The 143479-nt window shown below is 37.3% G+C and overlaps 2 protein-coding genes across 6 annotated transcripts; both read left to right on the top strand.

Moving 5' to 3' along the window:
- The first annotated feature begins 44498 nt into the window (after positions 1-44498).
- Positions 44499-51115, top strand: LOC134851196 (HEAT repeat-containing protein 5B-like). The gene is made up of 3 exons (XM_063867166.1): positions 44499-45871; positions 46098-48150; positions 48396-51115. The coding sequence occupies exons 1-3, from the start codon at positions 44499-44501 to the stop codon at positions 51003-51005; spliced, it is 6036 nt and encodes a 2011-aa protein (XP_063723236.1). The 3' UTR covers positions 51006-51115.
- A 4211-nt stretch (positions 51116-55326) lies between these two features.
- LOC134850921 (mucin-3B-like) lies at positions 55327-124347 on the top strand. 5 transcript variants are annotated; one of them, XM_063866723.1, is made up of 22 exons: positions 55327-55430; positions 58491-59907; positions 79885-79902; positions 88752-88939; positions 89845-90041; positions 92034-92227; positions 92634-92856; positions 93193-94787; positions 96558-96839; positions 99547-99694; positions 113002-113204; positions 114148-114433; positions 114924-115011; positions 115791-115981; positions 117723-117858; positions 118360-118745; positions 120122-120301; positions 120568-120773; positions 121178-121328; positions 121533-121635; positions 121846-121967; positions 123910-124347. In XM_063866723.1, the coding sequence occupies exons 2-22, from the start codon at positions 59828-59830 to the stop codon at positions 124189-124191; spliced, it is 5259 nt and encodes a 1752-aa protein (XP_063722793.1). In that variant the 5' UTR covers positions 55327-55430; positions 58491-59827; the 3' UTR covers positions 124192-124347. The 5 variants fall into 5 exon arrangements, with proteins under 5 accessions (XP_063722793.1, XP_063722795.1, XP_063722797.1 ...); XM_063866725.1 differs by lacking the exon at positions 79885-79902; XM_063866727.1 differs by lacking the exons at positions 55327-55430; positions 58491-59907 and adding an exon at positions 79126-79500.
- Positions 124348-143479: the final 19132 nt, after the last annotated feature.

The raw sequence follows: 143479 nt of genomic DNA, 5'->3' as shown, positions 1-143479 counted from the left end.
GATTTGAGTGCGGTTAGGAATTTGTTATAGGTTGATAAGCGCTTATTGCTAAGCAGAGCGTAAACGCAAGGTGGATAAAACCCGCCAATCTGGATGTGTACAGTGTACAGCTGGTAAAACTGTCTGGGGCAAATTTTGAAAGTACCGTCTACAAGCCAGGTTTTGTTGTACAATTTAAGTGCATTGAGGTTCTCAAGGTCGCCAAAAATTAATATGCGCTCCGTATCTTGTTTTCCGCTATCAAAAAGACAAAATTGCTTAAAACGATCGGGTATTTCGAAATGACGGTCATCTGTGGCAATAGTGGGCAGGGATATCGTTTGTTTACTTCTGTTTAAAGTTCGCGTTAGCGCCGACCGGGAGGGCAAAGACAGTTGGGTTGCTTTTTCGTCCTGTACCAATTGCAAACTAGCTGCGATTATCTGACTGTTTACTGGATTTAATTGATTCCTAACTGTCTCCTTCATTTGTTGAACTAGTTGCCGAGCTTCTGAGCGTCCTGCGTTGAGCTCATGACTATGCTCGTTGCTCTGTGAGATTATATCGCTCCCAGAAGTGATTAAAGTTTTCGGGCATTTATACGATCTCCATTTGCTGCAGCGCCAGTGTGTCGTTGTCTTCGTATCGCGTTTCTTTTGAAATTCATGGCCATCAAGAATAATCAAAGTTTGGCCTTTTTGTGAGGTTCCCCAAGTAAAAGAATTCATTTTTGACTTATCAATGAGTTAAAGAGGGAGATAATGAATGCAGAGTGTATACATTTTCAATTAAGTTGTTCTAATTCAATGCCATATTAACACTAAATTAAACACATGTTGGCACTATGTTAATCCCAAAAATGAGTCCAGTTTAAATTTAGTTATCTTAAATTTGCATTGTTTTTCAATAGCGCGAACCTAATTGAGGTATCATTGCTCTAGATTTATTTCTGCTTACACTTTGATCATGATTTTTGTTCATAATTCATGGGATCTTTTTAATTGGCATGGGATTTTATGGTATGGGCGATTTTTATACAAGGGATCTTTTGGTATGGTATCTTTTGTCATGGGAGCTTTTGGTATGGTATCTTTTGTCCTGACACCGAATTATCATATGACAAAGTTTCCCAATTTGGTTCAGCAATTTTTGTCTGGTTTATATTTTTGCCTTTTTCATCAATATGCGCTATTTGTTGTTGAATTTACATACAATTAACTTAAAAATTAAACTAATTTTTGTATTAATTTTAACAGTTACCCACATTTCTAAGATGGGGTCGAAGCAAGGATAGCCGGTTGGTGTGCAAAGAGCACAGAAATTTCTCACCACTTTTATTAAATTTTTTTTGCTTTCGTTTGAAATAGGGTCGATTGTAGTGCCTGGTAAGATTTGAAAACTGTAAAATTGTAAAACTCTAAAACAGTTTTAAAAACTGTAAATCTGTAAAACTTTAGTGAATTAGACTTACTTGAAAACATTTGTCTTTAAAAAATAAATAACAAACAAAAGATTTGAAAATTTTTCAAATGAATAAAAAAAATTAAATGGCAAGAATCACTAAGTTATTCATCAAAACTAGTTTTTTATTGCGCAAACAAATTCTGTTTGTCCTAAAAAACTAATTAAAATCAAATCTTAAGAAACGATTGCTACTCGATGGCTTTAATCGATCAAAACTGACCTGAAAATCAAAAATTTTAAAAGCCAACTTTAACGACATTTCGTAAAAACTCTGCAAGGGTTTTGATTTTGCAAATAAAACAACTAATTCCAACGAATATTTGCGATTATTGATTTTGCATCACAACAAAAAAATAATAAAAAAACTAAAACGCACCCAAAAACAAAGTTCCTTTCAGTAGTAAAAAAAAGGATTAACATGCTCCCTTTAACTATATCAATTTACACACCAAAGTGTTGAAGAATTGTTTCAAACATTTCTGTCGGTATACCTCAAAATTGTTTGAGAGTATAGCATGCTTTGTTATTTCTCCCAACAATCATGCTTCAGTGACGCATATGATTTCATAGCAAGTGTTAACTAAGCAGTTTGCAAAAAAGAATCATAGTCTTATATCAAGTTGACTCCGTACATAATAAGTTAGTATGGTCACAAGGTTCTGTTTGACCAGGTTAATCTCCAGTGATTGTTACACTTATCATTTCGGTGAGATTCTTTGATGTAACTGTAGGGTAACTCATGTAAATTTTTGTCTTATCGTTCCATTTAAAATTAGGGCTTTTTCTAGCAGTTTTTTTCGTAAAAAAAACAATCATTTCAATGAATACTATTGAATTAAAGTGGAGTCTATGACCAAGAAAAATAAAATAAATAATTGTTATCTAACTTTAAGATAAAACGAAAAACAACGTCGCTAATTGTCAGATAAAATTGAATTCTTTCCACCGATTTTTTCCAAAAGATGGCATTGCTTAAACTTAAGAGTAAAGCTTATGAAAGAAAAAATTTTAGTTTTTTAAAATTATTTTAAAGCTAGACCATTCCCGAATATCATCTGTTAGTACTTTTTTTCAAAAAAAAAATTGTGGTGGGGTGATGTTTTAAGACCAGTTTTTTTGCACGACATTGTTCACTTGCACTTGTTTGATGATTTGAATAATTCAAACTGTCAAAGCTAGTAACCAGTCTTTTTGTATCGTCCAGAAATTGATGACCTTTTTTAGTCTAGGAAAATTTTGATTGGTAAAAATTTGCAATTTTCTTTCATTTCTGATTAAAGTGGAGTCTATGACCAAGAAAAATAAAATAAATAATTGTTATCTAACTTTAAGATAAAACGAAAAACAACGTCGCTAATTGTCAGATAAAATTGAATTCTTTCCACCGATTTTTTCCAAAAGATGGCATTGCTTAAACTTAACAGTAAAGCTTATGAAAGAAAAAATTTTAGTTTTTTAAAATTATTTTAAAGCTAGACCATTCCCGAATATCATCTGTTAGTACTTTTTTTCAAAAAAAAATTGTGGTGGGGTGATGTTTTAAGACCAGTTTTTTTGCACGACAATGTTCACTTGCACTTGTTTGATGATTTGAATAATTCAAACTGTCAAAGCTAGTAACCAGTCTTTTTGTATCGTCCAGAAATTGATGACCTTTTTTAGTCTAGGAAAATTTTGATTTGTAAAAATTTGCAATTTTTTTTCATTTCTGATGAAAAACCAATCGTGCAAAGGCCGTTTACAAATGCTTTTACAGCCCAATTTAATTGCTTATCAAGTGAAATTAAACATTTGTTTGTTTCCAAAAAAGCAAATAGCCAAAAAGTGTAAATGGTCCATGACAGGGGGTTCATTTGTGGCAAGTTGGTGTTTATTGATACTTTTTTCGATGAAATATTTTAAAACCCCATGCCATTTTTCTTAGAAAGCTTTTCTCCTGATAAAAAAGTGATAAAAACTCTAAAATATTTTTAAAAATGTTTTTTTTCCAATTATTCCATTTCCGATTAAATGAATTTTTTTTTTTAATTTTCACTTGCTCCACTGGATATAAAAGAATTGTTTTTTTTTGGCATTCAATTTTATCGATTTTGATTTGAAGTAATTTGACAAGTTTTCAGAAATTTACTGGATGGTTGATAGCATTGTTTGGATTTTCCGTGCCACCAGAGAGCAATTTATTATAAGCGTATTGAAATACTCTGCAAAAAATTGATAATTGACGTTCCCAGACTGTACCTCGCGCTGAAATAAATCTGTCCAGTTTAATTTGGCAATGCTATCTTTTTTTTTTAATTTCTTTATCTGACAAATAAAACAACCATCTCAACTGAGTTTTTTGACCAGTCTTCATTTTTTAGGTGTAATCGTCAGAAACGTGTGGTAGATGGAGTCAAAAGACTTGGAAAGATCATGAAGTCTGCAAAAATTTTGAATTTAACCATCAGTTTTCTACATTTTTCTTTACAGAATAAAAATGAATCTTTTGTTGAAATTGATGCTCGAAATCCAAATTGTGTTTCACATTCACGATTGCAATTCAGGAGGCAGTTGTTTTATTCAAAATTTTTGACATTGTTTCGTATTTATTTTTTGACATTGTTTCGTGTCTATTATTTTCTAGATCTTATGTGTCGTCCTTTTTGTGCTTTCATGTTTTGTGCTTTTTGTGCTTTTTGTCTTATGTTTTGTCTGTCTTTTGAGAAAAAGATACATAATTCATTGAACATCATTGTGGAGGGATTGTAAATTGCCGAAAACAAAATGTAAAAACCATCTATTAAGCTTTTAACCTTTAAATGAACAAAACCAACATTGCTATTTGTCGGCTAAAATTAATCAACCAAAAATTTTCATAGGCTACCCCGGTTTTTTCTTCAAAATAACTTTTATGAAAAACATGATTTGAGTGTAGTAAGATTTTGAGAAATCGCGAATATTTTTTTTGTGTTATATTGTTTTAAATTGATCGAGCTCTCACAAAGAAAAAAAAACAATTTTTTAAAAATATTTATAGTATAACGTTGCTTTTTCGTTATGGTTTTTTTTAATGATCGGTTAACTACAGCAGCTCAACGCTCAAGAAGTTACTTTTCCCAAAATAAAGGACGGAACAGTTATCAACTGTATTTTAGATTTATCTGGAAAGTCAGTTCTATTAGCTAGATGTTGTCTCCCACCCAAAAACAGCAGACGTAACAAAAATGTTGAAAGCTTAACTGAAATATTTCAGTATACTGAAATGCATGCGCGTAAAGTTGACTCACTAATCATCAATGGAGATTTCAAGTTTCCGTTACTTAACTGGTAGACTTTAAGCTCGAATCATGATTTTGCAACAACTACTTTTGGCTTTAGCTGCTCAATGGGTTTGGATCAAAATTGAGACTTTCAAACGGCTACAACAGGAAAAGTAAAAGTTATCTCTACAAAAACAAAATCTACCCCAATTAACATAATGTGGAACCATAAACCCCTATTATCAAGTCAGACTTCAGAAAAAACCGTAAAATTTTTTGAACATACCGAAAAATCAAAATATTTTGTTACTAATGGGCGGACTTACAGTTGCTGAATTCATGTATCAAAAAAGAAAAATTCGTAGGTCCAATGTTAACAACTTGATGAACCAAAATTATGATTGGATTTGGCGTAAGATAAAAATAACCGTTCCAATGAGAACGCAGCACAGGGAAAGTTCGGCACCCCGGGTTAGTAGTTCCACCTCTCACATACTAACAAATTTACTAAACCTGAAACGAAAATGACCCTCACTTCACTGCAAATTTATAACCCTGCAAAAAGAATTTGACGGTGCATTCCAGAACAATAGATTTGATTTCGAAACAAAACTTGCATCAACTAGATCAACAGACAGTTTATCCAATTTGTTTCGGTCTCAAATCAAATTTAAATTCTTATTTATGTCCAATATAAAACAGTTCAAGCTCAAAGACCCACAAATCTAGCCATTTAATTGCGAATTTCTTTGAAGATAGTTTCTTAAAATCGTCATCAGAACCAATTATCATTGATGACTTCGAAATTTCAGAAAATACAATAAACTCTATATGTGAAAGTTATGATCGAAAGCTATGGGACCGGTTGAAAGCCCAATCTCAATTTCTAAAAACTCTCGAAGTCTATCCATAAATCTTTCCATCAATTTCTCTGGAAAATTAAACAAACAAGCACCTATCCAGAAAAAAGGAAAAATCAAAAAAGGGTGACGCATCGGCTGTTGAGAATTATAGATCAGTATCATTACTGCTGATGATTTCCAAAAATTTGAGCAATGTGTCTTTCAAAACCTTGATTCTTTTTTTGAAACCTATAACCACAGTAAATCAATACGTATTGGTAAAAAGAAAATCATCCACACTTCGAATGGTTATTTATCTTAAAAAAGTTTATGACGCAATCAACAGAGAAAAATAGGTAGAAACTGTCTATACGGGTTACGAAAACTTTTCGATCTTTCGCTAGTGTCGATTTTCAGCTACTCCTACGCAAATTATCGTATTCTAGAGTTCGTGGAAAACTTTTGAAGTTATATAGACCGTTTTTATCAATTCGAATATATGAAGTCCGAATTGAGAATAAACTATCAATCGAGCGAAGTACCACCATTGGAGTCCCACGAGTTTACTTTTCTTGTTTACTTTAAAAAAAAGTTTTAGAAAAACTTTTTTAAAAAAAATATTCAAAGAGGATTACAAATAAATCAGACACTATTTCGATTGTTGCCAACTAAATTTTCTCCCTTTTTCTCTATGGGCCAAACTATTAGACCTTCTGTTTCTGTCCAAATTTTTATTTAAATTTTATAACGTAGAAAGTGCCAATATGATCTGATTCAGAGAGTCTACAGAACAAGAAAGTCAGAACGACCTATCATTGTCACGCCCACAATGAGGAAATCAATTGCAAAACAAGACTTCTGGCCTCGAAACTTCAAAGTTGTCAACAATCTTTCGACTAATGTTGATTTCTTTGAACCAATCGCTCTCAAAGCCTGCTTTCTGAAGTATTTATGGCAACACTGCAGAGTAAACCATCAGTAAATGGACACTAACACCTGGAAACTGAAGTAGAAAAAAAACATGAAACTCAAGGTCACCGACCCTGCCATTCATGGCTAAATCTATACCAAATTTTATTATTTTGATTTCCCTGGCTCTGACTGAGTTGGTGAAAGTTTTGATTTTTCAAAGCTTTTCCGATTTTTTATGAGCATATCTGTTCTGTCGAAAACTTAAGATCAAAGTTGCCCGTAATGGTCGTCTGTTGTATATCTAACGCTGGTTAGTATCAAAGTTTTTTTTTCTACCATACTTCACTGTTTTAATTTCGATTATTTTAACGTTTTCATTTAAGTGTTTTCCAAATGAAAACCATGATAATTTCCAAATCGCCTCCACAATGGAACAGTGTGGAGGTGATTATATGCGCTCAGGGTTAGTTAGGAGATGAGTGACCAGGCCAATAGCAACCATAATTAACTAACGTTAGAAGCGCTGCAAAATAGGGAAAAAAGCCAGGACTCAGCACGCGCGACGAATTTAGAAGCAGGCCTTGACATTGAAGCTACAGTTTCAAGTTAAACAAATTTAAGTTAAAATAAAACACTTTTTTTAATTGTCATGGTAGCGTAACAATTAATTTCTAAACAAAAAATTGGCATTAGTGAATTGGGAAAAACCAAAACTCTCAGAATAACAATGGCGGGATATATCAGACACCTGGAAACTAAAATAGAAAAAAAACGTGAAACTCAATGTCACCGGTAGCTGCCATTAGGACACCGACACCTGGAAACTAAAACAGAAAAAAACGTGAAACTCAATGTCACCAATACCTGCCATTTATCGCTAAATCTATTTTGAGTTTTATGATTTTGCTTTTCCTGGCTCTGACTGAGTTGATGAAAGTTTTGACTTTACAACGCTTTTCCGATTTGTTATGAGCACATCTGTTCTTTCGAAAACTTACAATCAAAGTTTCCCGTAATGGTCGACTGTCACATATCTAAGGCTGGTCAGTTTTCAAAAAGAACTTTTTCTACTATCTGACGCTGTTTTAATTTTGGTATTTTTAACGTTTTCATTTAAGTGTTGCCCAAATGGATACAGTGGAAGTTTCCTTCTCGCCTCTACTCTGAAACATTGTGGAGGTGATTGTATGCGCCCAGAGTTAGTTAGAAGATCATTGGACAGGCCAATAGCAATCATAATTTTTTAAGGTTAGAAGCGCTGCAAATATAAAGGAGAAGACAGGACTCATCACACTCGACAAATTTAGAAGCAGGCTTCGACATTGAAGCTAAAGTTTCAAGTTCAAAAAATTTTGGCTAAAAAAATCATTTTATTCGAAATTAACATGGTGCGTAACAATTAAATTCTTGACGAAAAATTGGTATTAGGAAATTAGGAACAAAAATTTAACTTTCAGAATAAATTTTGCGGGATATATTAGACACTGATTACCAAAATATAGGTGAAACGGTCATGCATTATAAAGTTGAATTTCGAGGAAAGAAGTTGAAGAAGAACCGCAAAGTGTGAAATTCTTCCTACGATACTTGGACAAAATAGTGAGGACAGCCAAAGGCGACCCTGATAAAGCGCTCCATACAGCTCATAGAAATCATCTTCACTTACAGCTCACTAATGAATGACCAAACGCATCGGGAAGTCTGGCACTCGTAGATTAAGAAATTAACATCGGGAACGAATACAGAAAGAGCTGTGGTTACTGAATTTCGCAAAGAACGTGCGTGATATCACTGCAGCTCAGATAATGTTTACGACGCTGAAACTAAAAATGTTTTTACCGTCCTTAAAATCAGCTTTTTCGACTGAACTAAAATCCAAAGTGGTATACAAGTTAGAATGTAGTGGATTTTAAACGTTAAAACATCTTAACCCTAGGGTTGAGGAGCAGCAAAAACGAATAATCCCCAGGGAGCTAAAATTGAACTGTTAGTTCTACAATTGATAATTTTGGCTAAAACAAAAAACATATACTAAAAAAATTGTGATGTTAGCGTAACGATCAGTTTCTAAACGAAGTTTGAAATTGGCAAAATGTGAAAAAAAAACTGTCGTAAAAAGTTTGGCGGATTATTTTTTACTTTGGTTGCATAGTAGATGTTATGTATAAAATTGATATATAATTTTTATGACATTTTATACATTTTTTGATAATTCTTTAATAATTAGTAAAATTTTTAAACATGAAGATGCAATTAAACGTGCAAAAAATTTTGTTTAACATACAATTTTCATGTAATCGATCTTCAGTTTGATTATTAATTTTTTTTCATAACTTTAAGCCTGTTAATAAAGATATGGCAGCCTATCGAAGAAAGCTAGGAAAAATGTAATATTGTAGAAAAAATTATCAAGCAGTATTTATATTCTACTCACACTTCTTCTGTTTTAGAGCCATGACACATCATTAGGACCAATCAAAGGCAACCAGTCGGCTTAACGCGTGTTCAATAAAGAGTTGAAGCGGATAAGCAAACATGACGAGTACAAAGTCTTATGTAGTTGAAGGATATCTTTTTCAACCACCTGCTTTGGAGACTCAGTTCGTGGCCAACCCCAATTCTTTTGAGCGAGCTGTGAAAGAAACTAATCCTATGAAGTGAGGAAACCAGGGCAGGCTGCTTTTTAAAACAGAAATGCTCAATGGGAGTGTAGATAACGATCGCTGCCTGCGTACTCGGCAAAATAAATGAAAAATCACTTCTGACGACATTCTTATTTTGTAATGAACATATATATATATATATATATATAATTATAAACATTGATTTTTCTCTTTTCGAGTTTCATGTTCCCATTTGTTTTGACTTTTGGGTGAAATAATTTTTTTGAAAAATTCGAATTGTCCGGGTCATGCTCTAGGTTATTACAGCAACTGAAATAAGGAATCAACAAAATCAGAGGACACGAGTTATATTTTCGGGAAATTGGACAGAAAATTAGTCTGGAGCCAAATTGCTATTCGCAATTTGTTTAATAATAATCAATTCGAGTAGAGCTGTCTTTTTCCTGATAGAAAACGCCAAGAAATATTGCGAGAGTGTTACTACTGGAGCAAGAAGAAACTTGACTGGGCAGCTCGACGAGTGCAGCGACCCAATGGTCCAGACAACAAAACTACTTGGGTGAGTTTAAACTAGTTAATTCTTCAACCTTCTAGAGTCACTTTTGTTATGTTAATTACTTGATTCTAGAGTAATGTCAATATGTGAGTATTGAATTTAGTTCCTCGAGTTAATTTTACACAGTCATTTGAGTTGGATCAAAGTTCCACTGTCCAATAAAATTAAAAGTATATTTGAGTTTCCCACCCTGTTTTTTAAAGCGTTCGCGTGTTTTAGGTATGTAGAGACCTAGAAATAGGGACATTAATTTTTCTAGAGTGGGAGCGGGGGGTTTTTTGGTAAGAGCTTTTAAACTATATTACGATTCTGAAGTCCCATGTCTTAAGAGAACTCAATTGGCTCCGACAGAATAAGGTACAAAAACACAAGAGCTAGTGTCCCTGATCCTTGAGCCAATGGTTATAGTCTCTTTAATATAATCAGAAGGTCGAAAGTGTCATAGAAACCGATTTACACTCAGGAATCCCTTCATCACTTTAAACGGTCGGAATTTTCAAGGTATGGAAGATTGAAGTATAATGTGAGAAGAAAAAAAAGAGAGTCAGAGTGATGGGAACCAAGCCAACCAGATTGAGAACTAACACCTGCACGTTATAGACAAGAGTTTGAACTGACTCAAAAAGATTGACCTGATATGAGGCTACGGGTCTATCATACACTTATATAAGGCTGCGCGTTTGTTTCCCTGGCTCTACGAATGAAAAAATTCTTCGAAAGAAGATTTATTTTTAATAGTACCAAGTACTCAGGTAGAGTCCCAACTTGTATTGCGAGGGAGATTCTCTACTCAAGAAAACTAGCTGCCCTGGGGTCCTCGGTACCCGTGCACAAATTCTTACAAAGCTTATTCAGAAAAATCTGAGTGCTAGAGCCGGCGGCACCTCGAACTTCATAAGCTATTGGTTGAAAATTATCCATCATTCATTGAATCTCTGTAGTTTTCAGATTTTTGATCTACGGCCTCGGCCGCGGCCGTTCCGCGTTCACAAACCGAGCTTATGCTTATTCTACTAGCGGCTACGGAGTCAACTATCGTTACATCACACTTGAGTTGCTTACCATCAGCCCATGGGACGAGCGTCAAACTGTCTGGTCGCTTCTGATCTGTCCTGTGGAGGTGCCGTGGCTCTAAAACAGAAGGATTGTGAGTGGAGAGGAGACTTTGTTTTATAAGGGCATTCAAATTGAGACAAGATACGCTATGCCATCCATCTTTGGTTACATCTTTTCCGCAAACGGATCTGTTTTCCACAAATATTTGAACCTAGGAGGAGTCCAATTGCAATTCTAAGCTGCCCTTTTGACTATTTCAATCTTAGATTTTCCCACAGTATGACATTCAACCATTGCGATCCGAACTTATCCTGATAAGCATTGAACTTTTTTACTTCACAAGTTTCTAGTTTCAAAATAATTTGAGAAATTTCTTTATCAAATATAGGCTTTTCATGAAAAACCTAAAATATGACGTGAGCGGACGACTGTTACAAAACGACTTGAAACGTTCTCAGTGATAGAGTTGAAATATTCAGTGTAAAAACGTTACTTAACTAGATTTTTCATGCCCTTTCACGCGAAGTGAAAAACCTAGATCCGAATGAGAAACCTGGAGTTTTCAGACCCTGATTACATTGTCAAGTCATTGAAACCAAATTTTCATTGATAGTTTCATAGAGGGTAGCTCTGATCAAAAGCATTGGTCTATGTAAAAGTTGTACTGAACTTTTCGCTTTATTTTATCCACTAGTGTATCATTTCCATATCTAGATCACTTCCATATCTAGAAATTCCAAAAACACTATAAAGATTCACACTGAAACGGAAGTAACCAATACAATACAAAATGAACGGTTTGCATTTCATAAAGCCGATTGGAATGCAATAAGAAAAAGTATATTAGATAAACAATTTCTTCCGTACTGTTATAGTAATGTCGACGAACTTGTAAAACAATGGTATAAATGGCTTTGCAAGATCATTGAAGAAAATGTCCCCAGAGTAACAAGCCACAGAAAATACCTCCCCCGTAGGGTGTCTAACAGTACATCACACCAAATAAAAATTATTTCCACATTAAAACGTAAAATCGAACAGAAAAATAGAAATGATCTAAGCGGCCTCATAAAACTAAAAAAGAAAGAAGCTCTGCTTCGCAAAAACTTAACACAAGATCAAGTAGACTATGACAAAAAGCTTTTCAAAGGAAAAGAGTTGTCTAAATTGCAAAAATAACTTCGATCCATCCACAAAGGCAGTCGTTTTCCTGACCTTATGTCTTTTGGAAACAATCAACTTACAATGATAATGAAAAAAACAAGCTTTTCAATAAATTCTTCTGCAGTGTCATTACCAGAGATTATAAACAAAATGCAAATCAAAAATAGGAGAACAATATCCATAATTAATTAGTTATAGCAGAAAAACAAATTGTCCAAATTTCCCGAACCTTGATACCAGTAAAGCCTGTGGGCCTGACAACACCGGAAATATTATCCTAAAACTTTTGCCATGGCTATCAAAATCACTCTATCTTGTTTTCAAAACTGTTATAGCAAAATGATTTCCCCACTTATTGAAAAATCAGTGAAGTAGTCCCAATTTTAAAGGACGCGAACAAATCACAAATAGAGAAATACCGGCCAATAAGCCTTCTTTGCAATGTATCAAAAATACTAGAGAAACTTATATTTGATGAACTTTAATGTTTAACCAACAAACACTTGCATGAAGCCCAACACGGTTTCTGTAAAATGCGATTGGTGATGACTCAATTTCTACAATTTCTTGACCATCTGTACCAAAAATATGACCTTTCAACTGAGACGGAACTTTATGTTCTCTACCTAGATTTTCGCAAAGCATTTGACAGCGTTCGTCACCAAAAATTAATTGATAAAGTACAACAATTTGGAATTGGCGGAAATTATGTGAAACTCATTGTATGTTACTTAACAAACAGGGGACAATATGTGAAAATAAATGATAAGCGCTCACCAACAGCATCAGTAACTAGTGGTGTGCCACAAGGGTCAATCATTGGACCCCTATTATTTATCCTATTTATAAATGATTTACCAATTATAAATAAAAATAGCAATTTTTTTGGGCATGCAGATGATTTCAAACTTGTAAATAGTGACCCTTGTACTCTACAAGGAGACATAAACAGAACAGAAAAATGGTGCTCAGACAACGAAATGAAACTCAATAGTGATAAATGCTATATACTATCAATCAAAACGAAATGCGAAATTGATAATTTGACGCTAAATACCAATCGCATGAGCTGTAAAAAGAACAAAAACATCTAGGTATGATAATGGCGACGAACTTAATTTGGAAAGCAAATTGTGATAAAAGATGTTCCAAAGCCTGGAGAGCTTTCTATTTTCTAAAACGCAATGTATCGAAACTAGCAAACAAGTATATGAAACTGAACGCATACAAATACTATGTAGTCCCTGTAAAAGCATACGCATCTCAGGCATGGTCAGCAAACAAAGGTGAAATGAGGGATATCGAAAAAATCCAAAAACGGGCCACCTCATGGATACTTGGCATATGGAAAATTACAACTATAGATTAAAACAACTAAAACTCCAGCCTCTATCTATGAACTTAGAACTACACGATGCCCTACTCTTACTATTCATCATGCATCAAAACCCGTATCAATAAAAAGCAACCCTGGATCTGACATCAAAACAAGACAAACCAGCGGTAATCAAATAAACATTGAAAAAACAAGAACAAAAAAAGCCGATGAAAACTTCTGGAAGAGATTTAGCAGACTGCTAAACATCATTACTAAAAAAAACAATTTACAAGATTAGCGAGCGGACGACGCCGGTTTTAACAAAAATCAACTGGAAATTTTTTGAACAATAGAGTGGAATAAATTCATGCACATGGAGAATCATCTGCAATTGTGGCAATTGCAATCCGATGCAGAAAATATAAGTGACCAAAACTGTGGGGTGCAAACCCTTGAGCCAAGAGCTCTAAACACTGACCTACTACTACTACTACCTGGTACTACTACTACTACTACTACTACTACTAACTACTACTACTACTACTACTAGATCACTTCCATATCTAGAAATTTTCTTGGATTTTGACTGGAATCTTTGGTGAAGGGACTCCTGATTGTAACCTCCGTTACTATGATAATTTTTGATTTTCTGATTTTTGGTTTTCTTTTTTGACTCGCATGATTTTTAACTGTGCTTTTTGTATTGGAAGTAGTAGTAGTAGGATGGCTTCTGTGTTTCCACATGGGGTCCTGGCCCCTTCATTGAATCGTCATATGTACGTCTTGCTGCGGCAGTTGTTCGCCGCACAATCGCACCCAATTTTCCACGTGCACTTGTCAACTTCCTTATATTCTCCAAATTTCAACCAGAATTGTCTCAGTAGTAGCTGTTTGAGACCACAATAAATCCCCACTTCTATCTTTAAAATATTGACCAGTCTGCAAGTTTGATAGAACAAAATTTGTTCAGCTTTCAGGCGTTTAGGCCGTTTCAGCTGAATTATTACACCGCGAGAGGACTATGTTAGTATAGGCACATTTACATGCATATCGTCGTATCTTCCTAGTCCAATTTTTGAAAGCAGCAAAATATTTTTTATCTGTATATACATAGGAAGCGTTAAAATTTGCAATTGAGCAATTTTTTCTTTGTATGCCAATGTTCCAGGAAAAATCCATATGACGACTCTTTTATTGAATAATCTCAATTTCATTTGTGACCTATTTGCTTAATCCATAGCAGGCACTGGCGTATGTTAAAACTGGGACTACCATAGATTTATGAATGTTCAATTTTGCAGTACGACTCAGATTGTTTGAATTCCGTTTTATCATAAAAAATACACGGTTTGCTTTCTTGTATGCATTGTCTATGAGGATATTCCAGTTTAAACCACTTGATATTGTGAAGCCGAAATCTTTTTGTACGTCTGTTTCTTTGATCTTGAATCCGTTGAAGTAAAAATCATTTGCATTTTTTCCTAATTTTAGATACGTACATTTGTCTAAATTGAACGGCATATTATTGTAGATGGTCCAAATAAACACAATATTTAGGATTTGCTCTTGTGCCTGACCAGAACTGATGAATTTAGCATCGTCTGCAAATGAATAGTTTTAAGATTTACGCAGTAATCTGATAGCTCGTTAATGAAGACCAGAAAAAAACAAAGGAACCAGTATGCTACCCTGTGGCACTCCACTGGTAACTTTTTCTTTTGAGACTCTTTGCCATTTTTCGAACAATCTGGTGCCTTTTGAAAAGGTAAGACTTGATCAATTTTAAAAGTTTACCCCTGACTCCTGTTGAAAACAATTTTTGTAACAAAACTCCATGATCAGCTCTGTCGATAGCTTTGCTAAAGTCTGTAAAAATATTTTCAATTTCTTCTCCATTTTTGATTCTTTTATAAGTTTCATTTCGAAAGGTCAGGAGTTGTTGACTTATTGACCGGTTCTTTCGAAATCCGAATTGATATTTGTTAAAAATCTTATTGTAATGATCATATAGTCGAATGAAGACAATTCTTTCAAAAAATTAAGAGGGCAGTGATAAAACAGAAACAGGTCTATTGTTTTCTATGTCTGCTTTATTACCATTTTTAAAGACCGATTTGATTATTGCATTTTTCCACAAGTCTGGAGAGATAGAAGTTTGTAAAATTTTAGTAAAGATTTGAAAAATTGAATGGGAAAGCGCTTTTCTACATTTCCGAAAAAGCACTGGTGGTAGTTCATCGGGCCCTTTACTTTTGTTGACATTTAGTTTTTCGCATATGCTTTCGATTTCAATTTCTTCGAATGTTAGGTTGGTTAGAAAACAATTCTCTGAACAATCTTGAAAAGGCTCATAAAATTCAGAAGATTGTACGTAAACGGATGCAAAAAAATTCGAAAATAGTTGGGTTTGTCACTGTCATTTTCTGCTTTTTCATTTTTATAAAAAACAAGGCTGGGAATATTTGATTTTTTTAAGTCCTAGAAAAAAAGCTTCCCAGTTGATCTCTCGGCTGCTAGATTTGTTCATATACTATCTTGTCATTTCCACAGCACTTGTTCAGCATTCATTTCAGTTTCAGAACCTTTGGATGCATATCATTATATCTTCTTCTTGCTGTCTTAAGACAAATAATTAGATGAGAGGTACTCTGGCTTATCCAAGGTGGCAGAGAAGCTCAATGCTGGGTTCTTTTTGGTATAGTTTCATTCAGAAAAATATTCAGCCAAAGGTACCAATTTTCAGCAAGGCAATTTGGGTTTGATCAGCAATAAGAATTGAACGGATTTGTTGAAATAAAGCGCAATAAAATTTCAATGTCTCGACTACAAAAACTATACACACCACTTTTTAGATAACATCTTTTTATATTGTTCTGCCCTATAGCCAAAAAACTAAGATAAATTGGGTAGTGATTTGACATTTTGGTGATTTGACTTTCGTCGGTCATTTGCTTCAAATTTATGCACTCTATGTTATCACTAACCAAAATGAGATCTAATATGCCGCTTGCTGCTAATTCAAAGTCTATTTTTTGTTGAAAGTTGTTTTTTTATTATGCTCAAAAACTCTGGCTTTGAAAAATTTTCTGAAGATAAGCTACACCAGTTAATCGTGGAAAAATTGATATCGCCGTGAATGATAATATCATGGCATGTAACAGACGCCTACTTCGGTCACAATGAGGCTTAAGAAAAATAGGCCATATAACCATTGGCTCAAGAGTCAGGGACACTATCTCACTATCTTGTGTGTTTTTCTACCTCAAAAACGGTCAGAGCTAATTCGGTTCGCTTGCGACATGAGACTAGAACCCGTTACAGCTTAAAGGCCGCTACCAAAATGCCCCCCCCCCCACTCTAGAAAATAAGCACGTCCCCATACTTAGGTCTCAAAATACCCAAAATACACGAACGCCGTTAAAAATAGGGTCAGAACAATCCGTAAGGTTACTTTTTATTGGACAGTGGAACTTTGATCCATTTCAGATGGATCAACCTAAAACTCGCCTTACCTCAACATACTTATTATATAAACTTCATTCCAAAACCACGTATTTTCGTGCTCCTCAAGGTCAAATTTCCAGATATGACCGACTGGCACATACTCCCCGGACTCAAGATCGTTGTCCTCATCGCGTGCTGCCGACTGTCAGTGAATCCCCGGAAACCCGAGTGTTACTCAAGATACAGTGCCAGTGGTCATTTCCAGAAGTTTGCAGCAGACTTAAGTTTATCTACACCCCAAAATTCACAACCATGTAAAAATTTCACACTATCACTAAACAGCAATCAAAATCTGCACACACCTGCACCTGTGAATTTTCGCTTTTTAAGCTAGTACTTTAAAATTTCTTTTGTCCTATTCAATCAGGAAATTGTCATGCAGCATTTTGATTTATATAATAGATATAATATATTAATAACAATATCTCATTTGTTAAAATTTCTTTTTCGTGAACCTAGATTTCATCCAAGTTCACCACCAAGCCCCTTTCCTTCCCTCTCAAGACTCAAGACTCTAGAATTCCCCACTGAGCCACCTGCTCACCTCGCGTTCTTCGCCTTCGAGGTAACAGACCCAGATGCATTTGACATCGTGATCTGCTTCAACAGTGCCTCTTCGTCATCGGAGCTAATCACGATCTCTTCCCAGGCTTTCAGCTGTTCATAGGACCGCATCCATTCCCTTTGCTCCTGCAATCTCTTCGCTTGATTGGGCAAACTCTTCACCCTCGACTCTCGGTTCAAACAGAAGGAATTGTGCAGACTCAAGATCACGTTCTTCGCCAAGTCTTCCTCTATTATCGACTCTCTTGCCTTGGTGTTGTTTCTGGACACTCTCCCAATTTTTTTCCACCCCGTCGTGATCGCATTTCGATGGGTCAGCAGAGGTCTCTTGAAAGGATCCGGTCCTATCTCGGCCTGGAACTGTCGATATTCCTTCTGACATTTCCTCATATGATCCTTCGTTATCATGTATAACCAGGACGTCAACGTCGCTCGAAACCAAGGAAAGAACCTTAAGCGGCTCCATACGTGTCTGACTTCCATTGGTATGGCAAATACCTTGCATGCAGTCTCAAACAACTCAAGGCTCCTGCTGTAATCTATCGCGTAAATCGACTCTGCCGTTGGCGTCTTCGATTCCCGATACTTAGTTACGTTTTCTTCAATCTATCGTAGAGCCAGCATCGTTCTCACCACCAAGATGGTCACCTTCTGCTGATGATCGGGCAGTCCTATTGACCTGATTTCCTCCACATCCCAGATCAGGCAGAGATTTGCGTGATCCGGGTACCACATTGTTTGTGCCCGACAGTGGCATGGACATTCCTTATGTGTGAGGTCGATGCTCCTAAGATTGCGTTCTCCCGAGGCTTCTAGGAGAGGCTCAAGTTTCATCATTTTCTCGTGTATCGCGTCCAGGTTTGGAGCACCACCCATAGGTTTTCCGATCACGTTTTGTCTCTTGTGGTCACTTGTGTTTTCACCTTCCAAACCCAAAAGTTCTCCCCCCCCCCCCAGATTTCACTCAAGTTGTCCCTCTGTTCTTTCGGCACTGTCCCTCGGATTTTCCTCAACAGTCTGTGTGAGTGAGGCGACATCCGAGCCAGTCTTACGCACTTGGGCACTGAGAAGGCTTTCTCTATCAAAACCCTTTGGCTGGATACCTCCACCATCGCCATGTGCAATGGATAGTGGCTGCCACATAGGTTGGCCATCACTGACCCCACTAAGGACTTCGCATTTAGAGGCAGACCATAGGCTTCGCTCTTGGGAAATCCCATTTCCGCTTCAAGTCCAACCTTCCAGCTCTTGATGTGTTTCTGGGTTACCTGCAATACCCCGGGCCATGACTCCACACTCAACGCGGTCACCAAGTGGTGTTCTGACTCTAGCCTCTCCAATGACTGGAGACTGCACATTCTCGAGAAGAATCCCAGAGCTGTTGCTAGGTTCACCGTGGTACTCGCGTAACACTCAGCCACGATCTGTATTTCACTCTTCTCCCTTTCGGTAATGTCTTCAAACCAGGTGACTAGATCTTCTTTCTGGAAACACTGTATCCTGACGCATGACCGTCCATCACAAGTGTGCTCGCCATTCCACACGTCGAATCAAGACAACTGCCCGGCTCCAATTCCTTCACCGACCCTAGTCTACTCGTCGTTTCACTTGACTCCTTCACCTGAGGCAGGATCAGTCTGTGCACTATGCTCAATGTCGCCAGATCTTCGTCCTCCGCTGGTGCTAATCTCACTCGATCCGTGACTTCCTCGATCAGGCTCGCATGGGGATGTGGACACCAGGAGGGCCTCAGCAATTTCCACACCACTCCCAGATTCGTGACCAACATGCCATTCCCGTTACCCATCTTCAGTTCGACTCTTTTACTTGAGCGCGGCACACTTATCACCTCTGGTGTCTTCTCGAGAATCAAACCTAAGCTAGGTCTCTCTCTCTCTCTCTACAGTGTCTATCTCCAGTATCTTCTCTGTCCAGAACTTTAGTATTTCCGCCACCTCAAAGTTTCTATCAGCACCTCCGGCACTTCCGAGTCCAGGAAAGGGTTGTACGCCATCCCCATCACTCCAGACACATACTGGTACTCTCCCTACTTATTGGGTTTCAAGTACTCTCCTGACGAGGCCAAGTTACGGTGCACATCGTGTTTCTCCTCGAACTTCTTGTTGTAGAATCTCCGTATCTCATCTAACTTCCTGTGGCTCTCTACAGATTGCCTGGAACCATCCTCCTTTTCTATCCCAGTACTCTGGTATACATTCAAGATGACTGCTGAGACTCTCCTTTCCATTGCTTTGCTCCCAGTTGCTCTTTGCTGGCTTGCTAGGATGGTGCTGTCAGTCATCACCGACATTATCCACCTCAAGAAACAAGTAGCGTCTCTCCTCCTTGCCAGGCTCAAGCCTGAGTTATTCCTAGCCACGTGTTGCATCAATGTCTGATATATTTCTAGACTTTTTCCACCCAACTTCAACTTGTCGTGCGAAGTCAGCGTTTCGAACTCTATCCCCACCAGGCTCCACGCGAACATCAATTGTCCTGCTGTTCTAACAAAGGGACTTGCCATCCACTTCTCGATTGAACTCGCTCAAGAATTCTCGCCAAGCGTCCTCCTCCAGAGTGCCTAGGAACATGGTCTTGTTTCCCTCGAAGGTATTCTTCTCCTTTTCTTCTGCGCTCAAGAGTATCATTCCCATATTAGAAGTCTCACCCATCAATGGCAACTCTAGATTTTTACGGGGAGATGAGGTCAGAGGTGGTGTGGGAGTGTCTGCCCAATTTTCTCCGCTCAGGTCCTTCAACAGCTCTTGAGTGGTGAATTCCTCCTCTGATGGTTTTGGTTCGGGCGTGTTCCCCACTTCCATATCCTCCCCTGCCTCGCTGAGAGTCTCATCCATGCTTTCTTCTCCTGACTCGGCTCTTCTCCTCTTAGGGTCCTCCTGAATCGATCTTCTACAGGGCCGCTTCTTTTATCTCCAGGGGTGCCCACCGACAGGGGTGATGGTGTCGTCGGATCCGGTTTCTTGTATTCCGTCAGAGCCACATACAACGGGCATGCTGCATCCAGCTCCTTCCCCTCCTGTCTCATCTCCACCTGCTCTAGTCCGTAAGGTGCCCGGTATCTTCTCGTGGCAAACTGCATCTCGTCCTTTAGTGCAATGTGTCCTTCTTCCACGATCATTCTGCCATCGTCCCACACCGGCAACATGTTCTCCAAACCCGCCCGTTCAAGCTTTCTCAAGACCTCTCGTAACTCGAATTTTGGGGGCAATGAGCCTCTCATCTTCTTCGCTTGGTTCGACCAGGAGTTTATTTCTATGTCACAGGTGTGAAAATAGACCGCTGCAGTGTAGTCGATGAATAGGGAATGCCAGCCATTGGTGAATTCCCTCTGCTACCCTTCCGCCGCTGCTCTTGCAAACAGGTACGGGACCACCAGGGAACTGTTCATTCCCACGGTCATTCTCCTTACCGTTGGGAACTCTGGAATGGTTGTTGACAAGATCTCCTTCTCCATTATTGCCTCTAGCTCCCTTTTCACCAACTCGAAGCTCTTCTTCCACGCGGGAATTCTCAAGACCTCTTGTCCACTCGCCGTCAGGGGATTTAGGTTCCAGAACTTGGGGTAAGTTTCGATGGGACCCTCGCGCTTACCTCCCATCCTAATCTGCAGTTGTCCTCGGAAATTGTACACCATCAATTCTTGATCTTTCACTTTTCCGAAGAGTACCGTGTTGCTCATTTGTGCCCTCAGCACCTCTTGCTGACACCAGTTGAGTGTCGTCCCATCCAGTATACTTATGACGCTCAAGTGTGTCACGGAGTTGCGATAAGCTGTCACCAGAGGATCTGGAATCGCGTATGTCACGGCCGGTCCATAAATGCAGGTTACAACCTCCTCCAGCCCCCGGATTATCCCCATTGGGTCCGATCTCATCGCCAGGCACAGGTCTGTCAACAGAGGCATGCCCCCATTCACTTTCCTCCATTCATCTCTCGTCTTTGGATTATTTTCCTCACCAGTCATGTGTCGGTTCTGCATCAGGAGGTACTCCACTAGAAGCGTCTTTAGCCCTGCAGCACACTTATATGAATAGGTGTCAATGCTGGAGTGGGTTTTCCCCATCGACAGGGGCTCCCCATATTTCGTTAGTCGATGAAATGACACCAGTTCACCATGGGTCAGGAGCACCAGTGCCAGATACCCGTCAATCCGGAGTGTTTCCACACCCCGACTAAACATGTACGCTGGACCCATATTGAATAGGTACCTCGGGTAAACCAGGTACAGTGCCAACAACAGGCTGATGGGCATGCTCAGGATTTCTTGTACAAAGGCTCCAAAGATGGTCTCCTTTGCACCAAATACTCCAGCCATGAACTCCTTTCCCCACCAAGGACCCAAGAACTCAAGAATCTCGTGATCCCTCCTCGTCTTCAGCTCGCCCTTTGCGTGCTCCCTCCAGAATCCTCCGATTGTGACCTCGTTGGCAGCTGTGACGAACCTGGTCACCGTCATTTCCCTTTTCTCAGCCACTTCCAGCTGCTCCTCAAGAAAACTCCAGATTTGCTTCACAAGAGGTGGGGCATTCTCCTTCGTCTTCTCCGTAGCGTTTTCCAGCCTTGGTGTCAGGAATGGCCACCTTCCTCTTTCTTGTGTCAGTCGATACACCATCAACTCCAGTTGCTTCTCTGTTGCAGCTACGTTCTTTCTTTCATTGCTCGGTCCTCTAGACTTACTGGTGGAGCTTGTGATAGTCAAGTGCATGCTTCGAAACTACAGGCTGACCGTCAGGTGAGTTATTATTGTATGATCGTCCCCTATAACCGGACTGAACTTGAGTTGTCTGGCGAAGTTCGATATCTCCAGCAAGAGGACCTCGTCCAACACAATGAGGATATCTGCTAACTCGTAGAAGCCCCTCAACGCGTGGGACACATCCGCCCACGCCGCCGCCAGTTCTGACTTGCGAAGCCTCAAGTTCGTCGGTTCCAACTCCCGATTAGTAGCTGCCATCAGGATCCGTCATTCATTCCCCTCGGCTATTAAGATCAAGACCGCATACACAAACTGCAGAGCGGGAAGCATGCTCGCGTACCCGGGGGACGTCGTGAACACCACTCTTGTCTTGGATCCAAATCGCGAGGTAACGTTCTCCTGTACCTCATTCATCGCTGCAAATAACGTCTGGATAGCTTCCCAGATTCTTTTCGGCGCCGGTTCATCGCCCTTGAGCTGCTCAAGAAACCCAGTCGCATGCAGGTGGTCATTCATTCCCGCAAACAGTAGTAGCTCGGGCTCGCATGGCATCTCCGATTTTATTGCTACCACCAAGGTTAACATTTGATTCAGCTCGGCTCCTGGCAGTGAGTATACCAAAGTCTCCGGCCAGAACAACTTGGGAGAGGTTCCCTCGAAGTCCGATCCCGCTACAATGATCACCCTCGCAGCAGGTGGATCTGCTCTGTCGTAAACTGCCAAGATCTTGGCCAATTGGGTGTTCCCGCAGGGTTTCCCGTATCTAGGGTCGTCCGCCAACCTCGTTCCTTCATAAGCGGCATCTGGCAATTCCATCTCTCTTGGGTCCAATAGTTTGTCTACCACCCTCAACTGCGCTGGAGTTGCCAACCTGATTCTGGCAATGCTCGTTCGATGCTTTGGAGGTTCCACTATGAGTCCCCGACTCCCCAGCAACTTGAGAGGCCTGCAATTGATAGGTCCCATGACTGATTTTGTGGGAATCCCCGTCAAATCCGCCGTCTCCATTATTCTTGCTCTTGAGAAATGCATCTCGTGAGCCTTCAACCAGTCCACGCACTGGTGTCTACTCAAGTCTTCATGTGACACTCGCTCGAAACCCAAAGCTTCCGCCAACTCTTGTCTGCATTCCAGGTCTTCCAAGTCCAGCTCCTTTACCTTCTCCAGATATCTCGACCGACTGGTCTCCGCCGGTCTCTCCACCTTCTTGCTCTCCACCACTACCACCGAGGACACTACCAAACTCTGAGGTGTTGATGACGTTGCCTCCTCGGCCTCCATTGGCGCGGCACCTGGTATTCTGGTCCGGCTGCTCCTCGAGCTGTCTCTAGAATCGGCCATCGCCCCCAGGCGACTGGATAAAGTTCTTGAGTTGAGGAAAGGTAGATTTGGAGGTGGTTCGATTGTGAATTGGGCCGTCTCCAGCAATTCTGCCTCCAACGCGCTTATGTACCTTTGGAAGACATCATTCAACCATTCCACTCCCCTAGGCCTGTCAAAGTGTATCCCGCCTGAGGATGCATCGTCGGGGAAAACAGATCGCTCCATCTGCTCGGCTACGTCCAGTAATCCAACGGGGAGGACACTCCTTTGATGTATTTGCCTGATTATTTCGTTCAGGTTTCGCAACTTCGTGCTCATTTCCATCGCGTGTTGGTCCGCCTTGATGTTGTAGGTAATGGTACACACCGTGAGAATGGCAGGATCCATTTGAATCCGCAATTCCTCAAGGATGCAGCTCATCTTGTCATGTAGCCTCATCACCTTCCTGGACTCCCCCCTGGACACGTCATTCGTCCCGATCATTAGAGTCACCGTATGTACTCTCGCCATCCCTAGCATCTCAAGTGATGCCAATATCTGTGGCATCACAGCTCCAGCGAAACTGAAGATCCCCGTTTGCCAATGTGATTGAATCCGGGTCAGCACCCGCAGCAGGCTGTCCCCTATGATTAGATGGACCGCCCCCTCTGGTTTACGTGGCTGCGTGAGGTATTCCACCCATGCCGCGTCATGGAAGCAATCCCTCCTGACTCTTTGTGCCGTGCTCCAATCCATGCGATTATGTCTCTGGTACCTGCCCTCCGTGTTCTTCTTGTAGCTTGAGATTACCACACTCCTGATCGGTTGCTCCCTCCACGTCGGGGGTAGCTCCACTCTTGCTGGACTCTCACGATTCCTTAGTTGTAGCCTCTCGTTCAATTCTTTCAGACATGATGAGCTGCCGCTCACCTGGCTGCTGCTCGGGGTTGAACTCGGGGTATACCCAGGCAGTGCGACGTCTATCAATGGAAGTATCGGTTGTGTCTCTAGGCCATGCAGGGAGGATGTTGACTCAGTTGGTATCCATACCTCCAACCCCTCATTCATATGCTCCTAAGCCGCGCGGTCATGGTTAAATCGTCCCTTCGATCTGGGAGCTTCGTCCACCTCCATACGTGACTCTGGTCTTGAGCCAGTGACCATTCGCTCCTTGGGCCTGGCTCCCTTTTGCATATCGAGCTCGCGTTGTCGTTTCTGGATTCTCTCAAGTTCCGACTTCAGCTGTTCACAATTCGCGGCATTCTCTAGCACCCTTTGTTCTTGCTGATGCTCGGCCTTCAGCATATCAAGTTCCCTCCGCGCTTGGTCCTTTTCGACGACCGTTTGATCTCTCTCGAGCTTCGCTTGATCCCGGTCTAGGTTCGCTTTGTTCCTCTCCCTCTGTGTCCTCTCAAGTTCTCTCTTCAAAGTACTGAGGTCCGGATACGCTTCTCCCGTTTGTTGCGCTCGCGTCATCGATGGTATCTTACTCGTGCTCTGGCCCGCTGATCTTGCTGATGGTCTGATAGGTAGTGGGAACTCCCCCGCGCCATACTCGGTGTTGTTGCTCAAGCCAGGTTTCCTCGCCAAATCGAATCCCCTAACTCCTCCATCCGCATTCCAGGACAGCCATCTGGTTTGCTATTGGTTGGATATTCCTTCAGTGGTGTAGCTGACCATTAGAACCGCTTCGGTTGCAGACTCCCGGCATTCGCCCTGCTCTTCCAATTGAAGGATGGCGTTCAGCATCACCGCCATTCTCTCATCCACTTGGGTGTAATCCAGATCCCTCAGGAGTCTGTATAGCTCATCAAGCGTGGGCTTCTTCAGAGCCGCGGGCATGGACTTCCAAAATCGATCTGCCATTATTTCTGGATGATCTGGCTCACGTATCAACTTGAGAATTACCTTAACACTTGAGAATTACCTTACCACTTGAGAATTTGAGAATTAACTTCTTGAAGCGTTGTTCAACTTGTGTGTTCGTTCAAGATCTTCTTTTCTTTCAATTGAGTGCAGTTGGGTAGTCAATTTGACTTTACCAAATCAATCTGAAAATAACACTTAATTTTTAGACTAACATGCTATGTTACTAACCTAAAACCCCCCTTCCACTATAGTTAAAACCTTATCCTTTTCGTTCTACTAAAATAGTTCAATTGAAAGTTTTCTAAAAGCATGCAGATTCATTTTATGTTTTAGCATCATCAATCATTTAATATTTAATTTTCATGCCAATCACTTTTAAGACCCTTTTACCTGTTCTGTACCCAACACCTAACTCGAGATCCCTTTATGCCCAACGCAAGACCCCCATGTACCTGACTTAGGCGATACTCAGGTAGTATTTCTTGTGCAGATGTACCATTATCTCCGTTTCCGCGAAGACCACGTGTAGGATAGCGTATAGTTCCATTGGGCTCAATTTGCCCCTGTTCGGATCGTAGACCGGCATTGAGACCTCTGTTATTCTTCTTTGGATCATGAAGTCCTGCAGTTTCGTTAGTGCCAACATCACGTGTTCAGGATCGATCGTGTTTCTTTCACTGACCCTCGTCACCAAGAAGCACAGGTATTTGCCTGGGACTTGTGCTACTGATGGTGGAAGCGCAGCCATTCCTCCCAGCCCCGGTCTCTGTCTAAACAGAAACTCCACGTTCTGGTACTCTCTCTTGAAGTCGGGCTCCAGTCTTGATTTGAAACTCATGTCCGCCGTGATACAGATTGCGCTAGTCTTGTCTGACAGAATGAAGCCACTATCCGTTATCAGGATGTTTTCCGAGTATTCGTTTGGTATTTCAAACTTCGTTTTGAAATTCCGTCCTATGGTAGGCTCAGCCTCCTCCCCATCCAATTCCAACCCGCTCGTTTCTCTCACTTCCCTGAGTTTCTTTATCATTAAAATTTCGGTGTGGGTAAGTCCTACCCCCCACTCCCCGGACAAAAATATTTATCGACGTCCCCGTCGATGGTGCTGGGTCCAAATTGTCTGGTGGAATCTCGAGCGGCCTGTCTGTTGCTGTCCAGCCGAAGAGGGGATTTTCCGTTTTCATGTGCTTTCCCGCTGATACGTCAACTTGTTGTATGCTTTGTCCTTCGTCGCTTCCGTTCTTGACATCGCGCATCCATTCTAATATCCTCAAGTTCGTATTCTCCCTTCTCTTTATCTCGCTCTGTTCCAAATCCGTCTCCCGCTCTGGTGTCGAGTAGTCTTCCTGTGGGTAGTGTTCATTAGCATTGATAATTTGCCATTCATCATCGGCTGCCAGTTCGCCCACTTTTAGTAGCTCCTTGCTTAGGTCATCGGGCTGTATCTTTTCAATCAGGAAATCGTCTCCGAACTTGTTGTACCTCATGCCTGTCCGTTTGCGATTGCCACTCCTTGTCCCCGCTGGTATAATCAAGTCTGGTTCTGTCCACTTTGGCACCTCACTTTGTTCCGGATCGTTCCAGTCTTCTTCCACAAAGGATTCCGCCTCGGAGTCCGCTTCTATCTTTTCATTGTCGTCTAAACTCAAGTTCTCGTTGCCATCATTTTTTTCTCTGGTGCCTCTTTCGTTCACTTCACACGCTGGCTCCACCAGTAGGTACTCAAGTCCCTCCATGTCCCGTGGTATACACCAGTCCTCTGGGGATGGGACTTGAGGCTTCAGATTTTCATAATGTGCTGCTCGCCCCGTACTCAAGCGGTAGAACCGTCCTTGTTGATGTACTTCTGTTATCATGAATGGTCCTCTCCATTTCTTAAGTAGTTTTTTTGTCCCTTTGGGCAGTATGACATTCTGGAAGACCAACACGTATTGGCCCACTTCATATGGATTCGCCTGTAATATCTTTTCATCATATTTCTTGCGCTGTCTCATTTGTGCTTGCGCAGTGTTCCTCCTGCAGAGTTCGTTTAGCTCCTGCTGTCTCCAGATCGCTTCTTTGACGTAAGCTTGAGGCGACGTCCTCTTCCCTTCGTATTTCGGGTAAAAGAATGTCAGGGACATTGCTCTCTCCCTGCCCGTCAACATCATGAAAGGACTGATGCCCGTTGTTGAGTGTTGCGTACTGTTGTACGCCCCTACGACTTGCGGCAGATATTTATCCCAGTCTGTCAAGTATCTTGAGCAGTATACCCTCAGCATGTTCACCAACGTTCTATTCTGTCTCTCTACCAGCCCGTTGGTCTGAGGATGGTAAGTCGTTGATTGTGCTTGGGCAATGTGTGACCTCTTCCTTAATTCTTTGGTCAAATCCCCCACAAACGCCTTGCCGTTGTCTGACTGAAAAGTCATTGAACAACCATACCTCGATATCCAATGAGTTATCAGGTGGTCACAAGTCTCCTCTGCCGAGGCTGTTTGACACGGCACCGCTTCTGCGAACTTTGTGAAGTGGTCTATTATAACCAGTATCTGGTTATACCCCGATTCCGTCATGCAGATCTTTTGATGGTCTATCTGCACCACTTCATTAAATTCTGAGCTTTCAACCGACTTGAGTGGGAATTTCATCTTCCTTGGGTCTTTTACTTGCAGGCATGCTAGGCATGCATTCACCCATCTCTCGCAAGCTTTCCTCAATCCTGGCCAATCAAACCTGTGAAGTATTCTTTGTTGCACCTTGTCTATCCCCTGGTGCCCCATCTGGTCGTGCGATCTGAATAACACCTCTGTCTGATACAATTGTGGTAATATGATGAGGTTGTGCTTGTGTAATATCTTCTCCTCCTCTTTTCTCTTGCACGCTACCACCCCGTCAGCTGTGTGATAGAGTAAATCTTTCTTCTCTTTGTAGAACTGGCTCAAGATCTTGTAGCTGTCTTCTTCGAGTTCCCCTTTCTCCTTGGACCCCGTCCGGATCCATTTGGAGAGGTTACTTGTCATCTTGTCATTTTTTTGGGCTCTTATTAGGTCCGACAGCCTATATCTCGCCTTGACATGTTCCTTTAGTGCCATGATCTGTCCACTCATTTCCCCAGGGTTGTGGATGTCATCATTCAGCTTCACGCATATTATCCTCTTCACGATCTTCATATCGTCTTCTGGCACCAGATTTGTTCTGACATTTGAGTTGCATGATAGTTCCCTGAATGGTTTCCTCGAAACTGCAATTCTTTCAAGTTCTTCACCTCGTCGTACTTCTTGTACGTCCAAATTGTACGTTCCTGAGGATGGATCTGTTTGTAATTCCCTGTCGCGGTGTCTAATCTTCTCTTCCGCCAATATCATGCATAGACTATCCTGATTGTCGCTGCTCTCATCCGAGTCCTCATCCCATAGTTCACACTACCCGGACAAATTTCCTTCTTCAGTATCCTCTTCCTCCGTGGACGTGGACCACTCCCCGGACTCTTGACCTAGTCCCTGGTATTCAGCTTCTTCCTTGAACGCCACTTTCTTTTTACTAACCCGAGTCTGTTCAAGTATGTCGTCAGGGATTTTATCAACCAGTGACTGCACGACTTCTTTCCCATCAGGGTTAGTCACATTCGAGGTGTTTTTATCACTAACTATCTCGCTCCTTCGCAGTATTGTGACCTCCGGTTCCTCCTTACCTTTTTCTTGGATCACGGGTTTATCATCTGCTAGTTTCTCGAGTAACCTCATTAAGTCATCATCTATTTGTGCATCTCCCGTTTCTACCTGGTTAAGATCATAGCCTTTTGCCTTGAGCGTCTCCCTCACAATCTTTGACTTGAGTATTATCCCTATCGGCATCCCTCGGTTCTTCTTCAAGATTGTTTTCTCCGGAGGTTCTTTTGGTAATTCGGGGTGATCTTCTATTGGTTTGCCTGATTTGTCTAGCCATCTCGTGAGTGGAAGACTGTCGTACGTTTCCTTATCCATGAAGGAGAAGCCATCCTTGATTTCAGGTCTATCTGCCTCCCTCCGTTCTTGTCTCTCGTAGAACTCCGTCTTCTTACTCAAGCTGTCAGCATTTTGATGTTTGTCTCGTGTTCTATGCTCAATTATCATGTTGTTACCATCCAGGCGAACTATCCATCTCCCAATGTAACTTTGGTCCATTGAGTACGCCTTCAGCCAGCTTAGTGCCCTGTTGTCGACTCGCAGCTTGAATGGCTCGCTGCCTAGGTATGCTCTATATTTCTAGACAAAGGTAACTACCGCGAACATCTCTGCTTTCGGTGCCCCGTACTTCATCTCCGTGTCACCTAAGACTTTGCTCCCGTACGCTATTGGTCTCAAGACAGTTTTCCCGTTCCATTCTTGTTCCTGATGGAGAATTCCAGAAATCGCTACTACCGAAGCGTCCGTATCCAACACGTACATCCATTTTTCCGTTGGCATCCCCAACACCGGTGCCTCGCACAACTCTTTCTTTATTCTCTGGAATGATTCTTCACTAGGGCGTTCCTGGCCGTGGCTTCTATTGCACTATTAACTTGTGTTACAGCTTTCACTGTTTTCGTTGGCAGTTCCGCACTTGGTGTTTCTAAGTTTTTCGTTTCAAATTCACATTGTATATTTCTCTGGTTCTTGACTGCCTCCCAGAACAACGGACAGTCCATCCTGAAGTGCCCCTCTTGGTTGCAGAAGAAGCATCTTGCACCTATTTTGATGATCAAGCCACTATAGTACTCGTGTTCTTCCATCTGGCTCATGTCCTCCTCATCTGGTGCGTACCCCAGACTCTTCATGCCCTGCTTGTATGTTGTGCAATCTGCCACGTGATGATCAGCTGACCCGCAGTTCGCGCATGATCTACGTTTGTCCATTTCATCTCTAGGCTTGTACCATGACGACCTTTGTGGTTGGCTCCCCCTGCATATTCCTGTTTTCTGAATATGAGTACTTTTTGGGCTTCATTAGCATGTACTCTCTCGACTTCTGTCTCATCTCTTCTGGAGTCGGTGCACTGTCTTTCGACAATGTATAGTATGTTGCTAACATTGTTCTCAAGTCATCACTCTTTACCCCATCAATGAACTTTGAGGCGATGCTAAAGTTCCTTCTATTGGTGGACTCTTCCGGGTCACTCCTTCGCCTCAAGCTCTCAAGATCATCTAGAAACCTGTCTATCGATTGATCGTCCCTTTGCCTTCTCTTTTCAAATCGCATCATCGCTTGATGACCCTTCATGCCTAACCCGAATCGATTCAACAATATCTCGAAGATTTTATCCGCAGTGTCGCGTTCCTCTTCCTTCTTCGCAACCACGCATTTCAATGCCGTACCTTCCAAGTTGCTGAGTATCGCTGTGCATGCTTGCCTCTCATCGTTCAAGTTGTCTTGTTCCAAGTGCAACCTCATGACTTCTACCCAAGTGTCAATGCATCCATCTGAATCATCCTTGAATTCTTTCGGTTTTTTGAAAGTTTTCCTGGATTTGTTGCTTCCTCTTTCACTCGAGTCGGTGTTCCTTGTGGCGAAGGCTTCTAGTGTCCTGTTCATCATTTCCCAGGTGCTTGCCCACGTCATGACATCCGGTCCCACGTTGTTGTGAGTCGTGGAGTCCCCTGGACCACTCGTTGTGTTTGCTGTTCCATTTTTCATAATCGCTTTTGCCCGCCCCCCCCCCCCCCCCCCCCGGTGCTGTACTCGCGGGCTCCCGGGGTAATGGTAACGGTGTTGACTGCCGTTTGTTCCACTGTGGTTCCATGAAATCAACTCTATTGCCTTGCGTTCGCTCCGCTGCTGACCTGTCCTGTGACGATGAATTCCTCAAGATGGCGTCTAGTTTTGCCTGTATTGCACATGAACTCTCAGCCTGGTCCCTACTCATTGTGTCCATTCTCGTTTCCAAACTCCCCAACTGGCTATTCACTGATTCATATCGTTGCTTCATTTCTTGCATGTCTTTCTTGATGTTCTTCTCTCATTCTTCGTCAGTGGCATTTACCTTGTCTGATATCTGCTGAATCTTTTCCTCTGTCGCTTTCGCTAGATTGAAATAGCTGTCCAGGTACTCATGTTTGTTGTATCTTAATTCTTTTTTTATCACATCTCTATCCTCCTTGCTGTGCTTTAGTCTCTTGTCGATCTGATCTAGCTTCGCCATCAGATCGCCCAGATCGAGAGACATTGTTTCATGGTCAGATGTTGCCCTGTTGTTGGCTGCTGTTCCCGGTCTAATCTGGTCTTCGTTTTGGTCGGTGTCTGTCATTTTCGTGGAAACTGTTCCAAATGTTTTGCCTTTCTCGGTCTTTGGTTCCTCCGTCACTATGTCTCTTGGTTTCATCCCGACCATCATTGCCAACTTTTCAGTGATTGACATTCTTTTTGCTTGAGACTCGTCCTTTACCGTTTCTGGCGTGTTGCCCGTTGTGTCTTCCACAGTGTCTATCGGCGAGAACTCTATGGACTTTGGATTTGGTTCTTCTGCATTTGGCATCGGTGTTGACTCCGTCGTCTTCTTCTCCACCTCATCCACACTCTGGTCCGATGTCTCTAGGTCAATCTCGATGGCGGGTTCTGCTTGTTACCCTTCCATGCCCTCCTTTGTTTTGTTCTCCGTATTACTCCTCGTGTTGACCATGCTAACTGAAAAATTCTTCCTTGTTACTTTTGGGCCCATGGATGCCGTTTTACGTAGCGACGAGTTATATTTTGTCTTTGATTCTGTAGATCTTTTTTCAGCCACCGGTACCCTGCTCCGTCTCATGATTTCTATTTACAATTGATTCTATTTACAATATTGGTATTTACAAAATCCTATTCTAAAAGAAAATAATAAAAAGAAAAACTACTTTACTGTTCCTTCTAAGATTTTGTTAAAAGTCTACTAATTCGTGATCCTAACACTATCGTGTTCTAACTAGTCCTATTGCTTTTGATTCAATTAATTCGACCTGTCTCAAGACCCTTTAGTACCGTCACTCCACTTCTTCGTGCTGTCCCAAGCTTTCTCTCTACTGTCCCAAAACTATTCAGTGCTGTCCCAGTACTTCTTGTTAGTGTCCGCCCAAGACCACTGTCCCAAGACCCTTGCCCTAAGACGACTGTCCCAAGACTACTGTCCCAAGACTAGTGTCCCAAGACCACTGTCCCAAGACTACTGTCCCAAGACCCTTGCCCTAAGACTACTGTCCCAAGACTAGTGTCCCAAGACCACTGTCCCAAGACTACTGTCCCAAGACCCTTGCCCTAAGACTACTGTCCCAAGACTACTGTCCCAAGACGACTGTCCCAAGACTAGTGTCCCAAGACTACTGTCCCAAGACTAGTGTCCCAAGACTACTGTCCCAAGACTACTGTCCCAAGACGATTGTCCCAAGACCAGTGTCCCAAGACCACTGTCCCAAGACCACTGTCCCAAGACCAGTGTCCCAAGACCACTGTCCCAAGACCACTGTCCCAAGACCACTGTCCCAAGACCAGTGTCCCAAGACCACTGTCCCAAGACCACTGTCCTAAGACCACTGTCCCAAGACCACTCTCCCAAGACTGTCCCAAGACTGTCCCAAGACTGTACTGCTCCAAGACCGTCCCCAGACTGCAATGTCCCAAGGCTTCTTCGGTACTGTCCCAAGACTTGTCACTAAGTGTCTGGATAGTACGATTTCTTCTTCTTCGTTGTGGGGACTCTTGAACCACTGTACCGTGTACCACCACTTGAGCTCATAGTAAACATTTTCCCAAAATCCCTATCTTAATGGCCAAAATCCAAATACTAACCCACCTGTATTTATCTCCCTTTCGTTGTTTCAGGCTATTTGAAACCCCTACTTCTTCGCAGGTATCTTGTGATCACCTAGTCGTTCAAATACCAACAACAAATTTTCACCAAAACGTAAAAATTTAAACAGGAAAAATTACAAAAACAGAGAGATGAACCCACCTAAAATTCAAAGCTGACAGATGTCAACCTTTGTCCAAAAAAATGTATGGTACCCGATTGCCACGCGTTTTCCTCCCCCCTGCTAGCGATCTTATGGGGTATCACAAAAACTGTCTATGTCCGTTCCCCCCTACCGATCCGACCAGGGTACCTACCTTAACTCGATGTTAAATTTGGATATCCGCTTCTTATAACCAACGCGTGTATGTATCTAATGTAACTAAATCGACGATGCCGAACAATTAGTTACTCTAATGTGTCTCCCCTTTTTACACTTTACAACCACCAACCTTTAACCTAACCAGCCCCCCTTCTAACCTCCCCCCTCTTTAGCCCCCCTCTTAAGCCGAAAAATCCCATAAGCGCCGGGTGCTAAACCTCTCGAGAGAAAACCGTAGACCTGTTTCCAGGCCTGCTTGTGTAAAAACTTCCTCAAAACAATGGGGCTCCGCTTATCCAATTTTACAATTATTTCCTATAATGTAATGTGGATTTTAACGATACCCGTTTGTCCAACTTGAGAACACCCCTGTGCGTCCTCCTCTTGTTGCTGCGATCCCGTGCTGGTTGTCCCCTTGACGTGCACTGCACTTGACACCAGCACCTCCCTCCCACTTGGCTGGTCACCTCTTCCAGTCAAGTCTCATAGCGGTTCAGCTCAGTCCTAGTGAACCACTTTTCCACTCGGCTGGTCACCTCTTCCAGTCAAGTCTCCTAGTGGTCCAGCTCTGTTCTTGTGAACCACTTTCCCACTCGGCCGGTCACCTCTTCCAGTCAAATCTCCTAGTAGTCCGTCTAGGTTGTAAGCTATCTGAAAACCCTTAACAACGCCCCTCACTTGGGCACCTTATTGAAGTCACTGGTTTAGATTGCTAGATTGATCGAAACGATCGGTCTTATAAAACAGTATGGGTATACTATTTAATTAATATAAAGGTTTGATCCAACTAACCTGGTATCAAAGTCACTGTCATTTTTGTTTTATGGTTTCTGTTCCTTTTTAAAACTTTTTTCTTGTTTTTGTTTAGCTTTTTGTCTTTTTGCTCGTGTTTTTGTCCCCTAGTTACCCCCCCCCCCTTACTCGGTTAGCTAAGCCTCGTTCGGAGAGCGTACCAGGAAGTTTTCTCAAGTTTTCTTAAAAAGCTACCACGGTACAACCGGAAGGTTTACACGTTCCCGCTGAACCGTACCATCGGTAGTCTAGAATGGGCATGTAGCCCGGAGCTGTGTCAAGTGGGTTCGACTCCGTAGTCTTGATGTCGTAAAAACACCCAGGAGCGCCATAAAAACACTATGTAACAGTCGCCTACTTCGGTCACATTTGAGGCTTAAGAAAAATAGGCCCTATAACCATTGGCTCAAGAGTCAGGGACACTATCTCGTGTGTTTTTCTACCTCAAAAACGGTCGGAGCCAATTCGGTTTCTTGCGACATGAGACTAGAACCCGGTACAGCTTAAAGGCCACTACCAAAATGCCCCCTCCCCCCACTCTAGAAAATAAGCACGTCCCCATACTTAGGTCTCAAAATACCCAAAATACACGAACGCCGTTAAAAATAGGGTCAGAACAATCCGTAAGGTTACTTTTTATTGGACAGTGGAACTTTGATCCATTTCAGCTGGATCAACCTAAAACTCGCCTTACCTCAACATACTTATTATACAAACTTCATTCCAAAACCACGTATTTTCGTGCTCCTCAAGGTCAAACTTCCAGATATGACCGACTGGCAGATACTCCCCGGACTCAAGATCGATGTCCTCATCGCGTGCTGCCGACTGTCAGTGAATCCCCAGAAACCCGAGTGTTACTCAAGATACAGTGCCAGTGGTCATTTACAGAAGTTTGCAGCAGACTTAAGTTTAGCTACACCCCAAAATTCACAACCATGTAAAATTATAAAATGCGCTCGAGAAAACTAAATTTGGTACTTACATAGCAGCACGCTTGAGAAACAGAGTACCTTCACTAATAAATGACTCTAGCATAAATATAATCGAATATAACTCAAGAAATTTTCTAACGATGAGTTCCAATCAAGGGAAATAAGTTTTAATTCAAGAAAGTAGTTTTGGATCTGGACCATTGGGAGACTTCACTTGTCTGCCTTTCCGTTGAAGGTTCACACTGGTCCAGTTGATTCTTGCTCTGCTCTTGTATTTGTTCAGTCTCCTATATCGGATAGGACAGCTCTACTCTAGTTTTCTACGATGGAAATTGCGAATAGCAATTTCCCACTGAGTATATTTGACAACTTTCCCGCAATTGTAATTCGGTTGTTCTGCTCTTTTATTTTACGTTTTCAGTTGTCGCGAGAAAACTGAGCATGATAGGCTCCATTCGAATTTTTGAAAAAAAAAACTTCATTCCCAAACCACGTATTTTTGTGCTCCTCAAGGTCAAAATTCCAGATCTGACCGACTGGCACAGCAATTTCTTGTTAGCTGATTTATATTATTGTAAAGTCTTGTTAGGTCTTCACTTGTATACGCATATTTACTATTTGCAGGAGGGTTATAGCAACATACAATCAAAATTTTCTTCTGATTGATATTAACGTAACAAGCAACTGCAGAACCGTTTTTCTCAAAATCGAAAAAGGTTTGTTCGGAGTTAAAGATTGATTTAACGCATATCATGGTATCACCATGGGCTGTAGTTTTCAATGGCGATTTACGATTAAAGCGAAAACATTGGTATTCTGGTAACAACAGCTCTGAATCCGTTTGTTTATTTTTTAACCAAGTCTCTGCTATGCAAACAAAATCATATGGATTTGCTATTTATAATTTTGAGAATTCTTGACGTCTTGATATTTTAAACAAACTCCGGATATTGTAAAACAGAGCTGAAGTTTCGAATTTTGAATCCTTTAGTCAGTTGGAAATGTCAACTGGCCTGTTTTTCAAGTATGAAACGCCTTTTCGTATGTTGATATCAGTGTACGCTGTTCCTTCGTTAAGTAGCTCTCTGCGTTTTTTTAATAATGATTGCTGTTTTTTCTGCTCTTCTTTATTTAAAGATTTCGAAATAACAATCGAGTATTTGTTTCCCATATACTCCGGTTCATAAATTGGGGCGCGTGCGAATATTTTTTTCTGCTGTATAAACGTCACGAAACTTTACAAGGATCTGCCTGAGTCGTGTTTTCCCAAGTTCGAGTTTTCCGAGTTGCCGAAAAGATGAAATTTCATTTGAGTTTAATCCCAAATTTTCAAAGGCACTTCGTATCAGTTTTTCATCATGCTCAAAAACTTTTGAACGATCAATCCTCCTGTACTTTCATTTTCCGCATCCTTATATTCAGGTATACCACTGAACCTTAACTCATGGTCATAATCAATGGTTCCTCAGGTTCCTAATTAGAATGTTTATTTTGTTGATCATTGATGCTCGCTTCATTTTTAATCTTGAGTTTTTTTGTGGACAAGTGGTGTGAGTTGTACTTTGCCTATTGTTCCCACTTTCTTTTTCTAGAGACCAAACAATCATACAGTTGCCTTCCCTATTTTCCTTATCGAGTCGCTCACCTTTCAACGGGGCCGCGGTGAATGTTCGTGCATCCTGCCTATCACGAACAACTAATTGCAAGTTACTAGAACTCGCTTACGCATTGTTCAATTTTCAAACACAGATTTGCGTTTCGAATTTTTTTTTAGCTCGATTGCAGTATGTTCTCCGGATCAAAATCAGCGATCATTTTTTTGGTCAGAAATTATCATGGTAACCGAAGTTGCCCAGTAACTAAAAAGTCTCTATTTACGACTGACTGACGTCAGATACGCATCTCCGTGTTTTCCAGCGTCTCAACGTAGCCAGTTGATTTTACGTTTGTTTGAAGGGCAACGTTTACGACTTTTAGGCCATCAGCTGAATGAATTTTACTTAGCTTTCGTTTTAATGCAAATAATAAACACAGCTAGGTCTCGGATCCCCAGGCAACGTGGTATTGACTAAAAATGGGGCTAAAAACCATAATCAGAGCTTGTTTAGTGATAGTTTATACTAAATCCTTAAGAGATGGATTGACCCTTTCCTCGCCATCAACTAGTCATACTCTGTAATGAACTACTGATTAGCCGGCGTCTTTGGGCTATTTTTGGTAGCTTGGTTACTAAAACTTTTTGGCCATCTATTACCGCTCTGAGTGCTTAACTACTAACGTTTCTGTATTGGCTCTGCGTAATCATTGAACAATTTAGTTTTGTTGCGTTGTTTTTACTTTCAAAGAATCCGATAAAAAGCGAATTATCTGACGAATTTAAAAAATCTTGACTTCAAACTGAAGTGTTTGCACAATGCTAAATTGAAACTGAAATGAATCAAGCATAGCCGGTGGTATTAGTTTACTTGTTTGGTGCCTCAAAATTGCTGTGGTCCCCAATAAAAACCGAGGTACGGTTCGTGGCTAATTATAACTGTAAGCATTTTGATTTGTCTATATTGCTGTCGAAACGTGCCTAGTTAGTCTAGCGGGTACGAATCCGGTAACTAACCCTAAGGAGTAGGTTGAAATCCCGTGCTGGCTCTTCTGTTTAGAAAATAGGCGGGACCAATCATCTAACTAGTTTTGTCAGGCGACCAAACAAGTAAAGTAGTACCTAGCCGAATGCTGTGCACGGAGTGCGGTCTGTATTTAGACAACCGCGTATTCATACTCGTCAGTATTTAGACAAATACTGCATGAACCAATCAGAACCGAGATAAGACATAAAAAATCCAAAATAAATAAAAATTATTTATTAATTCCTTCCTTGTCTCGATTCTGATTGGTTAAAACAGTATTTGTCTAAATACTGACGTGTCTGAATACGCGGTTGTCTAAATACTGCTACGTAACCGCTGTGAACGTAGCGCGTTATCTTTCGACCATATTCTCAGTTAAACTTAAAAATGATTTTTTTTTCAAATTAATGTCGTTTTTTTTGTGCGTGGTGTAATAAAAGGAGCTGAATGAACGCCTAAAAATTAGGCATATTCGATAGTTATAGTTAAACAAGCAAATTGGACGATAGGTTTCTTCGAGAAATGACTGGAAAAAAGATTCAACAGACATTAATATGATATTCTATTCCACCTATTTCGATGATTGTTTGTGGTGGATGTTTTTGCATAAAAAACCATAAAAACACCGCAATACAAAGTTACTCCCCACTTTTAATGATCGGAACAATAAAATAACAAGGCCTAAGATTTAAAGGAATATCATCATGTTTTGGACTAGTGAGTTAAAAAAATAGGGATAAAATTTAAATGCTCTATTAATTGATGGTTTATATGATCTAAATAAGTATAGGCTCATAACAAATTCTTTGTAGTTTTCCAGAAGTAGCAAGATACTGAAGCGTGAATATTTTTGTTGTAGTTTGAAAAATGAAGGAGAACTGCATTTTAGACAGCTGCAGCAACTCAATTAATTCTAAAGTGATACTACTAATTCATTGCATATTCGTTTGATTAAATAGCTGGATCGTGTAGATGAGTCACAATAATTTTATTCCTAAGGAGTTTTGTCTTTTTTGGTAATGGTTTTTTATAGGTTGCGATGTTAAAAAAAACCTAAATTACAAAAGGGGCTCTTCCGTTTAGTTACGGTAAGTGCACAAGCTGGATAGGGCCATACCAGCGTTATAAAAATGCATATATATCAGCATAAATCAGCATTAAATGCATCGTCGTAATGTTAATTTATCTTAGCCGTCCTTCCTCTACAATAGCGCTTATGGAGTTGTCGATAAATTGAACTTTGCGTAGCGATCTGCACCCCTTTATACAAAGTATAGAGCTCCTCAGGAGCGCGAAGCTTATTTTAGTTCTTATGTAGTTTATAGATTCTGGATAGCTTTCTTGTCTTTTTCACTTAGTTTTTCGGCTAATCGCTGCATCGTCCGCGTGGCTGTTGGAGCAGCGCCACCGGTGCATCCGTAAATTAGCGGGCAGAAGCTACTCTGCTCTACATTTAAAATTCTTTGCTGATATTTTGAGTTCTTCAGCGTTTCGTGGTATTTGTATGCGTCTTTATGCAGTTTTCGCGATATTTTGGCATGGGGATTGAAAATTTTCACATCAAAGAAAGCGCGGCTGAATCGTGAACCCCAGATTCCCTTTGCCTTAATGTCAAGTCGTGCCTCATCTTCAGTTGTAGTTGAATTGTTGACAAAGCTTTCGCCTTGCAACGGCTGAAGTTTCGGCTCAATCTCGATGTCATGGCAAACCTCGTTCATGAGGTTGGCGAAAGTGTCTCTATTTTCATTGTGTCTTATATGTGTGTAACCACCCTTTGAACAGTGAAGCGCATGTGTCAAGTTAAAATTAGCACCACATGCACATGTGAGTGGGGTTTTGGTCGGTTCCTATCCGTATCTTAATTAAATACCATCTCTGAATTCTGATTTATTCAGGTTGAAGTTGTATCTGCTCAGTGGTAAAGCATTGACCCAGTTATAGGCTCCCTTTTCAGAGGCCAGGTCGATTGCGTATTTATCTGTTTCATTTGAGGAGTTAACGAGGTTTGTTTTTTTTTTCGATTTGCTCTATTAGTTAGCAATTTTTTTTATTTTCGTACATATTTGTTCTTGCTGTGTTACTGCTGTAACAGGATCTTGAGATTCCAGTACTAGTAATGTTTCCTTAGACCATTCTAGTTAGCTTTCATGATCGGATGGCAGCTTGATGTTAAGTCCGCCCATTTTAAGGGGTAAAAGATATCTCACAGAACTGGGGGTTTAAAGTGTCTTTACCGGCTAGGCTAGGTAAAAATTGTTCTTTGATAATATTTTCACATATTTCTAAGTTTTCCATAGTGATAGGCGTTGTCCTGGCAAGAAATGAAAGCTTTTCTTGAACTCCTTTAATAAAGCAGGCATAAACGTTTTGGGGGGAGGTTTTAGCGATTTTCGTTAGTTTTTTCAAAATTTTGATTTGCTCATTCTGTTGAAACTCGAGCAACTTTTTACATTCAGATTTTGTTCCTATTACTGAACCAAGCACTCGGGCTCCTGCCTTTATAGTGATTCCTGTATTTGCGAAGATTTTCTGAGCTTCACCGGGTTTTTCATCCTTGACAATAAGTTGGCATTTGGATGCTTTCACGTGGTTGCCGAAAAATTTACCCAGTGATACAATTTTATCGAGGACGGTTCGCTTTATTTACCGACTGCTTTCCGTCGTCTGCGTACCATTTCTGGGTTACATCGTCTACTGATAAAAGTTTTATGAGGGGTATTATGGCTAGACCGTACATGGCCATTGCTAGTGGATCCCCTGGGTTGTCCCTTCTTGAGAGTAGATGGTTTTTTTGTTAAGGAACAGTTTAGATGGATTGGAGTAGGAGTTCTTAATCGCTGTTAAAAAAGAAGGGTAGGTATTTTCGATGCCAGCTTTCGGTTCAGCGAGTTGAAAGCGTTTTCGGCATCTATCAGTAAAACAGCATCGGCCAAAGTTTTGCTGTGTTGATCTCTTAGCGTGTGGATCGCATATTCAATGCCGCATTTTTGTCCTATACAGAGTTGGTAGTTCGAACCGAGCGACATGAGTTCGTTTTTTAGGCGTTTGGTTATTGTTCGCCCTATTATCCTACGCTTAACTTCTCCTATGCCTATGGGTTTTACTCCTGGATTCTTATCTAAGGGTATTAATCTACATGCGTTATATGGTTCCATTAGTTATGGATTTAGTTCTTCGGTGGCCAATTTTTTTTTGGCAATTTTAGCAATTGTTTTGAAATCTCAACTGATTGTTGCCCGAAGTGTGTTGAAATACGTCTCCATTCATTTGCATGGAGGCCAGATGGTCCATGCGATCCGTGCGTTCTCATGGCTGCCTTCTTGATATGTTGACCGTTTATCTGATCAAATATCGATGGATGGAAAGGAATTGTTTCGTTTGAGACTGGTGTAATATAGTTCTCATCAATTGGTTTAGATGGTGGGTGCTTCTCTATGAGAGTCTGGTCTACTGTCTTACCTTTGACGATCTCGTCGAGCGAAAGAACGCCTTTGGATGTGTCTGTTAGTTTTGCAATTGCGCTTGATATTTTTACAGTATTCATTAGTTTGTTGAACTGTTGTGCTTCAGTTTCAGCTTTTCTTCTACTTCCTTTCAACAAGCGCATTTGCAGCGCCTTCCCTTCGTTATATAGTCCATCCAGGTCTCCGTCTTGCCATTGCTTAAGTCGTCTTGCTTTTGTTTTGGATAAAGATCCATCATTTTCGGACTTTGTTTTGCACAGTAGTAAGTGTGGAAAAATCATTGCTGCGTGCATTGCGAAGGTATTTTCGTTGTTTTCTATTAGGCTGTTCAAAGTTCTATTGAGGGTTTCAATGAAGTTATAACCAACTTTATTTTTTGACAAGATCATAAAGACCGGTTTCCAGTGGACCACTTCGGTGTATATTTGCCTGGTGGTTTCTATGAGTTCTGGACAGGGGTTTGACTATGGGTCTTGTATTGTTCTAGGTTCTATAGTGGAAGACTCTCCTGAGTTTTGTGAGTGTGGGGCAGTGGAAGGGTGAGGGTGCATTTGGGGTAGCGTGGTTGTAGCTAGGGTTGGGGGATTGCATTCATGCTTATCGTTAGCTGAATGAAATTGGGAGGTGCAGCGATGACAACTGAAATCGTCATAGTGATCACTGCGGCGGGCTAGGCCGCTGCATTTTACATGCATGTAGCCTGGGCATGTGAAGCACTAAACACCTCCGCCTCGCAAGCTGTTTTTACAAATAAGGCAGTGTGTTTGAGTAGCCATTTTAGGAAGGACGGTGGTGTCAAGTTAGCGAGAGAATTTATAGATTAAATTTGCAAGATTATTTGTAAAGAAATCATTACCGTAGAAGGAGAAATGGATACCATCACGGCAGAACATTTGAGGGGTTAGATTTAGGTTGAGGTTAGGTGAAACAATAAGTGTATGGGGGTGTACAAATCCATTTATCAAATTAAACAGCACATGATTATGAATATAAATTTTGCGGTTTACTTCGGAATTATTACAGTTCTGAATTGTTTTGGGCATGATCAGTGTCTTGGGCTGAAACTTGTTAGTGCCGAGGTTAATCAAGTTTTTCCACTGCTGTTCTAATTCTTGTGGATGCAGCCTGTTGTCATTGTATCGAGCAACTATTGTTAATGTATTTAGGCGCTTTGGTCTGTATTTCAAAACTGTTTCAAACAGATCATGAAGCGTTGCGCCGCGGTAGGAGTGAATTGTTGATTTTACTAGAGCTGGTTTGATATATTTGGTCCTTGAAGTCCCGATAACTAGTTTCTGTGAGAACTCAGGGATGCGTCTTGCCTGGAATCGCGGCATCTACCTGAAACACAGACAATGGGGCGAGAAAGGAAGCTCTTTGGGGTGATTTATGAATACTTTCACTTAGGATTTAAAATTGCTTAGGCAAAGGCGATGGAAAAAAAGGAGTGGTACAACCTGACGTCGATTTGGAGGTCGATTCACCAGCTCACTCCTTCTTGCGTCTAGTTACGCCAGGGAAACTTCACTCGCCTACGGCTGGGACGGCGAGATTTGGTAAGATAACCAGAAGAGGAAAGCCCAGCGCGCATATGATCTATTTAATAAGTTTATCACAACAATTAGGCTAACAATTAGCTTATTCCAATTAGCTTATAGAAATTCAAAGTTTGACCGATTACAATTCGAATGGTTTTTCTTTGACGAATGGTTATTTGACGACTGGCTTTTCTTTTATTCTTTTTTAGTATGAATGAAATTTTTTCCATCTTTTTGAGTTTAAGTGAAAATGAAATTTTTTCTATCTTTTTGTTTGGCTGGTTATAATGAATTCTGTATTGTTAATTTTCACTTTTAGTGGCTTTGTTTTGAAATTTTGTACGATTTTCAATGTAGTAATCAAAGTCGCTTATTGCTTGTTCTGAGTTTTCGTTTCTGACAAAAAGCATTGTATCATCAGTGTATTTAACGATTTTGCAATAGTTTGGTAATTGTTATTTCGAGTTGTTTATTTTAAGTTTGAAAAAGATTGTTCCAAGACTGCCATGCGAACGGTTTGAAATGAATCTATCGTATTCGATTCGGTGTTGTTAACAATTGGTTTTTTAAGTCTATCGCGCACAAAATTTTCAATCTTATTATTTGAGCTTCGTGAGAATCCTAGGTTTTCAAACTTATCTTAAGGGTTTCAAGATAGGATCGGAATTTGTCAGTCAAATGCTTATAAAAGATCAAAAAAGAGGCTGCAATAAAATGTATTTTTGCCAAGTGCGTTTCCAAATAGTTCAGTACAGTATAGTACTTCATCTATGCTTGAGTTTGATGCTGAAATCCCAAAATGTGTTTTCTTTGTACGGTTATCCTTCGAGAGGTAATCGATCATTTGTTTCAAGTTTTTTTTTCGGAAATTTTTGAGTTTGCAACCTAACCGACTTAAGTCTGCGCTTATATGGTTCGTCCGAATGATCTTTTTCGAAAATTGGTTTAACAAATGTTTTTCGGTTATTGAGTGGAAATTTTAATTTTGTTGTTATCTTTGAAGAAAAATGGTAAACTAGTTTTGTTTGTTTTTATGATTTCGAAGAAAAATTGCTAACCGGTGCTTCTTTTATTAAAAGTTACTATTAGCAAAAAAGTGATCAAAAAAGATCATATTGTGCCAAGATTGTTTCTAATGATTCTTTTTTTCTTTCCTAACTAATTTAGTTTTCTATCACCTGAAAGAAATAGAGGCTCCTTAATGTTTGAGAATAATCCTTTGATTCAGCCAAATTTTCAAGCCAATCTTTGCTCCGACTATTGAAAATTGGGAGGAACTTTGTATTCAGATGTGTTTTTGTTCCGACTTTCGATACGAAAGTAACGGAATATTTGTGCTCGGGGTGGGTTTTTTTTTCTTCAGACAAATTTCGACTTTTTAACTAGCCATTTTTGACGGAATTTTTTATATCATTCAAAAGGTATTGTTGCCCTGACCTCAAATTTGAAAAGATATTTCACCTGTGATCATATTTCGTAAAGTTATGGGGGCTTAAAGGTTGTCATTTTGGCCAATTTGGGACAATTAACGCGCGATATATTTCGCGCTATTAACGCGTAAGCGGAGAGTTAATCCGTCTTAAAATCGTTCCAAATTGGTTGAAAGAAGTTAATTTGCCGTAATTGATTTGTTATAAGGAGCGAAATTCATCCTTTTCTACTTTATATGGCTAGTGGGGGGATGATTTTCATAAAAAAATTCAAATTTTAGAAAAAAAGATTTCATTTTATTTTAATACATTTAATTTTTTAATGTTATTACTGCTCCATAAAACCTTAAAAGGCAGTCGGAACATTCAGGGCTTCGCCTTGATACGAGCAGTCTTGTTTTTCTTTTGTTTTGAAATATAATTTGTACAGTTAACTTTTTCGTTAAAAGCGTAGCTGCTGATGTCATTGAATAGGGTGTAAAAGGTTGTGAATTCCGTTTCGGCCGTGTTTATTGATATTTATTTTCAGGGATGGAGCTTGCACATAGCTTAACTTTCAACGAAAATGCTCATAAATCCATGCCAACAGCTACTCGCGATCTATTTCTTTACGAATGGTTAAAGTTTTTGGGAAAAGTGCTGCCAGGGTTGGATAAGAAAGAAATAAAGCAGTGTCAGGAGCGTTTAGAAAAACAGCTTCTATCATTGATTTCTGTGCCCCAAAGTTCTGCTATTCAGAAATCTTTGGGAGAGACAGCAGCTTTGCTGTTCAATGTTGGAGAGACGTTTGGGCTGTATGCGTTCATCGAGTCCTGCAACGAAAGACTCAGGGTAAAAGACGATACTGTTAACAATGTAAAAATAAAGATTTGTGTAATTAACGTCTTCTTCGGGATGTACGCAACTTTGGGCCGAATGATGGGCAATACCTTTGCCGACACGATACAGATGCTACTCAGAAATACTAAGTCAAACGATGGAGATCTCAGGTCGAGTAGTTTGCTTTGTCTAGGCGCAATAATGGCAAGTTTAGGAGCTATGTGTACCTCCTATCATCGAGATGTGTACAAAACTGCAAAGTCATTTCACAGCGATAAAAGCATGAACGTGCGTATCAGTGCAATGAAACTTCTTGAAAGTTTGATTCCAAACGCGTCTAATGTAGTTTCCGCTGATGTTGAAAACCTGGTCACAGTTTGCTGCAAGGCTCTTGAAAGTAGTAACTATGACGTCCGCCTAGCAGTGTCATCAGTCCTGTCTAGGTTGTTAGTCTCCATGCTGCCGCCATCCAAGACGATGACATTCAATACATTGTCAAATGCACCTATACCGAAACAAATGACATCAAATCAGTCAACAAAAAAGCTTTCTACCGAAGACTGCTTTGGAATTTTGGCATCTTGTTTCTTTAAAGCATCGAGCGCGTCAGTGCGAGTTGGAATCGTCGAAAGTTACATCGCATTTTTCGATGCTCTTGGGAAACACTGGGTTGAAAAACACGTTAAATTTATAGTGAACCACACTTTAACTCTGCTTGACAATCCCAAAATGCTGAGCTCTCACATTGAAGCGGTGTACTGTAGACGCAGTGTAAACTTTATTCTAAGCCATGTGATCAATCAAATCATCGGCGAAAAATCTCAAAATGAAGCTGCGAAGGAGCTCATTAAGATTCTAGCTGGAAGAATGCAACATGTGAACGTTGATGCAACCGAGCAAGTGGTTACCATTACTCAACATGTTATCATATGCATACTGAATCAAGTTTCGTCGCTGGTCTCGCTGCAGGGCTCTTCGATTTCGGTGTTCTTCACTGAACATGCAACAGGTGCTGTGAATACGGTAGTTTCGTCTTTGCTATATCCTGCTTCAGCTGTGAGCCTAGCAGCTGCGTGGTGTCTGAGGTAACAGTTTCAAATGCTTGCTCTTTTTTTGTTTTGATGGATCGAAAACAGAATTCAATCTTATAGAGAAGACTTCAATTTTTGAAACTTGGTGGTATATATGATGGGGAACTAAGTCATGGCTTTTTGATTGAGGCTTTTTTTTCGTGAAGTCTGAGGATAATGAATAGGTTTTGATTCTTGATTTTAGAGTTATTGAAAAAGTTAAATGGTTTCTCTATTTTAGGTGCATTGTCATAGCTGTTCCAGCTCAGCTTACAGTCCTGATTGATACTACTCAAGAAAAGATCGAAGCTGCCAAAAACAACCCTGAGTCTCTAGTCGGGTACAGTAATGCTTTGACTGCCATCTTAGGAGCAGTACCTCTCGCGGAACTCGGAGTTCCCTCCATAAAAGCGAAGAACGCTTTCTCAATTGCTGAAGATTTACTTCGAACTGCTTCTCAGAACAGTCGAATGTCTCTTGCTAGAACCCAATGTGGATGGATGATTATAGGCGCGTTGATGAATCTTGGATCAATCACAGTTCGTCATTTTTTGTCAAAACTGTTGCTGCTGTGGAGAAATGCGTTCCCAAGGTCAACTAAAGAAATTGAAACTGAGAAAACGAAATTTGACGTTTTCAACTGGCGAGTCGTTCTTGAGGGTCGCGCTGGAGCTTTATGCGCGATGGAATCGTTTCTTCAAAACTGTTCAGAACTGGTATCAGATGACGTCACTAGAAGAATGCTAGCTCCTTTAGAATGTGCTTTAACGATGCTAGCTAACCTTCCTGTCAATGTGAAAGCGTCTGCTGCTCAGAACTTGAAAGTCAGCGCTGCTTTTTTCAGACTGCGGTTGTTTCTTGTCTTGGGTCAACTACCTCCGGAATGTTATGAATCGTTTATAACTCAGTTGATAAGAGTTTTGATAAATGAGTTTGCTCTTACGGACAAGCAGTCAGCAATCACGACGTCGTACTTGGATCAAGTTGGACATAAATATAACAGTATATTGCTAGGCGCCAACGGAACCGACAGCGATCACCAGGAAATTGAAGAGCAAATGCTTCCCGTTAACAATGCAATTTCATGTGGCACGCTAGAACATGATCCTGTGTCAATTTACGCTGCTCGGAAATTTCAAAAGTATCGGTTTTCTTCACCAGGACCGTTGCCTCTTGGGATAGCAGTCGTTGATTCAAGTGTAAGCCTGTTCAGTAAGATATTCTGCGCTACTGCTGTGAAACATCGAATTAAAATCATGCAGCATTTTGTCGAGTGTCTCAAATTGAATAAATCGGTGAAGCAACAATCGGTTCAAATCAATATTTTGACTGTCTTGCTTTCGTGTTTGAAAACAATGGCAGAAGGTAAAACACCAATCGGAAGTCAAGATCTTCAAGAGTTGATTCTGACGCTACTGCTGTCGTTGCTCGGGGATCCCTCCGATATCATACGTTGTGCGTCAGCTGAATGTGTTGGTCGTTTAGCCCAAGTTATAGCTGATAATACCTTCACAGCTAGAATAAGTCAGTCATGCTTTGACAAAATTCAACTCTCGAGAGATCCAACGATTCGAATGGGCAATGCATTAACGTTAGGGTTCGTCCACAGATATGTAGGAGGTATAGGCGCTGGGCAGCATTTAAGCACAAGTATCAGTATATGTCTGGCACTTGCCCAAGATATGAGTAATACTTCGGTTCAAGTTTGGGCGTTGCACTCGCTGGCACTGATAACAGATTCTGGAGGAGTGATGATTCGATCCTACGTCGAGCATATCTTGGCACTGATGATCAATCTTCTAATGACGGTTCCAAGTTCGGCCAAAGATATCCACCGGTATATTGGAAAATGCGTCGTATCGTTGATAACTATTCTAGGACCCGAATTACAGGGTAATGCACCTCAGATTTCAAGTATCCGATCATCGTGTCAACTTGCAAGTGACTTCCTACTTGGAAGTACTAACTTGCTGGTTATTGCAGAGGGGATCTCATGTTATCAGCAGCTGCACCTGTTCACACCAAGACACGCCGCTCTGAATTCTTTAGTGAATCTGGTTTGTAAGAATCTAACGAGCAGCTGTTTGGTTCTAAGACAAGTCTCGTGTAGTTGTTTGAAACAGTTATCACAGAGACAAGCCGACCAAGTATCTCAATTAGCAGCTGCTTATTTTGCAGAAACACGGGAGCCTGCTAGTGCGGGCGACACGTACTCTAGTGAGTTGGAGTTGGAAGCTGCTTTGTTTACGATGTTGGATAAGGAAGCGGATTTGACGATGCAGAATAACGTAAAGGTAACTAAAACCATTTTCATAGATTAATTAATATTTTCCGGATGGAGAAAGTCGTGATCTCATTTACTTTACTATGAAGATGTGCGCTGAATTGTTTTATAGTTTGGATCAAGCTGCATATTTAAGCGGTCGGTAGTGCAAATTAAAACCAAAAAGTTGCACTTTTTTGACTGACTAGTATAGATTTCATCAAGAAAAAGTGCTGTCAGTTTTTAATACTGTATTGGAAAGTGTTTGTTGTTTAGGACACTATTCTGATGATTCTGAACTCGCAGGCCATTTACAAATTGACAGGTTGGCTTACTCTACTGAGAAACGTACTGTTCATAGCCACGGGCGAAGAGGCAACGGAACAAGAGCCGAAAGGCAACGAAGAAGACGAGGATGATGACACCAGTTTCCAGCCCGTGAACAAAGAAACGAGCACCACTTTACACCAGAGGTGCAATACAAGAGCGTTCGCCGTGCAATGCGTGCAAAAAATATTCACACTCGCATCACCGACAAACGACGTGAACAGTAAAGCAAGTGAGATAGCCAATGCTTTGTCACATCAATCTCCTGATGGATCTTTGCTAAGCGAAGCAATGTTAAGTCAAGACGGTGTGGATCCTTTAGTGACTCATATTCAAGAACTAGTACGTATTGGTTTCATGGCTGCAACATCATCATACGACCATCTGCAAATCGAAGGTCTGAAAGTTCTAGAAGAACTCATTAAAAGATTCAGTGATGCTAGGGATCCGGACTTCGATGATCAACCGCTATTGGAACAATACCAAGCTCAATTCGGAGCGGCTTTGAGACCTGCATTTTTACGCGAGGGATCGCCGCATGTTTTATCAAAAGCATGTAATTTATGTAGTATTTGGATCACAAGTGGAATCGCAACTGATATTGTAGACCTTCGAAGAATCCATCAATTGTTGGTGACTTCTCTCTCAAAAGCACAGAATGCGCGGTCCTCGGGAGCGGGAGCTGTCTTCAGTGAAGTATCAGCAACAAGTGAAAGACTAGCTGTTTTGAAAGCATGGGCTGATATGTATTACGTAGCTCTGGGCATCGAGCTGAAGAAAAACGGCGAAAATAGTGAACAAAGTGGAAGTACCTCTTCAAGTTTGCTAGAATTGGTCAGACCTGAATTATCGAATCTATACTCGATGTGGATCGAAGCGCTCAAAGAGTATGGTCTTGCGTTGTCGCATGGAAATGTAGTAGTTAGCGACGAAGTTCCGATTACAGTTCGCGAGGCAAGTTGGGGGAATTTACTCTCAAGTGCAACTTTGTATTTCACCGCACATATGTTACCAAAAGCGGTTCAAGATGGAAAAATTGTGAAACGCGAAACAGATGATAAAACTTACTTTCTAGATAGTGATTTGATAAATGATATTCACCTTTTAATGGGCCTTTCAAGTGTTCCATTATCCCAATCAGCAGTTCTTCAGGATCCCCTGAAGATCTCATTTTGTCTCAAGTCGTTGGTGAAGCTTTTAGAGCAACCTCAAGTTGCGATTTACGTTGCATCAAATGAAACTGATTCAAAAGTAGTAGAACTAGCTCAGATTTTGTTCAAAGTTGCATTGTCTTGTGGAGACATTGAAGTTTTAGACCTTCTTGTGCAATCGGTGAAAGCACTTTCGAAATGCGCGCTATTGAATGAAAGTATTAAAGCCACTTGTAATTTAGACGATGGAAGCTTGATGAAGGTTCTTCTTGAAATTCTATCGTGCGTTTTCACGCGACATGTGCCGAGCTTGCGTGAAACGTTAACAGTGTCTAATATCCGACCGGTCAAAAAATTTAAAGACCCGTCGGCAAAATTAGTTGCAGCAACTTGTGAAATTTGGCCTAATATGTTAAGTTTATCGCATCCAAAGCATGAAGTAGCATTGAAAACAGCAAGTTTGCATATGCTTATATGTGCGCTGAAAGAATCTTGCACGACTAATTGTTCTGCTAATGCATTAAGTGCACTATTGCATTGTATCAAATCAATTGCAACATCGGAGCTCACTTTCGAAGAAAAAACAGATGAAGAAACTGAAACCGAAAATACTGAGGAAAAAAGTGGACATGAAACAAAAACTGAGGAGGACCGAGAAATGAAGGTTAAAATGTGGACCAAAGTGTTGACCTCTACTTACCTTTCGGTTCTGGACTTTGCTGAAAATTCAGAGGAGTGCGATCCGAGTCGTTGCTTGCTCTCATTCGCGACTCTAACCCTCTCGTTCCCCGAGAAGATTACAGTGAACTCCATTATTTTAGAACGCAGTGTTGCTTTTCTAACGCCACTTTTGAAGAGTAACAGAAGTGCGGTTAAGTTACAACATCTGAAAGTGATCTCATCTCTATTGAGGTCAAATAAAAAAGTTGTGGCTATTAAGTTTTGCAAGCCTATTTTGTCCAGTGTTTTTGCGGAGCTATTGGAAATTGGGGAAGAAAATCCAGACCATTGGCTTTGCTTGAAGGAAGAAATAGAACTACTAATCTTAGGTTTGCCACTTATATCAGAAGTGATCAATGGGTCTGCTAACGTTGCGCATGAATCTATGTTGTATCACTTACTTAAAGTGCTTAGTAAAATCATGGGCGTGTATAACAACCAGAGCCAGTTATACCTCTACTGCATTGAAACGTTGAAACGACTTAGCGCTGCTTATTCTGAACAAATAAGATCAATTTTTGCGAAAGATCCGGAATTGAAAGAAAGTGTCGGAACGGCTGTCAAACGCACTGTTGCTGTAGGTTTCTCTCCAGATTCAGCGAAAAGCAAAGCGGATCAACCAGCGAGCCAAGCGGCAAAACAACCTTCGATTCAATTGAAAGTCGATTTCAGCAATTTTGGCAAATGAATGTAAATTGAATTCTGAATTGATGTTAATTATATCTTTACCAATTTTAAAACATGTACATTTTGGACGTCTAATGAAAAGAAGATAGTCTCTCAATATTTTTGTTGTATATTGGGCAATAGTGTAGAAGATTTATCATTTAGTACTTTGGATGTTGATTGTTAAATTAAAATAGATAAGTGCTGATTTTGTGATTAAGGCTCCAAATTAGTTTTGAGGTAGTACCTGAAGAATCAGGTTGCGCAAGAGATTTGTGGGGGTGCAAGGTAGTGCATCAAAATAGAAACAATACAGCGCTTTAAAGAAGCGGGTACCAACAGTCGCAACAGCTCAGCCCGTCGAAAAATGAATTTGGGTTGGCGTTTTTACTACGAAACAACTTTTTTTAAAACCTAAGTCGCAAATAGAAGTGCTCATTTGGTGCACTTTTGGTATAGTTCCAAACATTGGCAATTTAAATGCATCTCTCTACTTTTTTGGCGGCTAGTGTTAGAGTATTTCCAAGCGACCGTGGTGCGGATACGAGTACGTGAAACTCCTAAGCTATATGTTGGGTGGTTCAATGCTGGCATATTGAAATAGTTTCATTTGGTAGCACTTTTGCTGCAAAGCCTTGGCAGTTTACTAGCAACTGCAGCTGCCTTAGTATTTGCCAGTTTTGGTGCAGTTGAGACGAGGTGAGACACTGTGTTTCTAGGTTGGAGGTACGATTCCGGCATATGGCAAAAGTTTTTGTTTTCAAGTAGTATTACTTTTTTCTGTTCCTTATTTCAGTTTGTTACTGGCTTTTTAGAGCTATTTTTTGCCGTTTTCTCGCTTTTGTTTAGCAGCAGGTTTGGCAACTGGCGCGATAAAATCATTGTCTGTATGAGTTAAGACTATTTTGTTTTTTGGTAGAAATGTGAAATAACAATTTTTTGGAGCAGGAAAAGAAACCTGCTGTTTTAGAGGATTTTTCAATCGTAGATTTTACGCATGCGAATAGTAAGCCTTATTAAATTGGATTAAAGACTTTTTGCGTGGTTAAAAGTTTGAAACAAAGTCACTTGATAGCGTAATTTATAATTCGTTTTAATATTTTGGTATCTGTGAAAATGGTTTACTCCTTGGACTGCAAAAGTCTTAGATTTTTTATTTACTCTTGTGATTTTTTTTACTACCCCTGACTTTTATCCTGTTATTTGTTTCTTAAAGCTGCTTTCGGCCTAAATAGTTTCGGTTTTTGTTTAATCGGCTTAGTGAGCTAATTTTGCGTCGTTTGAAGAGAAAAATAATTGCTGCACATTCTCTAGGAAAGATGGTAGTTTTCTTATTTATCAAATAATTGTTTGCATTTTCGATTTTAGCGTGAGTTATCGAATCGGAATGAGTAACTTTTTTTTCCAGTTTAGCAACTAGTTCAACCAGTCATTTGGGTCAGCAGTTGGCGTATCTGTTCTGTTGAAATGTCTTACAAATATTTTTTAAACATGTCCACGTTTGAAATCGCCGGTCTCATCAAGTTTTTATTTTTGTTGCTTAGAAACCAATTCATAATATTTGTGTTTTTAATTTTAAGCTTGTTCCGTGTGAATGGTGTCGAATTATATTTGTTGCCTCATAATAATTGAAAAAAAATTGATTCAATAAGGATGCGATGCTTAAAACCCCAAGTTTCAAAATTTTTTAGCTCAATTTTCGGATCAGGGGTTGTATCAAAGTGTTTCTTGATTTTTTTATTTTCCTTAATTTTGCTTTACTAGCTTGCGCCTTTTAGGTTAGCTGCATTGTTTTTTTTGTTTTTTATCACGGGTGATGCTACATTTCGCCTCTATGTAGAAAAAATGTTCGTAGAAGGAATCTGAATCCTCCGAGAGATCGGTCAACTTTTCTTTGATTTTTTGCGAGATGTAACCAATCTGATTTGCTTATGCAGCAGATTACTTTTTCATGCACCCTCTTGCCACTGTTTTTGTTACTTTTTGTTGAATCGAGTCTGGGGTTTAATCTGGAAGGTTCTGTTGTTTCAACGCAGCTTGAGGGTCACATACATGAGAAACTTTTCTTGGTGTTTGTTTTCTGTAATGCAATCAAAAAGTTTCAGAAGATTTTTTTCTATGTTCTGCTGGTAGTAATTTGCCTCCTTAGAGCTAACTACTTGCTAAATGAATCGTTTCATTTACAAAACAGATTTTCCAATTTATTTGCTCATTTTATGTGTTCAATTGTTGATTTTCTACGACAACTGCCCCCAATATGTTTCATGGGATAAGACTGAAAGTTTGAATGAAATTATCCGAATGCTTAAGAATCTTACGTTCCTGGCAACAGATTCCTTGAGCCATTGCGCATGGTTTTGAAACTTTATTATTGTGATTATTTCACTTGCGAGAGTAAGTGACTTGTAATCGGGAACTAGACTTTGTTTTCCCGTAAACAACTTTTCTTACACTTTCTGCCACTATGCTCAATTTTGACATGCTCAAAGGCTGACATGCTCAATATCTTGAAAATTCAATTAAAACTGTTTTTTTTCATGTGGGGTATTATTTAATTTTTTCAAATATAGTTATTGAAGGAACGTTGAATTTTTGGGTTTGTGGTTTTCTTCCTGTTTCCTGTCGGCTGATTTTCCGTTTGTTTTAAATGCTGCTCATATTATCTGATCAGTTTTTCAAACGGTTCTATTTCAAAGCTGCTTTTTTAAAAAAAAAATTTTGATTCAAAGAGTTAATACTATAATTGAAAGTTGCTCTGTAGTTTTTTTAATTTATCAACTTTGAGATTTTTATAATTTTTTGGTTTTTTTTTCGGTTAAACGGGTTAAGTGTATGTTATATAGGCGTAGTCAAACTTTTTTGCGCAGTTTCAAGGGCGAATTATGTTTCATGCTTAAACCTGTTTCCAGAGGTATGTGTCGTAAAAGTTTTACTTCGAAAAATCATGTGGCGTGAATATTTTCTATGTCTACAGTTTCATTTTGGGCTTACAGAGGGTCGCCCTAAATTTTTTTGCCTTATTTGCCGCTCCATTATTGATTTTCAATGCTTTTTAAGGTTGTTTATGATTATTTTCTGGGACAAATGTATGAATTTTTGCATGAGTTTTTTTGGCCTTTTTTCAAGTTATTTTTTCAGCTTAATTAAACTTGCTTGTTTTTTGTTTATTAAATATCTTGTAATGCAATGTTTGATTTGTATCGCAAGTCAACTTATTTTTTATAGGTTCAATATTTTTTTCTGTCCGCAGTTTCATTTTCGGCTAAACGAGGGTGAACTCAAGTTTTTTTGCCTTAGTTTCCGCTTGGTCATTGATTCTCAATGCTTGTTGAGGCTCTTTTTGATCATCATCAGAGAGAAAAGTATCACATTTTCCAAGTTATTTTTTTCAAGTAATCAAAAGGTTATCAAAAGTTACGCTAAAACTGTCAAGTTCATTGATAAAACAGTTAAAACAAAAGGAGCCTGTCACCAACCCAAAAAAATTTCAGAAATATAAAATCTTCAAAAATTAACACAAAACGTTTAAAATGTGTTCTAAAGAAAGATTTTGAGTTTTAGATAACGAAAAGAATGTAATTTTTACTAGCTAGAAGTTTTGGGTACGAGTTTCGCAAAATACTTTCGCACTTTAATAATTCTATTAAATATCAAAGCAAGTTCTAAATTCATCATTTGTGGTCTAAAGTCAGCTCAATTTGAGAAAAACGCATTTTGTTTTTCAACTTTTGTTCGCTTTGTCCGGGTAGTTTAAATCAGCTCTGTACTGCCTGTTTTTTGTTATTTTTTTAAATAATGATTCCTTCACATGGGTTCAATTTGTTTGAAGAGCATTTCTAATTAGGTTTTTGTTTGTTGTGAAACTCATTTTATGAACATCCAGCTAGTTTTATGGATTGTTTCCATGAAAAACCACTTCATATGACGTAAATGTTTGTAACATTTAGTAGTTTTTTAATTTTAATTAGTAATTTTGTGATATATATATTGTATTCCAAAAGAAGCCAATCTCTGCTTCGTCTATTTAATTTGATTTTTAGAGGTCATCAAATAATGTAATCCTGGTCATCTTATAATTACTCATCAAAACCTGGTGAAACCGCATATGAAAAGCCCCTTTCCCAACATGGACACACTACTTAAAAATGTCACGATCTAACCGCTTAAACAGCCAAAAGCTTTTTAATGGCCCTAATACTTTTTTCTAAAATTTAAAGACCAAGAAAAATATCTAAGCCCATTGAAAGATTTTTTGCCTTTTTTTTTTGTAGTTACACCTTGACATTTTGAAAGGTGTGTGTGTGTGTGGACCTTATGCCTTTGAAAAGATCGTTTTTTTTTTCAGAGAAATGCACAAACTGCACTGGAGGTTTTGGGTGCTTGCTTATAATAGTTACTGCGGCGGTGGACGGATGACGTGAAATGTACCGGAGTTAACACATCAAAGGTGAGTCAATGGAGATCTATTTTAGAATTAACTACCGATCGACGAATTAATCGATAGAAATCCAACGAATTAACCAATCATTTTTAAGTGCCAGTCTTTTGCGAAGTTAGTCCTTTAGGTTGTGTGAATGTTTTCTGGTAGTCAAAACAACTTCTGATTTTTCGCGGTTTTGACGGTTAAATTTTTTGAGCTCGCTGGTTAAATTCATTTTGCAAGCTGAGTTGGTCCTCAAAATTAGTATCAGTGGATTTCAAATCAACTTATTGAATTTATCAAAAGTCAAAAACGTAACGTATTGTAAAAAAAGACATGGCAAAACTACATTTTTCTTGACTATTTTTTGACAATTCGTTTTTTTTCATTGGAAGGTCTGAATTTGCAGTATTCAAGTGATCAAATTTATAATTCGTTCTTTTTTTTTATCATTGCAGATTTTTTCGAAAAACTGCAAAGAGTTCCGACAAGAGTTCTGACCTGCCCTGCCTGCGCACAGGTGTGTTAAAAAAAGAATCAAAGTGAGATTGCCAGCTACAAATTTCAACCCGTTAGGTGGGAATCTTACCCCCCGCTGTGTCATGTTGGTTGCCAAAGAATGGCTATTAAACCAGTTTGGTTAATTGAATGTTCTGACTACGAAATGCGGAGGTTCGTTGGATTCGTTTGTTCATGATTTATGTGCCTATTTAGCATTTGAATTAGCGAGTTTTTTTGTCGAGATATCCTATTGTTGACTGATGACAAAATTGATACTAGTTGACTCTAGATAATTTAGTGTTGACTGAAAAGCCGATTTTTTTCCCAGTTGTGTGAAAAAAGTTTTCTTAACCTTGGTATAAGTTACAGTTATTAAGAGTAATGAACGTAGTGAAGACTCTCATATAGGTCTTGGTGATTTTTTGTTTTGTTTTTTTTAGGAAAAGTCTTTAAAGTCTCTAATAATTACAGATGTGCATTCATACATATTGAATGCACAAAGGTATATATACTCTTTTTGACTTCATTCAAAATTCATCTGCTAAAAGTGACGTGAACAATTTCTAGTTTCGAAAGTGGAATTTGATTTTAAGATTTAGAAAATCGGAATAAAAACTTTACCTTTTGATCCAGTTTTCTCAAAATGGGTTAAAATTATCAAAAAAGCGCAAATCATTATTTGCTCTAGAAATTTAAAGAGCTTAAAGGGCGTCTATTTTTTCTTTGGAATTCAAAATTTTTTTGACAGTGTTTTTTTTCGGTTTTCTTGCGTTCATTACTCTTTTCCAACTGTCAGTTGACTATGTTTAAAGGTATAAGCCGCGTTGTGAAAAAGTTCAAAAGTTCGTACTTGCTTTTGTTAATTGGCATTTTACTTTATTTGTATGTGAGAAGTTGTTATACTGACATCCGAAAATGTCAATATCTTGCAATGTTTACGGAAGTAAAAGCTCGTTTTATTCAACGAAATAACATTTTCCAACATAGCTCGCATGAATTAGTGCTGAACAAATTAGCCTTTTTGCTGCAAAAGAGTTGAGCATTTTTGCATTGGCAATTAAAAAGCAAGGGTTTTTGTAAGCTTCATTAGTAGTTAGTGTTTGAGACAGGAAGGCGCTATGGCGCATTTGTGAAGACATTAGACTCCATAGATCGGGGGTTAGAATATATGGTTTTGATTTATTATTGATTATACAAACAATTTATGTCAAATTTTTAAGGTTCTCATTAAATTTTGAAAACGGCAGTTCAGTTTTCCTCCTTTTTCGGAAGGCAAACTTGAAAAAAATTTTCAATTCAGTTTTCATTTTCATTTTTTGTGGCGTTCTCTCTGTGCTATATAAAGCTTCAAGCCGTCATGGCTAAACTATAAAAAGTCCTCTTATTTTGTTTTTCACATAACTGCGTCTCTTCATAGTTGATTTTAATTGGGATTTAATTGTTAGAATTGATGAGAATTATGTACGAATTTTTAGCTGCTGATTGAGTTATACGCTACCAGACTCTTTTTTTAGGGTTGCAATTCTGAGGTAAGTGTTCGTCACGAGCTAGTTTTTGATGCATTTTGGGAATTACGAAATTTCAACCGTCATCGTTTGTCGCAGAAATTATCTAAAAACAGAAAAAAAAAAGTATAGAATTAATGCAGGTCTCAGAATTAAAAAAATAAGAACGAATCTCAGAATATCAAGAAATAAGAACGAAGTTTTTGATAAAGAAAATTTTTGATTTTTCTCAATTTTCTATTACATTTTTCTCAATTTCATTTATCCTACATAGCAAGTTTTTGGTGCCAATACTACAGAAGTGCAGTGTGTAGACCAAGTTCTGCTCTAAAACGGTTTATTTGACGATTTTGAAAAATTTTGTCGAAGAGTTTCAGTTTTGCAAGAGGGCGAATTACCATTCAGCTGTTCAAATTAAGTGTTTTTTGTATTATTGAGTAGCGACGCACGCATCGATTTTTTCCTTTAATGATAAAAATAGGTTTGAAGCACTTGGTTAGATACGTATCTACCTATATAAAGCGCAAATGTAGGTCGTAACTGGAAAGAAATTGAAAGGTAATACAATAGCAGCTATTTTTAAATACGAAATTGCAAAATTGAGGGGAATTAAGCTGTTTTGTTGCTTTCTGATGTCATACCTTTCATTTTTGTTAGTTTGTTCATTCCTTTTACTGATGACAGAAACAATATTAGCAAAATGTGGGTGCGAAACATCTGGTAGATTAACAAAGCAGCAGACATACATTTATTAAGGTTGATTATGAAAGAAGTCACCTCAAATAGGAATGTACAAGATTGTATATGAAATTTTGTCATTGAAGCTTGTTATTTAAAACAATAAGTGACACCAATTGAACCATTATTTAGAAGGTGATTTAAGAACTTTTCATATTTTGAAGCTGAGACAAAATTATTCAAATTGAGATGTTTAGAAAATTAATAAACCTACAAAAATAAATCATCCTTTATATTTTACTCCATGTTGGAAAATATGCCTCAAAATATTCCTCCACTGTAACTGGTATGTAAAGAAAAGGTATCATTATTGGAAAATAACACAGAACTGTTTTTTTTCCAGGTCTTACCCACAGTAAACTGGCTTTACGGCGGTTTCAACATCAAAATGCAACACAATTCCACTGGCTAGTCAACTCAACTGACTGTGAATGGTGTAGTTAAAGCAAGCTTGCTGACCGAGTTCAACCTATTTCTCCTAAAGAAGCAACCTCATTCAGACCGTTTCTTCTGACTTACCCATCATACATACCTTCATGGCCACATTGCTTTGTTTCTTCCCTAAAATTGAGCCCAGAAGTCGATTTTTACCATCAAATAGTCTCGTTTAAATGTAAAGACTGAAAAAAAGGCTGTAATTTTTGAGTGTGGAAGTGAGCTGAACATCCGGATCAAGATTATCTTTTATCTCTTTTCGTTGAAAATAGAGCTCTTAAATAAATTTAAAAGGTTCTCCAAGAGGTTCAGCTTCAAAATATATCGACATCGTTTCTCTATATAGACAGAGGGTAACTTAATAGTGACTTAGATAATATTAATTTATTGTGATGAAATTTAGCGTTTCGATTCTAATTGGGAAATGATAGCGACTTGACCTATTATTTTTGCAATGACCGCAATAGCAATGACACTAATTTCTTAACCACAAAAAGCTACCAAAGGTTGTTTCGAGAATTAATCTGTGACTTAATTTATATTTTTGGTTTGGGTCATGAAATCAGTTATTATAAATGTTTCTTTTTTTTCGATACTTAGCTAATGTTTGAAGAAAGAGAGCCTTTGTTTGTTTCCGACAAAACGTGCCAAATACGTTTAACATTCGCTTGACCAACCGACCTGCCTTTCAATTTTGATACGAATTAGTGTACAAATTACGTTATCTTGGAGTTTTTACCAATTGCTTGAATTTAACTTAACGCTACCTCAATTGAGATTTATTTAGCCTTCAAAAGTCGTCTAATGTCATTTCTAGCTTTATTGAGTCTTTTCAGCTTTTGACTAATTTCAGTCAATCTAATCAACTATTTTTTGTTCTTGTCGTGTTAAAAGCAAGAATAAAAATCAGCGGCCAGTTAATCTTGAAGTAACTCTACTCTTGAGTAGTTTCTGAAACTTAATACAGACAGTTCTCTGTTACTGCAGTAATGAATATTTATAGCTGTTTACATTGATTAACCTTACAAACTACAGATACTGTCCATTTTTATGTGAATTTAAGTAGAAACTCGATTTTACGTTAAAATTACAAGAAAATGTCTTAAAATTTGCAGACTTTTACCGTTGAGTTGTAATTGGGTACAGTATTATACTTTGTTATTTGTTACCATTCTGTCAGCTAAAAAACTAGTGCCTCTTTGTACGCTTTGGGTGTTAATCAGTAATTATTAATTCGTCATCAGCATGTCTTATCCGCCAATGAAGGGCTCTTCTGGTGGAGATGGAATGAAGCCTAAACGATCATCTTCTCCCTTCCGACTCAAGTAAGTTCTCTTTTCACTATCGTCGCCAAAGGATGGTACCTAATACACGTTGCAATTAGCAAGAATATTGCAACCGGACACTGGACATTTTACCGTAAAAAACTTTGTTCCCAGAATGCACCAGGGGGCGTTCAACAGTGCCGAAAATGAAAAAGTGTTCAACAGTGCCGAAAATTAATGATTTTTGGCACAGTTGAGCAATAATTTTTTTTCGGCACTTTTGTACGTCGGTCTTGTTTTATTGCCCTAAATTTGCGTTCAACTATGCCGAAAAACAACAGTGTCGAAAATAAAGTTATTGTTCAACAGTGCCGAAATATCAATTTTTGTCACTGATGAACACTTCATTTTCGTCCTTGCTGTCCTATTCATCAGTGCTGCTCTTTTCATCAGTTTAGTTGAACAGCATATCAAGTTCCTGCTACTATTTTTGCTGGTTTAGGGTAGAGGTAACGCACATGCTTGGTACGATAAAGTTCTGGATTCTAATCCGTCTGTGCCTCACTTTTTCGAAAATTCAAAATTTTTTGCTGGGAAAATTTTACTTGTCCGGCTATTTATTGTCTGTTAGTTTTTTTATTGGCTAAGTTTCCCTCAACATGTCTGATTTAAGAAATTTCCATTGTAATTGAAATTTATCGCTCAAAAATTTGCTCATTTTTTTTAGTGAAAAGTAACATCACTTTTTTCCAGGATCATTTTTTGTATTTTTACTGTCGCGATAAGCAAGGGTATTGCAATCGGTTACTAGAGATTTGATTAAATAATTTTGTTACAGGAGCTCCAGTTTTAAGATTTCAGGCGTCTTTGTGATTTTAGGATTCAGCTCTCTTATCGTTGCGGAATAACTTCATAATCGATAAGTTTGGTGTAATTGGGTTTTTATAGGCTTTTGTAGTTTTCTCAGATTGTCTGCAAGTTCTTTTAAGTGAAATTAGTTTGACGCTTTTGCGGTCAAGTTTTTAATTTTTTTTTTTCATTCTTGTTCACGGGGTGTTGCAACCGGGTACTAGACTTTTTTCTCCTGTTAACAACTTCGTTCTTAGAATGAACGAAATGGTTTTTCTATTATATATCATTTCGCCGGATTTTAAGCAAATTAATTACTTGTATTGCCTGCATATGTGTCTTGGCTGCGTGCTAATAGTTGCATAGTAAATGTACTTGGTGCAAAAAAATGTTCGGTAGGTTTTCGGCGTTGATGTCGGTCGGCTTGAATCGTCGGCTTAGTTTTCAAGTGATCTAATTCTTATTATTTTCGTAGATATTTATGAGAACGGTTGAACTCGTGGAGAATTTTTGGTAAAACTTAATTCACCATCTAATGTAATCTCCATAATGCATTAAGAAGAGTTAAACTTGAAAAGTGTCAATTTTTTTTGGAAAAAAAATTTGATAAGTTTGGTTTGGCTGTGTTGATTCTTTTATCTCTGTTATTTGTGGCTCTGCGACCGACTGTATGTTCTACGCGTGCAATTAAAGTTTGAGATGCTTATTGATATTTAAGCTTATGTTTTCTTCGGCAGAATTAATTTATATGTTTCACTTTTCGTTGGATCTATCTTTTGAACTTGGCATTTCAGTTATCGCAAGTGGTGCGAAGCTGAGCTTCGCCTCGGTGTCAGTTTTTTGTCTCTTAGTCTGGAATAAATAACCTGGCGGTTCAAATTGTTCACCAGACAGTGACTGGGAAAGGCCTGAATGTCTGTACTTAGTCTATGTGATATTTTCTAAAACCTTGACTAAAGCTAAACTATAATAATGTTCAGCTTTTAATAATAAAGTAAATAGGTACATTAAAGAATCAACAGAATAATATGTGCAACTATCATTTTGCAATAGCTGACAAAGAGTGTGAGTATAGCGCAGTTCTATTTAACATCAATTATAGACAAATGGCAGGTATCTGACATAATGGTTAACAATAAAGCTGTCAGCGATAACATAGGCTTTGAGCATTTAACTTCAAAACTATTGTTGGACAATTTAGCTTCACGTTTAGGAAAAATTACATACACCGTATACAATTTGAGTCAAAGGACATAAAAATGAAAGTTTTAATCGTTTCGTTTCCGAACTTGTGCTGGTTTGAGCTGCGCAAATCTCGGCCTCTTCAATTTTTTTCTGCGTGGCGACGGCGTGGATTACGATGAAGTTCGAATATCCACTCGTGAAACTGGTTTATCTGTAGCACGGGTTGCTCTGCGTTCTTCGCGGTGCTTTTGTGGTCTTTCAAAGAATTGTGTCTGCATTTTGCTTTTTCCTTATTATCTGGTCGACGAATTCGACAGCTGTGATTCAACGTTATCCATCATTGCGTCTCGTTAGTGTCTTTGCCTCCTGTTTGTCGTTCCCACTGTTACCAGGAACTGCTATTTATGACGAAGTTACTATGGCCCCGGCACGCCCGTCAATCAACGTTTCTAGGCCTCGTTGATTTGTTTCGCTTCATTTGATTTGTTTCTCGAGTTGGCGAAGTTTGACTCTATTTGCCCAGCCGCGTAAGTTGATTTATTTCTCTGCTGCTATGGGAACCCCTGAGATAAGTTAATCATTTATCGGTAAACCTTGATTGGTGCTTGAGCTTCCCTGTTTTGTGGATCTGAGTCCATGTCCGACACCTTTTTGATACCGCGCTCTGGCGAACTGCTCGAAGATAAGACGAGGTCAGTGATTCCACCACTGGGAACATTGCGTAATACATTTGGCGAACTGGTATACCAGGCAGCCAGTGAGTCGTACAACTTCATGATCTTCTTCTGTCGTTGATCCAATCTCGTGAAGGGCCAGAAAATGTTCTAAAAGGTTATCAGAAAATGTTTCTGGAGTGTTTGCTTTGATATAACCGTTCTCGTGTAGGAGTGCAGATTTCATAGTGTCGTTTCCGTTTTTCCGGGCCGTACTTTTTTCCGGGTCGTATACAGAGTTCTCTCTGGATGTCAGAATAACGCATCTTTGCGCTGAATGTGTCTCGTATGACTTCCTCTTCGATGGTTTCGGTCCTGTCATATTTGGAAGCTTGACTTACTGGTCGGAGAATAAAGAATTCTTCACGCTCTCTGTCGCCGTTTGATGAGTTCTAGAGTTGCATCTTGTTGATAATGTTTTTTTCCTCGTTTGAAAAATTGTCCACGGGCGTTATAGAAAAATTTACAATTGACTGACTCAAGATTTGCATGGGCATGTTGTTGACCGAATTTTTTCTTTTTCCGTTGCTCAAAGCAAAGAATAAACTAGATTTTATTCGCGCTTCACCTTCATGGGAAAAGAGGTTCGTAATGTTTTATGGTCCCTAGTTTCGCCGCCTTGCGTGCTACTCGGTTGTTTTTCAGATAGCTCCATGGTTTCTCGCAACTCTTTTGTCTGCGTCATTGCCGTGTAACCGAGATGGGTCCGGTATTAGAATTCTTCGGTCATATTTTTGAGTGATACGGCAAGGAAGAATCGGCCTAACAAGACCTCTTAAGTATATGGAGGTTCAGCCGACTGTTTTTCCCAAAAAGAAAGAACTCCAAGCAGTTCCGTCCTGTCTTATGAAGAAGAAACTGCTAACTGCGATAACTGATATCTCCTTAAACCTTGACTAAAACCAAACTAGAATAATGTTGAGTTTATAATAGCCAAATAAATAGGTACGTAGAAGAATCAATAGAATTTGCACAACTATTATCTTGCAATAGCTGACAAAGAGTGTGAGTTAAGCGGCGTTCTAACTAACACTATTCAGAGCAGTGAGTTGACCGCTTATGGAAAAGCCGCTTTTCGCCGCTTCCGCTTTTTTCGAAGCCGCTTTTCGCTTTTACCGTTTTTCTAAATTATAGCTCTCCGCTTTTTAAGAAAACAAACAGAGAGAAAAAAGTCTCTGACAGAAAAAATTCTCTCGACAGTACCTGTGTCAGGGCTCACAGAAAGTGCATTGAAAACGAAGTTTTTGTATGCTTTCTGGATAAGTCGACCAAATTTCGACAATGGGCGAGAATAAGTAACTCGACATGCGCTCTGCAACATTTTTATGTGTGAATAATCGCTTTTCTGAAAATGAGTCGCGCTTTTCTGCCGCTTTTACAAAAATCATTCCGCTTTCACCGCTTTCGCTTATTTCAACTAGTTTTCCGCTTTTTCCGGCCGCTTCCGCTTAAAGCGGTCAATTCACTGATTCAGAGACATAGTTAGTAGTTATCTGAAAAAATGGATAACGGTACAGCCGTCAGCAATTACATAGGCTTTGAAGATTTAACCTTAGGCTATTAGTGGACGATCCAACTCCACTAGTGTAAAATTGTTTTATAAGCTTCTTTGTTTTTTGGATTTTTTTCATAATACTTCTGCTAACTCAATGTCAAGTAGGGCGACTTCTTTAAAATCAAAGTTCCAAATGGATTAGAAATAAAGTTTTTCCGAAAGCGCACAAAACTTATCAAGTGAAATGATTCAAAAAATGAGAAAAACGTTTTCATCATGCATCTTTGAAGATTTCAGTGCATAAATACAAGAGTTCAGTGTACAATTGAGCTGATTTTTCCATCTATTCACCACACTGGAATTTTTCTAGCCCACATGGGTTGTTTAAAAAGGCCCCAAGAAAATCCCATTTAGTCCAAAAAACTAAAGACGCCTTGGTCTGATATCTTGCCTATAATCAATATAGATTGAATTGCGAGCAGCTTTAATTCTTTGTCTTGTATTCTAGTTCTGAAAATAGAATAAAGTTTTAGATCGATGCCAGGGACTTTCATTTTTCAGATAGTCATAAAAATGATATCAAATTTTTTTGAAGCAGGTGTTTGTCTGGAGTAAACTTTACAGAACAAATTTTGTGTCAGTTTCCGTATAATTCGGAGCCGAGATTGAAAAATCTATCATGTTCGTTACGTTATTACTACCAAATAAAGACACATTGGGGCTGAATTTCCCACTCAGTTCAGAAATTTAAGCCTCGTCGGCTTTTCGACTTTCTCAAGGTATTTTAACTTATTCTGACCAAATTCGAAATATCAAATGCGGAAACCAGAACTGGTACTGTTCGATATGGATTAGCTGAAGTTAGTTGCGTTGCATAATCCTCTTTGAAATAGTGGGGCGAAAAATGCATGTATACGCTCTTTCAACTTCATTCTTTTCGATACATGCTCAATTTGATACTTAAATGCTAGTCGAGCGGTCGCCGATGCGAATATGAATTTAGTATATATAAAAAATATAAAATGGGTATATAATTGAAAGCAAGTAAAACTCATCGCTGCCCCCCAAATAGCCACTACTGCGATAATAAAGCACTGATTCATTGAGCTTATGTTTTCTTCAGCAGAATTAATTTAATTGGTTCACTTTTCGTTGGATCTATCTTTTGAACTTGGCATTTCAGTTATCGCAAGTGGTGCGAAGCTGAGCTTCGCCTCGGTGTCAGTTTTTTTGTCTCTTAATCTGGAATAAAAAAAACCTGGCGGTTCAAATTGTTCACCAGACAGTTTGACTGGGAAAGGCCTGAATGTCCTGTACTTAGTCTATGTGATATTTTCTAAAACCTTGACTAAAGCTAAACTATAATAATGTTCAGCTTTTAATAATAAAGTAAATAGGTACATTAAAGAATCAACAGAATAATATGTGCAACTATCATTTTGCAATAGCTGACAAAGAGTGTGAGTATAGCGCAGTTCTATTTAACATCAATTATAGACAAATGGCAGGTATCTGACATAATGGTTAACAATACAGCTGTCAGCGATAACATAGGCTTTGAGCATTTAACTTCAAAACTATTGTTGGACAGTTTAGCTTCACGTTTAGGAAAAATTACATACACCGTATACAATTTGAGTCAAAGGACAAAAAAATGAAAGTTTTAATCGTTTCGTTTCCGAACTTGTGCTGGTTTGAGCAGCGCAAATCTCGGCCTCTTCAATTTTTTTCTGCGTGGCGACGGCGTGGATTACGATGAAGTTCGAATATCCACTCGTGAAACTGGTTTATCTGTAGCACGGGTTGCTCTGCGTTCTTCGCGGTGCTTTTGTGGTCTTTCAAAGAATTGTGTCTGCATTTTGCTTTTTCCTTATTATCTGGTCGACGAATTCGACAGCTGTGATTCAACGTTATCCATCCTTGCGTCTCGTTAGTGTCTTTGCCCCCTGTTTGTCGTTCCCACTGTTATCAGGAACTGCCATTTATGACGAAGTTACTATGGCCCCGGCACGCCCGTCAATCAACGTTTCTAGGCCTCGTTGATTTGTTTCGCTTCATTTGATTTGTTTCTCGAGTTGGCGAAGTTTGACTCTATTTGCCCAGCCGCGTAAGTTGATTTATTTCTCTGCTGTTATGGGAACCCCTGAGATAAGTTAATCATTTATCGGTAAACCTTAATTGGTGCTTGAGCTTCCCTGTTTTGTGGATCTGAGTCCATGTCCGACACCTTTTTGATACCGCGCTCTGGCGAACTGCTCGAAGATAAGACGAGGTCAGTGATTCCACCACTGGGAACATTGCGTAATACATTTGGCGAACTGGTATACCAGGCAGCCAGTGAATCGCACAACTTCATGATCTTCTTCTGTCGTTGATCCAATCTCGTGAAGGGTCAGAAAATGTTCTAAAAGGTTATCAGAAAATGTTTCTGGAGTGTTTGCTTTGATATAACCGTTCTCGTGTAGGAGTGCAGATTTCATAGTGTCGTTTCCGTTTTTCCGGGCCGTACTTTTTTCCGGGTCGTATACAGAGTTCTCTCTGGATGTCAGAATAACGCATCTTTGCGCTGAATGTGTCTCGTATGACTTCCTCTTCGATGGTTTCGGTCCTGTCATATTTGGAAGCTTGACTTACTGGTCGGAGAATAAAGAATTCTTCACGCTCTCTGTCGCCGTTTGATGAGTTCTAGAGTTGCATCTTGTTGATAATGTATTTTTTCCTCGTTTGAAAAATTGTCCACGGGCGTTATAGAAAAATTTACAATTGACTGACTCAAGATTTGCATGGGCATGTTGTTGACCGAATTTTTTCTTTTTCCGTTGCTCAAAGCAAAGAATAAACTAGATTTTATTCGCGCTTCACCTTCATGGGAAAAGAGGTTCGTAATGTTTTATGGTCCCTTTTTTCGCCGCCTTGCGTGCTACTGGGTTGTTTTTCAGATAGCTCCATGGTTTCTCGCAACTCTTTTGTCTGCGTCATTGCCGTGTAACCGAGATGGGTCCGGTATTAGAATTCTTCGGTCATATTTTTGAGTGATACGGCAAGGAAGAATCGGCCTAACAAGACCTCTTAAGTATATGGAGGTTCAGCCGACTGTTTTTCCCAAAAAGAAAGAACTCCAAGCAGTTCATTCCTGTCTTATGAAGAAGAAACTGCTAACTGCGATAACTGATATCTCCTTAAACCTTGATTAAAACCAAACTAGAATAATGTTGAGTTTATAATAGCCAATTAAATAGGTACGTAGAAGAATCAATAGAATTTGCTCAACTATTATCTTGCAATAGCTGACAAAGAGTGTGAGTTAAGCGGCGTTCTAACTAACACCATTCAGAGCAGTGAGTTGACCGCTTATGGAAAAGCCGCTTTTCGTCGCTTCCGCTTTTTTCGAAGCCGCTTTTCGCTTTTACCGTTTTTCTAAATTATAGCTGTCCGCTTTTTAAGAAAACAAACAGAGAAAAAAGTCTCTGACAGAAAAAAATTCTCTCGACAGTACCTGTGTCAGGGCTCACAGAAAGTGCATTGAAAACGAAGTTTTTGTATGCTTTCTGGATAAGTCGACCAAATTTCGACAATGGGCGAGAATAAGTAACTCGACATGCGCTCTGCAACATTTTTATGTGTGAATAATCGCTTTTCTGAAAATGAGTCGCGCTTTTCTGCCGCTTTTACAAAAATCATTCCGCTTTCACCGCTTTCGCTTATTTCAACTAGTTTTCCGCTTTTTCCGGCCGCTTCCGCTTAAAGCGGTCAATTCACTGATTCAGAGACATAGTTAGTAGTTATCTGAAAAAATGGATAACGGTACAGCAGTCAGCAATTACATAGGCTTTGAAGATTTAACCTTAGGCTATTAGTGGACGATCCAACTCCACTAGTGTAAAATTGTTTTATAAGCTTCTTTGTTTTTTGGATTTTTTTCATAATACTTCTGCTAACTCAATGTCAAGTAGGGTGACTTCTTTAAAATCAAAGTTCCAAATGGATTAGAAGTAAAGTTTTTCCGAAAGCGCCCAAAACTTATCAAGTGAAATGATTCAAAAAATGAGAAAAACGTTTTCATCATGCATCTTTGAAGATTTCAGTGCATAAATACAAGAGTTCAGTGTACAATTGAGCTGATTTTTCCATCTATTCACCACACTGGAATTTTTCTAGCCCACATGGGTTGTTTAAAAAGGCCCCAAGAAAATCCCATTTAGTCCAAAAAACTAAAGACGCCTTGGTCTGATATCTTGCCTATAATCAATATAGATTGAATTGCGAGCAGCTTTAATTCTTTGTCTTGTATTCTAGTTCTGAAAATAGAAAAATAGAATAAAGTTTTAGATCGATGCCAGGGACTTTCATTTTTCAGATAGTCATAAAAATGATATCAATTTTTTTTTGAAGCAGGTGTTTGTCTGGAGTAAACTTTACAGAACAAATTTTGTGTCCGTTTCCGTATAATTCGGAGCCGAGATTGAAACATCTATCATGTTCGTTATGTTATTGCTACCAAATAAAGACACATTGGGGCTGAATTTCCCACTCAGTTCAGAAATTTAAGCCTCGTCGGCTTTTCGACTTTCTCAAGGTATTTTAACTTGTTCTGACCAAATTCTAAATATTACGTGAGGAAGCCAGAACTGGTACTGTTCGATATGGATTAGCTGAAGTTAGTTGCGTTTCATAATCCTCTTTGAAATAGTGGGGCGAAAAATACGCTTTTTCAACTTCATTCTTTTCGATACATGCTCAATTTGATACTTAAATGCTAGTCGAGCGGTCGCCGATGCGAAAATGAATTTAGTATTTATAAAAAATATAAAATGGGTATATAATTGAAAGCAAGTAAAACTCATCGCTACCCCCCAAATAGCCACTACTGCGATAATAAAGCACTGATTCATTGAGCGTTTAAGCAATTGCATATATTCTACCTGGTAATGTGGGGGGTTACGTAGCAAAAAGTAGACAAACCATAAAGTACCATAAGGCACGTCATAAAGTAGACAATTAGTATATTAACCAATCAGAGCGAACAAATGCACGAATTAAATAATTATTTTTATTCTTGAGTGAGTTTGTTTTTTACTTGTTTGGTCAATACGTGTATTTGTCTTTGTTTGACCAGCATGAAATAAAATTTTTCTACTTTTTGACCGCTCTGCAATAAGGCAAAAAGTCAGAGAACCTTTCCAAAAAAACAAAACCGAACAGTCATAAATTGAATCTCACTGAGTGAGGTGGAATATGAGTATAAACCTTCAGATCATGTATTAAATCGTTTTTCCTGGTGGTCGGTCTAAGAGAAGTACAATACGAAATATTTCACATATATGAAATGTTTTATAGGACTAGTAATCTCGGGCAACCACTTAATAAGGTGGTTTAAAAAATGGTCTGCTAATTGAAGCTTCTGTTAATTAGTTTTTAAAATGTGGTAAGAAAGTGGTCTGCTAATTGAAGCGTCTGTTAATTAGTTTTCCTTTTCCTAATGGACCATTCTGCCCAGTTCACACATCCCTACTGTTTTGCTGTACTATATTTAGTTGCACGACTGAATCAATAATTTGCAGCTGCATCAGAACTGCAATTTAAAATTTTTGTATCGCAAGTGATGCGAAGCACTGCGTTCGCTTGTGTATGAGACATTAGAGTTAGAGCCTTTTTAACTTAAACCGTAGATAACTTCAACCATTTGCGACTCAATCGTGATCAATCAAAGGGTTTGTTCCAAGTTAGTCGTACGATTAAAATCTGAAAGCTTAATTCTCAATGTATGATATATCAAAAATTCACGGCTGTTTCTGCTAATTAAAAATTGAATGCTGAAAAGACTATTTTATACTGAGCGAAAGGGGATAAACATTTTGCGTTGCTTAGCTTTTATGCAGCTCTAAGTTGCATATTTTTGTAACAACGCAGTAATTGAAGGCTGACTCAATTGAAACAACATGTTTTTCATTCCTGTTATTATAATTTTAGGGGGCGTAGCGATTAGCATGTGTGCCTATTGGCATGCTTGAACTGGGCGTGCTTTCACACGAGAAACAATATGACCTAAAATCTCTAATAACTTCGATAACCACTTGATTTGTTAGAGGAGTTGAATATTCTTTTTCGCTTTACTAAAAATTTGGCTGAGTGTAGGCTGTTAAAAATCGCAAATTGTGTGAACAAAACGTGAAATACCAAATCTTCAAACCACATTCTTTCACATGAACATGCTCATCGACACGTGCTAAAAGGCCACTATAATTTTACACTGAATCAGGGGAGGATGGAGGTAAAATAGTACTAAAGAAGCGAACCCCCTTCCACCCGCAACCGTTCCCTAAATCTGTCCTGCACTCATAAATTTTCATATCACTGCTATAAGATCCACAATGAATCTGTTGTTTGGTTGGTGGAATCATTTGAGCACTCTCTCCCCCACTCGCGTGGGGGGGGGGGGGGGGTGTAGCTCAATAGGTACTTGAGGTATGTTTATAACCATTTGAAAACAGTTTGAATGATATGAAATCATGAAAGATTCTCCAGCGAATCTGGAACGCCAAATTTTACAATACCAAGCTCAAAAATTGCATCCAGAGTGAAAAAATAATCAATAAAACTGAGGCACACAAAGCGACTTTTTTCTGTCCTAAATGATCCGTTTGGTGTTTTTTGTTTGGAGTGGTCATATGCCACTGTGTGCTCGTAAGTGATAATTGGATTAGGATTTTAGCGAAGAATGGGAAATCTATCCGAACCTGATTTGTTTTTAACGCGACTCCGTTTTGCCAAAACCTACGAGTCTTCGCCGTACTGTAAACAATCGGGCGGTGTTTCCATCTATCGACCTAAGTAATTTTTCATGCTTCCCTCCTTAAAATACCATAAGACCCAATTTTGGCTCAAAACGTCCGCAGGCACCCTCAAAATATTTATTTATTGGCGAAGCGGTCGGGAAATAATGGAAGAAAGTCTAGCTGGGTGTGGTTTGTGTCTTCCCGCAACATTTGTTCTTGTCAACTAACCATCCTAGAGGGACTTTTTGCAAAGCATCTGAAAGATAATGATGCTCTGAGCTCAAAATTAAAAGATGTTTCACTTGGATTATCTTTCCTTATGTTACGAGGGGTCTATTGGTACCAATTTGGGCAAACTTGGAGATGTAATACGAGCGAAACTCGTAGCGTTAATTATAGTTCCAGTTTTGCTTAACTCGTTCCATGTAAAATCTATTTTTCTATTCCTTTATTGGTCCAACTTTTGAAGAAGTTAGTCGAATTTATATAATCAGTTTTTTTTTCTGTAGAACAATTGTGGCTTTCTAAATAACAGCTATTTCATACGCATCTTTGAGATTGATTTTGCAAAGATCTTTTACGTGTGATCATTCATGGTAAATATGTACCTGATCGCGAAGTATATTGTATTGTACTTGGCATTGCGTGTTGGTGGAACATTTCACTATAAAAATTGTTTGTTTTGACTAATTTATCTTTCCAACAAAAATCAAGTTTCGGTACATCATAGCGGTTCCCACCTTTTTAGCTCTAAACAAATTAACACCATACAATTTCACTCCCTACTTATTGTTGCCTTAGGGGACTTCGGTAAAAACCAAAGAATAAAGCAAGAAAATTTTGCCCATTTAAAAGGCCGAAAACTTCGCGCTACTTAATCCGCGAATGTTTTGAATAGAAATGACCTTGCAAAAAATTCGGATTGTTAAAATGATTCGAACCAAAAAATGAGCAATCTTTATACAAGCTTCAAGGGCCCGCAATTAACTAAACGTTCTTTACCTCAAAATGGTGTGGTTTTCCTGACGTTTTATGCCGGTACAGTAACTCAAAAAAGGTTTAACCAATGCCGAAAGTCTAAAAACCATTCAACTTTATAATAATAATAAAAATAATGAAGGATTTAGGATAAGTTCCAGGGAATTGCTTCCCTGTCACTTTCAGTTTATTGAGTCTCATAGAAATTCAGTTTTGCAGTATTGATGCAGTTTGTGCAGTCGCAGCATAATCTCCAGGTGCAGGGGAGGTTTTCGTTGAATTTCGCAGTGAAGTAGCGCCAGTAGATAGTTGTCAGTTCTTCTTTGCATTGCGTTGATTTGATGACATCTTGGTTGAGATGCCTATTAAATATATTTGAAAGTGAACATGCTCGTTGCCAAAAATCAGATTCGCATTTTTTCAGTCGGAAGCATTTGCTGGTATAAAAGGGTATTGCGTGAGATCTTGTTATGCCTGTATCAATAATCTGTACATACTTCTTCCACTCAATGTCAGTTTTCGAGTTGATAATCCTAGCAAAAAGTAAAACTACATGCATTTCATGATATAAGGACAGTGGTAGTAAGTGAAGTCTTTGAAGACGCGATTTATATGAAAGGTTGTTTGTGCCTAATATCCAGATACTTGCTCGATGTGTAACTTTCTCATTGAGTGCCAGTTCAGACTTAGATGGTTTCCAAAGAGACGATGCATAGCTAATTATTGGCACTACATATCCTCTGTATGCATTCTTCTTAGTGCTTATGGTCGAGCTTTTGGCTAGGTTTCTTTTTAAAGAGAAGAAAGCTTTTAGCGATTTAGCGGATCTAGTTTTAGCGTGTTCCGTCCAAGACAGGTTGTTTGTGACTATAAGTCCAAGATCTTTCATAAGATCCGTTCCTGATATATTCTGTTTTTTCATGCAAACAGACATACTGCCTTTAAACTGAAGGGTTTTGCATTTACTTAGGTTTAAACTCATAAAATTCTTGGAGCACCAGTTCCAAATTTTATTCGAGTCGATATTCAGGGTTATTGCGTTATCTGAGATAATTTTATAGTCGTCAGCATAGCCGAAGCAGTTGGACATGGCCACCATTGGCAGGTCATTTATGTACAAAATAAACATGAGTGGGCCAAGTATTGATCCCTGCGGAACCCCACTTGTTATTGGAAGTAATTTTGAGATGCAATGCCCGATTCGCACCTGCTGGTATCTATCACTGAGATAATTTTTCAGTAGACCAAGGCACGCGCCACTGAAGCCGGTATGAGAAAGCTTTTCAATTAGTTTCAGGTGGTTGACTTTATCAAACGCCTTTTCAAAATCGAGATACAGGGATGAAAGGTTATTTACATTCTTGTTGTCGTACATTAGATAGATTTCGTGGAGATGGAGTATGATGTTAGTAATGGTTGAGCGTTTCGTTCTGAAACCGTGTTGTGAGTTATGCAGCAGTTTTTGCACCTTCGAGTACATTTTATCAAACATCAGTTTTTCTAATACCTTCGATGTAGCATTCAGAAGACTGATTGGCCTGTAATTGGAGACTACCTGTTTGTTATTTTCCTTGTGGATAGGCACTATTTCACTTACTTTCCAAGTAGATGGGAATTGCTGCTTGTTCGCAATCGTATTGAAAAGTAACATTAATGATTTTGAGATGGAGCTCCAGAGCTGTTTAAAGAGCAGGTTTCCCTTTCTATCAGGTCCTTTTGACTTGTTTTTGTTAAGATTTTTTAAAATGTCTTCTATTTCGATGATATTAAAATGAAAATGATTTAGGAGGGTCGTATTATCACTGTCTAGGTTTGAATCATATGGAATGTTGCTGTAGACGGAATGGAAATACCGGTTGAAAAGTTCAGCTTTATCTTGGTCGGAGCGAGCTTTTTCACCATCAAGATACATTTCACTAGGCACAGTAGTAGAACGCCGAACGTTACGCAGATATTTTTGAAGTTTATCAAAACGCCCTTCTTTGAAAAGTTCTCTCTCATGGTTTTGCTGATCCATCAGAAGAGCATAGGCCAGGTTTGTTTGCGATTTTTCCAACTTCCTGAGGTTAGCTTCGCTCGGCTTTTTAGTATAATTATTAGTTAATGTAGCTCGGATTTTAATAAGATTAGAGGTTGAGGGGGTTACCCAAGGCGCCAGGGACAGCCGATATTTAGTTTGTAAGGGAATGTGCTTTATTAGAATACTATAAATCCACTGGTACCACAGTCTAGTCATAACATCGACATTGCTGTAGCAGTATAGCATGAAAGGCTCCTCAGCTATTTGATCTTTTATGGCTCTCCAGTCGGCTTTGGTATAAGCAAACTTTGCAAAGTCGAGATCAATTTCATGTGGTCTGTTGCGACGGAACGATTCGTTAGACTGAAATTGAATCCTTGCCTTGTAAGGCAAGTGATCGCTGGCGAAGTGGCTTTTCAGAAAGTTATCAATGCAAACATCAGAAAGGATATTCCCATTATTGCATAAGATCACGTCCAGTAAGTATTTTCTATGGTCGATTTTAATCGCTTGTTCATAGTTAAAGCTGCAGAGAGCATCCAATACCACCTGTTCATTCTCAGCTCTGGATGTCAGTGTAGACCAGTCAGTTAGTGCAAAATTAATGTCTTCTAATAATATCACATTTCGAACTGAGTTTTCTTGTTGCACATATCTGATATGGTTTAGTAGTATCATTAGTTTATTTGCTGACCAGCAGTAGGAACTGTTTGATGGTGCGCTATATATGCAGCAGAGTAACAAGGGAATTTTGAAGTGAAGTATAGTGATTACACAGTCTGGTGAGTCAAACATGATTCTCGTGTGGGGTTTATTCTTTTTCACTCCAATGAGGACTCCTCCATGCTTAGTATTACCAATTTTACTGGTACGGTCACTTCTATGTATATCAAACTTCAGCAGAAAGAGCGCTGCATTGTCTAAGTTTTCGGTGAGCCAGGTTTCCGTAAAGCACACTATATCATAGTTATCATTAACTTGTAGACTATTTGAGAGGTCAGCTCTTCTGTTGTAATCTAGGATGCTTCGTACATTGAATAAAAGAACAGTTGCGTAGTGGTTTAGTCAATCATTAGCCTCCTTTGGGTCCTCATAGACAACCCATTTGTTGTCTTGTCGTATTAACAGTTTCCCATCGCGAATCCTGAGGTCTTTTTTGTCAATTTCTTCGTTAATAAGTTCGCGACGTTTTTGTAGCGCCTCATTTTCTAGTGTTGCTTCCTCTCGTGATAGCTCACGACTGAGATAGACTGGCTCGTCGTACGTTTTTAGTTTGCTTGCCGAGGAAAGAATAAGCCGGCGCTGCCAAGGATTGGACACTTTGACTCGGATTGTTCGGGTTTTCGTATCGTTTCGTGGTCCAAGTCTCAGTAAATCGTTGATGTTGCAGTTAACTTCAATGTGGGCAAATACCTGCTGGATTTCTGCAAGGTTGTGTTCCTGTCGCCTTCTAGGATCTCTGTCGTCTGATTCTTTGATTCCTCGCACTCGTATTTCCTCAGGGACCATTGTTGCTTCAGGTGTTTTGCGAATGGTTGCTGCTGGTTGATTTACTTGCGTTGTTTTAGGTGGATCAGATTTTCCGATCATTGCAGTTTTGATTTCGAGAAGAGAATTTTTGAGTTCAATCATTTCTTTCTCGATGTTCATAATTTGGCTTTGATTGGTTTCACTTACCTCCATTTTTGCAATGAGAGAAATTATTTCATCGCGTTTGTTTTGCTCCACACAGTCATTGCACAATAGCATTACATTTGTCTTCAATTCAGTTATTCCAGCTATTGCTGTTGCACTCAGATTGGTACATTTTTCGGTTAGGTGAATTTTGCAAGAGCAAGCTATACAGATGAAAAGTGGGTCACGTGCACGCACTGGTCCTTTACATGTTTTGCAGGCTTCATCGGAAGCCGAAGTTACTAGGGAACGAGTAGCAACTTTCGCTTTATCGACCATTACAACGACTGGGAGAATAGATAGGTAAACCTATGGTTCCCGAAAGGGGAGTCCTGCGGTTTACTGTTTCTACTCTGAGGCTGGGAACAGATATGTAAACCTATGTAAACCTATGGTTCCCGAGAGGGGAGACCAGCTGTTCAGTTTCTATTTAACGAGGATAAAGATTTTTGGGGCGCGTAGGGATAATTCGTCTGCTAATTTTGAAATCTCGTTGGCTATGCCCTGTTCGGAGACAGAAGATGGTACGTTGCGTTCGTATGCGTCGTTACCACCAATGAAAAGTACAATTAGATCGTATTTACCCTTTTCCGGCAAGAAGTCGATCACACTGCCAATCCGAGCTCCAGGTAGAGACAAAATGTTGAAATTCGGAAAAATTAGATTCCTTACTTGAGAGTCTGCAATCAGCAGGTTTCTAGATGAAGACGTTCTGAGTTGATGATAACGTCTATACATTTACACGGAGCAACCACGGCTACTCCGGAGAAACATTAACCTGAAAGCAAACTATTTAATAAGTGTTCATTTTCAAACTTTAGAATCATTTTCGAACTGAAACTTATAACAATGTTGCTTTGGTCAGCTTTTTTTGAATTGTTGGCACATAAACGCAAAGCTTAAGGGTTTGACAGCCCCTACCCCTAGTCCCAACCTAGCATCCCGATTTTAAGGGCGATTGTCCTGGGTTTGAATTGCTAGTGCACGAGTCAAGCTCTTACTTTTAGTTACGTTTTCCAGAAGTCTGCAAGGAAACGTCTTTTCAAAAAAGCTGAACAACATTTTTAATAAGAATTAAATTTAGAAGTTTAAAGATACGAATGAATAAACAAAAAACTTTACACTTCACATTCTGAATTTCCTGAGCGATCAAATCATAGCACTCGCCGATCTTTTCTTGTTTTTCGAATGCAAGGGAAGGCAGCATTTTTAAGGCCACCGCTAAATCGTGATTCGTTTCGTAGGTGACTTTTGAAGAAAGGCGTATATGCAAGCTGGTGCAAAACAAGATACACTAATGTTAATTGAATATAGCTAATAGAACATTTTGGGAGTAAGTTTAAAAGCTCCATCGACTAACCAGAAAGATGATTTTTCCAGAACTCAGCATTTCGAGGCCACCGCACAAATTGATTCGTTGGTGATCATTTGACGCACTGTCATACCGGATAAAATTTCCAAAATTTTTTTCAGAAATATTACGTGAAACTGTTATGAATTAACTCAAGCTGGTTTTTTTTAATAGTCGTAATGGTTTAGTTGAAAATAAATTAGGAACTTGTCGATAAGAGTCTTAAGTAGTTTGAGAAGCTTGTTTTCAGCATGTATAATTGAGATAATTCAAGTTTTTCAATGCGACGCGTTCGTTTTTTGCAGGGTTAACTTTGGTGTGATAGGATTTAAAGTTATAAAATAGGAATTAAATTGTTGTGGTCTTAATTTTTTTAGTATGAAATGACTAGGTATTAAAATGAACGGTGTTAAATTGGCTGGTATTAAATTGTAAGACACTATCAAAGCGCAGTCGGATTTTTAGGATTTTATCTTGATACGAGCAATCTTGTTTGATCTTTTCTTTCTGCTTAATCTGCGAAAACCAAGTTTCAGTGGGCGATATTTTTATTAGGAGAGATTAAAATTACCTGCAGCCATTGTGATGTGATTAGAACCACACGATGTTAAAATGTGTTTTTGCATTTTTTGAATCCTAGATATTGCACGGAATAAACAAAAAAGACGCTCAATGTTTCCATAGTTTGTGAACGAACGAATTTTTTTCTCGTGTTTTGAAGTCTTTGAAGATCTTTGATTTGGGTTTGAATTTAAACTCTTCAATGCTAAAAGTGCAATAGCTAAAACAGTTCCCTCTTCAAAATTGAGCGTACAAATAGAGTTTGCGGCATATTCGATTGATGATAAATCTTTTTCTCGCAATTATCTCCGGTTTATTTTTCCGACTGTTTCAATTTCGTTTGTTAAATGCAAGGCCGATTAAGCTCTCAACAAAAATGCAAACGACTCTTGAGCATTGCGTGCCTTCAAAGCTTGCCTTCAAATTTTAAAAGTGGATATGAATTTATCGATTTTATAGCGGAATGAAAAAAATACCCATTAAAATTGATCGACTTGTCTTATTAAGGTTATTTTATCAAAAAGTTTCAATCATTTAAGAACTTCAAGATAATCTATATTCTTCTGTGCAATTAATTAAAATTTGATGTTTTCAGTTTTCATAACTTTGTAAACTTTTTTCCAACTTTCTGATTAAACTATCAAATAAGCGAGCGTAGTGTCATAGTATGAATCTACTTTTTTTTTCTTTGCAAACTCGCAAATAAAAGAGATTATTTCATATAATTTTTCCTATAATCACGACCTGTAGGCGTAGCATTGGAAAGTTCATCTTTTCTCTGCTTTTTTAGTGGCTTGTGTTTGCCGATTCACCAAGCGACCTTGGCGCAAATGGAAGGACGTGAAACTCCTAATTTACAGGTCGGAGGTCCAAATGCAGCATTTAGCACAAGTTTTGTTCATATCTGTTAGCATTTTTGCTGCATGGCATCCGCAGTTGATTCAGTAGTGGCTAATGTTTGAAATTTGGCGCAGATGTGAGATTGTGAGACCCTTAATAACGAGGTCGGAGCTGGACACAGCAAAATTTATTTCATTCCAGGCTGCTCTGGCCTTTTTGTTGCTTGTGTTTGCGAAGTGCAGCTTCGCCTCTGTTGAACCATGCTATGACAACAAGGTTTGATTTGATGTCTGAAAAGATCAATGCTAAAGATTTGAAGTTTTTTTTGCAGTTTTCCATATAATTTATTAACATTTTTGGAGATTTTTTAAAACATCACATACTGTGCTATACTGTGTGTATTACAGTGCTATCCTCTTGGAGTTTTTAATTCGGTTAAGTGTTCACTTTTTATATTTTTCAGAATTGTTTTCGATTTTTTTGTTGGTTTTTTTTGACGATCGATTTTCTGCAGATTTTTTTGCAGCTTTTAATGGGGTCACTTATTTAAATTATATCCAACTTGGAATCGAAAAGTATATTTTTGATCCATTAACCTCTATTTTTTGTCAAAATGTCTGAAGACTTTTTACATTATACGCTGTATCGTTTCGAGTCGATTCAATTCCTGCCACTGTAACTGTTTGCAGTTTCCTGAGTTCAATTTAAATTTTTGAGCGTTCATTTTTCAACTGTCTGCAATCCTTGAAACGTTGTTGTGGAGTTTTGTGTACATTGAATGCGGCTATATTCCCTTATAAAACCACAGTTACCATACAGTTATTCCGGTTGAGATAATTTTTTTTCGATAGTTGGCTAAATTATTTAATGCAGAAGTTGCAATGTGTGCTATAATTCGATCAGCTCAAGTTTCCTTCATAGTTGACTGTGCTCTTCTGTTAAAAATATTGGATACCTTCACACTGAGTGCAGTTCTTGCTCAAAACTAGATTGACAAATCTAAGCTAGAGAATAAACATCGAAAATTTAGAATTCATGTATGAAAACCAGAAACGTATTGTTTTTGAAGGCAATAAAATGTTAAATCATGCTTACACCTTCATAAGGCTGAATTTTTGTTCCTTTCCTTTGGTAAAATGTCCTCCGTTAGAGAAGTTTAACTTTCGTCTAATTTTATCCTGAGTTTGGGACAGTTTTGCATTGCCAGAATGGTAAGTGCCCATATATGGCACCTGATGATTTGATGCAGCTTATACTTATCATTGTAGCTGCATTTTTTCTCTCATTATGCCTTGTTAACTACCGATCTATCAGGTTAGTTATAGTGTGTTAATGGTGTTAATATACCTCGAAATTTGAAACTTCAGTATTCTGAAATTGAGTTACAATCGGATTGGATGCTGCGAAACGTTGTTCGGACTAAACTACCGCTGCCTGCTTTGAAATGTTGACTAAAAATTGCAATAAAAATTTAGTTAAAATCTTCTTTAGAACAAGTTTAACTTGATTTTTAGTCCCGGTATAAGTAAAAGGCGAAGAAAATATTAGTAAATGTTAATTCAATAAATAATCTCAAACAGGCGTGGTCATTTTAGAAACAGATTCACACCCTGGTAAGTGTTGAGTGTGCATTTTACCTTTTATTTAAACCTGCTCGTAATTCATTCCGATCTTTTCTCTGCACATTCTAGTATTTAACTGCACTGAATGATGAAAGATGCTTAAGTTGGTTTTGGTTAATGTAGTTTTTATTTTGAAACAAGACAATGCGATCAAATTTTGAATGCTTTCTTTTTTAAATACTCTTTGGTTTCTTATTCTCTGCTTTGAATTAATGCTTGCTTATTTGGGCTTATAAGTCTAACCTAATTTTTGAACTGTTTAATTATGGCTGCTCTCACATTAGCTAAATGGAAGATAAGATTTGTTTTTTTTAAAATCAATTTATAATAAATATCTGCGTTTATTACTTGAGTTAGTTATAATGTTCCATTACAGCTTTGTCTCGAACTTCTTTGCGAAGTTGAAAAAGCGGAAGAAGGCCTCTAAAAAGAATGGACCGGGCATGTTAGTTAACAATGAGTATAGTTTCGTCATCAAAGCATCGATGTTGTCTGTCTTTTATTTTCTATAGTTGAAAGGGCTAAACTTTGTGATGGTCAGTTTACTTCGAAGATATTACGTGCACTACACTGCTGTTGTCTGCTGCATCAACCTTCTTCTTATCAATTTTCTGCCCAGGGCTGGAGAGCATTTTTTGATTAAATAAAAACTCTTTAACCCTTGAAGTGAAATGAAAAGTATTCATTCCGCGTGGTTTTTTTTTCAGTAAAATGTTTTCAAATTAGCTTACTTTTTATTGCGCTATAAGTTTTCAAATTCATCTACCAAATGGAAGGCAAGCTACGCTCTCCAATAACGAAAGGGTAAAGGGTGCGAAAGTGACCTTGTCTTCAAGTTTCAAAAAATTTTAATCTTTCAATTTCCCAGCAGAAAAAATAAACATATCCGTTCCATTTTTTAGACAAGCGAGCTTGTGAGCATTGTGTCACTAAGAAAAGTGAACGTACTGAGCACTCTTATTGAGGTCTTGGTAATTTTTTTTTGCTTTTTTTCAAGAAAATTTGTTTACGCTCAATGGTGATTTTTCGAGGTTTGACTTTTGATTTCTTAAGTTCTCTTCATTTCCTTTGTTAAAGGAAAGCAAACTACGCTATCGAGCAGCTTACGTGTAAAGGTCACAAAAAACGTGATCCACTTTTTATTTCGAAAATGGAATATAATTATCAGATTTCCCGGCGAAATAAAATTTTATCTATTGATCCAGTTTTCTCAATTTGGGTTAAGTATATCAAAAAATACCCATCATAAGTTGTTCGTCAAATTTAAAAGAGCTTTAAGGGCATATGTATTTGATTTAAAAAATGAACGTAGAGAAGACTCTTATATAGGTCAAAGTGATTTTTAAGTGTTTTTTTTTGTTTGAAAAAATCTGAAAATTTGTTCACGCTTAATTTAGAATCAGTTGAGCAATTTCCCCCCAATTCTTGCGTGGGGGGATAGTGAGATAGCTCAATAGGTATTTGAGACATGTTTATAACCAGTTGAAAACAGTTGGAATGATATGAAATCACCAATCAGGTTCTCCAACGAATGTGGAACGCCAAAAATTACAATGTCAAAGCCTAAAAATAACATTCAAAGTGAAAAAAAAAGAATCAACAAAAGTGAGGCACATAAAGCGACTTTTTTTGTCCTAGCGTTCATTACCTTTTTCCTACTGTCAGTCTACTGTTTTTTTTTCCAATCCAAGGAGCATAAAGTAGTGTTCATTTGGTAAAAGTTTTTACTGCATGGTATTAGCAGTTAAATCTATTATATATTTAAATGCGGGCTTCACTATCTCGCCATGTTTAAGCTTTTTCAACGTATTATTTTTGCATGTTTAAGCTATATCACATATTGCAATGGTTAAGAATTTTTTTTCGGTTTTCCAATTTGATTTTAGTGGTTATTTTAACGAGTTTAAATTAAGCAGCCCAATATCGAATTAGGGGTTTCGAATTTATTATATATTTAAATGCGGGCTTCACTATCTCGCCATGTTTAAGCTTTTTCAATTAAATGGGGGCTTCACTATCTCGCCATGTTTAAGCTTTTTCAACGTATTATTTTTGCATGTTTAAGCTATATCGTATATTGCAATGGTTAAGAATTTTTTTTCGGTTTTCCAATTTGATTTTAGTGGTTATTTTTGGTTTTTTTAACGAGTTTAAATTAAGCAGCCCAATATCGAATTAGGGGTTTCGAATTTGTTATATATTTAAATGCGGGCTTCACTATCTCGCCATGTTTAAGCTTTTTCAACGTATTATTTTAGCATGTTTAAGCTATATCGTATATTGCACTGGTTAAGATTTTTTTTTCAGTTTTCCAATTTGATTTTAGTGGTTATTTTAACGAGTTTAAATTAAGCAGCCCAATATCGAATTAGGGGTTTCGAATTTGGCCTCCAATTTTGAATGCCCGAATCATTTTAGTTTACGAGATAAGACGATTTTTGAGATTTTTTCAAAAATTTTCAGAAAATTCAAATAACAAAATAATTTAAAAAATTTGAAGTTCCCAACCCTGTAGTTGGGTGCTGTCAGAGTACTCTAAGGAGTTACAAATCTTGCCTCCAAATATGACTGTTCAAATCCTTGTAGTTTTCGAGATATGACGTTTTTTGTTATTTTTTTCAAAAAGTTTTTAGAAAACTTATATTAATTTTTTTTCGCAAAATCTGAAATTCCCAACCCTGAAGTTGGATCCTGTCAGAGTAATCTCAAAGATTGCGAATCTTGCCTCCAAATATGACTGCTCAATTTGTTTGTAGTTTTCGAGATATGACGTTTTTTGTGATTTTTTCAAAAATTTTCAGAAAACTTGAATTATTATTAGTTTTTAAAAATCTGAAATTCCCAACACTGTATTTAGGTCCTGTCAGAGTACTCTCAAAGATTGCGAATCTTGCCTCCTAGTATGACTGATCAATTCCTTGTAGTTTTCGAGATATGACGTTTTTGTGATTTTTTCAAAAATTTTCAGAAAACTTAATTTATTATTTTTCTTTAAAAATCTGAAATTCTCAACGCTGTAGTTAGGTCCTGTCAGAGTACTCTCAAGGATTGCGACTCTTGCCTCCTCTCTTGCTCGATTCTTTGTAGTTTTCAAGACGTGACGTTTTTTGTGATTTTTTCAAAATTTTCAGAAAGTGTAAATTAATTATTTTTCAAAATTTGAAATTCCCAACGCTATAGTTCGGTGTTGTCAGGGTACTCTAAAGAGTAACAAATCTTGCCACATGCGATTGCTAAACGAGACTGCTCAAATGCTTTTAGTTTCTGAGATGTGACGTTTTTTGATTTTTTTCAAAAATTCTAAAAGAACTTATCTGCAACGAAATTCAAAAAATTTGAAACTACTAACCTTATTGTCAGCGTACACCCAGGCGTCTCAAATCCTGCATTTTGATATGAATGCTCTAATCCTTTTAGTTTCCGGGATAAGATGTTTTTTCAATTTTTTTTTCGGGAAACTTAGGTGTAAAAAAGTTCACAAAGTTTTGGATTCCTAACCCTATAGTAGGGTGCTCTCAGTGACTCACAGTAGTTGCAAATCTGGCCTCCAAGTTTCTCGAGAGGCCCATTAAGTTAAATTTAAAAGTTCGAAATTACCAACCCTGTAATTGGATGCAGTCAGAGTACACTAAAAGTTTGCAGATATTGTTTCCAATATATGCGGTTTTTCATGAGTTGTCGAAAATTTTCGAAGCACCGAAGGTGCGTTAAACGCTAGTAGTATGTGATCTCCGGTTTGTCAGTGTAGAATTTAAGGCTCTGAGAACGTTCTGCTATGTACCCCCTCCGATCAAAGTAAAGTAGATTGAGTCAAGAATATATTTTTTTGTATTTTGAAAGTCTTTAAGGCGATATATTTTTGCAGATGAAGGTCAAAAAAATTGGAACGAATTTTTACCATTTTAAAAAAAAGTTATTTGAGCTCAATAGCATTTTTCAAATGGTATTTTTGCTATGTTAAATTTTAATTTAGTGAAATGATGACTTGGGTCATTTTATGTTTACGCGTAAAGTAACGAAGTGAGTTTCACTTATATAGGTTGTGTTAATTTTTTCTTTGTTAGCGCTCAAATTTGGTTTTTCGTGGTTTGGCTTGTGATTCCGTTTTAATCTCACTTCATTTTTTTCTGAAATTAAGGCAAATTCCACTATCGAACAGAACCAGTGAAAAGGTCAAATCAAACGTGAATGACCTCTAGTTTCAAAAATGATCCCAAATTTTATGAGTTCGCAGGAGATTTGAAACATTTAAGTTTGATCCAGTTTTCTCTAAACGTTATAACAAAAAAGGGCCAATCATATACAGTCTTTGAATGTGAAAAGCTTCCATATGATTTTTTTTCATTTTCGTTATTCGAAAAATGAAAAAGGTTCAAAAGTTTTTATCCAGCTTTTTTCATGTGTCGTTGTTCCTATGCACTGTTCCAACTGTCTTCAAATTTTTCGACACCAAGGTATTGATTTTGGCAGTTAGACTTCTAGTTTGAGTTCACTTGAAATAGATCTAATGGAAAGCCAATTACGTTCTTCAATGGTCAATGTGCAAAGCGCGCGAATAACCGGTATCCTTTTTAGTTTCTAGAGTTGATAGTCTTCATTGAGAGTCTCATTTGCCCAAAAAGCTCAAAGTTTGCGAATGCTTCAGAAAAGTGAGTCATAATTCTTGATTTCTGGAGTTCATTACACAATCAAAGGATTAAAATATGTATTAACAATATGATAACCTTTTTTCAACGGAGCAGAGGATATTGATGAAGGCTGTTGCATGTAAAAGATGTTGATTCCTTGATCTCGAAGTAAAAAGAAACATATTTTGAATCAGCTTTTTTTCTGAAAAATAATGTGCATTGGAAAAGTGCCTTGTGGATAATTTATCTATTCAGTATGTTTTTAAATGCGGGCTTCACTATCTCGCCATGTTCAAGCTTTTTCAACGTATTATTTTGGTATGTTTAACGGTAGAATTTTTGCACGTTCAAGCTATGTCGTATATTGCTATGGTAAAGAGTTTTTTTCTTGATTTACAGCTCGAGTTCAGTTTTTTGTTAAGTTTGAAATTAGCAACTCTAAAGTGGGATGCTGTCAATGTTACCCTTGGGGTTGTGAATTGGGCCTCCAAATATGAATACCCGTCGGCCAAGGTTTTGTTTACGGAGATCTGAAAGCCAGTAGTTTCGGAGATGTGATTATCTATCTATCGATACTATATTTGATTGCGGGCTTCACTATCTCGCCATGTTTCAGCTTTTTCAACGTATTATTTTTGCATGTTTAACGAAAGAATTTTTCATCTTTAAGCTATATCGTATATTGCAATAATTAAGATTTTTTCGATTTTCCAGTTTTTTCACCAAGTTTTAAATTAACAACCTATTAGTGGAGTACTGTCAGGTTTCTCCTGGGGTTGCGGTTTCTGCCTCCAATTATGAATACCCAAATACTTTTACTTTGAGATGCGACGATTTTTGGGACTTTTTCAAAACTTTCAGAAAAATTAAGTTAATAATTTCACAAAATGTGATAGTCTCAACATTGTAGATGGGCGCTGTCAGGGAACTCTCAGGATTGCGAATCTTGCCTCCAAATATGACTGCTCAAATCATTGTAGTTTTCAAGATATGACGTTTTTCGGATTTCTTTTTAAATTTTCAGAAAACTTAGATTTAAACAAAATCAAAAGATTTGAAAATCCCAACCCTGTACTTGGCTGCTGTCAGAGTACTCCCAGGAGTTGTGAATTTTGCCTCCGAATATGATTGCTCAAATTTTTGTAGTTTTCGAGATACGACTTTTTTTGTGATTTTTTTTCAAAAAGTTTTCAGAAAACTAAAATCTTTTTTTTCTTCTAAATGTGAATTTCACAACCCTGTAGTTGCGGGTTGTCAGAGTACACTCAAGGTCTCAGGGGTTGCGAACGTTGCCCTCAAATTGACTGCTCAGGTCATTGTAGTTTTCCAGATATGACGTTCTTTGTTTTTTCGAAAAATTTTTCAGAAAACTTTATTTTAAAGTTACTCAAAGTTTGAAATTCCCACGCTGTAGTTGTTTATTGTAAGAGCTCTCAGCAGTTGCAAATCTTACGTCCAAATGCGACTGGGCAATTGGTTTTAGATGCCGAGATGTGATGTTCCTTAATTAAGTTTAAAATTTTTCAAAGAACTTTGATATCAAAAACTTTGATATCAAAAACTTTGATAATACCAACCCTGTAACTCGGTGCTTGCAGATTACACTCAAAGGATGCAGATTTTATTTCAAATATTTACGGTTTTTGATGAATTGTTCAAAATTCGAAGCACAGGAGGTGCGTTACACGCTAGTTCTAGTTTAAAGTCAAAATTGTTTTCATCGTTCAATTTTTGAAATCAAAAGTGTTGTTGAATTGTCCCGTTTTTTTAAGGTTGCTTTCCTTTCACTGTTTTTTATCTTGATATATTTAATTTATAAGCAGCTTTCTTGTTCAATTATCTGTTCAAAGCACCGGAGGTGCGTTATACTCTGGTTTAGGATGATTAATATGCGCTTTTTAGCAGTTTTCTAGGCGGCGGCGAGAAAATTAAATCCAGATTAAATCGGAGCGTAGGCGGCGATTAATCTGGATCAGAGGTCATTTCAATTCAATATTAATTGAGAAGATATGTTTGTTCTCTTTAATACTTCGACAGACGAGTAACATATCTATTTATACTTCTGTTAGTGGGATATTTAAAAAAATCTGTAACAAGGTTATCATTTTTGGTTTCATTTTTTGCTTTTCCATACGGTTGAGTTTTCCATTTAATTTTACTTGTGTTTCGAAGTGCATTTTTATTTCTGTGTGAACAACTTTGCAAAGGTCTGTGTTTTTTTCTTTTGTATGTTTGTCATTATTTAATTGTTTAGAGTATGAACGTAGAGCAAACACTCATACAAGTCTTGGTGATTTAAGTTCTTTTGCTTTGTTAAAAGGAAGGCAAAAGTTTAAATTCTTTTGCTTTGTTAAAAGGAAGGCAAACTCAACTAGATTAGTAAAAGTGTGAAGGTCTTAAAGCTTTGCCTTTTAATTTTCAGATTTCGTAGCGGAATAAAAACTCTGCCTACTTATCTAGTTCTCCAAAAACGGAGTTAATTTTTATCATGAAAGTGTCGATCATAAATGTTCCTGAAAGTCATCTTTAAGGCTAGATTTTTTTAAATTTGAAGTTCGAAAGTTGAAATTTTTTCAAAAAAAAGTGATTTATTTTTTCTCTATCCTTTTGTTCATTTAGTCTTTTTTTCAACCGTCTGTTCGCTGTTTTCTTTCTTTCACAAGCTTTTGTCTTAAAGAATTTGTTTAAAGAATTTTTACAAAGCTTGTTTTACTGAAGCGGTGGTTCAGTTTTTTGTTGAAACTTGAGCGCCTTTTTTGCTATTTTGATCGTATTCGTTCATAAAATTTATATAGTGCTGAATGTATTAATCATGTATTACTTACAAAGTGTTGGCTCAGCAAAGTTCTACAACTTTTTGTTTTGGAAAACCGAGTACAAACTGAAACAACAACTTCAAAAAAACTTTCCTTTGCGTCATTTTTTGGCTGTTTTTTTGAGCGGTCTTAAAGGGGCTTGATGTATTGTTGCTTAGATTAGAAGCATTTGATTTAATTGACAACAGTTTTTCATAGTCAATAAAAAAGCAAAAAAAAAGTTTTCAAATTTTATACACATTTTTTGAATTTTCCAATTTTGCAATGCCGGGGTAGCTTTTTCAAGATAACGTGAAATAAGTCAATGTGTGCATGTCTATTCGGCTAAATTTTTTGATTAAGTCTACCAGAACTTATATTTTTTGCGATTTTACTGTTTATCAGATTATGTTTTACGCGTTCTCTTTCATTATTTTTGTTAGAATTGTCGAAATTGAGTTAGACTTGTCGAAAATTTTGTAGTCAGAAGGCATGCCAGTGTTTTTTTCTCTGGTAAGAGATTAGAAGCTCCACTTCATCTCCAAAGCTTAGTTTGATTCAATTATCATCCTGAATTAATTGTAACCGTACTTTTCATGTGTATGTAAGCTAACCCTGCTCCTGAGTAGAAGAGGAAGTATTTTGTGTTTTTGTCTTGGCAACAGACCGCAGGGGCCGGCCTACTAGCACGCCTGCCGCTTACATGCGGCTATTAGCGCAATTAGAACTGAGTTTTTTTTACTCACAATTGCAACTGAAACTTAAACTGATTCATGCCGGAACAAAGTGAGTAATAAATTAAATTGCGCATGCTAAGCGGCACGCATGCAGGTCGCTGCAGCACCACAGACCGCTATCTAAATCGTTTGTTTGTAGATGGTTGTTAATTTGCTATTAGGACGACGCTTGACTCTTAATCTTGCCTGTCTTAAGATTAATTTATTTGGGTAACACTGGTGCAAGTTTGATGCTCCAAGTCGGCAAAATCAGAAGTAACAAGGTACCCCTAATAATTCTTAGTTATTGCATTAAATGGTTATGAACAAACGTCGAAAATTCCTTAATTTTATGGTTGCAGAGGTTCGAGATTTCAGATGACCCTTGAACGTTTTTCTTTTTCGATCTTTGTCACATCGGCTGAATGATATGCACCTGAGAAAACATCATCCATACATTTCTTGCTTTCTTCATTTTGCGCTTGATTTAGACAGCCTATTTGACTGTAATCTAAAAAGGTTTCAAACTGCTGTTAAACTTGTAGAATTGTTTGGCCTTATCAAACTTGAGGTTGCGAGCTCAAATTTGATGGTGTATGCTATGCTTCTCTCTCGTGGTAGTTGAAATATTTTGAATGTGTTTTGGAGTTTGAGAAGGGTAAATATTGTAATATCGCAACTGTTTCTGTTTCGAACTGCAGGTCCGCTGAAGCATCAGACAATTCGTACAGAGACACTTCGAAATGGACCAAGAAGTATTCAACTGAAACTTCCAAAGACGAAATAGTCTCATTTTCCCACCAAGAACAAAAGTTGTCCACTACATCATCAACATCAGTATCCTATACTTCGAAGGAACAACTACATCATCATCAAGGATTCAGTGCTGGTAAATATCTAAACAAGTGATAGCTTTCAAACTTCATATTGACTTTGTATCTGTCAGTTTTTAAACAAATACCTGAATTTGCGGTTATTTGGCATAAAATCCAGACCAATAAATTTGAAGTATAAATAACCAACGATTGACAATTGGTAATTTTTTGACATATCGTTTCTTAAGATAGTGTTGTTTCAAGACTGGCAAAAAGAAACGGTTGGACGTAGAAAGGACTCAAAAATTCATCAAATCAGGGCATATTATCAGGGGTTTATTCCCGTTCTTGGTCAACACTTCCAAAAGTACCCGACAAAGTCATTTTTGGCTCAATTTTACTTTTTTCTAACCCCCTCACCGAGCTCCAAAATGATTGTGTAACGTGGGGTGTTACAGGGTTAAGTAAATGAACCAAATACGTTTGGAAAGCCCAATTAGTCAGCATATTTCTATTTTTTTTGCAATCGAACATTATGAACAAAAGATTGAATAGAAGAGTGTCGCAGGATGGAGAAAAGAAAAGTATCGCCCTTTATAAAGTCAAAAATGCGCCCGTGGACCTGAAACTGTTGACAAGGTATGGCCTTTTTTAGTGTTTTGGGTGAGCTCGAGAACTCAATTTGAATTCGAACTTTGAAAAATGTGAAGAAAATCTTTGATTATTGAAAAACCTTCCTTTCCCTCGCCCCTCCCTAAAAAAACAAAGCAGAAAGTTTGGATGTACCCGAGAAAAACAATTGTTCCACAATGATTTCAATGAAAATTTTTGCCGATGCAAAAAATATATATTATTCCCAGTATGACAGCAAACTTGTTTTGCCCTGAGAATTTTTTTATTATAAAGTTTTTTCAACTATTATTATGATCATTTATTATTTTATTGCTGAAATAAACTGCTTTTCTCGTTAATTGAACAGATACGAGTAGTAGTCGTGATCATGGAGAACGTAGGTCATCAGGAGGTAGTGCCAGTCTTCTGCTTATGAAGCAGCCCCTCCTGCAGAATACATCCGGAAGTTGCTCAGTATCTAGACCACCCAGTAAGCCGACGTATTCAGTGGCGAACCCTCATATATCTCAATCCCAGAAACACTACGCGTCTGATCATTCACAGGTCAGTAAGTTCGATTTGTCACTCTTCTAGACCTGGAAGAAATGTTCAGTTGTTTGAACTTCAAGAGCTAGAAATAGTAAAATGATGGGTGCCGAAATCAAACGGTTCTGTAATTTTGATAAAAATTGAGCGCTTCAAAGCATAGAGCTTTCGACTTGGAAATGGCCAAAGCGCCTCTAAAACTCACCTGAATACGTTGCTTTCTTTTGCTAAAGCAAAGGATATACTGGGTTTTTCCCTGGAACTTTTAAATTACTCAAGAGGGAGGTGAAAATTTATTACGTTGAAATGATTCATGACCCTGAAATAAAGTTTTTTAACGATCGACGTTCAATCGTACCTATTTGGCAATTTTTTTGGTCGTAATGGTTTAGTTTTTGATTGGGTTTTTTTACAATCGCGATTGTGAGCGTAGTGATAAAAGCTGAGTCCTTTTTTCCAACTCAATTCGAAAAGTTGTTCCTAAGTTTTCTATAATGTTTATGCGTTAATTAGGCAGTATATGATCTAGCTACTTCTTAATTACACAAGGATGCTAATGATAACTTGAATCACTTGTATATTGGCTTATAATGAAATTAAACCTCTAATAGTGGCCAACAAATAGCCTGGAGTTGAAGAATACGCCTGGGATGGCAAAGGTCTTGGGTTCGAATCTGACCAGGAGCTGTTTTTTAACTGGAAATATTCCTTTTCAAAAAAATGTCGGCCTATAGTTTGCCTGCTTTTGTTTTGTCGGATTAGTTGCCACATCGTAGAATTGATTTTTTGTACGTTGTTTTAAATGTAGTTGTTTTCAATGTTTTGAATTACTCCTGCAATTTTTAATTGTACTATCCTTGACTTCGTAGACTTTGCTGTTTTTGTTTGTTTTTCGCTTAAAAACTTAATTCGGCTCTAATAATTTCGGCTTATATTTTATCGGCTAAGTAAAATAACTTGGGGCCATTTTAAAAGAAGCATAAATTTTATGCTGCATAACGGATCGCACAAAATGCTAAAAATCTTGGAAAAGAATTTATTTTTCATGACATCAATTATATTTTCGGTTCTATTGGAAATCATTTCAAGTTTCGTCGGCTCAGTTGCCGCTTGTTAATTTTTTTTGAATTTTTATTAGTTCCCGTCGATTGTGTTTTTGAGCGTGTTTTCCGCAAATAGAGCATGATTCCAGACAACTTTTTGGATTTTTGAAGTTAGTGTGTTTTGAGGTGTTTTTTTTGGACTTAGTGGCTTTTTTTTCATGTCTGCTAGATTGCCTTGTTATTGTAATGTTGTATTGCAAGTGGTGCGAAGCTCTGCCAACTTCGCCGCCTCTGTGTACACTTGCGCTGCACATCATTGGCATTTTAATATCATCTTTTCTTTCGGTTGTATTGGCTAGTATTCGCATATTTTACCATGGAGCAGATGCCGGGACTCATTATCTCCAGGTCGGGGGTTTGATTCCGGCACATTTTTAAAGTTGTCTTTCCTTCATTTTTCTCCTTTTTAGAGCTACCTTTTGCCCTTTTCTCGCTTGATTTTGCAAATACAGCTTAGTCTCTGTGGTATAATTTGGCAGTTTGGCTTAAAATTGGTTTGGGACGGGGAGCTGTGCCATTCTCATTTTTTTGCAAACACAGAATGGAATGAAAGTTTTTAGTTATTTACTCTTCTTTATTTGTTTTGCTTAAGAAAGTTCTTACAAAAAACTTACGAGCTGGCGTTCGTTTTCATACAAAAATGTCAATCATAAAATACTCTTGAAATGCAAAAGTTGAAAAATTAAATGCAAAATTGTCATTTTTTCTGCTTTCTTGAGGTCATCAAAATTTTTCCGACTTCTTTTTGGCCGCGCGTTTTTGTTTATTGGTGTTTTGCTTTGGGATTTCAAGGGCTTCTTTGTTTCTGTCTGAAACTTAAGGTGTGTTGAAAGCTACCGTTACAGTGTTTTTTTTTTTCGGTTAAGTTGCATGCAAAATGAAGTTTTCATCTTGCTGGTCTCTTCAGGTGTCTCTGTCTTCACATCACGATTCACCCTCGAGTGCTAACAGCAGCAGTAGTGCTGGTCATCACTTTGGTCCCCTGAAGGTGCAAGTCAGTCTGATGGAGAGAGAGGAGCTACTCAGGAGACTGGACGGAGAGGACACGGAGTCCTGCAATGAGTTGCGAAGATTCAAAAACGCACGCAAAGTATCCCAGAAGTGAGTAGAAATAAAGGCGCTGTTTCTTTTTTATTTGCCTATCACGAGTGTCACATAGTGTCTGTGATTGTTGGGGTGCGGAGACTTAGATGAAGGGGCGCTTAAGAAAGATGTCAACACTTTGAAGGCTTCAAAGTCTTTAACCGTTCTGGTCTGTTGTCAAGTTGCACTTTTTTTGCGAATAGAATCGCATGAGACCATATTTAGCCAAGGCGGTAAAAGAGCGTTTTTAGCAGCTAAAGAAATGATTTAGATTTGAGATAAACGAGTTATAAAAAGATTTTGTTCATTTCATTAAGAACGGATCTAGTTTTTTTTCACGAGGGGGATTTTTTAATGCAATAAAAATTTTGTCTCGGAACGTTTCTTATAGAGTTTTGTTGTCTTTCATTAATTTGTGTTGTAGGTTCCAAATGCAGGGAACAATGTCGATTGCAGACCGAATGGCTGCCTTCGACACCGGCTCGGCTGAGAAGATGCGCATGAGGTCTCCCGGTCCTACATCCAGTGCCTACCAGCAGACAACATCATCTTCAGGGTTTTCATCTTCTTCTGGAGTTGGAGGAAGGGGCGATGGTGCATCCAGTTCGGCCTCAATCACATCAACACACACTACCTCGTCATCAAGAGTAAGTCAATGACCTAAAAATTAAACTAAGAGTTAGAGAGATACATTGGGCTTCAATAAATAAGTAGACACTTGTAGTTGAAACAGTATCAGCCGTTAAGTGCATGAGCAATCCTCTTCTTCCTGAGATATTTCAAAAAGAATTGTTGTCGAAATATTTCTAATGGAGTCTCATACCAGGCATTTTTGTGGCCTATTCGGATAATTTCACTGCCTTATTATTGTATACACTAAGGAATTAACTTATTATGGTGGAAACTTCTCATCTATCGGGCGTATGGGAAATATTTGTTTTGTCTATTTATGAAATGAGTAAAAATATTATTTGATTTTTTAGACATCCTATCAGAAATCGACGCCATCTTATCTTGACGAGATCTCTGGTCAAACTTCAACCAGAAGCAGTTTAAGTGTAGTGACAGACGACAGAAACTACCTTACAACTGGAGACAATATATCATGCACGCGCTCTTCATCAGTACGCCTTCTGAAACATACGTCACCTGTTCCTTACAAGCGCCCAGAGACGCCAGTTGAGAGCAGTGAACCCGAATCACTTATTCTTCCATCCCGAAGAGCGACAATAGAGGCTCAACCTACGGTACAAGGACCTGTAGTCGATGAAACAGTTGTTGATCGTAATAAAAGAACCAGCAGTCTGAAACAGGAAAGCGAAACAAATGTGTCAGTTGCCAAAACGACATCAAATCATCCAGATCAAGCGAGCAAAAGTTTGCAGATGAGACGAAAATTCTTCATGCCGAATCCGACTGTTGAGGTATCGGTGAGTCATGACGTGCTGAGTTCGGGATTTGAAGATGGTTCGTTTACATCGAGAACATCTTCGGTTTCAGAAGGGTCCAATCAGTCTAATGCGTACGTACAAGAAGCTCCGATGGTTGCATCTGTGGCGGGAACATCCGAAACTGTGGCACCTTCACAATATCTGGAACTGAAGCCATTCAATGACCCGGGAAGTTCAAACACGATTGGCAGGAAAAAGCGTCCTTCTTTGACGACGGCAGGAGCTCATTTGGACTTGAATGATAGTCCAACTCATGGGGCGTTCAGTGCGACAAGTATAGTTGCCTCGGTCATGGGAACAATGAAGCGAATGAAGAAACCAAACTCAGCTGCAACTGAGACGAAAACTCACACTAGTCTTAAAGAGCATTCAACGCTTCAGAAAACGAGCTCAATTTCCCACAAAAATTATACAGAGGAGTCCTTTGAGTCATATGAAAGATCGACATCAGTCAGTGCTTCGAGCTCCAAAGCGGAAACACCTTCGAAAGAGGTCAATTTTGAGGAAATGAAAACCTTTGAATACCTAATCAGACATGCGGAAATTCTATCAATGAACTCACTGCCTTATTGTAGACATTCTATTGCCTCACGCGTTGATTTAAATCAGATGATGGTCGCTAACACAATTAACGAGATGATCGCGATTTACGGCGCTCCAGGTGCTAAAACAGGAACTAACAGCAAACCGATGAAGCCTCCGCGAAGTGATCTTTCGACTATTTCGAAACAATTGCGGATATCGCCTGTCAAATTTGAATCAGCATATCAGAGACCAGAAATAGCGGAATTAGTCCGGAAATTGTCGATTGACAATACTATTCAACCTGATGCTTATATCGAATTGTCGAAGCCGCCTCCCAAACCAACTAGAAGCTCAATTCGTTCGGTTACGAGTTTAATGCACAGCTCGACGTCGTCAATGTCAGAGCAGAATGTAGATTTGAGAACGATAGATCTGAAGGTGTTTTCACATAAGTATCCGCCGACAGTGTCTTCAACGCATAAGTCGAAGTTTCTGAAAGGGACGTTGCCTCGGTTTCCGAAGAGGCCGAGGAGGAGTACGAGTCGCAACAAGGGCAAGTGTGGTGGAGTGGAAGTGTATGAAAGTGCGTCAGTGCCTCCCAAGTTAGTTTCATGTTTGAATTAATTACAGAACAATAAGAAACGAGTTATCTGAAGGGCTACAAAAAATTTAAACTTCATTGAAATTTGTCCATCGAAGTCTATCGGAAACATGAAAATTGAAAAAAATGTATGACCAACGTTTGGTCAAGGTGTGAGGGCATCAAAAAAATTTTCTAGGAAAAATTATACGCTATCAAGATGAAACCTTTTAAAGGTGTTATCATATAATTAGTCTGACAGGCAATAGATGACAAAATACTTTTGGCTCTATTACATATGATAACATTTGTTTTACCTTCAATGTCAATCATTTTTGTAATGCTACGGTTTTTATTCCTTAAACAAAGTCTTAAATATTTCACAACAAAATGTTTTAAAAACTGTTAGCATGCTCGTTCTCAGCAAAACCTCGTCCACGAATGCCAATTTTCATTTGAACAAAATAGGCATTTAAATTCTTTTTTGCAGTACTAAATGCGATACAAATTTAGAATTAAAATTTCAATTTCTTACTGCACAGAATGTTCCCATCATTGATTTTTTGAAGCAATAAAACTTGAATTGTCATTTTCCCTAATAAACATTGCGCGTGGTTTGAGCAGATGAAGAGAGAAAAGTTTTTTTGACATAACTAAACATAACACTAAAATGCAAATCTTAGCAATAAGTAACTATAACGAAAAAGTTTTTCGAATTCGATGCTGCAAAAGTACTAAAATAAGCTTTAAAAAGTAGTTTTCCACAGTAACAACTCAGTTTTTTTGCAACTTAGTTCAGTGCTTTTTGTGTTACTTGCTTCGTTCGCTCAAAATTAGAAAAAAAACGAATGTTTCGATTTTCTCGTGATCGAATCTAGATTGAAAGGGCTTTACTATGATATAATTGATCCATTCTGATGACTCATGAACGTACTGGATACTCTTAAATAAGTCTTGGTGATTTTTTTGTTTGTGTTTTTTAAGGAAAAAGTCCTCAAGTTTGTTACGCTTAAATTTTGATTTTTCGCGGTTTGACTTAAAATTTTTTCAGTTCACTTCATTTCCTTTGCTGAAAGAAAGGCAAACTCCACTATTGAACGGCAAAAGTGTAAATCAAAAGTTTAATTCTAGATTTCCCAGCGAAATAAAAAATTTACCTATTGATTCAGTTTTTTCGAATAGGAATATTTAAAAAAATTCAATCAAAAATTGTTTTTGAAATTCAAAAAGCTTTAAGGCCATAGATTTTTTCTTTGAAATTCGAAAGCTGAAGTTAGAAAACAAGTCAATTTTTTTTCTGTTTCACTGCTTTCATGACTCTTTTCCAACTTTTTGTTTGGGTCTGTTTTGTGGTTTCTAAACTTAGCGTGAAAAAAAATGAAAAACACTTTATTAAAATTTTCAGTCGGCGGAACACAAAAATCAAAACGTTATCGCCTATATTTATTTCTTTGTTTACACTAGCCAACTTTAGTGTGGTAGTGTTATAGTACGACTCTTCTTTTTTCTAACCTAAGTCGCAAATATTGGTACCACTACTGGAGAACCTTTACAGCTTTTTGATAGCATGTGCTTTGACGTTCGATTAGAAATAAGTTAACGCAGTTGATGCATTTTTCATTGTTCAAACGAATCGAAAAAAGCTATTTGCTTCAAATATCATTACAAACATAAAAACTCGGTTTCAGAAATTTTCCAATTCTATATATCTCGTAATATTTTTGAAATGCTTAATTTATACAAAATTTTTATACAAGTTTTTATGTAAATGAACAACATTTGATTGTTTCAGATTTGGCGAGGAGACGGCGCGCATTCAGCTCATGATCTCCGCTAAATTGGACCAAAAAGCGAAAGCCAAGGAGGAAAGGAAAGAGCAAAGAGAAAAGTCAGGAACAGACAAATCCCGCATCCAGTCTTGCTTTGATTCGACCGGAAACAGCGAGATGATCCAGCCGTACACTAGTAGCCAGTCTAGTGTGGACACGATCGATGGTCACGAGCAGGATGACGTCAGGTTGTCTCTGAACAACTCGATGATGACTGGAAAGAGTCAAAGTGTGGATAATTTGAGGTTAGTAATCTAAATATGAAGTAATGAAGTATATATAAAGTAATCTGAATAATGGATAGTGTCAGCTATCACTTCTAACCATAGTGTAGGAAGTGGGAAATTTTATAAAATTTCAAAACTTTGTTGACCTTTCGGGGTGGTAATGTTATCGAGTTCCGAACAAGGGGTGGAAGGAACAAATTACTGATCGTTGCTAAAAAAAGTTGGCTAAATAAATTTGTTGCACTTAATTGTTTCAGGCGATAGAAGGACACTTGTATTGGTATGAAACTGAGATCTCTCCTAAACAAAATTCACCTAATCTTTGTTATCAAATGCGCGGTTTCAAAGAGACGCGTTTTATCTCAACGGTATAATTTTTTAATCAAGATCAAGTTTTACTCTGATTTTTTTTTTCATTACAGAAGTCTGGATTCTGTTTTCTTATTTCTTATCCGATGCAGCAAAAATAGCATCCGCCTTTGCTTTACATTGTGTACACTTGCGAGAGCAAGTGTCTTGTAATCGGCAACTAGACTTTTTTTTCCAAACAACTTTTCTTACAAGAAATTGCACTTCCTTTAATATTGAACCTTAACAGCTTCCAACTTCCTTCCTAGTTGACCTAGAGGCTTTTGCACCTTAAGGTCTGGATCTTGAGTCCCGGCAGGACCTTTTTTTCCATTATGTATGAAATAGAATTTTTTTCGGCCTGCTAAGTTTTGTCAGCTTGGGTGCCACATCGTTGATTTTTCTTGTGCTGCAAGCAAATGTCTTGGTAGTTGCAAGTGTTGTTCATTGTAGTTTCAAGGGTGACATTTAAGTTCTAAAAATTTTTTCTAAAGTTCTTTTCTTTTCGGCTCAACTGGTCTGCTCAAAGATTGTCGGCTTTGTTTCCGCTTCTGAATTTGTTTCTGTTGCGAATTTAAAATTCAAATGACCTTCTTGACTTGTTATCTTAGAATTTCTGTTTGATAAAAATAGATTTTGCGAAAATTTATGGAAGTAGGTTTTCTTATATCATTTTTTGGAAACGTTTTCATTGTTTTTAAGAGTAATGAACGTAGTGAGTTCTCTTATATAGGTCTTGCTGGTTTTTGTTTGGTTTTTTTTTGTCAGGAAAAAGTCTTAGAATTTGTTCACGCTCAATTTTGATTTTTCGCGGTTTGAGTTGTGATTTCTTTTCAAGTTCAGTGCATTTGCATTGTTAAAAAAAGGCAAACACTCTATCGAACAGCAAAAGTGTAAAGGTCATAAAAAAGGTGATTGACTTCTAATTTCGAAAATCCCAGCGAAATAAAAACTTTACCGATTGATCCAGTTTTCTCAAGATGGGTTAGTTTTAACAAAAAGTGTCCATCATAAATTGTTCTACAAATTCAAAGAGCTGTAAGGGCATCTATTTTTTTCGAAATTCAAAAGTTGAAGGTTTTTGAAAAAAAACAAGTCAGTTTTTTTTTCAGTTTCCTTGCGTTCATTACTCTTTTCCAACTCTCAGTTGGCTATGTTTGCAAAAATTTAGTTTTTCTTAAAAACTACTTAGCGATTTTAAAAGACCGCCTTCTTTGAAAAGTCTGTGAGGAAGTATTTGGCTCTTTTTCCCCCGCCTGCGAATTTTGACAAGTTAGATTATTGTTTGCGTTATCCGATTGTTATGAAAATTGACATGTGGATTAACTAAGTTATGACAAACATATTTGGTCTTCATACTTGTAAAACGACTAGTTGCACCATGAAATTTATTATAATGCGAGGTCGGGGGAGGAGAAAAACATTGTCCTTGGAAAATTTCCACACGTATTTTAGTAGAGAAACAACTAACATTATGGGTAAAGTCCAATTTTTGAAATTACCCATTTCAACCCGCATCAAAATAACGAATTCAAGAAATATCATGCAGATACTTCCAGCTTAGATTGGGCCTCAAGGTTTCTTTAATCGAGACGTACGAAAGTTTTCCATTTTTTCGACTTATGTTTTTTTACGTTTTTGTTGTATCGCAAGTGATTTAGAGTCTCGCACACTATCCACTCATTCACGCAAGCTTAACAACCGACAAACACTAGCCACGAATAAAGCAGCACTGATAAAACACTAGTCACAAACAAAGCTAACTTTGCATGTAACAAATCGCAAAGAATAAAGCCACTTAATGTATAAATTAAGAGGTTCAAAAAACTGCGAAATAATTTGTTAGAAAATTTCTGAAACCGAGTTTTCATTATTGTTATGTTGTTTGAAACAAATCACTTTTTTCGATTCATTTGATGAATTTAAAATGCATCAACTGTGTTAACTTATTACTATTGGAATATCAAAGCACATGCTATCAAAAAGCTGTAAAGGTGCCCCACCATTATTGGGGTGCCGCACCATAAAAGTGCCGCACCAATTTTGCGGCTTAGGTTGGAAAAAGGAAGTTCATACTAATACACATTGCTTCGCAAGTGTAAACAAGTGTTAATTGTTTTCTTGAAATTTGAAGAGTTTGAAGGGCATCATTTTTTTGTCTTTGAATGTTTTTTTTAACGTTTGTATTGTATCGCAAGAGGTGTGAAGCTCGGCTTCGCCTCTATATAAATCGCATTCCTCTGATGAAACTCTGGATTTTATTGGTTACTAATTACAAACTGATGCTTAAACCCGGGATTAGTTTTTTAAGCGGTTGGTAACTTAAAAATATGTATCATAGGAGGGATAGTTAGCCGAATTCGAAGTGTCTTTGTAGGAATGTGTCTTTCTCTCTCGAGAGTATGAAGAGTGCAGAAGTTGTAGGCCACTGTACAGACAAAAGTCTAGATGGATGCTGTGACACCGAGCAACTAAGTGAGCAGAGCAAACGAGACGAATCAATTGACAATCAGCAGTGTAAAAAGGTAAACGAGGTTATTTAATTTATTCGTACAAAATAGCAAACATAAATGAGTTCCAAATTATAACGTGCTCATGACCGAAGAGACCAGTTTCGATCAAAATAATAATTCCAAAGGTGAAATTTAAACACAAAATTGTTTGAGATATTGACTCCCTGAATGCAGAAGTTTTAACATATCTACGTTTTGAATTAGCTAGTGTTATCAAATCGGAACATACTTCTGGAAAATTCAAAACCTAGAAAATTCAAATTAAGCTACAGGTTTTGTTACAATGTACTTTTGAACTTGCAGTGCTCTTTGAACTTTTTTCATCTGAGCAAAACACGCTTTTCGAAAACCAAAGGCAATTTGTGCAAAAAAAACACTGTTGATCTCAAAGTGGTCCTAAAGTTTGAGAATTTCCAGCTGAATAAAAATTTATCTAATTAACCAGTGTTCTCAATATGGGTCAACTTTATCAAACAAGTGTCAATTTTTTTTCTTGAAATTTGAAGAGATTGAAGGACATCATTTTTTTTATGTCTTTGAAAACGTTTTGATCAAAATATGTTTTTTTGTATTGTGGCAGGCGTATTGTCATGCGATCATTTTTTCTCAACGCTATCGTGTTCATTGTCAATTATATAAATAAATCTGCGGTGGCTAAAGAGATTGGAACTTGAGGAGGCCCGAGCTGGAATCTCGCAATGTCTTTTTTTACTTTTGGTATTTGATGGTAGTTATTTTCCTTCAGCCCTTTTATGAGAGTTTTGTCGTTTTGTTTGCAATGAACGAGGTGAAGACAGGTTTTCAAAGACAGTGATAGGTTTTCAGTTTGTTTTAAGATAAATTCTGAAAATTTTATCACGCTCAAATTTGATTATTTGAGGTTTGTCTTCCATTTTTTTTAAAGATTTATTCAAATTTATTATCAGAAAATCTGGACTGATTTCTATTTTTAGTTTGATAGTTGACTGTTTGATTTCAATGAAACCGGAATTGGTCTGCTCCGTATATTGAATTTCTCAGAATCAGTATTTCTGGATCACTAAGTTCAATAATAAATTTTTCACTTTTCGAAATGTTTTTTTTTGGCCAAGTTCTATTTTTGAAACTTTCGTGTTTGTTGATTATGTTTCAGCAAATTAAGTAGATTCCTCGCAATTAGCTTATTGCTGTTGCAATGTTTTTGGTGTTTTCTTTCAAAAGCTTAAAAGTTAGATATAGTTTTTGGCATACTGTTGGCAATATTTTTCCAGTCAACGAATTTAAAATACTGACTTTGCTGCTTGTTTTTATCGTGTGATGCCATAACTTAGTCATTTTCGATTTCAAGTTTACTGGAAACTTTTTTAATGCAAGTGGTTCGTCCGTTACCGGCCTCTTCGCAGTGAGACGAGGCCCATAAAAACGTGATATTGTTGATTTTGTTTAGGGCTTTCCAGATCTTGATTCCGCATTCTGAATCTTGGCTTTCTGGTACTTAGGCGAGTTTTTCTATTGAGGATTCGGAGTCTGTCATTGTTTTTACCTTTTTGCCTCATTGTGTTCTTCATGTGTGCTGACGTACTCAAGTGCCATGCGGATGACTGTATTTCTGCTTGTTACGACGAGCAGAGCCGGCCTGCTGGGGTTCTCATTATGGTTCTCCAGACTGTCAAGACGTCGATAATGTACGGTTCTTCCTCTTTGATCTTTTCCAGGAAGATCATCAGTTTGTTTTCGTTGTTCGTATTTGTCTTGAATTTTCAGCGAGGGCGAATCTGAAGTTGATGTTAGTGTTGGTTGTATTGCAGGGAGGGGGGGCGGTGCTGTGTTGAGTTGATTCTCGGGCGAATATGTCTAGTTCGCTGACGGGGGCGAGCTCCTTTGCCATTCTTCTCCGGAAACCACGGAACTGTGTGTGCGTCAGCGGCTTCCTCGTTACCGGGGGAATCGTGACTTCTGCTTTTAAGACGAGGTTTGGTCGTGCTGTTGGTGGTGCAAGGTGATCACTCGGTTGTTAATCAGCTAAAGGTCGCTAAAAGGTCGCTACTTCTGTGGGAGTCGCTATTTTTGGTGTGTACTACTTGTTTGCTTGATTACTAGTTTATACATTACCAAATTTTTCCAGATGCCACGGGCAAAACTAAACTGACACAGGAAGTTTTGAGTTTTTAAAAATTGGAAATTTTGAAAGATTTAAGGAAGTTTTGAAAAATTGAGCTTAGGTAAGGTCGCTAAAGCGTCGCTATTAGTACTTTTCTATGAGGTCGCTACTTTTTTTTCATAAGAGTGGTCACCCTGAGTAGGTGTCTTGGGGGATTCGCAGCATGCGCTCGCGGAGGCAGGCTATGCTGCTCTCTCCTGGCTGACGTGTCTCACTGGCGGAAGGTCAACGCAGGGGCGGAAATCTGGTAACTCCGAGGCAACCAGTGATAACTCTGGCACAGTTGTTCTGTTAAGCTTCAATGACATCCGCATAGTCGGCGTCTGCTCTAGTGATGTCGATGTTGGCGCTGCAGAGATTGTTCTCGGAGCTACCGGTGGAGCGACCCGAGATGGCTGTGAGGTCTCTTCGTCTAGTAGCCATTCTCAGTTTGACCTCTTTGGTGCGAGCAGAGAAGGTAAGCTGACAGTCTAACGTTAGGCCAAGGGGATTTTATTCGGCGAGTCTGGGGTCCTTCTCTTGTTGTTGTTTTCCTTCGGATTGAGCGTGAAGTTGGTAAAGCAGCACTTGTCCTTGCTAAGGCTGAATTTCCACTTGGCGCACCAGTGTTCAATGAGGCCTAAGGCTGGTTGAACACTGGCAGCGGCGGGATCGAGGAACCTGTCCGTTCCGAGAACAGCAGTGTCCGCGAAGAGGCTGAGCTCGGCGTCGGGGTGGTCTCTTGGACGAGAAAGCTGAGTAGCTCAGTCAAAGGAGAGAGGAGGAGAACCCTGGGGAAGTCCTTCTGTGAACACACGGAGGTGGATAAGGGTGTTTTTCCAGTTCACGCCCGCTCTCCGGTCAATCAGGAACTCTTTCATCCACTGTACCATGCAAATGGGGACCCCGAAGTTGCCTAGATTCTCGGGCGTCTGCTTTCCTGGCCGAAAAAGGCTAGGTGTTTTCATAAGCAGTCCGTGTCATGCGGCTGGCAAGCCCGCAACAAGTATTTTAAGTATCAGCCCGACGACATTATCGGCTTTCGTTCTGCACTTAGACACATTCTCTTGGTTATTCTTCTCTAAGAGTAGCCTCGTTACACTATTCAAAATTTCTGCGCCTCTTTAAAATTCCTCCTAGTTTAGAATTACTGCCCCAAATTTTTCACCTAAAAACAATGGAAAAACCCCGTCGACGAAAATCTATGGAAACTTTCTGAATGTGAGTTAGTTAATTTCACACGTTCTCCGAAACAGTTTGTGCCTCTGGCCTTTCATAGTTATCAAAATGTTGGAACGCAATAGACAGAACTTCTTAAAAGACCAAATTACCCTTTTCGTAAGCAAAAGCTGAAGAGTGGCAAAACTTTAGGAGAGACAGAATTAATTTCACAGAGCAATATTTTTATTTTGACTAAATTTTGTATGTAATTTTGTTATTTCGATGTTTCAGACATCCTTTAGACCAGGGGAGGATCTAGGATTTTCTCGAGGTGGGGTTGGATTTTCAAAAAATGTCGAAAATTTTGGCCTCTTTTTTTCGACCAAATTGATTTTTAGTTCTCCTATATTACTATAAAGCCCCATTTTTACCAAATTTTCTGGGCCGCCGGCAGAGTTTTGAAAGAAGAGGCCAAAAAAGCGTTTTCAGGCAATTTTTGGAAAATGTTGATCGAAAAATCGCGTTTTTTCGCCGCGCGCTCCCCCTCAAAAATAGTATATATTGGCGCCTTTAGAAAAATTTTAGGATCCGTCACCAGAAAATTTTAGGGTCGGCATGGGGTGGAATTCCTGAGAGGGGAACACCCCCTGCTTGAGACACAGTTTCTGACTGGAAAATTAGCCATTAACAAATTTATCGGACAACGTATTAAATTTCTGAAATAATTCTGCCCTTCAAATTTAATTGAGACCAAAATACTTCTTTCAAGATCGTGTTTGCTTTTTTGTCGGCGTTTCATTTTTGTTTTGCTCTGAAATACAGTGCTGATTTAAATTAACCGGATAAAACGCGTTAAACTTGAAATTTAAAACGCGTTTTTCTCAAATTGGGTTGAGTTTAGGTAGGTGAAAACTTATGAAGACAAAACTTGCTTAAAATTTTAGCAGAATTAATATGGTGTAATTTGTTTTGCGAAATTCGGGCCCAAAATTTTACCACAAAAATGGGTCATTTTGGCTTTTCTTAGTTAATCAAAAATTACGCCAAAAATACCCAGTCGATCTCAGACATAATTATACCAAAGTGAGCCCCTTACGTAGCCCAACAAACTTTAAGAATGGTATATTCTCCAAAAAAAATTTGCAAATCGTTTAAAAATTGTTTTTAAATAAAAAGTTGCTGTTTTATACAGTAAAAACGACCTTTTTTGTCTATCAAACAAAAATAAATTAGCTTATACAATGTTTTGGAGAATATACCCTTCTTAAAGTTTGTTCGGCTATGTAGGGGCGGTGCTGTGTTGAGTTGATTCTCGGGCGAATATGTCTAGTTCGCTGACGCGGGCGAGCTCCTTTGCCATTCTTCTCCGGAAACCACGGAACTGTGTGTGCGTCAGCGGCTTCCTCGTTACCGGGGGAATCGTGACTTCTGCTTTTAAGACGAGGTTTGGTCGTGCTGTTGGTGGTGCAGTAGGTGCAAGGTGATCACTCGGTTGTTAATCAGCTAAAGGTCGCTAAAAGGTCGCTACTTCTGTGGAAGTCGCTATTTTTGGTGTGTACTACTTGTTTGCTTGATTACTAGTTTATACATTACCAAATTTTTCCAGATGTCACGGGCAAAACTAAACTGACCCAGGAAGTTTTGAGCTTTAAAAAATTTGAAATTTTGAAAGATTTCAGGAAGTTTTGAAAAATTGAGCTTAGGTAAGGTCGCCAAAATGTCGCTATTAGTACTTTTCTATGAGGTCGCTACTTTTTTTCATAAGAGTGGTCACCCTGAGTAGGTGTCTTGGGGGATTCGCAGCATGCGCTCGCGGAGGCAGGCTATGCTGCTCTCTCCTGGCTGACGTGTCTCATTGGCGGAAGTTCAACGCAGGGGCGGAAATCTGGTAACTCCGAGGCAACCAGTGATAACTCTGGCACAGTTGTTCTGTTAAGCTTCAATGACATCCCGGGCATAGTCGGCGTCTGCTCTAGTGATGTCGATGTTGGCTCTGCAGAGATTGTTTATCGGAGCTACCGGTGGAGCGACCCGAGATGGCTGTGAGGTCTCTTCGTCTAGTAGCCATTCTCAGTTTGACCTCTTTGGTGCGAGCAGAGAAGGTAAGCTGACAGTCCAACGTTAGGCCAAGGGGATTTTATTCGGCGAGTCTGGGGTCCTTCTCTTGTTGTTGTTTTCCTTCGGATTGAGCGTGAAGTTGGTAAAGCAGCACTTGTCCTTGCTAAGGCTGAATTTCCACTTGGCGCACCAGTGTTCAATGAGGCCTAAGGCTGGTTGAACACTGGCAGCGGCGGGATCGAGGAACCTGTCCGTTCCGAGAACAGCAGTGTCCGCGAAGAGGCTGAGCTCGGCGTCGGGGTGGTCTCTTGGACGAGAAAGCTGAGTAGCTCAGTCAAAGGAGAGAGGAGGAGAACCCTGGGGAAGTCCTTCTGTGAACACACGGAGGTGGATAAGGGTGTTTTTCCAGTTCACGCCCGCTCTCCGGTCAATCAGGAACTCTTTCATCCACTGTACCATGCAAATGGGGACCCCGAAGTTGCCTAGATTCTCGGGCGTCTGCTTTCCTGGCCGAAAAAGGCTAGGTGTTTTCATAAGCAGTCCGTGTCATGCGGCTGGCAAGCCCGCAACAAGTATTTTAAGTATCAGCCCGACGACATTATCGGCTTTCGTTCTGCACTTAGACACATTCTCTTGGTTATTCTTCTCTAAGAGTAGCCTCGTTACACTATTCAAAATTTCTGCGCCTCTTTAAAATTCCTCCTAGTTTAGAATTACTGCCCCAAATTTTTCACCTAAAAACAATGGAAAAACCCCGTCGACGAAAATCTATGGAAACTTTCTGAATGTGAGTTAGTTAATTCCACACGTTCTCCGAAACAGTTTGTGCCTCTGGCCTTTCATAGTTATCAAAATGTTGGAACGCAATAGACAGAACTTCTTAAAAGACCAAATTACCCTTTTCGTAAGCAAAAGCTGAAGAGTGGCAAAACTTTAGGAGAGACAGAATTAATTTCACAGAGCAATATTTTTATTTTGACTAAATTTTGTATGTAATTTTGTTATTTCGATGTTTCAGACATCCTTTAGACCAGGGGAGGATCTAGGATTTTCTCGAGGTGGGGTTGGATTTTCAAAAAATGTCGAAAATTTTGGCCTCTTTTTTTCGACCAAATTGATTTTTAGTTCTCCTATATTACTATAAAGCCCCATTTTTACTAAATTTTCTGGGCCGCCGGTAGAGTTTTGAAAGAAGAGGCCAAAAAAGCGTTTTCAGGCAATTTTTGGAAAATGTTGATCGAAAAATCGCGTTTTTTCGCCGCGCGCTCCCCCTCAAATATAGTATATATTGGCGCCTTTGGAAAAATTTTAGGATCCGTCTCCAGAAAATTTTAGGGTCGGCATGGGGTGGAATTCCTGAGAGGGGAACACCCCCCTGCTTGAGACACAGTTTCTGACTGGAAAATTAGCCATTAACAAATTTATCGGACAACGTATTAAATTTCTGAAATAATTCTGCCCTTCAAATTTAATTGAGACCAAAATACTTCTTTCAAGATCGTGTTTGCTTTTTTGTCGGCGTTTCATTTTTGTTTTGCTCTGAAATACAGTGCTGATTTAAATTAACCGGATAAAACGCGTTAAACTTGAAATTTAAAACGCGTTTTTCTCAAATTGGGTTGAGTTTAGGTAGGTGAAAACTTATGAAGACAAAACTTGCTTAAAATTTTAGCAGAATTAATATGGTGTAATTTGTTTTGCGAAATTCGGGCCCAAAATTTTACCACAAAAATGGGTCATTTTGGCTTTTCTTAGTTAATCAAAAATTACGCCAAAAATACCCAGTCGATCTCAGACATAATTATACCAAAGTGAGCCCCTTACGTAGCCCAACAAACTTTAAGAATGGTATATTCTCCAAAAAAAATTTGCAAATCGTTTAAAAATTGTTTTTAAATAAAAAGTTGCTGTTTTATACAGTAAAAACGACCTTTTTTGTCTATTAAACAAAAATAAATTAGCTTATACAATGTTTTGGAGAATATACCCTTCTTAAAGTTTGTTGGGCTATGTAGGAGGCTTCTTGTGATATAACTTTCTCATCAATTAACCTAGTAGTTTCAGTGTAATTCTTGATTAATTGAAAAAAGCCAAAATGACCCATTTTTGGGATAAAATTTTGGTTGAGAATTTCGGAGAAAACATTGCACCATTTTAATTCTGATGAAATTCTAAGCAACTTTGGTACTGTTCACTTTTTGTCTAATCTTAACCCAATTGGAGAAAAATGTTTTTGAAAACTCAAGTTTTGTTCATTTTGTCCGGATAATTTAAATCAGCACTGTATTGCATGTCAAATCATTATTGAATGAGAAAATTTTTTGATTTGTGCTCTTGAAATAAAGCAAAACTGAAATTCTCCGAAAAATCGCAATCATTTTGCATTGCTTTTTTGACCGTTCAAATGAAGTTTTGAAAATTCGATTGCAGTTTTACCGCCATTGCATTGTCAGAACTTTTTCAAAAATTTAAAACCTTGTCCGATAATTTTGTTAAAAGCTAAAATTAGGCTATTTGCTCTTTTAATTAATTCTGTCTGCAACTCTCTATTTAATTAGTAGTAGCAAAAAGTAAGAACCGACAAAATTGATTAACACTAAATTTAGAAAGCAATCCGCCAGTTGTCTTGGACAGTTTTCAGGTGAACTTGACATACTTGTTTGTCTAGAAAAATAGCTTCTGCATGCAAAGATTGTCCGAAAAAGGTGTTTAAATAATGTCTGTTTCAACTTTTTGAAAATGGGCAGTTTTTAAGGTGAAAATTATGTCTCAAGGTCACTTGAAAATTGCATGCTCAATTTGTTAGATGGCAGATTGCTCTTTTTATTTAATTGTGTATTCCAAATTTTAGAAATTCTCTGTAGATCCTTCCTCCGCTACAATTAGTAGCAACAAGTTGTAACATGCATAACTAATAAAAAAAGAGCAATCTGCCGATTTTGAGTACATTTTGCAGCAAAAGTTAGTTTTTAAAAAGTTTTCAGTTGTCTGAAAAATTAGCTTTTGCATGTAGAAAAATAGGTCAAATGCTCTTTTTAATTAATTTAGTCTGCTCTTTAGTCTGCTCCAATTTTTTGCACATCTCTATAATTAGTATAGAGAGTTGCATAAAGTTCGGACAGACAGAATTAATTAAAAAGAGCAACTGTCTAGAAATCATCGGAAATTAAAACTGAAATAAACATAACGTCGAAAGTTCATAAAGCAGAGTTTCGCTCAAAACCTATAACATCGGCGGCCAATTGCATCCGAAGCGTCGAATAAAAAAACCTTGAAACAGGAAAATTATTGCTCAGGGTGGCTAATGTTTTTCTGCGATTAGTTTCCAAATATTGAATAATATGATCATCGTAACTTCCGTTTCCGTTTAATTTTTTTGCGCGGCCTAATCTGTTTTTTTTTGCAGTTGAAAATAACTCTAGATTTCGATTTTTTACCTAATTTTGCTAACTGTTCCATAGTAAAATCTGGATGTTCATCGCATTATTTAAAAATAAGGCTAGCATAATCATCGAATAATCGACAATCTCGCATTTTGAATTTGGTCTGACAAAAAATTCAAGGTTGCTGGGCTTCAGATTTTGCATGCAAAAAAGCGTCGAAAAGCACTGATTGCTCATTTTAATTAATTCTGTCTGTCCGAACTTTTTGCTACTAATTATAGCAAAAAAATTGGACAGACAAATATAATTGAAAAGAGCAATTGACCCATTTGAAAAAATTTTGCATGCAAAACCTAATTTTTCAGTTCAAATTTGTGATCTCAAGGTTGTCTGAAAAACAAAATTGCTCGCAAAAATCTGCCTTAATGTAACAATTGCTCTTTTTAATTAGCCAATGACCTATTTCAGAAAAGCTAATGCAAAAGCTAATTTTTCAGACAAATTATGACTCAAGGTCACCTTAAAACATGAGTTGATATGCAAAAAATGCTCGAAGTTGGCACATGGTTTTTTAAAATTATTTCTGTCTGTTCCAACTTTTTGCTACTTTTTATATATAACTAAACATTTTGTCTGGGAATGTTTTTCGCAATCAAACTTATTAGTTTAGTTCGAATCCTGAGGTTTTGCTGAATTGTTTTGTCTGTAGCGAATTCACAAGAAAATATATAATCGATAATCAGCTGCGTCAGTTAATTGAAGCTGTTCTCGAAATTTCATATGCGTTACTAAATTTTAACCATTCAATTGTTATATTTACTTTATTTTTGGTTTCTGCTGTTGACTTAATGATATAAAATTTGCTGCTGATTTTAATTGAGTTTTGTTAAACGTGCGGTCAGATCTCTTATCGCGTTTAATTGAACAGTTTGTTTTTACTATTTGGTTTTCACTGTATGTTGACAAATCATGGGCCAGTATTGCAATCCGATTTATGAAAAACTGGGTGAAAGTTCGACTAAATTAATCATAGTGAAAGAAAAATTAAACTGCGAATTGTGATTGTGAATAGCACTTTCGTTTTTTTTTGTATTTATCTGTTTGCGTTACTCACAGTCCAATTATGGTCGGTGATTGAAATATTTTCGTAAGTATTGATAGATATCGATTTATTGTAATATATGTGGAGATTTGTAGTGAATCCAGCTTGCGTCGGACTACCTTCGCTCGGACTGAACACGTCACGAAACAGATTATTCTAGAAGGAAAAATTGACCGCGCTTAAGGTTAAATAAAAAAGTATCGAGAGCCATGTTCCACAACTGTATGAAAACTCAATATTATTGAGGGAATAGGAGATCAAGATTCAATTAAATTCAAATTTTCCAGGAAATTAGTTATTATTGTTCCGACTTTCGATACGAAAGTAACGGAATATTTGTGCTCGGGGTGGGTTTTTTTTCTTCAGACAAATTTCGACTTTTTAACTAGCCATTTTTGACCGAATTTTTTTATATCATTCAAAAGGTATTGTTGTCTTGAGCTCAAATTTGAAAAGATATTCCACCTGTGATCATTTTTCGTAAAGTTATGAGGGTTTAAAGATTGCCATTTTGACCAATTTGGGACAATTAACGCGCAATATAATTCGCGCTATTAACGCGTAAGCGGAGATTTAATCCGTCTCATAAATCGTTCCAAATTGGTTGAACGAAGCTTATTTGCCATAATTGATTTGTTACAAGGAACGAAATTTATCTTTTTGTACTTTATATGGCGTGTGGGGGGATGATTTTCATAAAAAATTTCAAATTTTAGAAAAAAATTTCATTTCATTTCATTTACTTTTTTTATGTATTACTGCTGCTCAATAAACCTTAAAAGGCAGTCGGAAGATTCAGGGCTTCGCCCTGATACGAGCAGTCTTGTTGATATTTTCAGTTTCTTTATGACTCTGAACAAAAATTTACTTCGTGTGTTCGGCATTTTTTGTCCCCGGAACTAAAAAAATATATTGTAGCGAAGCTTTTCATACCGGTCAATTTTTTTCAATGAAAACGGCAGTGGAGCGGTGTTGAAGTAGTTAGGTCTCCGCCTCTTAATAGAAAGGTCAGGTATTCGAGGTCCACTATGTATGATCCGTGTTCGTTCCTTGAGGGTGAGATAATATAACCCAGCCCAGAAAAATAGCGAAGAAAGTGCATGTATATCTCAGCTAGGGGCACAACAGCGGTTCTCTGAAGAGCTGAACAGCTATGTTGGTCATTTTCTTTGTGGATAAATGTCTTAATCTCATTGCCAACTCTAATTTGGACTTTTTATTACTTGTAATCGGGAACTAGACTTATTCCATCAAATAATTTGAAACAAATCGTCAGAAACTGACCTTCTATAATAAAACCCCAATAGATTTCAGAAAGCTACGTTGTTAGTGTCGAGGTAACGTGCTGATTGGAGATACAAAGGCCAGGAGTTCGATTCCCAGAGAGTCATTGGTTCAAAGGTCGATAACAGTTTTAACTGATAGGCTGCAGTTCAGCAAGCTTGAATTGCAATGAAAAAAATATAAAATTTTCAACTTTTGAAGGAGTTATCTTTTATGTTGAATGAAAGTCTTTATGACCTATGGAAGCATTGTTTTAACTTCTCTAACGAGCACAATGTTTAAGGAAGCTTGGATAGAACTTTAAAGAATCATTCAGGGCAACCATAGAGCTCAATGTTTAAGTGGCTGAGTTTCTATAAGAACTTAAATCATTTTAAATTCTGGAATATTCTAGAATTCTTTTTGAACAAAGCACAGAACTCTTTAAACTAGTTGAACTCAATTCAGCTTCAATGCTAGGCAGTCACTGCCCACTTTTTTCCTGAAAAAATGTGTTTACAGGTTCATTTCAGTCTGAAACTAATCAACTAAAAACAGCAACCGCCATGCTTAGAATAAATAAAAGTTTCATAATTTGAATAGCTTATCTAGAATATTTTATGTTTTGCCAACTGATTCGCTCTATTAAACAACCTGAAGTTGTTCAAAGTTTGTTTGCTTGAAAAGCTTGCAAACAAAAACTTTAAACTGCATAAAAACATTCGGTCTAAGAAACGGCTTGAAGTATTTTAAAGTTTCATAGCTTGAATAGCTTACTTAGAAAAACTACAGTTTGGGCGAAATGTTGTGGTCTGAAAAAGCTTGAATTATTTCAAAGTTTCATAGCTTGAATGGTTTGCTTGAGAAAAATTAGATTTTTCGCGGATCGATCAGCGCTATGAAGTATTTAGAAATGTTTCAAAGTTTCATAGCTTGATTGGCTACCATAGAGAAAGTTGAAATTTTTGCCATCCGATTTGCTTCGTTCTTAAGATAAATAGCTAGAATAGCTTGCTTAGAAAACTTGAACTTAAGGCGAACCGATTCAGTCTATGAAATAACATGAAATTTATTTCAAAGTTTCATAGCTTGCTTAGAAAAACATGAATTTTTCGCCTTCATGAATTTAACTTGAAATCTTCAAAGTTTCGTAGCTGGATAAGCTTGCTCTGAAAAATTTACCATTTAACCGATTTGTCCTATGAAACTAAAATTTTTAAACCGGTTTAAGAAATGGCTTAACTTGAAATTGTTTGAAGTTTCTTTGCTTGAATAGCTTGATCAGAACAACTATTTTGTTTGCGTGCTGATTATCTACTGGAAACGAGCTTGCTAGTTAATTTAAAAAGTCATCTTAAAACTTTTTAGCTATTTTCCATATCTCGTTTAGTTTTTCTAGTTCTTCATCTTTTAATTGTTTGTTTTCTTTTAAAAAATTTCCATATTGTTTTTGTCCAGCTAATATGGATGTAATTTTTGGGTACATTCAATGATGAACGTACATTCAATGATGATTTGAGTTGAAAAAATTCAATGGTGAACATTCTTTTATTTCATTGGTTGTTTATCCTTCAACAGTGGGTTCTGTCTTGTCAAGTTTTTTTTCGAAACACTTTGAACACTTTAGCGCATTACATCAAAGTTCAAAGCGTTGATTGGAGTCAGATTGAACTAGTTACTTATTAAACTTGCGAAAGCAAATGTTTTGTTATCGGGAACTAGTCTTTTTTCCTTGAACAAGTTTTCTTACTTACTTGAGCAGAAACCAGTTGAGCCGAAAAAAATGATTCCACTAAAAAGTACCACCCGAAAACTTCAGCAGATAATTGAAAGTCCGACTATTCAATTTTAAGCGGAAAAAAATTCATGTTTATACCTTCCGAAAAAAACAAGGTCCGGCCGGAATTCGAACCCCGGCTTAACGATGCCAAAGCGACGACGTTCCCTCTAGGCTAAGTGCGAAGGTTTACCACTTGACTGCAGCGGCAATTGAATGGTGCAATAAAATAGCTCCAAAGCTCAAAGTTGGTAGAATTAAAAATGACAATATGATAGTAAAATATTGAAAGGAAAGCTCGAGTGATAGTAATATTGGGTCATGGTACAATCGCGATTCGGTTCTTTGAGTCACGTGCACTTTATCGAGCTATATTTTACCCATTAATTCCGAAACAATTTGCGCCACATGTGCTTATCTTTGAAATTGTAAGCAGGTGTTTTGTCTGTTGAACAGATCCAGCAACAGAAGTTCCCAAATGTGGGTCGATCTATCTCGTGTAGGGAACAGAAGCCAGGAACTAATTTGGAGAAGAGGGAATTAGTGAGGTTGAAGAGAAGAATCAAACGATTGCATAAGAGTGTGGACCAGATATCGAATACTTCCTCGTCGAACAATCACACGAAAGCAGGCATGACGCCGTCAACATCTACGTCCAGGTTCGAACCCCGATCGTGACTTTTTTAAATGTGTCTTTTTTCAGCAATCAGCATATGTACTAAATTTAGACGATAATCTAGGTTGAATTTTAAAAGCTGAAATACCAGCTGCTTTAGATAATTGCTTTTTTAAGAGTAATGAACGTAGTATCTAACGTTAAATAGGTCTTGATGATTTTTTTTCAGGAAAAAGTCTTAAAGTTTGTATACGCTTAATTTTGATTTTTCGCGGTTTAACTTGTGATTTTTTTAAGTTTCAATGCATTTCTATTGTTCAAAGGAAGGAAATCTCGACTATCGACCGGCAAAAGTGAAAATGTCACGAAAAACGTGATCTACTTCTTATTTCGAAAATGGAAATTAGTTATCAGATTTCCTAGCGAAATATTAAATTTACCTATTGATCCAGTTTTCTCAAATTGGGTTAATTTTTACGAAAAGTGTCCATCATAAATAGTTCTACAAATTCAGAGAGCTTTAAGGCTATCTATTTTTTTTTCTTCAAAAATTCGTAAGTTGAAGGTTTTTAAAAAACAAGACACGATTTTTTTCAGTTTCCTTGCGTTCATTGCTCTTCCAACTGTCAGTTGGCTATATTTTAGTTTTGTAAGTTTCGGTTACTACTTATGAAGGATAAATTTCATCTCATTGTCAAAAAACTTAATTAGTAAGAGCTGTTTAAATTTATCCTTCTTAAGTTTTTTTGACAATGAGATGAAATTGTATAACTAGGCTATTTAATTATGCATAAGCTGCCTAGATCATATCGTAAGTACGTTCAAAGCAGTAAAGAAGCTAAGATCCGGTGCCACAAAATACACTTGGCTGAACTTTTTTTAGACCATTGAACTAGTTCGTGTTTCACTGCTATCATTTTGAAACTACACATTGGTTAATAATCGGGTTTATGACTACTAATCCAACAAATTCGTGTTTGTTTCAGTTCGAACGCGAAAGCCGTGGGTGCGAATCTGAATCAAAACCTAGTCTTCCATCCGCTAACAAAAGACACCACAAGTGCCTCGAGACCAAACTCAAGTGTCTTAACATCCCAATCAAGACAAGGGCAGATGATGAACAAATATCAACAGATGGTGAATAGAATCCAGATTTTACCCAATAGAGTGATGGGAAAAGAGGCGATTGAAGGGAAGTTAGACGCAGAGAGTCTGAACTCAGCTGGCACTTCAGATTCCTCAGACCGACTCAATTCTTCGTTAGACGAACGGGTGAGAGTTGTTATAATTTCTGTTTTCATTTATAAAATGGTAGATCCAATTTTCATTCAAGGATAAATGGAAATGGACGGATACATGTACTCATTTCAAGCTATGGGATCTGCTAGTTTCAACCATGCCAGTTTTAAGCTATGGGATCTTAGGTTACAAAAACTCTAGGATCTTATGGAATATCCTTCTCCAAAATTATAAACTCGAAACAGAAACTACAATTTTTCTTTTTTCGTGATTGGGATTTTATATTATGTTAGCTTGCTATGAATATGATTGCCAAGTGGTCCTTTTGACCAAGAGGCACACAGTTTCATGTGTATTTTGGCTCTAAATTTTACTTATGTTTGTTCCTGATCTCTATTTGCGAATCCATGAACAAAATGAACATTATCTCTGCGCTTATTCTATTGTGATTTGTGAATGTTAGCTAGTTGAGTTTACTCCTGCCTTTTGAGTTGGTGTAATTTGTTGCTCGTGTGGCTTTCAGGTGCGTGACAAGATATACCATATGTTTGGAGTGGCGAAGAGTTTGGAGGATCTGAATTGTGACTCAGCAAACGAGACATCAAGCGAAGGTGAGTGGAAAAATCGTTGCGATTTTGTTAAATGAAGGAAGTTAATTTAAACTTGAAAAGGGCTAGGCATTTTTGTTAACTCCAATGTTTGCTCGCGCCTTTTTTTTGTTTTTTGCAGAATTTTTTTTTGAAAAATCAAAATTTCTTATTTGGAGAAACTTTTCCGGGGATTGCTCGGGAAGCTTTTTTCAGAATTTGAAAAAATTCAGTTTACAAAATGCTCGATAAATAGATGCCAACAGATGTTTTCCTGATGTTTTCAATTATTCTGTTTTGTGTGAAAAGTGAAGATGATCGAACTTGTTCTTGGTTTTCGATTTATCCAAGCAAGAGTAATTGAAGCAACCGCAAAGATTGTTGATATATTATTAGAAGCTACCAAGACCATTGTTTGCTTGATCTATTGATTTTGTACCAAGTAAGACAACCATATTCATCAATTTATGCAGTAACAAATTTTATGACAAGAAAAAGTCGAACTGATAGGGTACTGGCATGCTCAATGCACCTAATTCAGATGAACCAGTTGACATAATTAGTCATAATTTTATTAACCAGCATGGGAAAAAATAAATGGCGAAGTTGCAGCAAAAGAAAGTTTTCATGTGGCGTAAATCGTAGGAAAAGAATATCAACTTATGGATCGGTCACAGTGTTGAACGTTTACCATATCAATATCGACGATACAAGTGATTTCAAATCCGACTACTCCGATGCCGAATTTATTGACAAGGAAGAATTGAAATCATCATCGCCTGCAAATGTTAAATTTACTTCAGGGCTGGAAAGGGTTGATCACAAGGATCTTGATTCGCTGGACGAACCGGATGGAATTCAGAATGCAAGTCTCGAGAAAGGGAAATTGACGAATACTCGAGGTGGTATTCGGCAGCGGTCGGGAGCATTTGACAACGAAGCGGCATGTGACTCACAGTCGGTTGGGAGAGATAGTGCGCTCTCCTTAAATCAGGTATTTTTTCATAGTCATTAAAGAAATTTTGATGCCTATCTCTCAAAATTTATTAAGAGTAATGAAATGTTGTGAAGACTCTTATATAGGTCTTGTTGATTTTTTTTGTTTTAGGAAAAAGTCTTAAAATATTGATGCTCTTAGGTATAATGCATTTTTTGAGTTCAATTACAATTCATCTGCAAACGTAACTAGCACTCTCCGAATACGAACGTGGAAATGGCGCGAAAAAACGTGAACGATTTCTAGTTTCGAAAGTGGAATTTTTTTTTTAAAATTTAAGGTTTCCCAGCGGAATAGAAACTTTACCTATTGATCCAGTTTTCTCAAGTTGGGTTCATGTTTTCAAAAAAGCGCCGGTCATAAATTTTTCTAGAAATTCAAAGAGCTTAAAGGGCATCTATTTTTTTCTTTGAAATTCGAACTTTGAGATTTTTTCAAGAAAATCAGTTTTCTTTTGTTTACTTGCGTTCATTACATTTTAAAATCTTTGATTGGCTATTTGTTGGAGTTGATGGACGTAGTTAAGACTCTTATATATGTCATGATTTTTTTTAAGGAAAATTTGTTCAGGCTCAAATTTACTTATTTCGCGCTTAGTGTCAGTTTCTTTTTAATTTCAGTTCACGGCACTATCGGACAGCGAAAGTGTAAAGGCCACGATGAACGTGATTGACTTCTAGATTCAAAAATGGAATTTTATCAGATTTCCCAGCGAAATTAAAATTAAAAAAAATGATCTAGTTTTCTCAAATTGGGTTTATTTTATCACATAAGTGTTAACCATAAATTATTCTAGAAATTCAAAGAGCTCTATGGCGATCCAGTTTTTTCATAGAAAGTCGACAGCTGAGACATGAAAACAAGTAAGTTTTCTTGCGTTCTTTGACATTTTTCCAATAGTCTGTTGGCTATGTTTTTAAGTGTAATTTTCGACGATTGCAGTGAAGAATTTTATATAGATAATGTTTTCTCGTTTTTAAAGAGAAAATCTGAAAAGTAGTTAACATTCAAATTTGATTTTTCTCGGTTTGACTTCTGAGTCTCTCTTTTTTTTAAAGTCCACTTTGATTTTCAATTGCTAAACGAGATGGAAAGTGTGCTCTCCATTGACAAATTTTCAAATGGTGCAAAAATTGTAAATGAATTTTTGTTTCAAATGAGTTGAATATTTAGATTTCCCAACGCAATTTAAAATTACTGTTGCTCCAGTGTTCTCTAGTTATATCAAAAGGGTGTCAACAAAAGAATGCAAAAGTTGAAACGCTTCAACGTGATATTTTTTCATCTGAAAGTTGGACATTATTCAAATCTATTTTTTTTTGGTTTTAACTTTAATTAAGTTGCTTTTCTATGTTTTTTTGTAATTTATAATTGGCAGTCTTGCTAAAAGGGTATGATTCAACAATTTGTTTTGCGAAAATTTATTGATATTCCCCAACAAACTAGAACTCCGACGTAATTTAAATAAGTTACGGTTTTCTTTTTTGGTTCGTTGATTGGGTATTGTAATGGGAGGAAGCGAGTTCTTTTTCAATCAATATTCATTTTTATTGAGACAAAAGTTGCTCTTTGCGACACCTATTGCACGAGGTAATTTTCCATGTAAGTAATATATTGCTCATGATGGCGATAGAATTTCAATCTGTGCAGTTTCTTGGATGCTAGTTTTCTATAAAAAAAAACATTTACAATTTTTTTTCTTTGAGAACTTTGAGAAAATGTTCTATTTATATATCAGGACCAGGGCGGTAACAACAGCGTATCGTCTGTAGCATCAACCAGTGACATGAACAGAATCCAGAGCGTGCAGTCCGAAGACGAGCGAATCATGATTGTGGCATTACATGTGGGACTCAAAACGAGACAAATTGAAGGTTGGAATCAGATGAGCTAAGAAATCTGTTTTACACTTTCGAATATAACCTTCTGAAAGAAAGCCAGCGAAAAAAGATAAACTACAAAATATGTTTTATTGCAAAGAGCAGGGTTGGCATTTGATTGAATTTCTACCATCGTTTCTCCGAGTTTATTTACTTACTTTTTAATTGATTGTTTACTCACACAAGCGTCTGTTTTAGAATACGGCTTCTCTTTTTTCAAACCCTAAGTCACTTAACTTTTTTCGCTTTTTTTAATTGGTAATTTGTAGTAGAAATATTTTATCCGTTTTTAATCATAGGATAATTTGTAACCTCTTAGAGACAGCTACGACAGTTGGCTGAGCTAGGAAGACAAATGATTCATAATATTTTCATTTTTCATAGCTTTTTCACCGATGATTGTATTTTTGCAGTTTTAAAGCCCCCTGTTGCACTTTTTTTTGCTATGCTGGCAAACTTTGGCTCCGTGTTTATACAGTCCTCGAATCTTTTCAGGCGGAGGAGTGCAGTATAGTCCAGTAACAATCACATCATATCCTCACAAAGACATCATAGACCCTAAAGAGCGTCCATTTTTTGCCCACGTGCCCAATTTCTGCTTCCCAGACGCAGGGGGTTCCGAACCCCCGAAGCAGACCGAACTCGACGAAACTTACTCTTTCATATTCACGGATGACAAAGGAGCTCAGATGTTTGGATACTGTCGTCGCATTTGGCCTGATGATGCGCTGGGTTCTCCTAATAAAAGTGGAAGAGTTTCGGTTGTGTCGGCTACGAGTACGCAAAGTGCGACTAGTGGTATGTCTAAACTGCACGATGAAGATTTACCGACTGTGTATTGTATCATCAGTCAGCAGCGCTGTTTCGAATTGTTCGATAAGGTAAGTAATAAGAAATTTTTTTCTACAAAATAGCAAAATTTTGCGCTGAATTATCCACAGCGACGCTATTTCGGGTGTTAAGAGTACGTACATCAGCTTCAAAGCAGGTTAAAATTGGTAACACGATTTTTCCGCATCGACTGAAATCCCCTCATTTTTCTCTTGAAGCATTTGAAACTTTATTCCTAGATATGAACATTTAAGCAAGGGTATTGCAATCGGGTATTAGACTTTTTCCCGTAAATAATTTTGCTCACATGACTCATCTCATCTGTGCTTCTGGACTCATCTCTAGTGTTTCATTATTAATTCAAATTTGTTAGGGTTTGCGGCTCTTGTAGCGTGGAGGTAACGAGTACGCCTGGGACGCAAAGGGCCGTAGTATGAATCTGAGCAGGACCTGTTTTTTTATAAACGAGAAATGTTTAAAAAAATTTTCGGCCTCATGTCTTCTTATTTTTTATCGGCTTAGTTCCCACGTCTTAGAATCGTTTTGACTGCTGCAAGCAATTTTCATTAATTTTGCCCCTACAGTTTTGGTTTACTGGAATTTAAAATATTTTTTGCCCAAATTATTCCGGCATATTTTTTATCGGCTTAGTGACCTAGTTGTGGGTCATTTCAAGGGAAACACAATTTTACGTTCCCCTCCGCATTTCTTAAGTGAGTTGCGCTTTTACTGCTCGATTTGTTGAAATTACTTTGTTTTTTTTTGGCTTAATAGGTTTCGGCGTGTTTTATATCGGCTTAGAAGCCTCCTGTTGCGTCGTTAGATGTACAAAAAAAGTTTTTGTGAACCTGTGTGCGTTATGTGGGGAAGAGGGACGTAAAAATTATTAATTAGTTTTGAATGAAAAGAAAAAGTTTCGGCTTGAAGAGTTTCGGCTAAGATGTTAATCACCGCTTGGTTAATTTTGTTCCGATGCTAATTTTGCATTCTATTGTTCGGGCATGTTTCGTCACAACTATTTTCATTCATTTTTTTAGATCTAGTTGTATCGCAAGTGGTGCGAAGCTCAGCTTCGCCTCTGTGTTAAAAATGTTTTTTCATTAATTATGAATCATAATCTTGAAGCGGAAGTTCGTAACAGGCAACAATCCGTAACATGCGAAAATTGATAACAAGCGACAATTCGTAACAAAAATTTAAGGGGCAAATAGTAATTTATGCGCACTATTCCTCTTGTGCCGAATGAAAGCGAAGCGGAGCAAGCTTTTTTTACTTGCCAATGCCTTGTTACGAATTGCCGCTTGCTACGAATTGTCGCCTGTTACGAATTGTAACCCTTCCAATCATAATAGCCATGTTTGTGCGAAGCCTGACGTCGAAAAAACTTAGTTGACATAAAAGATCAGAAATATATAATTGTTTGTAGATCTGTAGCGAGTTGAAGACACTTAAGAAAGAGATCCACATCTTCACCTTCTTGCAGTCCCTCTACGAGTGTGCGACCCCCTCGCCCGGAAACAGCATCAAGGTCAAGTATCCCTTCTACATCAGACATCCACACATGCGGGAGGGGGAGACTACATTGGAGATCACCAGGAGCTACAAGGTATGAGGAACACAACACCTTCAAGGCTAAGAAACACAACTGACCAGAGCCTTTCTAAGAGTCGATGAACCTAGTTCAGACTCTTGTATAGGTCGTGATGATTTTTTATTTCGTTTTTTGTTGGGAACTTACGCTCAAATTTGCTTTTTAGTGGTTTTACTTTTGCTCTAAACAAGGAGATATTTCGAAGGACCTGGTGGTTTTGTTTCTTTATGTGCAGTTGATCTTAATCTTCAGATGAACAAAACAACCATCCCCTTTTTCAGGACACGCTGTACGAACACGTGAACCTACACTGCCTGCCTCTATACATGGAGGCGAAAAATCTAGTGATGGTGTTCGCCTCTCTCCTGCTGGAGAGGAAAGTGTGGCTGTGGAGCTCCAAGTTGAATGTGCTCTCCTCATGCGCGATGGCACTACACGCACTCTTGTATCCATTCAAATGGGAACATGTGTTTGTGCCCATGACCAGGTCTGCTGCTTTCTAAAAAGATACCCTTTTTGTTCGACTCATGTACCGCCGTTGCAGCGAAATCCACCGTCATTCCTTGCGTTGACTTCGCGTTGAGCTAACCTAATTAAATGTTCAAGAAAATTCAGTAAATGGTGATTTCGTGACACTGATACGTGTTTTTTGTAGACTATTTTCCTTGCAATATTCATCGAATCAAATTTATAAAATTACCAGGAAAATTACCAGGAAAATTTTCAAAATAATGTATTGGAGTATAGAGCTGAAAAATGTTCAAATTTGTAAAACAAACACAAATGTTTCATAAAATTTTTGAACGTATAATTTTTTCAGAAAAGTCTGATTCGAATTGTTTTGGATGTGCTGTTTTTCTGTAATCGATTCATTTCTACGTCTATTTCTAGCATGGACCTTGGCTGTGACCTGGCTACCTGTCCAACTCCCTTTCTAATTGGATCTCTGGTACCACAGGATTCCAAGTTAAGACCCGACGTCTCAGAGTATGATCAGGTGCTGATCGTGGATTTGGACAACAGGGCATCTTTCGTCAAGTCGGTAAGTCCAGTTGGGTGAGACGGGTTGAAAATTTGGAGTTGTAGTGTTCTGTGTATACAGTGTATCGAATAATACTCAATTAATCAAAACATGTCATTTTAGCTTCGATAATGAATTTTCTATTCAAATTTTAACACATCGAATGAATTATTTGTCAGTTTTCTAAACTGACAGTATTTATTTTACGACAGTTTATTTTTTTAGTGTGGGGATGAGAAGAAGTTGTTGCCTGAAAGGTATTTCACTTCCCTCAAGCGACTAGTGTTCGACCGCAAGAGTCTGCAGAAGACCCACACCGTCGACATAGGTAACACACAACACAACACTGCCAATAATTTTTTCATTAATAATAATAATTACCCTTGCGATAATAATAACAATAAAGATGCTAGTTAATAAAAAGGTTAGTTCTTTGATACTGCTTTCTTCCAACTGTCATAAAACTACATAATTTGATAGTATTGTGATAATATTTCTTGTCTGTTCACTGAGTGGTTGCATGTCTGTTCGTGTTTAGCTACCACGGGGACTGGAGAGTACATCTCAGAGTGCTTTCTCCACTTCTTTGTCCAGCTACTCTATCAAGTGGACGCGCATGTAGAGTATGACCCCACCCGCCCAGACGGACCTCTCTTCATGGTACGCCGATAATCATTTATTCATCTAACCCTCACCGCCGTGATACACATCTTAACACTAGCGAAGGCAGTGTATAAGTATGGCTCTACTTTTTTCCAACCCAATTCGCAAATAAACGGCTCATTTGATAGCACGTGGCAAAAGTTTTACTAATTCGAGGCTTATTTCTACTTTCTTATTTCACTTTATAAAGCTGCTTTTTGTCGTTTTTTGTCGCTTCTGTTTGAGACGCTCAGATTCGCCTCTGTGTGTATACTCAAGTGAAACCTGTGCCTAAAAATGGCAATTTTGATTTAATAAGTTTCGTGGACTCATAGCTCGTAAATTTTGAACATTGTTTGCAGTGTTTACACAAGCAAAGCTTGTGTAATAGTATGAACTCTTTTTTTTCAATTTAGGTCGCAAATATTGTTGCGACAAAATGTGTTCATTTTGATCAATAACCAGCTATTAAGTACAGCCAATGCTAAGGATATTAATACATACTATTATATTACAAATAACACTTCGACTTCAAGGTATCATGGATCTGTAGCGTAGAGGTAGGGAAGGAGACCAGCAACAAAATAAGAGGGTTCGAACCTGGGCAGGGTTGGATGTTTTTATTAAACTTTTTCGTATACTATCTAAAATGCGTCTGCTCTATATATTGAGGCATGTTAATTGGTAAATTTTTTTTTCAAATTGACTGGTACTGCTAATGTGTCATAATTGGCTTGCGTCACTTTGCAATTATGTAGACTCATAATTGGCGTGCGTCACATAGCAGTTATGTAAACTCATAATTTGCGCGCGTCATGTAAGAAAGTTTGTTGACTCAAAGTTTTACTCATTCAGTTTTTCCCAGTAGCGTTATCGGTAATATATTTGCTTGTGTATGCGAAGTGCAACTTCGCCTCTGTGTAAATTTTGCAATAATAATATAAGTGTTTTGGAGTCGATGAACGTAGTTCAGAGTCTTATTGAGTTCGTGATGGCTTTTTTGTCTATTTTCAGGAAAAGTCTTAAAATGGTCTAATGGCGATAAAAGTGCATCCATACATATATATATGCATTTTTGAGTTCAATTTAAGTTAATTAGCTAGAAGGTAAATAAAATGCACTCTCATATTATGAAAGCTGCAAAGGCGCAAAAAGTTGATTGATTTCCAGTTTTGAAAGTGAAATTTAATTTCTAGGTATTTCGAGGTATTCCTTTTAATCCAGTTTTTTTCTTCAAATTTGGTTACTTTTATCAATTAGTGCCAATTATAAATTGCTCTTGAAATACAAATGTTCAAGTCCATATATTTTTAAGGCTCGATGAAGGTAGTTAAGACTCTTGTATAGATTGCGATGATTTTTTTTCCAGGATATGTCAAAATTTGTTCAGGCTTTTTGAAATTTGACTTTTGATTTTTTTTTTCGAAATTTCAGCTCATTTTTTTTTTGTTAAAAAGAAGGCAAACTCCACTATCAAACAGGGAAAGTGTAAAGGTCACTAAAACGTGAATGACTTCTAATTTGTCATTTAATCGAACATGACATTTAATTATTAGACTTGCCAGGGAAGTAAAAAATCTTACCAATTGATCCAGTTTTCTCAAATTGGGTTAAGCGTATCAAAAAAGTGTCAATCATTAATTGTTCCAGAAATTTAAAAATTCAAAGAGCTTTAAGGCCATTTTATTGACTTTTTCCAAGTGTCTGTTGGCTATGTTTTCGTTTGAAATTCGAAAGTTGGAGTTTTTTCAAAAATCTGGTCGATCTACTTTTTGGACGTTTTCGCAATTTTATTGTGGCTTTCGTCTTATCTCCCGCCGGCTGGTTTGCCAGCTTTGTTTGTTGTATCGTAGTGGTACGAAGCTCTGCTTTGCCACTGTGTAAAATTTTGTGACGAAAAATTGGGATACTGAATACCTGTTACAATTCATTGTGTGATCTTATTTTTTGTTTGCTGCAGCGCAACAGCTACATTCAGACAAGATCCAAAGAACTTCGTCCCTTCCTTCGCGACTTCACAGACACAATGTTGTTCAATCGCTTTCTGCAAAACAGAAGTCCTTTTGAAGTGACTCGTTTCAACAGTCGACTTACAGAGTACCATCTACACAGAGAGAAAGCGGCACGCACGCAACGCAACAGAAAAGGCCCCAAATTATTCCCCAAGTTCTCAAGACGCAAGTCAGTGATGAGTTACCAGCCCAATAGCAGCAGCAGCAACAGCAATCAGGCGACTCGTTGAACAACTCTGATTCATAGATTCGAAGTCGCTCGGAGGACCCGGCCTGCTCAACTCCTCGGAGTAGAAGATGCGGTTGACGTAGTTATTAGTTTAAAACTTTAAACTTGTTCATAAGTCTTATTCGAAAAGCTCGGAATTTCATTTTTGATTCTCTTGGTTTTGATTCTCTGGGAGACTACATGCAGCTAGGCAGCATGGAACTTTTAAACAATTCATGTGTTTTAGTTCTTGTAGTATTTATTTCTACGCTTGCGAGAGCAAGTGTATTGCGATCGGGCTACACTCTTTACCCTTTCTAAGTTCACAGATTTTGCACACGAGAAGGCATTGTTTGTTGCTGAAAAGAAATTAAGGCGTAAAGTTGATGTAGAGGCAATATCTCAGATGGGGCAGTACAAAAGTGCCGAAGTACAAGAGTGCCGAAATGAAAACTTTGTTCAACAGTGCCGAAAATAAAAACTTTGTTCAACAGTGCCGAAAATTTGATTTGAACAAATTCAACGTATTAAGCGCGGCAATCAAAAATTAAACAGCGATCGTTTACAATCTTAAGTGGCACTCAAAGAATTTGGGAGAGAAAGTTTGCAATTTAGAAGTTTTGGCGCCAAAATAATTGTTTAATTTGCTGTTGCAGACATTTTGGCGCCGAAATTGGAGTGATTTTCTTCGATAATTAGCGTCAGTAATTTCCCGCTCTTTAGAAAATGCGTGTAAATAATTCTGAAAATTTCCCCGCCTTTTTCGGCACTGTTGAACGCCCCTCTCAGATTTGTCCATCGTAGTTCTATGGCTTCAGCTTTCGGGTTATTTGGCAAGTTTCGAATATTGATATTTTTGGCTGACTGTTTTTTGTTCCCCTACATGTCCTTTGTTTCCCTAGATGTCCTTTTTTTTAGCCGGCATATAAATACACTTTGGTTGACAATATTATGCGAGCTACGTATTGGACATTTAAGTGTCAAAGAACGAAGTGATTTTCAATTATACGGTAAACTTCACTACCGAAAAGCCAATGTGTTAAGTTCACAGAATGATTTCTAGTTTCGAAAATGGACTCGAATTTTCTCATTCCTAGCCGAATGAAAATATTACCTAATGACCCAGATTTTCGTTCAAGGCATTATCATAAATTCGTTGGGGCTTAACTTCAATTTTTAAAAGATTGACTGTCGGTTTTTTGATATTCACGGCAATCCTCTACTGGGCAACTATAGAGTGCAATTTTAGTGCTCTAAGAATCAATATGCATTTGCCGCAAAAAATTAATTCAGTTTCTCAAAAACTACCCCAGCAAATCTGAAATCATCAAAGGCTTCTAACAAAAACATGATTTTAGAATCTTATTAGTATCTCATAAATTGCTACGCCTGGTTTTTTTAGACTATATTTATGACCTTAGAAAAGCCCCAAACTTGAACCGTTGATCGTTTCTTCGAAAATAATTTAGTCTCGAAATCTACTGAACCGAAAAAAAAATGATCAAAATTTCAATAGCAAGAAACGGTGTTAGGAGTCTTCCTTGCATGAATGAAAACGTCTGTTCCTTTATTTTCGCAAAAAAAGATATAGAAAATGACTCACTTGGAATAATCTACTTTTTGATATTTTGACATTTATCAAAAATTTTTGTTGGGAATTATCGTGCCAAATTTGTGAAAAAGGGCTGAAATTAAGTAGTGCGCAATTTTTTTTCTTATTTTTACGCCTCTATTTCCGTGGAAAATCTTTTCTTTTTCTCGAAAAATAATTTTGGAAAGCTATCAGCAATTGAGTTACGATGTGAAATATTTGACAACTTGACCATTTTTTCAAATTTTAGCCATAGAAAATCTCAAGTTTTTGAGGTTTTCTTGTTATTTGGAAACGTTTTGACTTCTCTCAAAAATACCCAGCCAAAGCTGTTAATAAGGGTACAAAAAATAATTGGTTGCGCATGTTTTTTTATCTAGCTGCGTTGCCTTAAATTCGGTAGAAAATTTTTTTGTACAAAATAGTTTTGAAGATCTGCTAGTTTTTTTTGGAAATTTGACTTTTTCGAAAGCCACGCCTGCAAATCAAATCAAAGGAACAAGTTGTGCTAGATTTCTCTGCACAAAAATTTGTGCCCTAGTTTTTGATGGAACATTTTTGTGGCTTTAGAAAACTCCTAAGTTCTGAAATTTTGCCTGTTTTTTGAGAACTTTTAGATTGTTCTCAAAAATTAACTTACCGAGTTGAGTTCAACCAAAGCAACACGTGCTATGAAATTTTGCTGTTAAAACGTCTAGGCCTCATTATTTTAGAGAAACAACTTTGAACCCAAAAGATTATTTTTCCGAAATAGTGAAAGTTCTGATTTTCTCGAAAACTACCGTGACAACTGTACAAGTAAGGGTTCATTGCAAGGAGCAAATCAAAGAATCATTGCAACGAATCAGTGCATAGGCTAATTCTACTAACTCTGACAAGGAATCTGTGCATACAATAAGGGACACATCCAATAAGAGACATTTTGATCCATTTTGTAGCCCTTCCTCAAATTCTTCAAAATGCCAGTTTTGAGGATAAGAAATCAATCAAAAGGAGATTGCTTAATGATTTCCCTCGCTAAAACTTTTTAGCATTTTTTTTGTATAAATAACCAGCCTAGAACTTTTCAATTATAAACGTTTTGAAAACTGCGCATCAGTTAACATTTCGCATCAGTTCATTTCAAGTTATCAATCAGTTACCTCCAGCTGCGACTGAACCCCTAATCTGTTTTTTTTTGCTGCCCTAACATCATAACTTAATTGTTTTTTGGTTGCTTTTGTTTGAAAACTGTGAATTGACCATGGCGAGGTCGCTAGGACGGGTGATTCCTAATCTCGAGATCAAGGGTCCAACCCCGGAACCTAGGAGTGGTTTTCGTCTCATAGTTTTTTCTTTTCTTTCATTGTTTAGCGATTGACCTTTTAAGAGCTACTTTTTGTCGCTTTTTCGCATGTACTTGCGAGGATCACCTTCGCCTCTGTGTTTATAATAACAATTTCGTTAACGAAATCACGTGAATCATTTAATAGCTTGATTTGTAACACATCCAAATTTCTTAACTTCAAGTAAACTTGACCTTGCTGTAACGTCTACACCTGTGAAAGCAAAGACGTTAGATTCAAATCCGGTTGGTACAAAAATTTTTTAATAGAGTTTTAGTGTTTTTTACTGTAACTTATGGCCATGGTAAATTTGGAGGTACTTTGATACTTTCATAGAATATGTACTGATGCAAGAGGAAGTGTTTTTTTTCGAAACTTCAGAAATTATACTTTTAGCAAAACCGGAGCGGTTTATCTACCAAAATAATTGAGTAAGAGCTGATGTAGGAAAGATGTTTACTATCTGTCAAACAATTGAGTTCTCAATCTGATCGGCCGAGTAGTGTTCGATTAAAAGGGCTGGGTAGTGTTCGATAAAAAATGAAATAGTTTCCTAAAACGGTGAATTTTTCATTAATAAGACTTTTTGCAAAGCTATAACATTTTTCACAACAATTAGGGCTAAGTGATTCTGCCGGAAAAAGAAAAGATCACTCAACGTGTTATTTCGATTGAGCTTTTAATCTTAGATTTGGCATGGTAATTTTTTGGCGAAACGAAAAAGTTTTCGAGAACAATTTTTCAAGAACTGGACTTTGCCAAGTCCATATCATTTGGTGCAGCCACTTATGCAGGAGAGTCTCTAGTACATATAGTTATTGTGATTTCAGGAGTGGCAGAGTAATCTTTGGTTGAGTTCAGAATTGGCAGAGTAATTTTTGAGAGAGTAAAAATTTCATAAAACATTCTAAAAATTTCAAAACGGACGTAGTCTCCAAACATAAGGGCGTAGCCGTTTATGCATGAAGAATTCCTTCAACCTGCCCTGCGTTGGAAATTTTTTTGAGTTCAAAAAATTCTTTTTTTTTTCTACAAAAAAGGAGGTAGGCGTTAATGCAGGAATGATTCTCGCAATCTTTCCTTCTGATAAAATATTGGTCAGATTTGTAGTTTATGAGAAGGTAGGAAAAACGTTGAAAAACAGCCTAATTTGAAAAAAGTACTAGAGCAAAAGCAGTTCTGCAGACGAGATCACTGCAACCTGTTTTCCCGGTTGCACCCCTTACCTCGGAACTTGCAGTACTTATCGAAAACCTTGGTAAAGTTTAAAATAATTGATTAAAATATCAAACATTTGACTTTTTTCTGAAGTCCTCTTCAATTATTCTAGAAAAAATTGGCGAAGTTTTTTTTGCAGAAACAATTTCCTCTATTAATTTATAAAAAAAAACCAAAAAATCAAAAAACGATAAAATTTTCTAAAAGTGGAAATTTTCCGAAGCCATAACTGTTTTCTACAAAAAAAACCAAAGCGTAACCGCTTATGTAGAAAAAAATCCTAGTAACATGGTCTTCCACATGAACCTTTCTCCTCCGAAGTGGCCGAATGGTTTTCTAGGAAAGTGAAGAACTTTTCGAAAAATGACCAAACCCTAAATATTGACTTTCCCCAGTCAATAACCTTTTGTGATAAAAATTAGAGCGTAGCCACGCCTGCCAAGATAATCAATAAAAACTCAAATTGTCAACTATTGATTTTTCGAAATCTATAACATTTTTTGCAACAATTAGGGCGTAGCCGCTTCATCATGAATGATTCCTAGAAACAACTTTTCCTTGGCTAAACTTTTAATCTTAGAGTTAGCAGGTTGGATTTCAAGAAAAATGGAATAATTTCCACGAACGAAAAAAAAATTCGGAAAAACAGATTTTTTTTTCAAATATATTACTGTTTTCTTCAAAAATTAAAGAGCTGTTACTTCTGCCCTAAAAAACCATACAATTTATATATTCGATTGGCTCCTCAATCTCAATATTGGGAGGGTAATTTACGAGAGAAATAAAACATCTGACTATTTTCAAGTTTATATTGGTTTCTCTACAAAAATTAATGCGTAGCTGCTTCTGCAGGCAAGATTCTTTCAGATTGTTTTTCAATGGAACTCTCGACCTCAGTTTTGGCAGCGAGGTTTTCGAAAAAAAAAAATTCCCAAAAATGGTCAGGTGTTCAAGAAAAATTTCTATGGCAATAATTTTTTACAGAATTTACGGCGTAGCATTTTAAAAGGAGAAAATTTCTACAGTCTGTTTTTAACCATTGAATTCAGTTTTCGCATGATGGTAATTTCAGAAAATATTCAATTTCAAAAAAATTGAGTCAAAATTTCCTCCATCGAATGACATTTTCTAAAGCCATAAGGAGTAGGATAATTTCAAAAGAAGCTAGAAAAACAGGGAAGCAGCTCGTTTTCCATATAGTAAAATTGAAAATTTTTCCTAAGCACCTCAAAAAACTGTTAAAAAATAAAAACAAAAACATTAATATTTTATTATGAACATTTTTATCTAACAGAAGTTTATAATGAAGTTTGTATCTTTTTTTATTTTTAAAGCCCTGAACTTGTATTTTTTAAAGCTTTTTGAAAAATGTAGAGTAACTTTGCATTCGGGGGTATTTTTATTGTATTCCATACAAAATCAGGTACCACAAAGAAAAACGGGAATGAATCGAGTGATATACCAACTTGAAGACCTTTGAGTCGTGATTTGAACAATCTTAAATTTTTCAAACCATTTTCTCATTATTGAGAAAACTGGTTCATAATTTTTGATTTTTATTTAAATTTTGGGCAAATAAAGCGAGTGAGCAGGTTTTTTAAAGCTTAATTAAGCTTAATTGAAGTCTGGAAAACTTAATTTTAAGCTAGTTAAGTTAGTTTCTGGAGTTGTTAGCGGCAGTTTGGGAACCAATTTTTCAAAAAATGCAACATTTGGAAAGAAAATGAAATTTTGATTTTTTTTTTCAAATCAATTTTTTTCAAAAATTTTTCTACAAATTTTCTATTTTACTATTAATATCGAATATACAATATGGTACATTTTTCTACAATTTGCCTATATAACTATGAATGTCGAATATCCTGATATTTCTTATTTACGTCAGATCCTTTTATCACATCACGCAGAGAAAGCTACACTACTTTGAAAAAATAACTTTTCTTGCAGAGTTTTAAAAACTATGGTCGGAGCATTCGGTACTACTTGCACAGTAACTTACTATGATTGTGTTGAAAATGTATGTTTTTTAATTTTTTTGTGTTATCTGGACCGTCTTTTAAGTTTGTGTGGCATAAATTTTTGTTTGAAGCCAAGTTGTTCACCTAAACGTGCTTTAATATTTTTTGTTATTCCACCAAACCGTCGTAGGACCGTCATAAAAATGCATTTGAAAAACGCACGAAAACACTTTTTCATACAATCGTCTTCTAGAGCCGCATGCGAACTTCGAAAGAATTATCTTTTGTTGGATTAGTTGAGATTAGTTTTTTTTTACCTCATTGACACGGGATTTTTCTTTGGTCCAGAAAAATAAAGATCTTGGGGGATCCCCGAGAGGAAATTATTTATTCTCTACTTTGAGGTTAAACTGTGCACTTGATATGCGCACAATTTAATGTCTGCAGGTCACTAGAACCCAGAGACAATTTTTTAAACATAGTCATAATTCAAGTGGATTCCACCTACGAAGTTTTAGTGGATTCCACTGATAATTATTTTTTACGTAATTTTTGTTGGCACATTAATTTTTTTTCGGGTTCCGCAATGAGCGAATGTAGTTATTGAATCTGGATTCCGCAAATGTAAGTGGGTTCCGCAAAACTTTATGTGGATACCGCTCACAATGTGCGGAATCAGCTTACATTTTGCGGATTTCATTTACAGTTGCAAACCCGACAGCTTAAATTTACTAAATACAAAGGTTAATTTTTTTTTTGTAAATTTTACAACATTTGTGGCGGTTTCCGCAAAACTGCCTATTGTTAGAGCTACTTTGAGCCATACAGTATTTTAGTTATTTTTCCGTGGAATTCAAAACAGCAAAGAAGATTTTAAAAATTAGCCATTTTGCGAATTCCTAGACAATATTGTATTAAGCCTGTTGTAGAAACCGCTTCTAATTCACAAAATACACAGCCTGGTCTTTGATCTCGTCCAACTACATGCAGGCACTTCTCAAGGAAATCATAATTTCAGTCAACTGTGAGTACATTATTTAAAAAAAAAGAAATCGCACTCTTAATGGAATTTTCATTGTTTCGAGGTTTGAATGCTGTTGAGTTTGATTTTATGAGTTTTGAGTGTTGTTGACTTTGTTGTAGGGGGAAAACTAAAATTTTGAATTTTTTGTTATAGTTTTTTGGGCATAGAACTATATTTATGCAATCAACCTCAATGTTAAAAAAATAAAAAAAATAGTTTGAAAAAAAAGTAGCTGTCAGCTGAGCAGAAAAAATTGAACAAATTTAACAGTTTTTCCAGACACTTGTTTGTTTAGTCCTAAAGTATTCATGTCAACTTTTTTTATTAAAAAATTTCCCTTAAAAACAGAGAGGTAATTAAAATTGATTTGAACAAAAAAGTTTGGCATGAATCGATAAAATGTCCAACAAAAAGGTTTTCTTTAGAAAACGCTGCTCGAAAAAACTCATCAGCGACACTGTTGGATGGCACCATGGCCAAAAAAACGTTAAGTTCCCAGAAAATGAAGGGGTTTTTAGAGTTTTGTATCTACACCTTCAGATTTTTGCGACAAACCACCAATCTGACCACAGAAGGGGCTCTACCGTTCGATCATTACTAATTAAGTTCACTTTTCCACAATGATTTCGGAACTAATTCGAAATAATTTTATATATTTCCAGTTATATTATTGATAATTACCTCTGTAAAACACTAAGAACTAACCAATCATGATACATGACTAAAAATTACTATAAATTGTAGGGCTGAAACCATTTGTAGTTTCAGCAAGAGAAGAATAAATTCAACTTAGCAAACATTTGTTCTTTCTTGATTCTAAGCCTCGCAACAAACCAGTTTTTATCAGATCTATTGAGACTAAGAAATAGAAGGTTAAGATTGGTATTAGACTATGAAGTTGCAAAAACCTATTCGGTCAAAAATAAGATAGCGTGACGAACAGACGGTGTACCTTATCCAAATTTAACTATGAGAAAGCCATCCCGCACTTAAAATTATCTGATTGATATTTAGCAAAAGTAAATAGGAATAGACAAATTAGATCAAAGAACGCCCAACACATTGAGAAACCAAATTGATATTAAAATTAGATAATTTCAACGTTTCAATAAATCTAATCAAACAAAACGAATAAAAAGGCTGACACCAGGTCGCAACCAGAACGACGGACTGAGCCTCTACATCGTGAAACTAAAAAGCAGACTACAACGATTATTCCTCTACAAAACTATTTATTTAGTACATTTTCATCATTGAAATGAATTGCAATAAATAGAACAATAAGATTATTTCCGAGCAATATATTTGTTTTCGATTACAACTAATAATTATAGAAATACCCAGTCGACTATAAACCCACCAGAGAGAACTTTCAAATTTATTGAAAAAATAAAAATACAAAATTTTAGTTAGTTAAGCATTTCTGATTAGTTTAAGAAATATTTAAAATTTTAGTTGCTTCTGGAGGTTTTTTACTGTTATTGTTCTTCATCACCTAAAACAGACAAAATTAATTTAGAACAACTAACATTATTTAAGTTTAAACCCTAACCCTTCTTTAAATCATTAATTGTTTATCTGTTAAAATTTTTTTCAAGGCCTAAGTATTAGAAGGGTGAGGGAGAGTGGGGGGGGGGTGCCTGCGGACCCCCATGTATTAACATAGGCTATAGAGTATCCGGTCCGCAGGCTATGTATTAAGACAGGTTATAGATTTTCCAATGTATTAGGATAGGGAATAGGTTTCCCAATGTATTAAGATACGAGGTTTCAGATGGTAAGTTTCAGAAAAATTTTTGGCGCCCGAATTTTTTGAGCTCGATTTTGCCGATACTTGCGTTTTTTAGCTAACTTCTACGATTTGTGATATGTAAGGACTATCATGTCTTACAAAAATTCGGTATGGTAAGTTTCAGAAGGTAAGTTTCAGAAAATTTTTTGAAAATTTTTAAAGTTTTACTTGCAAATACATTTTTATCTTGAAAAAACAATTTTTTATTAAAAAATGAAAAATTTTTTTTTTGGATGGTAAGTTTCAGGTGGTAAGTTTCGACGAAAATTGAGTTTCGATTTAGAGTATGGGATCATAAACTAATATTTCACGGAATATTTTTTTTCTCGAAAGAATCTTAAATTCTTATTTCATGTTATTTATTTTCCCTCAGGTTATCTGGGAAAAATTGTCAAGAGGGATTATCTTTGACAGGTTAGTTATTCCGCTCCACGGGATATCAGGGGAATCTTGACAGCTCCTCACGGTTGATTACTTTTATATCCTACTTAATCTTTTTTCCGCAGGTTATCTGGAGAACGGATGACAGGTTCATTACACTTGTTAATTTTATGACTTAATTTATCTTTTTTCACATAATTATCTAATTTATTTTTACCTCAACTGGTTTATTTATTCTGTCATATTTCTTGCTACGATTCATTGCAGTTCTCTTTTATCACTTTGTCTTTAATCTTTTAAAAATTCTTTGAAATTTCCAAAATCCAAATTATCATCCAAATTTATCAATTGCTCAGCCACGGTAAAAGTTTACACTGAGAAAAACATAGTATCATTTTTTTTGGTTCTGATATTTTTGTGTAATAATTTTTCCATCTTTCTCAGAGTAAACTTTTAAGAAAATTATACAATTTACTAGAAATTGATTACAATTTTCGTAAATTTATCTACTCTATCGTTAGTTCTTTCAATTGGGGGACTACAACATCCATATTCCATCATCATTCTCCGTATTTCATCAAAGGGTTAGTTGCTAAGATGCTTTTCGTAAAAAGGAATTTAAAAAGTTAAATTACATAAATAATCAAACAATTCACTACATCGTATAGTAAAATTACTGCAAAAATTTACACTTACAAATAAAAAATTCACTCTTACATAAAATTACTGATAAAATTCAAAACATACACATCATGAACATTATTCAAGTTCTTCTGGAAGAATTTGAAAAGGAGAAATGCTGAATAAATTGCGTAAAAACCACACAAATTATCAGTTTTTTGTAGCTTTCGAGGAACCATTCGTCGAAACTTTTTTGTCAAAAAAGGGTAAGTTGATCTCTTTCTTCCCAAAGAATCAGCAAAGTAGTAGCTTTTATTCATTCGAGCAATCATAATCCATTGTTCTCCTCTATCATTGCTTGGGGCTGAGTTAATAATTGCAAAAGAGTATTTTGTTAGTTGAGGTACTGTATCAGAAGGGTATGATCCCATGTACTTGAACCTGAGCTCTGGAATTCTTTCAATAATTTGCAAAAGTGAAATGTTATCCATCTTTGCAATTGTAGGCTGATTTACAGCTAAAAATTAAATTGATAGTTTGATAGTGTACTTTAGGTTAAAAAAAGGAAGAATAATGACTTACACACTTTTAGGAATTGAATCAACAAAGTCCCATACACAAGCCTTATATAGTGGGCAAAGTTTATTGAATACTGTTTTACAGTCTAGATTGAAGAAGTGTCTCGGGTTTTCAACTAAACAGCATTCCTTCTCTATTTTTTCTGGAGCTTTAGGTCTGAAGAAAAACAATATAGATAGTACAGAGATAGTAACAAAGAAAAGTCCCAAAAAAGTTACAATATTTTTATAGGAACCTGAAAACTAAAAAAAAAATTAAACATTTTAGCGACTGTTCCGATTTGTCAATTTGAATATTTGATAGTCTTTCTCCCAAGACTATCACTTCCGTTACTTGCTCCAAGGGAAATTGGAAAAACATTTCTAATCTCAAGCTTTCTCCACTAAGTTCTGGATAATGCAAGTGTTCAGCGGCATCCTGTAGTGAAGTCAAGTCGAAAACTAGAATATAGTGATTTTGAAAATCTTCCATAGGAAGAGCTGGAAAATTTTCGTTAAACTGCATTGCTTTCATTGTTGTAACATAGGGTCGACAAGGAAAAGTTGTATCTAATGAAATAATTGCTCTTCCACCCCGAATAATTCTAAGCTCTCTCAAATGAAATTGTTGATAATTGAAAGGATTTTCATAAAAAGATCCCGCAACAGCCGAATTTGTATTCATTGCAACAGCTATCCTTCTGATTGGGGCATTATTGAAAACATTTTCCTGAATAAACTGGTTTTGACGAGATGGAATGATAAAGGTTCTTGCTATAGTTTCCATATAATTGTAATGAGCAGGTTCCCTTTCCAGATTCCATTGCAAATATTGATGAGTAGGTTCAGCTACTAAAATTCTTCTTGTAAACAGTGAACAATCAACTATTTTCAGACTGACAATTGGATTATCAGATAACATGTTAAAATTAGGTCTAGCTCGAATAAGTTTAATTCGAACTTTGGTATTTGGTAGCAACAGTTTTTCGCAAGTAAACAAATCAATGGCGAGCCTCCCATAGAGTGAAAAAGTTATCCCTGTTCCCAAGGAATTTGCTCTATCAGTGAATGGATACATATCAAATGCATCAGGATTTTCTTCAAAACTGCATCCATGACAAGCATGAATTCCTTTATTACTCACTGCTGACGAGTTGAATTCGTTCGATATCTGTGCCTTATGAGGATATAACCCATTGGCATTGTAAACCATTGTATTGTTAAAATAAACTTCACAGTTGGAGAATAGAGAATGTAGTAGATTGTTTACATAAGTTAAGTAAGTTTGTGGTTCCTCATCTGAATCTTCCTCCGATTTTGCTTTATGTTCTGCTTTTTCTTTTTTGAAAGCATCAAACAATCTTCCTTTGAATAGTGGAAGCTTTAAGCTAAGATGGGTATCACGCATATCCAAGTAGAGATTACGATCCGTTTCAAATTCAAACTCAATACTGCTTTCATCCAGAGAAGTACTGGGGAATACTTCTTGTGTGTAAGATGACATAATTGTTTCCAAAACTGGTACTTTATCAAAAATCTCCAAAAAAGAATTTGTAAACGCTCCGTACCCAAAATGACTACTTTGATTTACATTCATTTTATCTTGTCAAAAATGTCTTCGCGAGAGCGACTGATTTTTGAACTACTCTTTTGGGAAATGGTTCTTCTTGTTCTACGCTTGGATTTCTTTTTTCCACCTCCCAGCTGTTTTCGATCTGTTTTTGTTCCAACATCTTTTGCAAACGTTTTGAGTTTTTTTCGTCCACTGACAACTTCTCCAATCTCTGGAGCGGCAATTTCAAATAAATCTGCTCCGATTCTTTTTGCAGCTGGGACTATATATTTTTTTAATGAAGGGAATTGCAGTTCTCCCAAGAGTTTGTGCAAGAGCACCAAAACCTCTTCAACGCTGCCTTGCATGTCCACGAAAAATAGGAAAATTAGCTGAACTTTGAGCAACCATTTCGTATGAAGTATAAATCAAAAATGATTATCCGAAATCTTGCGAAACAAGAGGACAACTCGTGTAATTCCTACGGACACAAAAGGAATTTTTTCACCTGTAGTTTCCCTTAGTTCTATTTTTATGATGTGGAAAGATTTTTTTAATAATTTTTTAAATTGTAGATTTGTGAAGGATTGATAGTTCATGTACTGTCCTGTAGATATTATGTCTCCACTTTTTACTTTGGAAATGAAAGGAATACAACGCAGTAATGGAGTTTTTGTATCGCCTACTATATTATATTCTATAATATCACTATAAATCATTAAGGAATGTATTCTTATAATATCGTAAGAATACTGAGGATAATTTGGTCCTTTTCCTTTCATTATAACACCTGTCTGATTTTGTTCTAAATCACAACCAAAAATGTGACTCAAATCAGCACTTTGAATTATAAACACTGATTGATCCTCAGGTAAATGAATGGCAACTTTTTGTGTAATCTTATCTACTGATACATAAATTCCGTTATATTCATATTTTTGTGCGCCTATTCGTTTTCGAACTTTGTCATTCATGGCTACAACTATATCAACAATACTTGGATACAAACCAGGTTCAACATGCATCGGTTGAATCTTTCTTTTTTCCTCAGGACTTTCTCGTCCATCTACGAAAGTAAACTTTCCCTCTGTAACGTTTTGGTACAAAGAAGGGTACGATATTTCTGAAATAGCAACCTCCCATTCTCCTTTTAGATGTATTTGTTCCGGTAGAAAATTTGTAAAGGAACTAAGACAGTTATTCGGATAACAATTAAAAGAAGCATTAGAAACTAGCTCAATAGTAAAAGAATCCATGACAACTGATCGATAGAAACTCAATTTAAAAAATGACTTACCACTAATCTGAACATTTTCTCAGCTCTTTTTCATAAAATTTTCCCAGAATTTCTTCTTTTTCCAGATCTTTGATGATGTATGTTGGAGGTTTTTTTGTAGATATTGTCGAAATTTCAAAAATTTCATCTGTAAACTGTGGCTTGTATCCTTTTCGGAACGGAATATCATTTTTCGAAATTCTAATTCTATCACCAATTTTGAATTTTGGTTTAGTTTATTTCTTGAATGATTTGTTATACAATATTGATAAAAAATCACTGTTTTTCACATCTCTGGGAGATTTTCCAATTGATCGATTTTTGCGGCAGTTCAATGTAGAAACAAATTGCTGCAATTTGGGGACAAATTTTTCACCATGATCTTCAATGTAAGGATATATTATATGTTTTAAAGATTGAATTGCTCTCTCAGCAAATGCAGCTTGGGTTTCACTCATTGTTGAGTAAACTTCAATGTCTTTCTCCTTGCAAAACTTTTTAAAAGTTCCCCCATATTCTGTTCCTTTATCAACCCAAAGTTTTTCAGAAGTGTTTTTTCGAGAAATCATTTTTCTAAAAGCTTGTAAAGTGTCTTTGGCATACTTTATTTTCATTGTTTATTTTTAAAGCCCTTAACTTGTATTTTTTAAAGCTTTTTGAAAAATGTAGAGTAACTTTGCATTCGGGGGTATTTTTATTGTATTCCATACAAAATCAGGTACCACAAAGAAAAACGGGAATGAATCGAGTGATATACCAACTTGAAGACCTTTGAGTCGTGATTTGAACAATCTTAAATTTTTCAAACCATTTTCTCATTATTGAGAAAACTGGTTCATAATTTTGATTTTTATTTAAATTTTGGGCAAATAAAGCGAGTGAGCAGGTTTTTTAAAGCTTAATTAAGCTTAATTGAAGTCTGGAAAACTTAATTTTAAGCTAGTTAAGTTAGTTTCTGGAGTTGTTAGCGGCAGTTTGGGAACCAATTTTTCAAAAAATGCAACATTTGGAAAGAAAATGAAATTTTGATTTTTTTTTTTTCAAATCAATTTTTTTCAAAAAGTTTTCTACGAATTTTCTATTTTACTATTAATATCGAATATACAATATGGTACATTTTTCTACAATTTGCCTATATAACTATGAATGTCGAATATCCTGATATTTCTTATTTACGTCAGATCCTTTTATCACATCACGCAGAGAAAGCTACACTACTTTGAAAAAATAACGTTTTCTTGCAGAGTTTTAAAAACTATGGTCGGAGCATTCGGTACTACTTGCACAGTAACTTACTATGATTGTGTTGAAAATGTATGTTTTTTAATTTTTTTGTGTTATCTGGACCGTCTTTTAAGTTTGTGTGGCATAAATTTTTGTTTGAAGCCAAGTTGTTCACCTAAACGTGCTTTAATATTTTTTGTTATTCCACCAAACCGTCGTAGGACCGTCATAAAAATGCATTTGAAAAACGCACGAAAACACTTTTTCATACAATTGTCTTCTAGAGCCGCATGCGAACTTCGAAAGAATTATCTTTTGTTGGATTAGTTGAGATTAGTTTTTTTTACCTCATTGACACGGGATTTTTCTTTGGTCCAGAAAAATAAAGATCTTGGGGGATCCCCGAGAGGAAATTATTTATTCTCTACTTTGAGGTTAAACTGTGCACTTGATATGCGCACAATTTAATGTCTGCAGGTCACTAGAATCCAGAGACAATTTTTTAAACATAGTCATAATTCAAGTGGATTCCACCTACGAAGTTTTAGTGGATTCCACTGATAATTATTTTTTACGTAATTTTTGTTGGCACATTAATTTTTTTTCGAGTTCCGCAATGATCGAATGTAGTTATTGAATCTGGATTCCGCAAATGTAAGTGGGTTCCGCAAAACTTTATGTGGATACCGCTCACAATGTGCGGAATCAGCTTACATTTTGCGGATTTCATTTACAGTTGCAAACCCGACAGCTTAAATTTACTAAATACAAAGGTTAATTTTTTTTTGTAAATTTTACAACATTTGTGGCGGTTTCCGCAAAACTGCCTATTGTTAGAGCTACTGTGAGCCATACAGTACTTTAGTTATTTTTCCGTGGAATTCAAAACAGCAAAGAAGATTTAAAAAATTAGCCATTTTGCGAATTCCTAGACAATATTGTATTAAGCCTGTTGATAAAACCGCTTCTAATTCACAAAATACACAGCCTGGTCTTTGATCTCGTCCAACTACATGCAGGCACTTCTCAAGGAAATCATAATTTCAGTCAACTGTGAGTACATTATTTAAAAAAAAGAAATCGCACTCTTAATGGAATTTTCATTGTTTCGAGGTTTGAATGCTGTTGAGTTTGATTTTATGAGTTTTGAGTGTTGTTGACTTTGTTGTAGGGGGAAAACTAAAATTTTGAATTTTTTGTTATAGTTTTTTTGGGCATAGAACTATATTTATGCAATCAACCTCAATGTTAAAAAAATAAAAAAATAGCTTGAAAAAAAAGTAGCTGTCAGCTGAGCAGAACTTAGCTGTAAGCTGTTTAATTGTGCATCAATTTGAAATCAAAAAAATTCAGGTTAAATTATTTTCAATCAAAATATGGCTAGTTGTTTACAAATACATTTCATTTAAACTAACGTAAAAGATGTAGTTCGGTAATTTAAATTTTTTAATGAAAAGTTTCTATAATTTAAGCAAAAATTCGAAACTGTTAAATTACGACCCGGAATTTAACAAAAAATTGAACAAATTTAACAGTTTTTCCAGACGCTTGTTTGTTTAGTCCTAAAGTATTCATGTCAACTTTTTTTATTAAAAAATTTCCCTTAAAAACAGAGAGGTAATTAAAATTGATTTGAACAAAAAAGTTTGGCATGAATCGATAAAATGTCCAACAAAAAGGTTTTCTTTAGAAAACGCTGCTCGAAAAAACTCATCAGCGACACTGTTGGATGGCACCATGGCCAAAAAAACGTTAAGTTCCCAGAAAATGAAGGGGTTTTTAGAGTTTTGTATCTACACCTTCAGATTTTTGCGACAAACCACCAATCTGACCACAGAAGGGGCTCTACCGTTCGATCATTACTAATTAAGTTCACTTTTCCACAATGATTTCGGAACTAATTCGAAATAATTTTATATATTTCCAGTTATATTATTGATAATTACCTCTGTAAAACACTAAGAACTAACCAATCATGATACATGACTAAAAATTACTATAAATTGTAGGGCTGAAACCATTTTTAGTTTCAGCAAGAGAAGAATAAATTCAACTTAGCAAACATTTGTTCTTCCTTGATTCTAAGCCTCGCAACAAACCAGTTTTTATCAGATCTATTGAGACTAAGAAATAGAAGGTTAAGATTGGTATTAGACTATGAAGTTGCAAAAACCTATTCGGCCAAAAATAAGATAGCGTGACGAACAGACGGTGTACCTTATCCAAATTTAAACTATGAGAAAGCCACCCCGCACTTAAAATTATCTGATTGATATTTAGCAAAAGTAAATAGGAATAGACAAATTAGATCAAAGAACGCCCAACACATTGAGAAACCAAATTGATATTAAAATTAGATAATTTCAACGTTTCAATAAATCTAATCAAACAAAACGAATAAAAAGGCTGACACCAGGTCGCAACCAGAACGACAGACTGAGCCTCTACATCGTGAAACTAAAAAGCAGACTACAACGATTATTCCTCTACAAAACTATTTATTTAGTACATTTTCATCATTGAAATGAATTGCAATAAATAGAACAGTAAGATTATTTCCGAGCAATATATTTGTTTTCGATTACAACTAATAATTATAGAAATACCCAGTCGACTATAAACCCACCAGAGAGAACTTTCAAATTTATTGAAAAAATAAAAATACAAAATTTTAGTTAGTTAAGCATTTCTGATTAGTTTAAGAAATATTTAAAATTTTAGTTGCTTCTGGAGGTTTTTTACTGTTATTGTTCTTCATCACCTAAAACAGACAAAATTAATTTAGAACAACTAACATTATTTAAGTTTAAACCCTAACCCTTCTTTAAATCATTAATTGTTTATCTGTTAAAATTTTTTTCAAGGCCTAAGTATTAGAAGGGTGAGGGAGAGTGGGGGGGGGGGGGGTGCCTGCGGACCCCCATGTATTAACATAGGCTATAGAGTATCCGGTCCGCAGGCTATGTATTAAGACAGGTTATAGATTTTCCAATGTATTAGGATAGGGAATAGGTTTCCCAATGTATTAAGATACGAGGTTTCAGATGGTAAGTTTCAGAAAAATTTTTGGCGCCCGAATTTTTTGAGCTCGATTTTGCCGATACTTGCGTTTTTTAGCTAACTTCTACGATTTCTGATATGTAAGGACTATCATGTCTTACAAAAATTCGGTATGGTAAGTTTCAGAAGGTAAGTTTCAGAAAATTTTTTGAAAATTTTTAAAGTTTTACTTGCAAATACATTTTTATCTTGAAAAAACAATTTTTTATTAAAAAATGAAAAATTTTTTTTTGGATGGTAAGTTTCAGGTGGTAAGTTTCGACGAAAATTGAGTTTCGATTTAGAGTATGAGATCATAAACTAATATTTCACGGAATATTTTTTTTCTCGAAAGAATCTTAAATTCTTATTTCATGTTATTTATTTTCCCTCAGGTTATCTGGGGAAAATTGTCAAGAGGGATTATCTTTGACAGGTTAGTTATTCCGCTCCACGGGATATCAGGGGAATCTTGACAGCTCCTCACGGTTGATTACTTTTATATCCTACTTAATCTTTTTTCCGCAGGTTATCTGGAGAACGGATGACAGGTTCATTACACTTGTTAATTTTATGACTTATTTTATCTTTTTTCACATAATTATCTAATTTATTTTTACCTCAACTGGTTTATTTATTCTGTCATATTTCTTGCTACGATTCATTGCAGTTCTCTTTTATCACTTTGTCTTTAATCTTTTAAAAATTCTTTGAAGTTTTCAAAATCCAAATTATCATCCAAATTTATCAATTGCTCAGCCACGGTAAAAGTTTACACTGAGAAAAACATAGTATCATTTTTTTTGGTTCTGATATTTTTGTGAAATAATTTTTCCATCTTTCTCAGAGTAAACTTTTAAGAAAATTATACAATTTACTAGAAATTGGTTACAATTTTCGTAAATTTATCTTTTCTATCGTTAGTTTTTTCAATTGGGGGACTACAACATCCATATTCCATCATCATTCTCCGTATTTCATCAAAGGGTTAGTTGCTAAGATGCTTTTCGTAAAAAAATTTAAGGAATTTAAAAAGTTAAATTACATAAATAATCAAACAATTCACTACATCGTATAGTAAAATTACTGCAAAAATTTACACTTACAAATAAAAAATTCACTTTTACATAAAATTACTGATAAAATTCAAAACATACACATCATGAACATTATTCAAGTTCTTCTGGAAGAATTTGAAAAGGAGAAATGCTGAATAAATTGCGTAAAAACCACACAAATTATCAGTTTTTTGTAGCTTTCGAGGAACCATTCGTCGAAACTTTTTTGTCAAAAAAGGGTAAGTTGATCTCTTTCTTCCCAAAGAATCAGCAAAGTAGTAGCTTTTATTCATTCGAGCAATCATAATCCATTGTTCTCCTCTATCATTGCTTGGGGCTGAGTTAATAATTGCAAAAGAGTATTTTGTTAGTTGAGGTACTGTATCAGAAGGGTATGATCCCATGTACTTGAACCTGAGCTCTGGAATTCTTTCAATAATTTGCAAAAGTGAAATGTTATCCATCTTTGCAATTGTAGGCTAATTTACAGCTAAAAATTAAATTGATAGTTTGATAGTGTACTTTAGGTTAAAAAAAGGAAGAATAATGACTTACACACATTTAGGAATGGAATCAACAAAGTCCCATACACAAGCCTTATATAGTGGGCAAAGTTTATTGAATACTGTTTTACAGTCTAGATTGAAGAAGTGTCTCGGGTTTTCAACTAAACAGCATTCCTTCTCTATTTTTT

Source organism: Symsagittifera roscoffensis, chromosome 7 (assembly GCF_963678635.1).
Source record: "Symsagittifera roscoffensis chromosome 7, txSymRosc1.1, whole genome shotgun sequence".
NCBI lineage: Eukaryota > Metazoa > Xenacoelomorpha > Acoela > Convolutidae > Symsagittifera > Symsagittifera roscoffensis.
Note: the sequence above shows the minus strand (reverse complement) of the source record. Positions and strands in the feature narration are given on the sequence as shown.

Excerpts from the sequence above, each read along its gene's own strand:
- LOC134851196 (XM_063867166.1), top strand. The coding sequence starts at position 44,499 with ATGGAGCTTGCACATAGCTTAACTTTCAACGAAAATGCTCATAAATCC. Across the intron at positions 45,872-46,097 it reads GCAGCTGCGTGGTGTCTGAG|GTGCATTGTCATAGCTGTTC; the intron begins GTAACAGTTTCA and ends TCTCTATTTTAG. Across the intron at positions 48,151-48,395 it reads CGATGCAGAATAACGTAAAG|GACACTATTCTGATGATTCT; the intron begins GTAACTAAAACC and ends TTTGTTGTTTAG.
- LOC134850921 (XM_063866723.1), top strand. The coding sequence starts at position 59,828 with ATGTCTTATCCGCCAATGAAGGGCTCTTCTGGTGGAGATGGAATGAAG. Across the intron at positions 88,940-89,844 it reads TCATCAAGGATTCAGTGCTG|ATACGAGTAGTAGTCGTGAT; the intron begins GTAAATATCTAA and ends TTAATTGAACAG. Across the intron at positions 121,968-123,909 it reads CAGACGGACCTCTCTTCATG|CGCAACAGCTACATTCAGAC; the intron begins GTACGCCGATAA and ends TGTTTGCTGCAG.